Consider the following 107,890-nt stretch of genomic DNA (forward strand, 5'->3'; position numbering starts at 1 on the left):
TGATATATAGCTTTATCAGTTTGAATAAAAATAGAAACAAATTTCCTCTGGAATATTACGCCGTCAGTTCTGTTTTCGAACAACTTTTCACCAGTTACTGCGTCATCACCGTAGATCTCAAAAGTGAAATCTGTAACTCCGTCGTAGTCAGCGGGAAGCTTTATATAACAATACAACCTAATTTATGTTTAAAATGGACAGGCATGGTGTTGTAGAACTTTAAAACGTCTTAAATCAGGGTGGTCCAAACCTAGGCACATAGGCCACATGTGGCCCGCTGTTTCATTATCTGTGGCCCGCGTCGCGTTTGGAGAGTAATCAAAAATCGCATTTGGTGTTGTTTCGTCATAAAATTGACCAGAAAAACATTTCATATTTGCATGTTTTAGCCTGATAAATAACAAGTGTTTGAAGTGTTTGTTTTGTTGCACTGTTTACCTGGTCCTGGCACTTTTGTTGCCCGCGAGTAATGCAAAAATAAATTTGTGGCCCCGAAACGGACAAACTTGAACTACCCTGGCTTAAATAAATTCTTAAACGGCGGGCATAGTGCGGTAGTACTGCTAAACCGCTAAATATATCGACTCGAAATCGGTTATCGGTCTTATCGGTTCATGCATTCGATTTTTATCTTGTTATCATCTCAGATCGAGTTCCCGAATACAAATGTGTTTAAGCATCCCTACGAAGCATTGAGACACGAAAATAATTAATTTTAAATAAAGAAGTCGTTAAAAGATTCAGCTTACCGTTTCCATAACAATTCTTTCGATTGAACCTGAAAACACGACCATACAAATAATTTAGATGAGGGGAATTAGTGTTATGCATCAGTAATTGATTAGTCATAGTCAATTTTTTTTTCCATCCAGGAAAAAATAACAAACGAAATTGAAAATAAAATTCAAAATAAAATTTAACACACATTTTTACTGGGGAAGGGAAGCCGCGGGAACCAAAACTGGTTATCAAAGTGGCTGAGACTGGTTGAGTTTTCAGAACTCTGTTATCATTTTTGTGAGTGCGGCTTTGGCAGCTAAACCACAAAAAGCATCCACGCAAAGGTTATATGGGATGACCTTCTAACCCGCCATGTATTTATTATCCTACCCTGCCAGATACCTCGTAGGGTATTCCCCGGTTAACCAGGTAAACAAAGATGCTGATGCAATCGGATAATGCGGAGATTACTTTACACACAAATAGATACAAGTTTATTTCTGAATAATGTTATCCATATGGTCATTTTAGCCTTAACACTAATGCTGTTATGAATGACACGGAGAAACACTGTCAAGCATTCACAACACATGTATGTTAGTGCGCATAACTTGGAGCGTCTTGTTCGGAGCTATATGAAATAAAACATAATAAACATAACTCACCGTTATGGATGACCGTCATTCCTTCTACAAAATAATTTGCCGAACCCAAAAAAGCGGTCAATTGAACCGGTTTTTTTCTCTTGATTATCTCAACGTCGAAGGCAAATGGTGTCATTGGTCGAACATATTTAGGCAGGAATATGGAGTAGGTACTGAAGAAACGCAAATTGAATTGTTAAATTATAGTAGCATAGGAAAGGCTTACAGCTGGACCGGTTTTAGGCCTCTGCAACCTACGCGGTCGCAGCGGTCCCCACACTTTCATAAGTTCAGTTCTAGCGCTTGACAATTCTTGCTATTGCTTTAAGAATAAAAGTCGGCATTTCCTTGCAACAGTGTGGCTCTTGTAGTCTTAAATTCTATTTCGACGGGCCTTTTTTCGTTGACATTTTCATGACGTAATTTTTGGATGACGTAGTCAGCTGGGGGTTAGAAATGACATATGCGAAAATGGTGGGCCCCGCCACCTAGATATACTTGACGGCGTTTAGTGAACTAACTAGCTCCTTAAATTTTATTATCCGCCGTCGGGAGCGAATCAAAATTCTCATATGTCGGATGGAATCTATCGAAATGCCGATAACGACAATCTAGTGTTGTTGTGAGTAACCAGCCAATAGACAAGAGTGGGTAAGGTTTTTGGATCGGGGGCTATAAATTTTAACCACTTAGAGTAGACTGACAGGCCATGTAAGTGTGACGTAAAAAACTAAATTTTATAAACTATATTCACACTGTTACAGGAGCAAAAGTGGAAAACAATGAGCCTCGTATCAAAACTAAATTTAATTGCAATCTCAACAAATTCCTAGAGCTATATTTTAGCTAACACAGGATTTTGGTTGTGGCGGACCAGTTTGAAATATCCAGCCGGCCCGCGGGCCGTAGTTAGTTCCTGCCCATGTTAGATCCTGAGCATCGATAATTTAGTGAAGTGAAAAAGAAAAACTTACTTCTCTCCTACTGCCGCCTGTGTTGCAATCAACAGCAACGACAAGATTGACAGTAATTTCATCTTAGACTGTTTAATTCTGAAAAATAAATTAAAATCCGTTAGTAGATAGTAACATATATATTTTATTCGGATTCCGTGCAGAATATAATTATGATAGAATATGAACCACAATTCTGCCCGTCACACTGTATTGATTTACGCATCCATATTTAAACCACAGTACTACTATGAGATTCCCGAAACATTAAAATATCGAAAAACTTTAACCAAAAAAATGCGTGATAACTAATCCCATACCCGACATGGACGGGACAGGAGGCTGTGGTTTGCCATATAATTAAGCCGTCTAATCGGCTCTCCTCTCTCATGGGATAAATATGTAAAACCTATCCCATCCAAGTGGCGATTGGGATCATATAAACAAACTTATTCCTAGTCTTTTTGGGCCATTCAGTTACCCATCGCGACCAGTTATGTACATCATAAACTTATTACTTTTCGCCGCGGAAGGAAAGTCTGCGGTAAAGCCAAGGCACATGGAGAACCACGGCTTTTTGATCGTAGCTAGATTATTCTGTCTGTATTCTACTACGAATAGTTCCAAAATATAGCAAATCGAAGAGATCTGGGACTTCTTAATATGAATTATATAGCAGGACTCGTATGTTTTATTGCAAACACAATTATGTAATTCCCATTCCATAAAGCAGGTGTGTGCAACCTTTTTTACAAGAGGACCAGATACAATTGACTGGGTGAAACCGCAGGCCACAAATTTATTTAACATAGGCTTTCTAGTCGTCCTATTTTTTTGTTTGTTATCGATCTAATGCGCTGTTCGCTTCGCACAAGCTACCTGTTAGGACATTGTATTGTCATATGCGTAGATAATAACTCGGATTTAGGTATATATCATTAAAAATTGGCATCTCCCCGCGGGCGGCACAATTTTCCTTGTGGGCCGCATTTGGCCCGCAGGTTGCACATCCCCGCCGTAAAAAATAAAAAAGATTCTTACCTTACAAGTTGTGTAGTCTTTTTCATTACTCTTAAGATATCTAACTTCTAACTTACAAATCATGGATTTATATAACGCCGATCAACTCTGCCCTTGGGGCTAAAGTGGAAAAAGCTTCCACGCGATAATAATTTCGATATGTACGCAACAAATTAAAAAGCAAAAATAAAAATTTTGATTTAGTAATCTTGTATCATTTGCTATATGTCCATAGCTTTGCTCAGAGCGATGTTGGACTAAGGATTAAATATAAAACAATTTGATTTAATATGACATTTGTATTTCAATTAAATAGGAAAAGTCGATGGTAATTATTATATCGTAACAACCCATTTCCTAAATACTATTTTCAATTTTACGTATAATAATAACACACCAACCCAATGAAGTGCTAGATGTAAATTACAATCAATAATTATAAAATTGAATTTTCTAATAATAAATACAGATATTGTGATTACAGATTGAGCGTACTAAATTAACGTTCACGCTACAAATGGAAGCGGGCGCCGCAAAACATGTCACAATTCAAAAAGTCTTGCAGAACATGATTTCGAAAATAGGATGCCCCAACTTCTGACAAAAATATCTTCTTGAATCGCTTAGATCTGTGGTTTTCAAACGATGGGGCGTGGCCCACAGGGGGGCGTAGAAATTTTTTTTTTTTTTTTTGAGGGGACGTGAAGCTAATTAAAAATATTTGTTAGATTCGATCTTGCCCGCCTAAATTTGGATATTTACATTTCAAAACTTTTTATTTATTTCATTATTACGTTCTATTGACGTATTTTCAACGTGTTTAACTTTTCATGTTTTTTTTTTCAATGAAACATACTTTCTCCTTACTATCTATTATTTGTAGCTTATTGTTGACTGGTTATTTCTGACGTGAGACGCGGGACTTCACAAATTTTAAAAAGGAGGCGCGGCTTGAAAAGTTTGAGAACCACTGGCTTAGATTAATATGGCCTAGTTTGATCGATACATGAATATCTGTCACAACGGACTTGTGTGTTGTTTTCGCGGTGAAGGATCGTAGCGGGATCTAATATTATTCGTCTTTACTGGCGCGGGGTACAGTCAGATGAGATTACGAATAAAATGCGGATTGACTTGGAACGATATCCCACAAGTTAACTTTCAAAATGCTACGCAAGCTTGTACTTCTAGGCTAAGACACTGCTTTGAAGCACACGGATGACATTTTGAGAACCTATGAGTGTAATATAACATAGGCACCAAAAAAACTTTGAAAAAGGTTTTCCTTTGCAAAAATAAAAACCTGTTTGACCAAATTTCTTGTTTTCAACGACCACCCTGTATAATTGATAAAATTGGCATTCTTTTATTTTATTTATAATCCCCAACAGATACTCATACTGTATTTGTCAATATTTATCATATTTATATTTTTTTAATATTTAAATGTTCGAAAAAAAACAGGAAACACGTGATGAGTAAAATAAAAACAACTGTATTTGTTTTCACAATTCTTATAACTTCACAGTTTTTGGCCAATTTATAAATATTCCTATTTAGTCTAGATCAGGGGTCTCCAACACGCGGCCCGCATTTGCGAGCAGTTTTTTTCAACTATGAAAGTTAGCAAGTCAGCTCTCCGCACATGACTAACGGACGAGCATTTTCATTCTGTATTAAAACAAGCAAACCAACGCAAAATAAGGCCAAACATCGAGACAAATATCCAGCATAAGTAAATGAATATGTTTTATATCTTGTTTGGTGTAAGATTCAAGTGTAATTCCAACAAAGATATTCAGATTTATTTTAATATTATTTTTGTATCAACTTTGAGACCTCATACAAATAGGAAACAAAGCCATTGATAAATTTTTCTTGTAGTCATTGATCCTAAATGAATTTTGCAATCGCTGAAATTTAAATCTACAAATGATATTTTAGTCGTTGCATCATGGCCATTCTTGGTTATGTGCTTCCTCTCCACTAAAACTCCCGCTCTCTGGAAGTGTGTGTACCAATACGTAGTTAACTATTTTTGTTCGCCCACTTTACATCAAGTTGTGTAAAAAGACTGAAGCCTGCTATAGGCAGGGGGTATATTCACTTGGCTAACACAGACAGATCTCGAACTCGTAATAGAACTAAAACAAGGCCAATCCGAATAAAATTATGGCCTAAGCCTAACCTGGTACACACACTACAGGAGTACCCAAAAAGTTAATATCTAAAGAGTTCGCGCGTCCTCGCTTAGAGTAAATATAATTTTCTATATATAAATAAATAAAAATTAGTACATGTGTATTTTTGTCCGCGTTTACAGATTTCAAAATTTGTATCAAGATTGTAAATTGTAATGTATATGCTCGGTTCAAATATGGACCTAATATATATAAATCCCTGCGAACATAGTTGTAATTCATCAGTGATACTGTCACGAACTTTTCTTAAAAAAAACGCAAAAAATAAAAAAAATGATTTCAAAAAGTTACCTTTAAAATACAACTCCACCTCGAAAAAAAAATAATGGCAAAGCAAACTTGTTTTCAACAGTGTAACATCATTTTTCTGAATTATAGAGTCTTCGGAGAATGAATTTTCATGAAATGTTGTGCAGTGTGTAGAAATGACGTGGGCAAACTACGATCCGTGTGCCAAATCCTACGTGTTGATCTCATCTCTCTTACAGGGTGACCTAACAAAAACAGAACTTGGGCTATTTGAAACATATTCTGGAGAGAAAATAACTTTTGTACAAAGCGTCCTAGATTATCGTAACTTTCGGGTACAATCATACACAACCAGAAGTTTAATTTTATGTTTTAGGTCATATTATTTGCACGCTCGGAAACATGACATGAGATGTCGTTGTTTATGGCGGAGGAACCAGAATTCGAAGGTTTACTCTAAATTGATTGTCGGAGATAAAAATATGTTTACCAAACACTTTCATAACAAAGTACGAATTATTTGAAAACAAATTCTATTTGTCAAATAATGTTATACAAAACACGAAAACGTGCATTATATTCAAGTAAAATGACTCACTTAATACCGCAATACAATAACATATTATATTTACACTTAAACCCGCGATTTTAATATTATAACTATCGGTATAACTCATTGAGTGGGACGGTCACGAAAATTTGAGTCCGTGCCCTGTGCTGAAGATCAAATTGGACACCTTGTGGCGTTATAATACGACGCTTAGATTATATTCTGTTACGCCATAGAACAACCATGCCTGTCCGAAGTAGATATAGCGACGTAGGCCACAGAATTGCCTTAGGATACGTCAGTCTAGACTCGCATAAACTTCATTTTTATCTTCAATAGTCGGTAGTCAACTTTGATCCGTTCATCACCAGATTTTCCAATTTTGGCGACTTCGTTTTGTAAGTACGCTTCAAGGAAAAATATATGATGTGCGTGCACTTCCTAATTTCGCGGAAATTATGAATCGCTGAGTTTTTCAAAATAAAATCTTCTCGCTCTTAGAGAGAAGAGAATAGATTCTGGTTCTTTTTAAATAGATACTTGTCTGTAGTGAACGGCATTTAAACAAAATCAATTTGATATAAAGCTAGTATGTTTTTGGAAGTACGGCGAAACTATCACACATTCGTTGGAGTGGTAGCCATGGAGTTTCAACCTGAAATCTAAACTAATCTTATAATAGCAGAAAACATCAATTAGTGATTTTTTAAAATAAGCGCATTGCAAAATATGATTTTGTGTTGTAGGCATATTTAAAATAATTATCAATAAAATGTTATACAATTACCTTTTAAAATATTTCATACAAAACTTTTCAGGGATTTATTTTCGCTCCTGGATATAAAATAGCAATACGGACATAAACACATTCATGTAACCAGATAAATCACTTTTTCTCAGCAAAAGGATTCGTAAGAAACCGGAAATGGGTATTGCGTAACAATAACGGGCAACAATAATTGTCTATACTACTTTGATGACTATTTCACCAGACAAAGTAACATACATACATACAACGAGTGATGAGCTGGAAAAATCGTAACAACCGGAACGCACCTAATTCGCAAAATTGTAATATATTCACAACACGACGCGGACGTTTATAGAACTGCGAAGAAATTATATGAAATATGTTTGTGTAAAATTATAAGAGTAATCATAGCAATTCAATACAAATCTTATTATTAGAAAGGTATATAATGAATTTTCATGGGGTCAATGGTCGGGGAAACACCTTTTACACTTTACTAATTATTTGAGTGATGTGACGTAAAAAGACTTACGAATTATGATGTAACAAAACATAAATGAATAACTAAGTTAACCAGAGAGACTAGACTTTTTGTACAACAATTTTATTTCAACAACAGGAACGCAAATGCAGTAAAACGTCCAACAGCCGGAACGCCGTTCCGGTGCGTTCCGGCTACAGCTCACCACTGCATACAACACAAGATCAGCCTCTTTTTATTTACCTTGTCTTTCTCATCTCAAAACTGTTTCAGATAAAAAGGAGTAAAAATATGGACTGGTATACCATGAACGATAGCAGTAATTTCTCTCGATATTCACGGCTGTAATAAACCTAGTACGCCGAGCACACGATTACTTTGCGACGGTAAGCGCGAGCCGCCTAAATTGGTATCACAGACACGGTGATCGTATCGGGAACGAGCCACACCAGGTTCAGATATATGTACTACAGCAAGAGTAGCGAGAGTAGGGTTGCCAACCGTCCTTTATTACAAAGGACAATCCTTTATTTGAGATTTTTGTTTTTGTCCTTTTTAAGATGATAATTGTCCTTTATTTTTTTCACCGTCGTTTTGCCCGATAGTTATAGTACTGTGTTTAATATTGTTTCGTTCTTAAATCGCCTCCGTTTATGTATTTGCAAGTTTTTAAATTGCCAAAGAAATACCAATTTTATTAACAATTTCAAATATTCTACATTAATTTTCCGAAGATGGCAATAGTGGCAACACTCGAAGATTTGAGTGAACTCTAGTTCAATAACTGAAAATTCTACGTATAATTGGTCTCTAACATTTTAGATTATTTCTCAACTCTGCGATAACGTATTTGGAAAAAAGATTTGACTTTGATGAAAATTCAACATTTGGAAAATTATCTCTTTTGGATAATCTTTCTCTAAAATATCAGACACTTGTAAAAATTGTAGAACATTTGAAGCTAAAAGACAAACTCAATTTGAATATGTTTGACCTATTGGATGAAGTTGCACTCATTCAAATAAAATTTGGCACGATTCAAAGCACTAAACTGTTCACAGAATGCAGTTTGATTGCGTCAATGTTAAATAAACATTAAATGAAAAACACATAAAGATTTTTTGATATATTTTTTTAGCTTGTATATAGTTTGTATTTCATTGTTTTATATTGTTCATTCCTGCAAGTTACAAAATAAATGACGACGGTAATCGTTGTCCTCTATTGAGACTTTTCATAGTTGGCAACCCTAAGCGAGAGTGTCCGGGCGAGTATTAATTAAACAACCAGTACACACACTTTTGGAGCGCCATTTGAACTGTACAAAAGACAAAGTGTTGCGGGTAAAACTAGCAAAGAATTCTTCAAATATAGAACGAATAACGGAAACAATAGTTTTTTTTGCAAAGTGAGTCAAGAAAATAGTTATCCAAAACAGGCAGACGTAATAATAGAGAGGTTTTAAGAGGTTGGAAAATCAACTCGCGTTTATCTGGCATTTTGTTTCAAATATTGTTTTTTTCGCGCGAGCCCATTTTACGTGAAAAACATTACAAAGCACAGTTGCCAAGTGTGACTACCTTGACCTTGTGCAACCACTAACTGTTCTTTGCCGCAGCGTGCTCCGCACTCCACTCACTAATTTAGATGCGAGTTGTTAAATTTAACTATTATGAATTAAAACCATATAAGTCGGCGTGTTTATTCTGAACACACAAGCCTCGTCAAGTAAAGTTACTTTAAATAGGATTCGGTACTTTGATGGAGGCAGCGGAGGGTTCCGCAATTAAGGTACGGGTTCCTCTGCATCGAACTGATTAACAACAGATTGAAAATTTTGAAACGTCAAATCCCATCACTGAATTAAATTTAATAAAAAACTCAATTTAAGGCAAGTAGCTTCACCGCAACTTAGACCGAGCGCCGCGAAATTATTATTTTATTTAAATAGTGCTTACAACTGTCGTAGTTTTGTGAACGTTGGGTGTTCAAATGCATCTGCCTGCTATCAGGGCCAAAACAAAAGATATAATTCTGGAATTGTTAGCAAATTGATAAAATTTACGGTATATATTCAGTTCTTTGCACTGATTAAACAAAGATCTTGCGACGTCATAGCGGGGACAATATATAACAAATTGTTAGACGGTTTCGTTTTCCAAGTAAGTGTCTAGGATCTACGAAAAGATAGGTGAATTTCGCTTACTCCATGAAGTGTTAAGAAAAGCACTCTGATAGCATAGAAAGATGAAACATATACCGGTATATATATCAACGCATCATTGATGGTGAAAGACTACTCTTTCTACATCCGCTTTGGTTACCTAAATTTAAACTGCAATATGCAGAATAGGCGATAATTTTTCCAATATTTCATTCTTAATAATCAATTTATTGCACGGAACGTTAGCTGCAAATAATACGGTTTGAAAAATTATAAAAACAAATCTAAATGGTACCGAACTACATTAAATAGTATGAAATATGTAACCACATGAAACTTTTGTTCATAAGTTTTGGCATTGAATCATAAATTTCCTAAATATTTTTGCAAGGATCTTTTTAAATGTAGATTGTCAAGAATGGCACTATAGAGATGGGTATATTGTATATCACTTGTGAGAAATTAAGAATTAGACTTCATAATGATATTCTAATGTTTCGCCAAAGAATTGTGTCTATAATAAAAGAAGGGCGCTCCCGAAGTATGTGCACAAAAATGGCGCACAACCTGAAACCTAACCTGGTACACTTACTATGTTCAGGTTGTGCGCCATCTTGGTGCACATACTTCCATGGGTCTAAAAGAAGCGTGCTAAAGAAAAACAAAATGCGGCACCACATTTCTGAGACACGCACTGTGAGAAATACTTCACGAGAATTCGGGCACTTATAAAAAAAAAACTAGGAATTCGGGCTGAGCTAGAAAGGTATACTCAAGATTGATGGGAATCAAGTTTTGACAACATAAACTTTGACAATGGGCAAGTTTCATCGTTAGCTGAGAACTTTGTGGTAACAGAAAGAATATAGATTATGCTGAAAATTTTACCTTTAAGTCTACTATTAAAAGTCTCATACTGATGAAGTCGTTTTTTGAAATTTTAAGCCCCCTCTTAAAAGGCTCTCATATACCATCTGGTGGCAATATATGAGAATCGGTTAACTACTGCGTTAGCGTACACGAAAGTCGGAAATAATGAGAAAAAAATTCAGACATGTCATGATGAAGCTGGCTATGAGGAGGTATAGCATGATGATGGGTGTATATGCTGGAAAATATTAGAATACTGAATAATTGATAGCATATGGTGAATAAAAGTAGCAATACAAAATATATTAAGCACACGTTTTGAAAAATTTAAAACTTTAGATTCAAAATGATCAGATTTGATTCATTTTGTTTAAAATTTAATTATCGGCGGTTGAAATCTGGAAAAAATTTAGGGAGCTCCAGAAGTATGTGCACCAAGATGGCGCACATCCTGAACATAGTATGTGTACCAGGTTGTGCGCCATCTTGGTGCACATACTTCAAGAGCGCCAAATATAGTAAAAAATGTAAAATATTGAGTGGAATGTCCCTTAATCAAAATGATATACAGATTTTAGCCCAGACCCTTTGGGTTATGGGTGGCATAAGGCAGTTTGATTCTCACTCGCATTGGGATTTGTTTAAAAATAATAATATACGAATACATTTAGATTTATAGGACATTCAGGATAATTAGAATTAGATTGTACTGATGCCGCCAGGTTTGGTAGAAATCAAGAAGCGAAAAATTGTAAACCAGGAATTTAAATTGCATATCAAAATTTTCTTTTACATTCAAATTGCACTCTTCTATCTTAAACTGCTTTAAATCACAGACCATCTTTGCTAATCCACCCACGGACCCCAGACTCCTCCCCGGAGCGACGGATCACAATTGTCATCCGGAGGTGGCCAAAGTACTGGAACTGCAGTAGCGTTATATTCAGCTAGTCGCTCCAACATGCTGTCTACAATGTGAGGAAAATAGCTTGCCATATTCGATCTGAAAATTGGAAATATGTGTTATGTGGAATTCATACCTCATAGAACAACGGTTCCCAACAAATGACCCATGGCCCTCTCCAGGGGCCCACAATGCTACACGCAAAACTCATTCCACTTCACAAGAACCTGCTTAAATAGCAAGGTGTCGGCTGTTGATAGACAAATTTCCTGCCCAGAGTCGCCGATGTATGGCTTAGATCCCCACAGCGACCAATTATGTTGCAATTTTTATCTCTGTTACACACACGCTCGGAAGAAGCTTGCAGAACACAGTTTGAAAAACGCTGATATGGACTGTCAGATTTGATTTTAAACTTGCGGAGCCCCTGGACTTTACTGACAAAACCACAAATCAAAAGCACTGGCCATCAAACCACCTCAAATATACAAATATGTTACCTTTCTTCAGGGTCCGCCTCTATATCATACAACCTGACACTAGAATCATCTATAGTTGGGAACAAACCACACTCAGCCAAATTCTCCGAATCCATTTCGCAAGATAAATCTACTTCTTGAGTGAGATAGAGCTGAGGTGCAGGGTTCCACGTGTCATGACCTGGAAAATGAGGAGGATAATTTCATTTATATACACAAATAAAAACCTATTAAATCAATGTTTCTCAAACGATGAGGCGCACCACACACGTGGGGGTGTGAGCTAATTAAAAATAAAAACATTTGTTAGATTTGATCTTGCTCGCCTCATGTTGTATATTTACACAATTTATTTTGAATATTTATATTCCATCCCCGTATTTCCGAGGTGTTTTTTGAATAAAACATACTTTCGTCTTACTATCTGTTATCTTATTGTTAGCTAGTCGAGACTAAACAAATTTTATAAAGAAGGTGCGGCTTAAAAAATTTAAAAAACCACTATTTTAAATGATTAACTGCTTGAACGTTTTTTTTTTAAATAATTCAATGTTGAAACACAACTAGAGAAGTAATGACCTCTAAGTTGACCTCTGGGCGAAGTAGAGCCATTGTGAGCCAATAATATTCGATATTATTCTTCATCTAATTTTGTCATTTTAAAAGAGAAAAGTAGAATATTAAACGTACCTGGATCTCCAGTATGTAGTTTCCATTTCCCGATTCTCAATGCAGTGTGGCCTTTCACTGTGTCAATTCCATGTTTATTAGGAAACGGCTTCAGCTTTGGATTCAACCCGTAAGGTCTTTTAAACATTGGCTCTATATTGTGGAGAATTTCTGTTCTAAAAAATGCAAAATAATCGTGACACAAACGGAAATTACCCGAAGAAATGTAAACCAATGGAAAATATATCTTCGAAGCCTTCGAGCAGTCGTTCTCAAACATTTTATTACATTCCGATCGTCTAGCTCAGTGGTTCCCAAACTTTTTTGACCATCGCCCCCCTAAAGTAGTTTATGCAACTTCATCGCCCCCCTGCACTACAAAAAATTATAAAGTCAGAAACGAATATATTACAGACCAAATAAGAAGACAAATAATAGTTTATGGTGTTTTTTAATGAAATAGATGAGCTTGGTGTTCTTCAGCGAGTTATTTATTATATCTAAAATTACCCCGTTTACTGATGGAAAGGTGATTTCGTTGTTTTAATAGCAATAGTAGCACGGCTGAAAACCCCTTTTTCACCATATAATAGATCGAAAATGAAAGAATCCAGGGTTCTACCTCCTCAAAAACCGCCGTGTACTCTTGCCTTATAGCATTTCACTTCCTAAATTCACCCCATTTCACATTAAAATAATAAGAACAAAGTTAATTTTCCCAAACTTATATATAATAATGATTTTCGTACATCTCATTCATTCGTACAGCCTGATGACCTGCACCAAAATATTTCGGAAAAATTCATCCCTGATTCCTCATCCTATCACGGCCTCCAGTCCGATCACCATTCCATAATTAACCAGCCATTTGTTTTTTGATTCATTGACTCGGATGTGGAAGAAGCCGTGACTGACTATCGGCTACGGCCCAGGGGTCGGCAAATTTTATGTCGCTCGCAGGACAAAATTCAGGGTTGCTAGTCTTTTGCGGGTCGCATATATTTTTTGAAAGTTAAAAACGGAACAGCACGCAAAAACTGCGACAATTCGTGAACTCAACTCAGTCGTCTTATTAAAAAAATATTACAATGATATTTAATGTGACACTGTCTCGTTGCTGCATCACGCTGGATAGCTTTACGACGCCAAGATTGAAACATTTTCTAAATGGGCATCACCAAACCCACTTCTTTGCTTGTTCTTTGTAATGTTCATTTTCGAAAATAATGATTTGCACAAATATGTACTTCCAAACATCGAAGTGAATATTTTCGCATGATTTGTGAAATATTGATGAATATTTTCTCTCTAAGAAGATACATTCTTACAAAAATTAAGCAGTGATGAATCTCTCGATTAGAATATGAATTTTATTTTCTTATTGCTTCGCAATATATTCGAATATTTACTGCGCTATTGAACCCCTGCACTCAGCATCAACTTTTCTGCGTGTTTCCATTTGTCTAATTATAATTACATTGTAGGCTCGTTAAACGAGTGGCTGTTCACTAGATTGTTAGGATATAGTATAATTTAGTCTAAACGTGTCTCACGATAAATTCTGTTACGTAAAAAAATGTAATTTACTCCTCGAGCGTAGATTATAAATAAAAAATTTTCATCGTCAAAACCGCCGTTTGGATATTTCCCCGGGCATAGACTTCCTTGTTTACTTCGTGACATTGGCCAATCAGCAAGATGCAAAAAAAGGGAACAATGCCCCCTTTCGCATCCGCTCAGGCGCCCAGACACTCTCACTCAGACAGATTTTCAGGCGTGGTCGTGAACACTACCTCATTTTCGCATTTTTGAATTATATTCGTTAGTTTTTAGTTGTTTTTCGAAAATTTAAATATAAATCAAATAAGTCAATGATTACTTTGTCTTTCCATGAGTTTCAGTTTAAATACAGCAATCAAAAATTAGTGTAGAAATAGCTGTGATAGACTAGGCTAAAATTCTTTATCGGTACTTTTAAAAAACAGATTGTTGAATGGTGTGTATTAGAATGATAGTTTGAAACAAATACCCCATTTTAAAGGCAACAACTCGCGAAACCACTCTTAAAATAAGCCCCGAAACTTTTAAAATGGTAAAGTATGGGAAGAATTTTCCGCAGTCAAAGGTCGGGGAAAGGTCCATTCAGTGAATCGTCCAAGGCCAGATTATTTTACTCCGGCCGTATTTTGCCGACCACTGGGATACGCAAACTACCTTACCTTACTGCGAAGACGAGACCAGAAATCCATTCGCGTGGGAATATCGCCCACATGATTCAAGCCTGCCAATGCACACAGAGTACAGAATTAAGTGCGCCGAACATAAAACAGGTTTTGCGAAATCGCCCCCCTATCGCCCCCTTAGACTTTTTCGCCCCCCTCTGTTTCGTTTTCGCCCACTGGGGGGCGATATCGCCCACTTTGGGAATCACTGGTCTAGCTAGCTCACTGGTTCTCAACGAGTGAGCCATGGCCGGGGATGGCCCACTTCTGGGCCATAGAGATTTTTAAGTGGGACACAAGCCTATTAAAAATTACTATAGTTATTGAAAATTTTAGTTGCATTTGTGACATTGTGTCATCTCATTGTATTCGTTTATTGTAGTAGCAATGAATGATGATGCTGGTTTTCATTCTAATTATTGAGGTGAAAGTATTTATTTTGCAAAGAGAGTCTAGGAAAATTCGCCGCAGGAAATCTCGCCGTAGGGAATTTCACCACTTAGGAAAAATTGCACATAAAAAATCGACTCATTTAAAATAGCTTCGTTATTCAAAAGCATACCCTAATCCTATAAACCTGACTGTTTCAATTACAAATACTTGTTTTACAGCAAAACGATATTGCAATTTTTCCTATGAGGCAAAATTTCCTGCGTTGAGATTTCCTACGGGGAAATTTTTTGAACACAGTGGCATTTTATCTAAAAGAGAGCAACTAGAAAGATTCAGGTCAAAAATAGTATCTATTTACATCACAATGCTAGCATAATTAAGCACAGAAGAATTGTTAGATTTTTTGGCAGCCTAGGGTGGCATACATCAAGTAGTCGCTTGCCGGTTGTGACTTCCCCTGTTAAAAAGTCTGTCTGACATGGATTGGTAAACAGACAAGATATGACAAACCAGGGGGGTGGTTTTGGAGGCCGACCTCCCCCCCCCCTTTGTTAAGGAAAAAAAATAAAAGCATCTTTCTGTACAATACATAGCAATTTTTCGTGGTTTGAAAGGCTTTTTAGACCCTCATGACTTAAGAAAACACACGTTTTCCGACGTCCAGCCGAACCCGCTAGCTGTGTCGATCTAACTTGGCAAACAGAAATTTCAGAACTCCCCTATTTGAAAATTTCGGGGTACGTCTCTATGAAAAACAATCTTGAATTTCTTCCCATGACAAAATATAAAAACCCACTATATGGTTGCAGTTCAATCAACTCACCTTGGAGAAGAACTATCAGGATCCGCGATAGCGTTCCATACATTTACTCCATCTAGTGGTTTCGTACCATTTGTATTTCCACCAGCAATATTCAATAGAGTAGGAAACCAGTCTGATACATGAAATAGTCCTGCAAAAAAAATTAATACAAATTGGTCTTTTCTATGGCGTATTTCAATGCTTCACTCTGGTCTTGGAGAGGCTGGAGTTATTAGAAATACTTGAAAATACCAGATTGAAATAAATTAAAAACTAATTTTGCGGGAGCACACCATCCAAAATTGGCGCTTTCCCGCGGGCCACACATTTTTTTTGTGGGTGGAGTGCAGACAGAATCGTGAATCTAAGTCAATTGTAGAATTTTCTCAACTCCACAGCCCTAGTTATACGATAGGCTTACCTCTACTGACTCTACCAGGGTTTTGAACGCCATAGCCAGTCACAAATCCAACCCCCCGTATTCCACCTTCCCATAAAGATTCTTTTCTGCCACGTAGTGGCCAGTTATTGCCTCCATATAATGTTTGACCTCCATTATCTAAATAAATACAATGTTACGCACTCTGGCCTTTTTCCATGAAGAAAAGAATAAAATGAAAAACGTATAAATTGTTGCTTAAAACGCAAAACTAGATAATCTTCTATTTCGATAGATTTCCGAATTGTTTTTCAGAAAATGCATGAAGCTCCTTTCAATTTGACTCTAAAATGTCATGTTTCGGCCAAAGGTAAAAAAAAAATTTTTTCATGGCTCCTAAAGAACCTGCCTTGATTAAAAGGAAAATTATTCAGCACCTGTGATGAATACATCAGGGTCTCATCCAGTATTTCCATTTCGAGTCAAATCAAATTTATACCTTTTGCTCAGAGCAAAGACCTGCACACTCATTCAGAAATAAAGGAGACTGATCTTTGAGCAGAGTTACAGACCACCACCAAGTGCCAATATCTACTCTAAGCAAGCAAGATAACGCACACACTGAAACATGAAGAATATTGATCTATATTATGCGAAGTTACAAGAACCACTAAAGTGCCGAAGGATACTCAAACGATGTCACATACACTCACTCAGAAATTGATCTCTGAGCAGAGTTAGTGGCAAACACTAAAGTGCCAAAAACCTATTCTAAGCAAGGTCACACGCGACGCACTCATCCAGAAATAAAAAGATTGATCTCCGAGCGAAGTTATTGGCGGAAACTAAATTGCAGAGAGCCACTCAAACAAGGTCACGCACACTCACTCAGATATAAAGGAGATTGGTCTCTGAGCGAAGTTAGTGGCGAACACTAAGTCGCCGAGAGCTACTCAAACAATATCACATGCACTCACTCAGAAATAAAGGAAATCTATCTCCAAGCAAAGTTAGTGGCAAATACTAAAGCTACTCAAACAATGTCACGCACACTTACTCAGAAATAAAGTAGATTATTCTCTGAGCAAAGTTACAGCTGCCAAGACTATAAGACTCGCCAAGCCAACAATATTAATAATCACCTGTGCTGAATACAATCAATGTCTCATCCATCATTCCCATCTCTTGTAAAGTCTCTGCGACGAGGCCTACCATATCATCCATTACTGTGACCATTGCTGAGTAAACGCGTCTGTGAGGGTCTTGAATATGGGAATACAGTTTGATATAATCATCTGGGGCTTGCAATGGGAAATGAACTGATTGAAATGGTAGGTAGAGAAATAAAGGCTGAAAATAGAATGATAGTAAGGTTATGACTCATAGAATTTTTTTTTACCAGGAAAATTAGTACCCCTGAAGTATGTGTACCAGGTTAAGGTTAGGCCATAATTGTATTCAGATTTTCCTTATTTTAGTTCTATTAAGAGTTCGGGGACTGACTTGTGTTAGTCAAGTAAATACACCCCCTGCCCGTAGGTATCAGTCCCCTTACAGAACTTGATGTAAAATGGGCAAATATAAGTTACCTCCATATTGGTACACATACTTCTGGAGCGTCAGAGAATTTGCTTAAAGCTTTCCACATGCTCAAAAAGGACACACACAATTATTCAGAACAATAGATGACTGAGACTGAGCGAAGTTACAGCGAACATTGATCCATCTTGCGAAAATACTTTCAAAATGAAAAAGAAGTTTTGCAGTGACATTTCAGGGTGAATCGAGATGGAGAAAACCAATACTGGTTATAAAGCAACAAAATCATCAACATGAAATAGTAAAAAACCTGAATAAGATCATCTATATATGTATACTGCAGTACTGCACCACAATAACTCGAGTGTGTGCAACATTTAATACATGAGGGCCACTTTCAAATAACTGAGAGAAACCGCGGGCCACACGCCCGCACCCTTATTCAACATAGGCTTTCAGATAGTTGCAAGCACAAAAATCTTGTAATTGATCTTGTGACACGCATGTGATCAATATTGATCTAATGACACGTATTGTTTGCTTCACATAAGCTAGGGCATTGTAACGCCATAAAAAGGTGGACTCAGCCATAAGCTTTGCAACACAACAGGATTCGGATTAATCGCACGTACCAGATTAAGCTGAATTAAAAACTCGTTCTGCGGGCCACACACAAATAAAAATTAGCATTTCTCTTTGGGTCGCGCATTCGGACTGCGGGCTGCAGGTTGTACTCCCCTTCCCTCACAACCTTTCTTGTAAATGGCTCAGTCATTATAGTTAGTCATTCGCAATAAAAAAAGTCACTCATAGATTAAAAAAAAACCCTCTTTAGCCAATTGTTAAAAGACCTTGAGCACAAGTAACATTTTAAAGCACTTTTGTTTCCAAAATAAACTTTCCAATGAAAGACTTACCTGACTCTGGTTATGGTTTATAATGACCTCTCTTGCACGTTGACCATATAAAAACGTAGAGTAAGTTCCGTTAGCTGACCAGGCCGGTTTTTCATCGTCATGGAAATCAAAACCACAGTATTTTCCACTGTGTTTCCAACCATGGAAAAATCCACAAACTGTTTTCAGGTTGTAATCTTCATTACCACAGTAGTAACCTGTTAGAAGAAAAATTGGTGCTTCATAAGTGTGTGTACCAATATGAAAGTAACAAATTTTGTCCGCCTACCTTACATCAAGTTGTGTAAAGGGACTGGAACCTATGGACAGGGGGTATATTCATTTGTCTAGCACAGACAGTCCCCAAACTCATGATAGAACTAAAATAAGGAAAATCGGAATAAAAACCTTAACCTGGTACACACATTACGGGAGAGCCCGCAAATTATATTTAATAAATGTATTTTTCTATGTTTTTTTTACATGAAAGAATGGATCACTTAGAAAATTGACGGAAATTGTGCTATAACTTGCTGAGAAAAATATACCTTTCTTTTCATAAGGATTATTAATAAGGTCTTTCTCCCCATACAAGACCTGTATAAGAATCCATATCTATCAATGTGCAAGGAGCTACTTTTTCAAATTTCTTCGACCATTAATTTAACACAAATTTTCCAGATTTGGAGAATTGCACAACCACATGGGTTTTCCAACGAATGATTACTCAATGAAAGGTGTATACACACATTGACAGTGAAGTTAAAATAAGAATTGATTTGGGTAGCCCATATTTCAACTTCGAATTGTAAGAATATTCAATGAGCTGTAGGTTTCAATTCCCATCAAATTTCCCAGAACGAACAGCCCTTCCTTACCATAATGGCTATCAAATCCTCTATAAGTTGGTAAACATTCCTTTCTATAAAACCCAAGATGCCATTTGCCAACAATATGAGTTTTGTAGCCAACTTCTTTCAGTTTCTGGGGCAAAGTTACTTCATCTAATGGAAGACATAACTTCTGAGGTGCAAAGATTACACTATGCTGCAGACCAGTGTGGATCTAAGAGTAAAAATTCAATAGTAAAAACAAGTTAACTAACAGATTCGTTAGATAAGGAGTTTATAAATATGGTAGGATTTTTATATTTATCCAGAGGAGTAAAGGTCAATAATAAGGCTTAATAATCTTATTACATATCACAGCATCTAGTCCGATCACCAGTCCATGATGATTATGGAATTAGTTAGGTAGTCATTCGTTTTAGATGCATTGGCTTGATGGTGGAGGAAACCGTAAGTCCGTAACTGACCAGCGGTAAAAGTAAATGATGTCTGTGTACTGTATTATGGTTTTCATGTATAGTTACATTATTGCATGTACTATATATTGTCATATTAGAGCATAGTAATTTCAAACTTTAATTACATCATATTACAACATGATCATATTACAATGTAATTATTCTGTCCAGTTATGCCTCAGTGATTTCCAGGAGTGATAAATTCATATTTTATTAACTAACTTGGTATCTTCCAGTCATAAGTTGACTTCTACTCGGTGTGCAGACAGGTTGAACATAATAGTTTTCCAGCTTCACTCCAGAACTTGCCAGCTGAAAAATATTAAGAATTCCTCTACAGTTTTTTCAAATAAAAAAGACAGGATTTTAAGAATTAGGGACATTATAACGACCAGTTACGCTACAGCGATTCTTGCAGTCAAGAACAAAACTCATGAAAGTCAGTAGTCATCAACAAAACTTAAACAAATAAGAATCAGAAATGCCAATATTTACAATCTGCTAAGCAAAGAGCCAAAATTTAGCAATTCAAATCAGAAGATTGGAAGTAAAAAACAAGATAGAACTGTCTGACTGTAGAATATGGCCTATTTGCTTATTAGGATAGGATAGAATAGGATTTACATATTTATCCCGGGGGAGAGGAAAGCCGATAACACGGCTTATCCATATGGCGAACCACGGCCTCTCGTCCGGTTACCATTCCAAGTCGGGTATGGGATTAGTTTTACTGTATTGTTTGTTCTCGGAAGCATGGACTTGGTGGTGGAGGAAGCCGTAACCGACCAGCGGTTACGTGAACCACCCAACGACGGCGAGGAGTCCAGCAATCCTCTCGCACATAACCATCCCTGCATGGGATTCAAACCTGCGAACCCACGCAGAGTAATTAGAGGTGCGGTGGCGAGCGTATTCCTAACGCTTAGCCCGTTGAGCCCGTATTAGGGTTCAGGCTGAATTTGTGGTGCACAGTACATTTCCGAATTTAATTAGAATTATGTCATTACCACATTCTGACATTACAAGCACCATGCAACTTATTAAAAACAATAAACTAACCAAAATAACCAAATCATGAGTAAAATGATGAGATAAAGTGAAAGTATGGAATGAAATTCAAATTTCTAATGGCTGAATGAGCATCCTTTGTTTTGGCAACTCTGGCATTCAGACATTAGAAAAAACAAACAGAAAAGCAAAGTACAAGCCCATAATAGTAATAATAATAATAACTTTCAAATACAGAAATAACTTGTATGAACAATACAACAATGAATACACAGAAATGCAAACAGTAAACTCAACTGATGCATTTAGTCTAATGCTAAATTCCAGGACTATAATATACAGTACCGGTACCGGTACTCCAGATTATGTACAACTGTCTGACTGTAAATATGTTCTAATTAAAATATCGGTAGTCAACTTCACATGGTACAGGTACCGGTGGAATACCGGTACCGGTACCGTACCTACCTTGTCCAAATTCGGCGTAAAAATATCTGGGTTGTGATATCCGATATCATTAAATCCAAAGTCGTCCGCCATGATGTAGACAATGTTGGGTTGTTTTGTGGCGACGACCGACACCATCAAACCCACAATCAAGGTGTTAAATATAGCTAAACGCATATTTCTATACCTCCGCCTTTGAATGCCGCAAAACATCAGTAGGCTACATGAATGCAAAGCAAAACAACTCAGCCTGAAGCCCTCACTGTTTGGTGGTGAAAGGAGCAAGGTATTAATGTGTCCAATAATATATTCAATAATAAACGTAAAATGTCATTTTATACTTTGTATATTATACTTTATATTGTTTATTTAAATAAATGATCACGAATTTAATGATTTGTACTTAAAACTACTAAATTTATTCATTGTTCATTCGAATACAAGTTATCACACTCGTGTACTTTAATTAAGATAAGATTTACTTATATATATATATATATATATATGTAACCAGCGTTTACGTGAACCGACCAGCGTTTACGTGAACCACCCTACGGCGGCGTGGAGTCCAGTAATCCTCTCGCACATTACTATCCCCGCATTGGTTTCGAACCTGCGAACCCACGCAGAGTTTTCAGAAGTGCGGTGGCGAGCCTATTCCTAACGCTCAGCACGATGAGCCACACCGCCACATTTTGCTCAACATTCTGACACTGCCCTTTCGTGATGATTAACAAATCACATTTTGTAAGGCTAATTTACAGAAACACACAGTAGCCTATTAATTTATCCCAAGGAGAGGAGAGCAAATTTTACGGCTTAATCATATTGCGTATGATGGCATCTTGTCCGGTTACCAGTCGGTATTGTAATAGTTAGCCAGGTATTTGTTTCATACGATGACGGCGGATATCGTCGAAACCGACAAACAGTTACGCGAACCGTTATACGGCGATGGGGAGCAATCCTAATTATCCATCACAAGATTTAAACTAGCGAAGAGTACGCAGGGTAATCGAGGGTGCGATGGCAAGCTTATTCCTAACACTTAGAGCGATGCGACACTCGCCACGCTCTCCATAAAAGGATAAAATATAGTACTGATGTCTTGAATAGCATCGTGCTGATTAATTTGATTCATTATATCTGGAGATTGGAAAAGTTTGCTTATTCGAAAAATGGTATATATGTGTGATATATTGTCGTTGCGGAATATGGATATCAGGTTCCTTCCCACAGGGTGTGAAAATATCATGACAATACAATATTTTATACAATTTTAATTTGATCTTTCGTCTAGTAGAACATAGAAAACAAAATAAATAAAAAACACAGACAAGGGCGAAGAAAAGATCGGAAAAATGGGCAAAACGTAGGGAAAGGTTTATAGCGAACGCTGCAAGCGTTTGTGCGCATTTACCCACACTCACACAAGTGGAAAACACATCACGGCAATTATACTGAAAAAAAATTAATGAACAGCATGTACATAAACACGAGAAAGTAAAATTCACGAGCAAAGCTTACTTGTAGAATTGCAAATAAATTTAGATGAGCGAAAGTAGTGAAAAACAATTTGAAGTCATGTGACGGTGTCTGTGCCGAAATGCGAATCCCAATAATAGCATTTAAGTGATTAGCTTCTGTTTTAGTTGGTAAACAAACAAAGCGTAAACAAAACAAAAAGTAAACAACAAACTTAAAAACTCGATTCGGGCGTTGCTTTTTGTGGTTAGAATTTATATAGTTTTCACTCCAAAATTTGGGTATGGTTAGCGATGATTAATCAGCTTTGGTATTCCGCGACTTCCCTTCCCAAATAATTTCGTGTAATAAACTTTTCCCGTATTTGTAAACTGCCGTTTTTTTTAATTTTATTGACTTTAAAATATACAAATAAATATGACTAATTCCTTACTTTCTGTTTGCACCGATTTCGTACAAGAATGAAGTAATTTCTGATGTCTGAAGGTTGCGACATAAGTCGGCTGTTATCGGTCACGTTTACAAATATCAGCTGATTTATTTTGCAAACAAGCCCGAAAATAACATTTGCAGAAATTCGCCGTGTCTGTAGTCATAAAGCCTTTTTTATTAAAACTTTGCCGACGTACCAATTGTGGAATAACTGCTTCTCAGTCAACTTACTTGACATCAATAGGTTACGAAACGTAAATATATATAGTTCGCTACACTAACAAACACAACGTAGAAATTGCAATAAATCTCATCTAATTGATAGCGAATGATAAAATTAACTGCGACAAGTTGGAAATATACCGTTATGTCAAAGTAGCCGAATCAATCATTGCGATATATCCAACAGTATAAACTATCTGTTTCTTACGAATCCCTTTACGAATTTATCGAGCTACATGAATGTGTTTCATGTCCGTATTGCTATTTACTAATAAATAAATCACTGAAAAGTGCTGTATGGAACATTTTAAAAGTTTGTTGCATAATATTTATTTTAGGTGTGCCTACAACACGGCTTGCTATTTTGCAATGTGCCCAACTTTAAAAAATGATGAAATATGATGAAAAATTAGTCAAAGATTAATTACCGACTATACGTTTTGATTTAAATATTTATTTTGTGTTTATACTTGAAGCCCTATTAGAGAGTAGGCCCATCTATTTCAGCGTGTTTTTTCAATTACCGGTATATTTTATGTCACAAAGTAATATTGCCTACGCAGTACCGCAATGGTTGAGGTGAGTTCAATATTTTCCTTCGCTATGTAACATTATTTTGCAAAGGGACGCGAACTCGCCCAACAGCTTATGGGCATTTACAGCATCGTCAATTTGAAGTGCCGGTAACTTAATCTTCTTATTTATTTCCATAAAACAGTGAAAACGTTTGAAAAAACGTTTTGCGGCAATAAAGACGTGATATATTTACTCAAATTAAAAGCGATAGTAAAGACCTCATGATTTAAGTCAGTTATATAAATAAAAATTGAAGATGAAAATGAAGTTTATGCGAGTCTAGACTGACGTATCCTAAGGCTATTCTGCGGCCTACGTCGTTATATTTACTTCGAACAGGCATGGCTGTTCTATGGCGTAACAGAATATAATATAGGCGTATTATGACGCCACAAGGTATCAAATTTGATCTTCAATACAGGGCACGGACTGAAATTTTCGATTCGTGACCGTCCTACTCAATAAGTTATACCGGTAGTTATAATATTAAAAAACTGCGGTTTCAAATGTATAATTTGATATGTTATTGTATTGCTGTATTAAGTGACTCATTTTCCAGAATATAATGCATGTTTTCGTGCTTTGTATAATATTATTTGACAAATAAAATTTGTTTTCAAAAGATTCGTGCCTTGTTGTGAAAGTGTTTGGTAAAAATATTTTTATCTCCGACCATGAATTTAAAGTAAAACTTCAAATTCTGGTTCCTCCGCCATAAACAACGAAATCTCATGTCATATTTTCGAGCATTCAAATGAGATGACCTAAAACACCTGTTTAACAACTGAATTTCTGTTCGTGTATGATTGTACCCAAAAGTTTCAGTACTCTAAGACGCTTTGTACAGAAGTTATATTCTCTCTAGATTCGATACCATATATTGTTTTAGACTTCACAGATATATTAAATGAAGTAAAATACTTTTAAACAACTACCAATTAATTAAAAAACAACAAACTCGGTTGAGATTCATTGAGAACTGACTTCATAACGAAATTGAAATTGTAAATAGACTTAATGGACATCCTGTACATATAAATTCCCAATCTTGACACAAATTTTGAAATTTGTGAACCAGGCCAGGGATATTCCTGTAATATTTTTATTAATATGGAAAATGAAATTTGCTCAAAGCGAGGTCACGCGCACTCACTTAGAAGGAAAGGAGGTCTCGTAGCTATAAAATATAAAAACTACCGACTAATGACCAATCAGCGCTGTTAAATTCAAATTTATGGAGTTGACCTCATTTAATTAAAAGTGAGGTTAAAGCCCAATAAAACATTCTTATGCGTTCCTTTTTATGATAGGTACACGTTAGCATTTGTGCTTGTACTATTACCCTTGCCAAGCCTGATGGCTACCAGTACCAATGCCTTTGCGCTAGGGGATCCGTATGCGTATGGTGTAAGAATGCTGTAGCAGGAATAAAAATGACCATACTATGTCTGAGAAGGCACACCTACAGAAATACATTGGTGTGAGTGTGCACCAGGACTTTCGAATTGCATGTTAGGTTTATTGATAAAATTTTTATATATATGGCAGTTTTAAATAAAAGTTACCGAACCCCTAGTCGTGAGTCACGGGTCATCCTACAGTGTAGTGAGTGATATCCCTACACCCAATCCCTATGGGGGGCGAACCCCCTCCACCGTAAAATTTCACCACTCATGACATTTTTATAGGTTACAAATAGTTTTATCACCGATAGCAGAATATCTACCCTACCCCATTAATTTGAACCCCCCCCCCCCCCCCCCTCCCCGACACACACACACCCTTTAATTGATGAGCGGGGGACCACACTGTGCATATTCAATAAAGTATTTCATTAAAAAATTTCAGGCGTTAAAAATCCAAAATATAGGTTTTTTCAGTTTTTCGAATACTCCCATAATCACGGCTATTTGTACAGAATTTATTGAGGATTGAAATCTTCTTTCTTGCAGCGAATTTATTTTTAAAACTTCCCATTTACCACCGCAATCATAATTGCCCAATTTAAGGTCATTAGAGTTCATTTTAATATAAGATGCCGGTATTCGTGATAGTCAGCAGCTGATTTCTCAGTATTTCGCTGCAAAATCCAATCAATTATACCGGCTGATTCTGCAGTAATGGAAAATGACCAGCTGAAAATAAAATACCAAAACGTGACAGACCACATGGTTTCGAAATTTTTTACGGTGCAAATTGGCGATTGCTGCAATTGACCGTATCGCGGCTGCAGTATGTCTGCAATGAATGTCGCAATACTTAATTGCAGAGTTTAGCTTGGCGACATATAATTTCGATTTGAACTGGTAATGTGAAATTTGCTTCAAGCATTGCCGCAATCATCCTTACGTGGTTTCTTCTATAATGCACGAACGCCATTCAATTTTTTACACACGTTTCTCAAAGCAAGTTTCTGATCCCTAAACTAAAAGCAGACTGGCATTGGTAGAAAAAACACAAGCAACTATACTAACTTCGTAAGAACTGCAATTTGTGGATTATTCTTGACACGGAGATCTTAGTGAATATCGGTTCACACAAGACACAATGGTGATCTCTATTGAGAGAGATTGATCCACAAAACTTCCGTCGACATAGTCTGGGTATGAAGGCATCGGGATGGATTCCAGATGTGTCGTCCTGATCCGTGGAAATGAAAAAATTGACAATTTTATTTGAACCGTTAGGGAAATGGTCACATTCTGCTCGAGCAAGAACGAAACGAAACGCAATTGAATTATTTAATAAGTGAAACCGTAACCACTCCTCACGATTTGTATTGGTCTGCCTCTCTGTTTAGTCTGGGTATGAAGGCATCGAGATGAATTCCAGATGGGTCGTCCTGATCCGTGGAAATGAAAAAATTGACAATTTTATTTGAACCGTTAGGGAAATGGTCACATTCTGCTCGAGCAAGCACGAAATGCATTGATTAATTAAGAGGTTAAACCAAACAAAAAAAAAACAAGCACTACTCGAGAATTTCATCGTGCCTTTCTGTTAGTTTAAAGAATTTACTTTTGGAATACAAACGACTGGGCTCTGACGCACATAGGGGCCACGAAGCGGTTTTTAAGGGCGACGAGCCTTCAGTTATTCATCCGACTAATTCAATTTTAATTGAATTGACTGAAATTTGTTCAATTCGTATGCTGCGCTAATGATAAACTTGTTTTTTTATCCAAGAGTTGAGAAACTTTGGAGAAGAGTTATTGATCATGTCAGTTTAAGAAACATCGACTTATGCAAAATAATGCTTTAAGTATCGCCCAAAATATTTCCAATCAATCCAAAAAGTTGGTGAACTCCAACTTCACGCTTGTCACGTAGTCTGATTAATTTGATATTTCATGAAATCATTAGAAAGAATATTTCACCAGTCACATGGAGATGTCGCGCGATGAATTTTGTTTCAGTTCGTGACAAAAATCATCTGAGAACCAGAACCACCTAGAGTAAAAATTCGAACTCATCGGACCTGAATAAATTTCAGTGATAGCAAACATGATAGCCCTGTTTATAATGTTTTATACTTCGATTTCGAAACGATTTCTGTCTTTGACCAACCACGATAAGGCCTTACGCGAATCGCCAATTTCGCATGGATGTCACTCTATATCAAGAGTGGGCTATAGGTTTTTAAACCAGTGGCCAAAACGGGCCATGTAAGTGTGACGTAAAATTTACATTTTTTGAACAATATTTATAGTGTTACAAAAGCAAAAAGGGACATCAAAAACTTCACGTCAAAACTAAATTTAATCGCAATTTAAACCAATTCCTCGAGATATTTTTTTGCTTTTAGTTTGATTTGGCAGCATCAGGCGGGCCAGATTGATTTACCCAACGGGCTGAATTTGGCCCGCGGGCCGTGGTGTGCCCATGTCAGCCATATATGTTTTCTATATTTGGTAATAACGGGGATTACCGCCAAGGGTCAACCGACTTTATTTAACAAGTTTGTGAAATGATTTGCATCATATAGAATTTATAAAAGTGGCCATGACGCAACGACTGCAAATTCATTCGCAGGATCAAATGCAGCGATTGCAAAATATATTCAGGGTGAATTACTACAGTTGAATTTATCAACGGCTTTGTTTCCTATTTAAATGATTTTAACTGCATCTAGACTAAATGGGAAATAGTGACAAATGAGTAAGATCTGTTTCACGTTTTCTTATAAAGAATTCTGATATGAACATAAATGTTTTTACTTTAACCATAATCTTACGCTTTCTCCAATTAATCATTGCCATTTAAAAGTGATACTTAATTTTTAATTATTTTTTTTTCAAAATTTGAATACAAATTAATTAAAAACTAAATATAAATATGATAAATAATGACAAATACAATCGTGATATGAGTATATGTTGATGGTTCTAAAGGAAAAGGATGTCAGTCTTATCGATTATATATCGTACGTGTCTACGTGATATTCCAGAGCTGCACGGTTCAACGTTTTTTAGAATTTCTTAACTACCCTTTTACACCAACAAGATAGGGATAACTATACACTTACTCTAATTCGTTTTAACTTTAAAAAATATTGCATAGTATAACGATTTTCTTGTTAGGGTTTCAAGGTAAAAGGACAAATGTTGAAATGTAAAAAAAACGTTTATTACAAAATATGCAATATATGCTCTTTCATAAGGTATATAATCATAGTTTGAAGCATAGTTTCTCTTGACCTTTTTTTTTCATTTTCGCCCTTTCCATGTGAAACGCTCGATTGCAAAAAAGTGGCATCACGACTGATAATACAAAATAATATCAGCAATAACAGCCGCTGTATATTTAAAAAACAACTTTAAAGTTTAGCTGTGATAAACGTTGTCGTATAAAAAAATTATTATCATTGTACGTTTATTATGCTATATGAGTCAGTTGTATTCGTCAAAACGTTGAAAAAAATCTCCTTCAGTTTTACGGACAAACAAGTTTATGAATGAGTGGTTAAACACGAGATTTCGAAAAACACTCGAAATTTATTTACAAACTTCTTGAAGCTGAATAAAGACTTTACGATCGCTTTATTTTCCCTCTTGTTCAATGTTAAAAATGTCCAGCACTCATACTTGATTTCAACAGTTTATAATAAAGCAACTTTATATTAACAACGCAACGGGCATGAACATACAGGATATGAAACCATAGATTTCTTTATTACTTTCACAAAAAGGGAGTAATGATTTATTAAATTGTGTTTAACTCATAAAAATCTCTACATTTAAACTTCTGTTTGCGTATGATTGCGTTAATAGGTTTTAGTAATCTAGGACGATAAGTTCTCTCTAGAATGTGTCCCAAATATATGAGTCGCCATATTTGGGAAATCTTTGGGGCGTCTACATGTAATAAAGAGTATTAAGACAATAGATTTACGTGATATGTCGTATAGATTTTGTGTTGTATTCAATTTTTACTCTAATGTCCTTTATCTTAGACTCTGAAAACATGAACTAACTATACTTTGCTCAGAGACGCGGCTCCTTTTTTTTTGATCGAGTGTGCGTGAGCTTCTTTTAACAAATTCTTTAAAAAACTGTTGGGTTTCATTGCAGAAATATATTTGTGCTAGTTCGCAATAATCACATCAAGATTGCGAAATATCGCGGGATTTTTGTCGTGATCTGCTGAACGACGTTTAAATGAAACTTAATCATAAGGTGGGCGATAGATAACTCGGACTTGAAGAATTGAAGGTCAATAAATGTTAAATTCACCTATACATCTTATCACATAATACAACATCTTGTATTTTTGCAGCTACCCTGAAATTTGTTCTAGTCTCTATATCTGACATGGGCAAACTAGGGCCGACGGGCCAAATCCGGCCCGTTGAGTAATTCAGTCTGGCCTGCGTGAAGCCGCCACAACCAACCTAAATCCAAATTTTGATGTTTTAGCTGGAAATAGCTCATGAATTTGTTGAGATTGCAATTAAATTAGGTTTGGCACGAGGCCTATTGCTTTCCACTTTTGCTGTTGTAACACTGTAAATATTGTGCATAAAATGTAACTTTTTACGTCATACTTACATGGCCCGCCAGTCTAGATAGGCAAAATTTTTGGCCTCAGTTCTAAAAACCTTGCCCACATCAGGTCCACACCAGATGGATACTCACGTGAACAGCCAAATATCCCTCTGTAGTAGCGGCTAAATGACGATTCGGACCGTCCTAATTGTTTATAAGTTAGCCCAATAGTCTTTTACGGCGGAGGCGAAGCAAATAGCCACCATATGTGAGTCCTACTGTCTAGGGAGCAAACTACTTGGGAAGCTAATAATATGATAATTATGAACAAATATCTGCCTGTAGTACAAAACAGATGTCTAAATAATAGTCCAATAACCGTATAAATGTTACTAGGGACAATATATCCACCCCGTCTCATAAAAGTATATTAATCAGCCTCTAATAATATAGTCCGGTACGGAGGTGTATTCAAATAGCAATTGGGATCTCATATTTATCGCTAATTCAAAGCTGTATTGAAAAAGGTATCCTGGAGTGGTGTTCTACGTATTAGTTTTGCTACTTGAAATATTGGTAAATTAAAAACTCAAACAAGTAATTATAAAACATTACATTGCAATATCAGTTAATATGACACTTCTTTCTTACAGTATAAATGAAATTTACGCTAACGGAATACATGTATCGACCAAGCTTGGCCAGTGATATTAATATAAGCTTCGTAAAAACGTGAGATATTTTGACAAAAGTCAGTATATCTTATTTTCGAAATTATGTTCTGCACGACTTTTTGAATTGCGACATATTTTGCGGCATTCGCTTTCATTTGTAGCGTGAACGCTATTTATTACGCATAATCTGTGATCTTAATATCTGTTTTCTATCTTAGGAGATTCAATTTTATTATTGATTGTGAATTGCCTCTATAGCACGCCATTGGGTAGGTCTGTTATTATATACTTGAAATTAGAAATAAAAATCGTTTTTTAGAAATGGGTTCTCACAATATAATAATTAACCCATCGACTTTTTCTATTTAATTAGGATGCAAAGGTCTTTTACATTAAATTGTTTATTTCATTTCTATGCCCACATCGCTGTGAGAAAAGCTCTGGACAGATAACAAGTGATAGAAAGTTACTATATGAAATCTTTTTTTGTTGTTGCCTAATTTGTTGCGTGCATATCTAAATTAAATATTTCAAATCCAACGGTTTGCATTTTTTTCGTACGCAGAAACCGTACTCGCGATTGCGCTCTTTACCTCTCGTCGCGTCGAAGCCTTTTTTCCATCTCAGCCCCAAGGGCAGAGTCGATCGGCGTTATATAAATCCAAGATTCGTAAGCTAGATGTTAGTTCTCTTGCTGAAAAGTAAGAGAGTAAGAGGGAGACTACACAACTTGTAAGGTAAGAATCTTTTTTATTATTTACGCAACGGGAGTTCGTTTGCAATGAAACACACGATGGCCCTACTATAAAATTCAGATTGAAAAGTTTCAGATTTCATGATAGAATTTGATATATTTTGGAAATATTCGACAGATTCAGATTTTTATTTTCGTCGTGCATGAAATATTGTACAAACAAAATTGATCAAAATATATAACAAAACATCAATTAAAATATACTGGAATACAATATTTGCGCAATTGACGAGGAACCGCGAGAGACTAATAAAGTCATCGTGTCAGCGACACCGTAAAGCTGAACACCGTAAAGCTGAAAAAATGATGAAATTCTAAATTTAATAACTGAATTATGAATGTAAAATGGAGTTTTGACTTATATTTATTACTTTTTTTAAATCGCTCCTCGAGTGAAACAACTAAAAAAAATAAAACACCGACAGAATAATCAGAATAATCATAGGACCGAGGTTCTCCACGTGCTTAAGCTTTCAAACCAGCTTTCTTTCCCCGGCGAAAAGTTTTAAATCTATGGTAAATAAATATGATCGCGATTGGTAATGAATGGCCTAAACATGGACGATTATAGGGCTGCCATACCCATACAGAAGGTTAGCAATAGCGATGAATATATCGTCGCAATCGCTATTTGAATGACATTGTAGAGTCTTGTGTAGACGATTAGGAGACTTGGAATAAGTTTGTTTACATGATCGCCGCTTACATAGGATTTACATATTGATCCCGGGAGAAGAAAGCCGATAAGACGGCTTAATCATATGACGAACCACGGCCTCTCGCCAGGTTACCAGTTCATGTCGGGTACGCGATGAGTTAGTACGTTATTCGTTTTCGGAAGCATGGACTTGAACATCCTACTTTGTAAAGGGCTATCGGGCAGCCATATAGGCACCAAGTTAGGAATAGAGATGGAAATATTTTCCAAAATGTCATTTAAATTTCACCCTATGTAGAGAGCTATAAAGATAGGCAGTAGGTTTACTCTTATTATTGTCTTGGCGGTCGTAAATAGCGTAATTACAGTAATGGAAAGTACTAAAATGAAGACTCATTTGCGGCAGCCACTCAGCGGCAAATTAATTTTCGCGTGTCCAATGTAATGAGGCAATAAAACCTAAAGAGAGCAATTACCGACTCAAATGACACTTAGTAGTTAGCGACGACAACAAATAACACAGTACATAAACAAACAAGATGGCAGATAAAGTCAGAAAGGTTCAGACACGATCTGCCGAAAGCAAAAGTCTGGAATAAACAGATATTACCACACAAGCGCAGGCGAGGCCTCGTGTATATCTCGGAAATGGAAGGGGATCATCTCTGAACAAAGTTACGTATGCCGATCACTGAAATTACGAGAGGCACTAAAACTATATAGGGTGGCTAACACGGCGATCACCACGTCTCGAGTAGCCGGGCTCTATATCGAAAGGTCCACCCGGTGAAATTTAATTCTGAATTGAATTAGAAAGTTGTTGTTATCGTTCATTTAAAATCTTTCGAGATTAAACGAACGGTCTGATAATGTACGTCATCTATGACGTCATTTATTATATCACAACATGGTATTAGTAAGCTTGTCAGCAACCAATAAATGTTTGTACTAGTTGCAAGAATATCTTTTGTAAATAGCAACACAGCAAAGGGATTAATCTTTTCGTTCTATATACGTTTGAATATCGTAAAACCTCATCTAAGAGTAGATAGCAATTAAGATACCTAAAAAAATATTAAGAATAAATACAAACACTCGAATATAGGAAGAATATGTGACTATATACCAAATTTTACCAGGTTTTGAGTACTACGTCAACCATTTTCGGTTTAAATTTTTCGCTTTTTTCAAGTTGTTTAGAGAATCTCATAGTAGTACTAATGTGGTTCAAATATGGATGCCTAAATCAATGCAGCGTGACGGGCAGAATTGTGGCTCATATTCTATCATAATAATATTCTGCCCCAAATCTGAATAAAATATATCTGTTTCTGTCTACTAACTGATTTTAATTTGTTTTTCAGAAGTAAACAGTCTAAGATGAAATTACTGGCAACTTTGTCGTTGCTGTTGATTGCAACACAGGCGGCAGTAGGAGAGAAGTAAGTTTTTTTTTTCTACTCCACATTACTAAATTATCGATGTTCAAGGTTACGGGTCGGCAACCTTTAGTATTGAAAAAAGCCATTTGTCATCCTTTCCATAAACCGGTGCTGCAACATCTATTCTAATGTCAGTGGCTATTAAAACAGATTGTCGTAATCGACATCTCGACGAGTTCATCTGACTTCTGAAAATTTGATTTGCTTTCGACGACTGGAAATAAAATTTAGGCTACAAAATCCACAATTTTTTAAGGAAATGCCGACCTTTATACTATTATAAGTAACAGCAAAAATTGCCGAGCGTTGGAACTCGACGTATAGATGTGTGGGGACAACTGCGACAGCATAGGTCGCAGCGTCCCAAAGCAGGTCCAGTTGCAAGGCTTTTCTATGCTACTATAATTTAACAAATCCCGTTTTGTTTCCTCAGTACCTACTCCATTTTCCTGCCTAAATATGTTCGACCAATGACACCATTTGCTTTTGACGTTGAGATAATCAAGAGCGAAAATCCCGTACGAGTGACCGCTACTTTGGAATCTGATGATGGTAAATTCGATGCAAACCTGATAACGGTCATCAACAGCGGTGAGTGATGTTTATTATGCTTTATTTCATATAGCTCCGAACAAAGCAGCTCCAAGTTATGTATACCAACATACCTTTCGTGGAAGCGATGTTATGAATGACCTCAGTCTTTGACTCACAATAGAGACTTAAGTAATCTGAATGGAACGAATGAGACTCACCCTTTCAGCTAACCCAGGGGTTTTCAATCTTTTGGGGTTATTATGCCCGTGAAGAGGTTGACTATCATTTACGGAGCCCCACAGTAAATTTATACTCACAATGTTCCTGAGTAAATTAAAATTACTTTACTTAATGTCTCGAATGTATTTGCTGCTTGTCAAAATTTATTAATGACGTTAAGGCCAGTTTGAATATTTACAAAATTAGCCAAGTCAGTATTTTAATAAGCAAACTTATAGCTCGCTCAGCCCCTTGGTTTCTCGCGGAGTTCTGGGACTCCGTAAGAAGCACCTTGAGAACGTATGAACTGACTGACTTGTCTCTGTGATTGGACTCGATCACCCGTAATACTTATATAAACGCTGATTTGTGGAAGGCCAGCTAAAAGCACGCTATAGACAACAATATTTAAAAATAAACATATATCTATTTGTGTGTAAAGTAATCAATTACAGATGAATAACACTGAATTCACACATCTAAACTATTCGTATCGTTGTGTTTTCAGGTTCAAGCCAAAGAGTTGTCTTAGAACCGGTAAGCTGAATCTTTTAACGAACTCCTATTTTGATATTAATTATTTTTGTGTTTCAATGCTTCGTAGGGATCATTAAACACACATGTATTCGGGAACCTGATCTGAGATGAAAAAATTGAATTCACGAACCGAAAAGAAAAGCGTTGAAGTGATCAATTCTGAGTCGATATATCTAGCGGTTTCAGTTCACTACGAAACCATGCCCGCCCATCTTCAAATTTTCTTAAAGTCATTTTGTTATATTCAGATTCCCGCTGACTATGACGGACCTACAGATTTCCTTTTTTCGATTATCGGTGAAGACACAGTAACTGGTAAAACCTTGTTCCAAAACAAAACTAAGAAGAACGATATCAGCTTCCAGAAGAAATTTGTTTCTATTTTTATTCAAACTGATAAAGCTATTTATCAACCAGGACATACAAGTAAGCTTAACATTCATGCTGATTTTTTTATTATTTTCGCTCAAATTAAGAGTACAGGGTACATAGTATATGGTACATATTACTTATATCAAGGGGAAGAAGAAAATAGACCAGGGCTTGCTCATATGTCGAACTAATTATTACCTGTTGTTCTGCGGCTAAATAAATTATCGTAAACAACTCGCCAGTTAGTTTTTGCATTGACACGAATACAAGCCTTACGAGAACCACCGTTAAGAAGTCCAGTAATCGTCTCAAACATGAATATTCTCACTCGGATTCAAAATATAAATCTTTAACGTTAATTTTGTAATGCTTCAAAACACCGACCTATCTAGTTTGGTACACACTGCGTTCTGTCGATGAATTACGTTAAACAGGATTTTCAAACTTATTCTAAGGAGAGAAAAGTCAACAATTCGGCATAATACAATGGCTTACCATGTCCTCTCATCAGTTTACCAGTCCGTGCCGGATTGGGGAACAGTTGACCAGTTATTCGTTTCATATGCATGGACTTTTCCTATGATCTAGAATCTGACATGAACATACCATTCGGCCCGTTGCTTGATTCAATCTGGCCCGCCTGGTGCTGCCACGACCAAACTAAATTTTGATGTTTTAGTTTAAAAAATACCTCAAGGAATTTGTTGATATTGCGATCAAATTCAGTTTTGGCATGAGGTTTATTGTGTTCCACTTTTGCTTTTGTAACACTGTGAATAATGTTCATAAAATTTAATTTTTTACGTCACACTTACATGACCCGCCAGTCTAGGTGGGCAAAATGTTTGGCCCAGGGTCCAAAAACCATGTCTACTCTTGATCTAGTCTAGATTTTGACAGCTCTACACGGCAATATTCCTTCATCCATTTACGTATTTTTTGTCTAATATAGTCAAATTCCGTGGAGTCGTCACCACACCCGACCTCACTCCACTTATGAACGCCGACGGTACAACTCCGACTGTGACATACAAACTCGCCGATCCGATGAACAATGTTATTTTGATGGAAAGTGACGTCGCATTGAGTAACGGAGTTGCGGGTTCAGAGTTCAAACTGGGAAGATACGCAACACTTGGTGATTGGAGAATTACCTATAAAGTTTACGTGAGTTGATTTTACAATTGTACAGTGGTGTAGGGTACAGCTCACGGAATACTAACTATCTCACCAAGTCTGGTTCAAGACCACTGACTCGAAAGACTTAATTTTGTACTGTATGCATTAAAATACTATATAGGACGAATTCATTTACCCTTACTACTGCCACAAACCAAAGGCGTTTGGTTAACACGTCAGCAAATTGAAAACCATGGCGGATAAAATGATGCGACCACAAACCAAGACAAGTAGGCTGTAAAAGCAGGGCTGCCCCTGATGGTGACAAACTTTTGATGAGTTGTAACATTTTCCTTATGAATAGATCCAGTTTTGATGGATTTGGGGTTAGGTTTCAGGTTTAAGTAGATATAATTCCGCATGATAAACTAAAATCGGGCACACGACTTTGTTAATATACCGGCGCTACCGTCATAAAATAATGGGAAGAGACGGTGCGGTTCGTTCGTGGCAGGAGCCGCCATGAAGCGGTAAGAACTGCGCCTCGTAACTCTCGTCACGTAGTGGTCGTCTGTGACTTTGCTCAGAGATCAGCTTCATATATTTCTTAGAAAATGCTTTGGGCAAATCATCTTATAAAAAGACCAGTAGCATTTTAACAGTAAACACTTTATAAAAATCTCATATCTCAACTATGAATAAAACGGTATTTTTATCACAAGTAAAAGCTATAATATAGAAATCTTAGTTTGTATAATTCAGCGATTTTTTCTTCGCTTCTCATATGGTAAATTTAATCTTTTTAATCTCCAGTAATCTGTATTATCGATACCTTGTGGTTGTTTACCCATCACTTAGACGAGTCGTCTGATGTGTAAAATAAAAAAAAAACGCTGCCTTCGGGCGATTTGTCGTTAGATTCATCTCAGACAATGACAACGCAGAATTGCGGGCGATTGTTCGCAGTTATTCAGAAGAAAAAAAAGGAAAATTTTGTGGCCCGCAAACTTTTTCATTATCAACAACTCTAGCAATTTTAATACGTCTGTGGTCACCTAAAAGTGTTCCCGTGGCCCTGCAGTGGGCCATGGCCTATTGGTTGAGAACCAGTGAGCTAGACGGACTTGATTTGAGATTAAATAATTCAAAATTGTCATTGTCGCTGTATTCCAACCTTAAAACTCAAAACTGCGATTTTCCTGAAAATTCAAATAAATGTAATATCTAAGTAAAGTGACATAAGGTGGACTCTCGGCGGGAACTCAAAAAAAACTTGCCAATTGTCAACGTTACAACACGGCAAAAATTTTGATACCCCAGATTCAGAAACAAAGAAATTGACTTCAATGTAGGGAACAATGTCTAAATTTGCATTGCAAGATCAAAGTTGAGGCAAACACGTGATGTATGGATACTTCCGTAGTATGTGTACCAGGTTATGGTTAGGCCATAATTTTATTCCGACTATCCTTTTTTTAGTTTTATTTACGAATGCGGACACGCTCTGTGTTAGCCAAGTTAATATACCTCCTGCTCACAGATTTCAGTCTCTTTACACAACTTGATGTAAATTTGGTGAACAAAATTAGTTACCTCCATATTGGTACACTTACTTCTGGAGCGCCGGAGTATGTCATAATACGTTGATATTAAACTGAAAATTATTTATTCATCGCAATTTAATAAATGAAATCTTTTGAATATTTTCGTTAATTTAAATTTGTAAGATCACGAACTGAAACGGAGATATAAAATAAGTTGTTGTCTCCCAATTCTGAATAATAGCAATTTTTATTTCATTATCTGTTGTCTGTTTATATGTTCATGCGGCGTTTTGAAGTTTGTGCAAACCTCTAATAATAATTAAACGCTGGCGGCTAATATGCGGTAAATGAAGATTAAAACCTGTTGGTATAGAACTTGAATCTTGCGTCAAATGAGTACAATGATGGTTTATCGTGTTTACTTCGGAAAGGTTTTTCCAGGAATCGCAACATTGAATCGTTAATATTGTAATCTTAGTTTTGACTCGAGCGGTTTTTAAAACCCGTCTTGTCACTCAGGATTTCTGGCTTTAATTTGCGCCACTAAAAGTGATGGATATAATCACGTGATTTTATGGGACGAAAGTTTTCGTTAGAACATGTTTTAAATGAATGGGGTTCTGATTTTTGGGTTACACTGTATTTTGAATGCGATGACCAAAATGTTAAAATGTTATAGAATTTTGACAGCGACTATTTAAATTCGCCGGTAATTTGCGATGAACAAAATTCTAAAATGTTTTGAGTCTTCACAACAAATCGAGTAATCCATACATTTATAATTCGTTCTGTGTACAAGCGACGGTTTGCTCTGAAGCCAGGCTTCAGAGCTTCAGCTTATTCAGCGAACAATTTCTCAATATGCGCATCCACTCAAAAGCACTCGACGTATCCCTAAACCACTCAAGATGCCTATTTATCATTCTCAAAAGTTTAGTAAAATCACGACGTCCTTACAAATTTGCGTAAACACATCAAATCACGTTTTATAAGTCAAGAGGTATTTACGTCACATTGGTGACGTCATATGTATCACGAAAACTGTAGTTTATAACTCTAAGTGCCACGATTTATTCAATAGGCATTATATTTCTTAAAAAGGGTCCCGAAGAGAGATTTCGAAAACAAATATAATACGTGGCTTTACTCGCGCACTCGAAAGTACTTATGGTGCTCCAGAAGTATGCGCACCAAGATGTCGCACAACCTGAATCTTTACCAGTACACACATACTATGTTCAGGTTGTGCGCCATCTTGGCCATACATCTGGAGGTCCGTACCTATTCTACTCTAAGCGATTGTAGTTCAACGCAAAGTGGTGTCGTATATCATGCAATATGCTTCTTGAAAATATAATCGTGCTTTGAAATTCAAAAATAATTTTGCAATCGGAGTATAAGCCTGTTTTAATGTTAAACTATAAGCTCGGGAACGATATTTATTTACAACTAAATTTTAATAAGAACATATTTTCGTAATGCTTTTGAGAGTTTTGTTTTCGCAAAGCTAAAAATACTTGGCTGAATTTGAGACAAGAAGGGCCTCAAGCAATTCGGAAGATTTTAAATAAGAAATACTATAATATATTAGTGCTAACGCGATTTTCTTCTGACTGCCTCGTGATAAAGTTTTAAATCATGACCGGACAAGCAATTTGTAGAATTCTCTATGATATTAGCGCTTCCGTGAGTTTCTCCTGGCGCATTTTTAAGTTGTATGCAATGATTGGCGCTTAGCATGACGCCCCGACTGTATGAACAATAAGCTATTTGCTTTAACGGATATTACCGACTGAAATGATAAAAAGCTAGTTAACAATACAGGATAGCCAAGCACTCTCTTCATATTCGCTGGTCGTCTCAGCTAGTTATAACACTCGTCAACAATGACATTAGTGATGGAACAATGTCTCAAGTTTATTTTTCTGTGTTTTTTTCATGACGAAACAACACCAAATAGAACGCGGGCCACAGATAATGATGCTGCGGGACACATGTGCCCAACCTCACTAAAATTGACTATTTTATGTTCAGGCATATGAAGAGAGCATCACAGTATCAGTTGAAGAATACAAACTGCCAAAGTTCAAAGTTGAAATTAAAACTGATCAGAGTTTCTTGCACCCTGGGTCCATGAAACTTACCGGAGAGGTTGAAGCTTTGTAAGTAAAGTTCTTCAAAATTGAATTTAAATTACAGTTGATATGTCTCGTTTGAAGTCAATTTTAAATTTAAACATGACGCGACTCGAAAAATGCGACTCGAATTCGGCTATTATATGTACAGGGTTTCAAGTTATGGAATATATTGGTTTTAACAGGCAATCCTCGGATTCAAATTCGAAAGTCTACCATTTTGTGTATTTAAATATAATTAAATACATATCAGGCCACTACTATTAAGCTTTCTACACTTTAAATATCATTGTTTTGTCAAGACTTTTGATTTGTTTCATTCATCCTCATAATTTAATGCACACTTCCGGGATTCCAAGGGTGCACTGAGCTTCCACAAGCCTCTCGAATGTTTTATTGGGGTTCAACCAAAAACATTGAAAAACACTGCATTACAATGATGTAGTAGTACCTTGAATGACTGGTCGTCTCAGCTCAAGACAATTTTCGATTTAAAGATGATTCGTCTCTAGAAAGACGACTTGACCCAGGTTATGACATACATACGCGATGGTTGAATACTTGGGTGTCGATCGCTAAATTGGATTATTTAATTCGAAAATTCCTAAGTTATTCTGTACCAAACGTACCCATTTAAGCAAGCGTGTGCTATTTCACAGATTCACCTTTGGACAACCAGTGAAAGGAAGCGGCAGAATTGAATTCACAATTGATAGATGGGTACCACGCGGACAAAAACCCAACATGATTCTGGAGAAATTTGCGGTAAGAAACATTGAATTTTCTCGTGTGGATTTTTTTATTCTCTTTTTTAAAACCCAATCCATAACAATCAGATCAAATGACTATTCGGCATAATTGTTGAGAACTATCTTGCAATTGTTGTATGAATAAGACTTAAAGATAAAATTTGTCCAAGTCATCCCATTCTGATCAAACATTTTTGTGACGAAAACAGCATGACCTCAAGATGATGCTATAGATGGGGCAATTCATTTATTTTTTAAAATCAAAGAATTTCACCATATATTATTTTCAAGTAACAATATTCCTATTTCGCAGGATTTCGACGGAACAGCTTCATTCTCCGTCAATGCATCTGATATTGAAAAAATCTTGAAATGGAATCCCAAATATGGTTCGAGTCCGCTCAAAATAACCGCGTTCGTCAAGGACAAAAATACAGGAGACGAATTCAATGGTGAGTATATATTATTGACTGCATTTCCATGACCCTTGACTCCAGGAAAATATCTTCCTGTACTTTGCTATTACGAAGTTTCTGATGCATATTAATGAGTGTTTTCATGAGTTCGACCCAAACTAGTTACACTCTCATTACCAGCATTTTAATTTATAATAGTTAACCACTTGGCAAGTACTGGTATAATAAGCTTATGAGAAGACAAAAAGACCATTGAATTATTTGATCTGTACATAAATTTCAGAAACACAACTAAAAACTGACAAATAGCATAACAAAAGATTTTGTGTATGCATGTTTTCTCTAATCGCCTGTTGAGAATATTCAGTCAAAGCTTTTTATGTTTTTTAAGCTTTTTAAGTTTAAGCTCCAAAAAATTAGGAAGTCTTACTTTGGCTTCGGAGTGTTTGGAATGATGCCTTCGACCAATATCAACAGAAGCGCGCCAAACCCCGACTTTGCAGCCTTAAACGTTGGCCTATGCTAGGAGTGTGCGACGTTTATTGTTGGTGGGTCATGTAACCAACTTCAGACATCTATAGCTGGGCCACTCAAAAGAATGTAGCTATTGGTATGAATGCAAAACAACGAGCGATTTAATGCAGTGACAAGAGCAAAAAACATGTATTTCTACCCACTTGAGCGCTTTATTAAACATGAACAGTCTGATAAGGTAAATATGCTTGATGGGAAAAATTTGAGTGTTGAAAAGGGCACACTTAAGGGCTTGATGGGCCGAGATGTGAGCCGTGGGCCGTCTGTTGCACACCACTGGCCTATAGACTATTTCTTATGTGAAGCGTTGCTTTGGGTGAAGTAGAAAATGCTTGTAATTTATGTTACTATTATCATTAAACAGCTACAACGTCTGTTGACCTTCACAGTAAGCGAATGAAAGTTGAAGCGATTGCAAAACCTGAATTCATCAAAGCTGGACTTCCATACGTGGCATACGTGAGTTGTTTTTTATTTTCATTATCTTGGCAAAATCGCCGATAGCTGGGGGTTTCAACCTCATTCATCTTAAATTCTATCGATGCCTAAGGATATATATAGATAATAAGAATTGAGAAACCCTGATCTAGGGGTGTTCGCGTGGCGCTGACGTCAAACAAACGTAAAGATGAAGTCAAATAAACATCAAATCAGGAGCTTCAAGTCTTTTTTTCATTTTTAGTTAAAAGTATCAGAACAAGATGGAACTCTACTTTCTGAAGATGACAGAGAGAACCTGGATATGATTATTAATGTTGAATATACGTAAGTCAACTTAATTTGTGAGTACTCCTGTTGTGTGTGTACCAGGTTGGGGTTAGGGCATAATTTCATCCCAATTTTCCTTATTTTAGTTCTATTACAAATTCGGGGACTAGCCAAGTGACTTCCGTAGTATTTTTTGGACCTGAAATTATGGCCTAACCCTAACCTGGTACACATACTACGTTCCGGTGTCCGTCAACTAGGTTCACATACTTCGGAAGTACCAAAATACGGGTTCACTGACTACCGCAACGTTCCAAAAACGATGTGAGATAATCCACTCACTTCAAGTTAATATAAAAACAATATATACCAAACATGGCTCAATACGACCCGCTGGCCAAATCCGGCCCGCTAGGTATTCAATCTGGCCCGCCTGATGCTGCCACAACCAAACTGAAACCAACTTTTGAAGTTTTAGTTAAAAATAGCTAAAGGAATTTGTTGATATTGCGGTTAAATTAAGTTTAGCTACGAAGTTTACTGATTTCCACAGTTGTATTTGTAACACTGTAAACATTGTTCATATAATGCAACTCGTTACGTCATACTTACATGGCCCGCCAGTTTTGATGGGCAAAATTTTTGGCTCACATTCTAAGACCGTGCCCACTCCTGATATATACTCTAACATTCTTAATTCATGATCACAGTTATCGATGGAACTGGCGACCATTCGGAGGAAATTCAGATGGAAGACGAGAACCAAAAAAAATGTCGGTTCCCTTACAAGTAGGAAAGGACGGGATTGCTATGTTCAAGATCACAGCCGATGCGAGCGACTTCCAACGAGTAAACTTCCAGGTGGGTTTAAATTTATAAGTCTCCTCTAATTTGGCAACTCAAATACTTCTATTGGGCGTAGCATAACAATTTTTGTACATGTAAATCCTAACCCCCACCTGACTATTCCATCCAAAATGACGTCACTACGACGTCACAATCACGTCATAGAGAAGACCCACATGACAAGACTAGACTGAGTAATATCAGAAAGGAAAATGCTATTATATAGACTTTAACGCATATTTGCACCATCAAAGTCAGACGAATCGTTACAGAAAGATATTCGTGTTGTGTGCAGCAAGATCTTTGACTCACTTAGGATAGTTATATCCAATCTTGCTACAACACTCTTGCATTATATCCATACAGATCCACCGGCACAAAAGCATAAAAGAAGGATAAATAGAAAATGTCTCATAATAACCCAATCGATACAATTACATCGTTTTATTAATTTGCATATCTCGATTTGAAAAAAATATTTGATTTTATTCTGAGATCATCAGGTTATCAAAAATGCCCAGCCATACTTCCAACTATTTATTTCTGAGAGGCTATAAATGGTGTCATTTCTAGGACTGGGTGTTTTCGAATATGTGATGATTTCAGAATCGAATCGAATATTTTTTTCGACTCGAACACTTGTGAGATTTAAAATTGTATAAAATTTTCTTATTGTATTAGATCCTGCGGAAACATAAATTACTGAAAACATAGAATACATCACTCAGGCAGATTGCTGAGCGTTCACACACAATAAAAAAAAAACTTATTCATAAAAAATCACTACAGAAAAGAGTCATATATCAGAATTGCGTTGAAAAAATATGGCTTTAATAGAAAAAAATTTAGAAATTTACCTCGACCATTGGCGGAAAGAAAAATCAAGATGGTGGCGATTCGAAATTTTGCTCTGAACCAATTCGAATAATTTACTAATCGATTCGATTTGAATATTCGATTCTAAATGCCCAGTTCACACAACAAACTTTGCCTTCAGGTCAAAATCCTCTCTTACCCAAACAAAGACGAATACTGGACAAGTTGGGGAGCGGAACCGTTCAAATCGCCGTCAAATACATTCATCCAAGTTTCTACTGATGATACTACATTGACCGTAGGCGACAAAGCCAGCTTGACTATTTACACCACAGAAGAGGCGGACAGTTATAGATTTACGGTAAGAATAGTTTATAACTTAATTGCTCTAGAATTGAGTGTTTCTCAACGTTTTTTCTTTCTTTTACCGCTTTTGTTTTACAAAAATTATTTTGTTGCGTTCCCGTTATTTCACAACAATTTTTCGGTTTTATTTCAAGCCATGGGAACACTTGTATTTTGCGCATGTGAACATTTAAATGCTTACGTTTAATGATGAAACATTTATCTATTGTTATAACAGATCCTAGCCAGAGGAAAACTGCTCAAGCAAGAGCTTTACACTCCAGCAGAATACGTGAAAGAAACCGACAGTTTTAAATTCAGTTACATGTTTGACGTCACCAAAGATATGTCACCAAATGTTTACGTCATTGTATCATTCATTCGTTCCGACGGTGAAATTGTTGCTGACAGCGTGAAAATTACAGTCCAAGCTACTCTCGAAAACAAGGTAGGTATAGGCTAAAGTGGGATAGACTCGAGTTACTTTTTCTCTAGCTCTTTAGCGTTTTAGTGGTCGCCCGTAGTGAACTTGCTACGAGCGAATATACTCAAAAAAACTGTTCAAAAGAAATGACCTGACTCGAACTAAAATACCCACCAGAGAGACTCGATTTCAGCAAAAAAACTCTCGGCCCGACGTACAACTTGCGTTGCGTTACTAACAATTGAAAAGGTTTTTCTAAATTGTAAAAGAACATAAGGACAAGGTCCTACCTCAAAAAAATGAATTTAACCGTTAATTTTTATACGACGATTATACGCATTTCGTTCTGAAAAAGACTCTACACAGCCAACTTTACGTTTCGGCATTGCACACTCAATTTCTCACATGCAGATTTTGAGAATAGTGTCCCCGTTCTTCAAGACAGATGACCAAGCCAAGCACTGACAGTCTCAAAATACTAATATTTCTAATTTTTAATTCAGGTTACCATGACAACAAGTACTGCTAAAACCGACGCAGGGATGCCAGTTAGTATTACAGTTAACGCAGCAGCAGGATCTTTCGTAGGTCTGAGAGCAATTGATCAAAGTGTTTTACTGCTCAAATCTGGCAACGATATCACCAAAGACAAGGTAAGAAACTTTTATCTTCTACATGGGGGTGTTTCAGCACCTTGATAAGGTTCTGTACAAAAGAGAAGGAACCTAATAAGTGGTGGGATTCAAATTTTTTGTCAGCCGGTTCCTTCACAAAAGTTATATTTTTCAGCCGGTTCTGTTAAAAACAGAACATTGACAGTAACTAGTAATGCTAACCGGTTCGCTGATCTCATAAAAATCAGTGAGACCGTTTCATAGATCCGTTGCGAACTGACTGAATCCCATCACTGGACCTAATCCAGACCCAATGTAACCCCAGATCCACAAATATACAAACTTGTTCTATCTTTTTAGATTTTCCAAGACTTGGATAAATATGGAGCTTCAAGCGGTTCCATTGGCTGGGGCGGCGGATGGGGCAGATGGTGGTGGCCATACCCCATAGGAGGTGCTGATGTTAGTGAAGTATTTGATGTAAGTATCTCCCTACGACTAATCAATCATTTTTTATGTGGCGCTCATTTGGACCTCTCGCTCCGACCAAGGCCTGGGCAAAAACAGTCTTCCAATTCTCCATTTAAAACTACATTCGTATAATTAGAAATTTATGAAAAATGTTTTAGACATGAACCCACACAAAAGTAGGAGAACAGATATCAAAAAACACGTTCCGTCAGTAATAAAATTCCATGCGCTTAGAATATCAAAATTTGCGCGTTCATCTGTGTGGTATTCTCTTCCAGTTACGAAACTCAATTGAAACAAACAGATTTCTTAGTAATCTTCATTCTCTATTACTTAATCTTTGTAGTCATAGTCAAGTTTATTTTTTTCCAACCAGCAAAATAATAAATATTCTTCAGTTAAAATACTTGTGTTACCATTTACAATTGTCAACTTTTACGTAAAATATCACCACTTCATTTTTGTATAAGCTTTGTATAATGGTTTTGAGCCCTAAAAAAACAGTGCACTAAAATCAGTTTTCAAAGTTGCCAGAACCGTGTCCGACTCCATGGGAGTGCAGTGTCAGTATTGGTGTGAGACATTATTTTCATCTATCTAAATTGCTGTTTTCTTTTATTCCAGAACTCCGGAATCCTTGTTCTTACCGATGCTCTCGTCTATTCAAGCAAGCCGGACTGTGAGTTTGGTTTATTATTTTTTTGCCTTTGCAGTCAAATTCATTCGCCACAAATTACACTTTCGCGCCAAAACGGGTACACGAACTTCTAAATTCGGGCCTCGAAAAATTGTTTTTAAAGGGAAGAATTATTATATATTTGGTTTTATCGAAAAATTTCTTGACATAGAATTATTTGAAAATTTCAACTATTGTATGTAAAAGTTCCGCATTAGGGAATCGCCCTAGACATTCAAACACATGCGAAAATGTCTCTTTTTATTCAAAATTTCAATTTCCTAAAATCGAATTTGACTGCGAAGGCGGCTTCTTGCATCAAATAATAATATCAGTTAGTGTACTCCATAAGAGACTGGTACAAACGTGTTTGGAGTTATTTGTCTGATATTATAGTTTGGTGCAAAAAAAATGTGTTTATCCTTCGTCATGGCCCCTCACAATAGCGTGACTTGGCGGAGGATAATCTGTGCAATTTTAGCGAAGTTAGACGAGGTTAAGTCAAATGTTTCAGCTTTAGTTTAAGTGTTAGTGTTCTGTACTAATGTTTTGGAGTTTGAGATTGGTTAAATCTGTCTCCTATTTACGAGACATTGAAAAACGAACTAAATTTAACAATTCAACCCGACCCGACTATGGGGTAAAAGAATAGATTCCTGCATTAGTTTCAATCCGTAATAGCAAAATTTTGGCTGTAGAATCTATTTATAAGTTTCTGTCAGAAATTTCAATCTCATGTCTTGAAGTCTGGTTTAAAATTTGTAAATATAACAAATTTGAAGCTGCGAACCTATTACCAGTAAAGATCGCTAAATTTAGACTTCATAGCTCTGTATTTCCTTACCATCAGATCGAACTTATGCTCTTACAAGTATAGTCAGTTATTGAATGTACAGACTAGTTCAGATATGTTGGATAAAAGTGCTACCAGGAACTTAAATCACAAACTTTTAATGCAATGATACAAATGTAACCATTTTAGTTAGTATGTATAATCTGGTACGTTTACGTCATGATACTAACACTTATAACACACGATCAGATGATTTTGGTTGTCCGTTTTGTGGAGGCGGAATTGGATTCGGTGGCGGAGCAGGGGGAGGTAGACCAATCAGACTCATGTCTTTTTCTGCCAAACCTGCTCCCTTGAGACGCCAGATGGCGCAATCGTCTTCCGTGCCAAAAACGAGGAGCTACTTTCCAGAAAGTTGGATCTGGGCTAAAGAAGAGATAGGGTTAGGAAAAAATTACGGTTGGAATAACGAGAATGCAAAGAAGTTTATTAACCACAGAGTGTTTAATAAAGCATGGTTATTGAAAACTCGTCACGATAACGTCACAAATTTGTTACGTCATCAGATAACCGAATACCACAAATTAATTTCCATAACTAATAAGGTGTGAATCAAAAGTTCGACACATCAGCTTCTTTGAAGCATAATTGACGTCATAACCCTGGTGACGTCATACAAATATTTCACAGATTCTGGTAGCTTTTTTCGACCGTTTCGGCCTCTTGGAGCGAGAAATTTGGTAATGGCCATGCCGAGAGCCCTGATGGGGTTTGCGAAACCCGCGCCAATGGCACGGCAGTATTCGAAGGCAAAGAGTTCCGCGCCAAAGACCCGCAGTTATTTTCCTGAGTCCTGGATATGGGCAGATGAATATATAGGGTTAGAGACTGGTGTTTTAGATATTGGTCATTGGGAATGCAATTTTCGTGGTTTGAGGTGCTCTGAATCATGAAAACTAATGAAAATCATATTTGCATCTTGATAATTCGCACGTATTGGAAGTTGTTAGTTAAATTTTCAAAGCATTTCCAATTATTCAACACTATTTAATTTAAAATGAAGACCCTAGCAGAAATATACATATATAAAACCTGATAAATTAATTTCTGAAAAGGCTCAGAACCTTGCCTTAGAAAACTTATAAATATTATGTTATGGAATTCCGATTTTATCAGGGAATAGAGGGATACTTCGGAGAATTGCTGGTGAACCCATCGCGGAGGATAGAGGAGGTGCAAAAGCATGGGCCTTATTTTACACCAGAAAATTGAAAGCTGAAATTGCGGCGCAAAAACTCCGAAGTTATTTCCCAGAAACTTGGATATGGAGTCAGAGTTATATAGGGTTAGAAAGTCATATCTCAAATGCATTGCTTGAATTTTTAAACTAAAAATCTTAGGAGATGTTTGTGCCATAGCTTTGCTTGCTACATTGCAAAAATCTGGCCCATGCATGTCGCCACCGTCTTGTACATAAATATCCAAGTCTCGAAAGAATTACTCCAAAAATAAATCTACGATATACCGACAAAACTCTAATGTCATTATCGCCAAGCATCCAATCTTGACACTTTGAATTAATTAGTATGGTAAATGCAGATATGCAGAGTTTGCAAACAGCCCGATAACATTTAAAATTGAAAACACATAAATTCACCTAAACGAAAAATATCCGTACCGGCGAACGGAAACAGCCGCCCAATCTTAAACGTTGAGCTGGCTCGATATTTCGTAAGTTCTATACTTAGGTTTTTCTTTTACCTCTCAATGCATTCCATATATTTGAGTTAGTTTTGTTCGATGAACTAAGTGAAAAAAACTACAAAGATGTAAATTGTGAATCTCCCCTTCTCCAATCGGACGATATTTCTCATTTCGATGTTTCGATCCGTCAATCATCTCAAATCTCAAGAATGTTCACTCTTTGCACGAGGATAGCTCACCCTTTAATAATTAAATCACCGGCCATTTTGCCTTCAAAACATATTACTATCCGACCCCAAAGTCATGTTACAAGACTAATGATATTTGGATCGGCAGTGGAGAGTATATGTTATTCATTTTAGCGATTTGGCCAAAAGAAGAAACTATTTGTATAGAAATCGAAGGAGAAAAAGTGTGCCATACTTTTGCCTTACCACAACCCATAATGTTATCGGCATCAGCACCGGCAACAGCTGTACTGAGATCACCAGAAGGAACAAATAATGTCAAAGTCACAAGATTTTTTTTCCCTGAATCATGGATCTGGACGGATAGTATTTCAGGGTACGGGCTCTCAAAAGTTGCCTCCGCCTCTTCAAAAAGCGTTGAAATACCACGCTCTGTCCTGCTTTGTCGGATCATATATGTTTCACAACTATATGATAAAAATGTGGCATGAGTTATGTTGGAAGTTCGTCGTAAGTTTGACACAAACAACTGGTCGACTTGCCTCATACCTGTCTGATAACTGGACAAGGAAACATGCTTCTTCGTATATTTAAGTCGTCTTATCTGTTTTCCTCCATCCCCCAACTCACCCCCTGATAAATATACAGAATAATACTTTTGCAGACAAATGTTCACAACTCACTAAAATGAGAATCAGTACATTGTCGGCTGGCTCGTCGTTAAAATCATCGAATTGTTAGTTGCCAGAATAATCGCATTTTAAAGAAAAGCACCAATGCTGCTATTTTACACTTGGTTGATTTTCGATTTTGCGTAAACCACGCCTTATTCAATGAAGTATACTTGCAATTCGACTCACTGGTACTGGTAGACAAGACATCCGACCGAAAACGTCATCTTACATTTGTACTACATCTACCAGTTGGAACTATAGTCTACTCCATCTGATTCGATATTATTCTAACGATTGAAACAACCCAACAAAGAAGCGAATGGCGGTTAAGAATTGGGATGCGAGTATTCTGACCTGTCATGCGCCAGTGCTGATAATTCTTAGATGTATAATTTATTTCGAAAACTCCATGATGTAAACTAATTCAAATGCAGAATTCTGGAAAGCGAGAAAAACCTAGTTAAACGAGACTTAGGCCAGAAATAAACAAACAAAAACTCGCGAACGTCTTGATAGTTGAAAACTCCATAATGTAAACTAATTTAAATGGAGAATTCTGGAAAGCGAGAAAAACCTAGTTAAACGAGACTTAGGCCAGAAATAAACCACCAAAAAGCCGCGAACGTCTTGATAGTAGACGCCCAATATAGCAGTTATATTACATGCCTTCAATATGAAGTTAGATGACAGGTAGAGCAAATAGCTTTTGGAAACTTCATTACGGTATCGCTTCCGAACTCGAACTGTTTAGCTGCGACGCGACACTTGCGATACCCCATATCACTGTATAGTATTTGTTTTGAGGGGTTAGTGACACCTAGAGTTAGAATATACTATATATTCTTTATTCGAGAGACGACGCATGAGCGATAGCATTTCAGTTTACTGTATATGTTGACTTGCATCACTTCTCAAATAATCTTTACTTCAGTCATTCAACCGATATTTTCGTGTCGTCGTAAACGAGGACTCCTACGAAATAAGAGATGTGCTATGTTCGATCGAAAAGATATGCTTAGACCAGCAGCGCCAGGAATGGCTGCTAACTCCGGGCTGCGATTCAAGGGAGATTCGAAACAAACATCGAAAGCTAGAACGAATTTTCCCGAGTCCTGGATCTGGACGGATAGTACCTTAGGGTACGGTTTGAGCTAAAATAGATGAATGTTACACAAGCTGGTATTATAGGTGAACCCCGCATGTTTTCAAACTCATACTTCAATACCCAGCCATGGTATGTGTGATGAACTGGATAAGCTTTACGGTCTTTCCAAAAACATAACAGCTCTCTCTTTCCGGTCTGAAGCCTACATCGGAACATGGTGGGGAAATTCTCAAATCGTGTTTGCACGAGATTTTTTACAGAAACACTTCACGCACACACGACCAGGCACTGCATTCACTCCACACAGCAATTGATTTTTTTCAAATAAACAAATTGGTTACGTATTTGCTAGTTAGACGTTGAGTACACTTGCTACTCTCTGTTAAAGATTCTTTCCGTGTGCGTAAGAACTGCGAATATCTTGGTTTTGCAATGAAAGATTAGCATTGTTTCGCCGCTGCGTCTGAAACGCTGAGCTGGTACGCTATTTTGGTAATTTTCACTCTATTTTATTGTTTCAATCTTACATTATCTTCGAATTAGTTTTACCCAGCTAACTAAGTATAAAACGCTGAAGAATCTTTAACTTTGAGACGACAGCCTACTTTAATCGAATGATATTTCCAATTTTTCAAAAACTATCACTAGGGGGGGACACAGGGTGCCGCATGACTGAAGACGGATTTGAAGTCTGCGCAATGATGATGATGCGAGGTATACAGGATGAAACGTTTATCATGAACTCTCCCCCGAAAACAAGATCTTTTTTCCCTGAGACTTGGATTTGGACCGAAGATAAAATAGGGTTAGATCTAAATACTGCATGAAATGATTCATCATCTAACTATACTCGCCTACTTTACTTACTTGCTTGATTTAATCATTAACATTCTTCTTGTACTTTGTGACATATGCTTCAAACAACATAAACGTAAAAGTTATTTCGAGTAATCTAAAAAAAAACACAAAACATATCAACAACTCACACACATGGACGCTGCGACACTTGAGATATCATATTTCGACAAAGTATTTATTGTGACATCACGCATTGTTATGACGTCATGTTGTACTCCTCCACGAGAAAATTTAGATACGATAGTACAGGGTTAGGTTAGTAATATAGACATACCTGTACATTATTAGTAACATTCCGATCTTTTTTATCGCTCCAGAAGTGTGTGTACTAATATGGAGGTAACTAATTTTGTTCGCCTATTTTTTATCCATTTGTGTAAAGGGACTGAAACATATGATCTGAAACATACAAAGCAGTGGCCTCTTTTCAGAATTTTGTATGGCGTGAAGACATGAAATATAGTTATGGAAGTTATAGTAACAATATTTCCAAATTTTTGATTTTAAGTTTTTGATCCATGCCCGCGGTGCATGCGACCATTTTTTGGCGTTCAACGTATCGTTGGCGGTCCTGCTGATGGGAACATTCGTCACAGAGTCTCTTCAGGAATAACTCCTGCAAAAGCTACATCCACTAAAACGACGAGGAGTTATTTCCCAGAGTCGTGGATATGGGCGGATGAATATATCGGGTTAGAAACGCTTGCTTGTGGCTTCTATCGTGTGATAGAATCATCTTATGAACTTGCATGTGTATCTCTGCTTTGTCGTAAATGAATCATAAAATTTACTTTAAGTCTGATTTTGATTATTTTATATAATCTACTCTTTCTCAGCAAAATCACGATTGCAAATTTAAACTTTCAAGTCATAGTGATTTCGTAACAGAAATGACAAATTTGAAGAAAATTACTATGCACAATAAACATAAAATTTTCATAAAATCTGATTTCGATTATTCTACTCTTTCACAGCAAAATCGCGATTGCAAATTGAAATGTACATAATGTAATAAACAATAAACCGTAATAATCATTTCTCACATAAAATGGCGAATGCCAATAAAAAAACAAAACATCCTAAACCAGTTCTCAAACTTTCATTATCTGTGGACCCTTTTCAAAGACTCCCAACACCAGTGGTTGTTGCTTAGTTTGACAAACACCCAAATTATTTTTTGGGTTAGTTAGGTATAGGGGGCAACATTAACAGAAACTGGCCCCGGGCACCAGGAAAGTTTGACACGTCACTGTCCAACAATTGTATAGATCTGCTCTTATTAAATGCCAATTTTTGTTTTAATAAGTTTCTATTCGTTATTTTATGCACAGTTTTGCAGACAGCACTAGTTTTTGAAATGTATTGTTATTGTGTAAGGGTATCATCATATAGATCAGTGTCTCTCAGCATTTATCTCTTGTGTCCCATCTGTAGCGTTAAAAAACCATAAGCCGGTACATGCAATTGCTGAACAGGCAATTGCTGTTGCTATTTTCGATGCATTTTTTTTTCAAATACTACGCTGACATTGTTTCTTAAAGCAAAACGCTCTTAGGTTTCCATCAACGTAGTTTATACGGAATCATTTTTCATATATCTATATGTACGTAGTCAGTGTAGTCAGAGACCATACGTCATCTCATGGCACATCTTGTCCTGTTATGGTATATCATGTCACATTTTATTGTGACATCACGTTTTGGTATGACTTCATGTTGTACTTACTCACGAAGGGATTTAGGTACGCTATTGCAGGATTTGGTTAGTAATATAGGCATAAAAGTTTATTATTAGTAACCTTCAGATAAAAAAATTCGCAAAACAGTAGCTTTTTACAGAGCAGTAGCCGCTTTCACAGAATTTTGTTAGAAGTGAAGACAGGAGAAATGTCGTATAAGTAGTTTCGTAAGAATAATTTGAAATTTTGCTTCAAGTTTTTGATCGATGTCCGCAGTGTATTCGTGTAAGAATCTTTGGCGGTGCTGCTAATGGGAACATTCGTCACAGAGTCTCTTCAGGAATAGTTCCTGCAAAAGCTACATCCACTAAAACGACGAGGTGTTATTTCCCAGAGTCGTGGATTTGGGCGGATAAATATATCGGGTTAGAAACGCTTGCTTGTGGCTTCTATCGTGTGATAGAATCATCTTATGAACTTGCATGTGTATCTCGGCTTTGTCGCAAACGAATCATAAAATTACTTTAAGTCTGATTTTGATTATTTTATATAATCTACTCTTTCACCGCAAAATCAGGATTGCAAATTTAAACTTTCAAGTCATAGTGATTTCGTAACAAAAAAGACAAATTTGAAAAAAATCACCACGCACAATAAACAGGAAATTTTTATAAAGTATGTGTTCCATTATTCTGCTCTTTCACAGCAAAATCACGATTGCAAACTAAATGCATATAATATATTAAAACCTGAAACAGAAATAATCATTTTTCAGCGAAATATCGCAAATACCAACAAAAACAAAAGGGTACTCCTGAAGAAAGTATGCGCACCAAGATGTCGCGTAACCTGAAACTCAACCTGGTACACAACCCGAGTTCAGGTTGTGCGCCATCTTGGTGCGCATACCTCAGGAGGTCCAAAAGAAGACTTTCTAAATCTGTTTTCAAACTTTCCTGATTGGGGACCCCTTTTAAAGACTTTCAAACACTTGTATACATCTGCGCCAAGTTTCGTTTTGATAAGTTTCCATTCGTTATTTTATGCACAGTTTTGCAAAAATCTCTAGTTTTTGAAATGTATTGTTAATATGTAAAGCTATAAGTTTATAGTCATGTAAACCAATGGTTCTCAGTCTTTTAACTCTTGTGGCTCATCACTGTATAAAGAACCTTAGGCCGACACAATGCACGTTGAGGAACACCGCTGTAAACGGTGTGGCAGCCTTTAGATTGTCAGTATTTGTACGCGTATTTTCTCGGTTAGTTTTTTAGGTGGGAGGATCATTGATAGCAAGCCAGGGAAAGTTAGTTTTCAGTAAATCGTTCAAGAATAGTGTAAAATGGAGTTGGAAAAAACGTAAGAATTTATGTCTCACTACCAATGCCACAAAACGTTTTCTGTTTTTAGTCTTTGGATCTAGCCCTTGTTGCATGAGAAGACAATTTATGCGTCGGCGACCCGGTAATGCCCGTATTGTGGGTGGAAACGATATGAATAGAAACGCTCCTCCCGCCGCAAAAGTGGGGACTTCTACCAAAACAAGAAGTTTCTTTCCCGAATCGTGGATTTGAGCGAATGAATACATGGGGTTAGGATTCTCGATGGTTGTTAGTTGTCTGCTTCTGGCTTGTCTATGCTTGTACTATTACGACAAGCAGTAATGCTGCATGCGTTTTTTTTTCGAACAACTCAAGTTGTTTTCACATTGTAGAATATAAAATAAATACAAAAAAAACAGGAATAAAACATAATGAAACAATGTTAAATTCACTGTTATGTAAAACGTAATAAATAAGTCATAAGGTGACCCACGAAAAAATTGTTACCATGTCATTGCGGAACACATTATAGGGCAAGAGTGGAAAATTGCTTTTCTAAAGGGGCCACGCAAATATAATATACTTGGGAGGCTACTGGGAAGACGTTCAAAAATCGATATGAAGCTGTGAAGCTGTAAAAAACATTTTTTTTGCAAATAACTGGACTCGATAATAATCGCATGTCTGCTCATTTCACTGATGTAATACAATAGGTTTTAGTTAAAATTTATAGCCATAAAAACAGTAGTAGTAATTTAGTCGGGCACAAGAGGGCAGGATGAAACCCTTCGGTGGGCCGGATTTGGCCCGCGGGCCCCAATTTGACCATCCTTGTTTTAAAAAGAACATAACTTGTTTTTACATTTAACTATCTTCATTACGAGTCTTGTGTGCATAGAATAAACATACTGAGTTAATATATGATTCAATATATAGTCAATATGATGCCTAAGTTTAATATAAATCTTACCTAGAAAAAGCGCGAAGCGAACTGCGACTGCATGAGTTGAGGTGGCCTAAATGCCAGGCAGGTACCTTAGTTTTAGATCAAAATAGTAAACTTGCGTTAAGGAAGTACACATGCATAAAATTCAGACAGGAAAGAAATCACTATAGGGCGTAGAACGAGAATTGTATTAGTGAAATTTGTACTTTTTTGCAATGGGTTACTTATTATTTCAAAGTTCCAATGCATCCATGGATGCTTTTCCGCCTCGGAGGCCCTGGACCAGAATCGGCAATGGCGATGGCGGGACAGCCTGGTATGGCGGGACAGCCTGGTATGGCGGGACAGCCTGCGCCACCACCTTCCCAACCTGGACAACCTGGAGGGTCTCAGCCAACTAAAGCTCGGAGCTACTTCCCAGAATCTTGGATTTGGACAGAGGAGCTTGTGGGGTTAGGAATTATTTTAAACATAATTGTCTTGCAACCTGGCATGTTTTAAAAATCATCATTTTATTTTTGTTCTGTGATTAGCTAAAAGTTTTATAAAATGCCACGCCTACTTTTTGAAACGCTCAACTAACCAAATTATTGCCTAACGCATTACGCAATCGGTGCTGGTGACGTAATATTACTAAATAAATCAAAAAAGGAACATGTTGTTTTGAGTCCGATTCATCAGAGAAATCGTTCTTAAAATGTTGAATCTCTTCACCGCATGTATTACATTACTGAAGAACATTTATAATTGCGATATATAATATTTAGAAATACGTGATTTGGTGGAGACTAGAAACTTCGTTTTCGGGCCTTGTTTGAACACATTGCTTCTTTTCGAAAAATTTCATAACATTAATTAACAAACGAAGGATATATTTCACATTGTGTAACACATAGTAATCAGCGGAAAACCCCGTGCTTTAGGCACAATGTACAGACTTCTTATGATTGAACGTAGCGTTTCTTATTATTATATGCTCACGAATCTGATATCACAAAAATAGGAAATCTCTAATATGTGATGAGTCCATATATATGCCTCAAAGTAAAGAGGTAGTCTTGAGGATAGTCTTGAATACATTATAAAATATAATTGGTCCACTCAAACACAGCACATCCGGTCCATATTAACTTTAAACAGAATTTGCATGTTTTTTTTTCATTTGCGAGCAATCAAAAATCATACGTTAATAACTCATGCCGATTTCGTTTATTTTTTATTTTTTGCTCATGGGACAAAAATACTTGACACTATTAAAAATGATCAGAAACTTTATCTAAATTACACAAAAATTCGAATATCAGAATACAATAGAGATCATTTAGAAGGTAACAAACACGTCTTAAATTCGTCTTACCAAGTAAGGCGGCTTATTTACGGGCATCGGTAATATTTTGTGTTTGACGGTAAACTAATCAAATGATTGAATATTATATATGTAATCTTATACGCAGAGTATGGTATATGTTACAAAAACAAACTGAGTTAGTTTTGAGCAAATAGGAATCTGTAACGTAAATATCAAATAACCAGAAAAAAATCATCAAAATTAGCGTATAAATTAGTTACAAACAGTAATACAGACTGAGAGTCAGATGTAGAGTCTTTATATTGTTTATTTTGTTTCCTCGTTGTATAGGAATCGTTGTTTTGTAGTAACTAGTTTTTGTCTTTTTTTTATAATTTTGTTAGGTTGAGCCAAGTTAGTGAGTGATGAATAAAATTTCGCGCGCTCATATTGTTTACTCATGAATGAGTGTGTGTCAATTAGCTTGGGATAAATTCTGGTAGAGCAACCAAAGATTATTCTGTTATGCTCTTATATTCAGCTTTTTACAGTACGATACGGTAGTATCTATATTCGAAATGTAATCATAAAGATATTTACGTATTTATTTAATTAGATGCGAGCCGGTACGTTCAAAATATGTACAACCTTCGTAGTCGTGAGGCTTAAACTCAATACTCTATATCGCTATCTCGTGGTCAGAAAAATATCAGATTTTAAAATATTCTAATCTCTGACGACCTTTTCACATCTTTTCAAAGTTGGAGAATTCTATTATTACGACGGTCCAGTAGGATTGGCAGGTGTAAATTTCAGAGGGATGGCGGAGGTCGATTTTGAAATGCTTGCAGATTATTCGATGGACTTTGACATGGACGACGCTGATGGATTTGCAGGGAGTTCCCAGCAATTAGGCTCCAAAACAAGGAGTTATTTTCCAGAATCTTGGATTTGGACTGACAGTAAAACGGGGTTTGTGATCTGTGTTATTAATCAGCAAAATCGCCCGACATGCGAATGGGTGGTGTCATTGAAATAGAAATCACTGAATATTTTGGGATGTCAGAAACATGTTGTTCTATAATTTTAACATTTGGTTTGTTTATTTTGGCAAGTTGTAAATGAAGTATGCAAAAAATACTGGTAGATTCCTAAAAATGGGGTTGACTTGTTCTATTAATCTCCATACCGACATGCTGAGACCTCTGTACCACATAATAACACTCTTTTTTGACTAATTGGTGAATTAATTGATTGAAGATCACATCAAATCTTCAGTTATGATTAACCATTGAATTAACTGAAAAATTCGATACTAATTTACCTCAAATACCACTAAGGTTGTGAATCCCAAAACAAGAACACACATGTCGTGTAGGATTACATACGCATTCTGGCATTTGTATAGAATCATTTAACAGCAGAAAAGATCACAATGTTTCGAAAGTTGAATTTGAACTCCCGTATGCGCGATCTACTTGTCGGCGGTTTGTTTTTTGGGCGTTCTTGGAATTTCATGATAGTCAGCGAACTCGTTTCTAGACCCATGACCTACATTGATTTCTCGTTGTTAGCGAGTCCTACACAAAAGAGAACCTGTTACAAGATTTTTGAATCCCAGCACTGGTGGACTATTTGTTGATCGACAATTAGAATATATAACATAATTTCCTCATTTTGGTCTCTGACTTCATTTATTATGGTAATCTGATATATATCTGATATGGCCAAATCCTGCCAGTTCGGTAATTCAATCTGGCCCGCTCGATACTGCCGCAACCAAACTGAAAACAGATTTTGATATTTGAGCTAAAAATAGCTCAAGAATTTTATTGAGATTTCGATTAAATTTAGTTTTGTCACGAGGCTTATTGTTTTCCACTTTTCTTTTTGTAACGCTGTAACTATTTTTCATAAAATGTATCTTTTACATCACACTCACATGGCCCGCCAGTCTTGGTGGGCAAAATTTTTGGCCCTTGATCCAAAAACTTTGCCTACCCCTGCCTATATCCATGCTCATAGTATCATATCAACAGATTATCGATCAAGGCCAAACAATACGTCCCTTTGCACGTAAATTCAGAATTGGAACCTCGCGTTCGCCCTCCTTTTTGTACAGACTAGAGATAGAAAACAGCTGAAGGTTTAGCTTAGAGAAAGATCTAGTTCTGTCCAGAATTGCAAAAATTGTACAGGTTACCACAGCACCACAGCTTTATCTAAATTTGAAAAGGAAAAGTTTATTATCTTTACCAAACTAGAAAACACACTACACGCACACATACATATGTATACAAAGTTTTCAGTAAAAAACTGAGTAAGCAACGTTTCAGGGTTATCGTAGTCTGTTATCATAACGTCTGTTTCCGACATTGAATTAATAAATTTGCCCCCTTGCAAGGATAATTATTTATTATCATTTATCAATTTATTTGAAGACCCCTTTGGCGGATTGGAAGGAAACGGTTTTCACTTTTTCCCTTCGGTTCCCATGGCTCTTGCGAGGACGGAATCCAGAATCGTTGGATCCAATAAGCAGTCCGGAGCTTCAAAAACTCGAAGCTATTTTCCGGAGTCATGGATATGGACTGATGACCATACAGGGTTAGCTTGAAATTCGAAATACATTCTTCGCATGCAATGTGTGCTTTATATTATCGTGCATGTGCCGACTTATTTTGCACGATCCGCCTCAAAGGCCTATCGTGTCCACTAGCGCATACACCAATGCTCATCCTTTTTCTTAAATGTTGCTATGACTTACTTTGTATATCACAATTTGTAATTTGGCGTAGAATGTCGATATTATGACTTCACACTTTTGGTATGTGACGTCCCTCTTTGGTATTATGATATCACAGTTTTGTTTTATGATGTCACGTTTTGTGATATGACGTCACGCTTTGAGTGTTCTACTTTTTGTCAGAATGTAAAAGTTATCCCAATTATTTGCTCAATGCATTTATTCTATGATTTAGTATAATACAGTATAGGTTCAGTTATACTGGGGGAAATTATTTACCGTATATCATTACCGGTAATTATACAGGGTGTCTAAAAATTCGCCTGATTTTATAGTAATAACAATTGTAAGTTTAAATAAATTTTATTGTATGATAAAAGAGAATTACAAGCACAATAAGAACTATTAATAAAAACATCATTTGTGTCGTGCCGACACAAATGCTAATATATCCGAAATGTGCATTTTTGCTCTGAAACGTTCATATGGATGTAAAATAGAATAGTATTTGAATCGTGACGGACGGAGAGTCACAGCCGTGCATAAATTGTTTTGAAAATAGTTGTATTTTGGAAACTGAGAAAAAGAAAAGATATTTGATGTATGTTTACTTCAGTAGTCAGCACTGGGGGGGAATTAGTAATGCCCATCGTAATAGTCAGGCTTATGACTTTGATAATGTTTTATGCAGCTGGCATCTTTACAGATTAGTTACAGATTAGCTTGAAAACCAACAACTAAAATTACGATCTCGCTAAATCTTTCTTGTGTTTAATAATATTTCTCTCTAGGGGGCCATGGTCGACCAATGCCAATGATGATGGCTATGAACGCTGCGCCTATGCTTAGGTCGGCAGTGCCGGTAATGAAAGGAGCCTTTCGGCAATCGTCGACTAAAGTTCGAAAGTACTTTCCTGAAACATGGATATGGGCTGAAAAGAGTTTAGGGTTTGTTTGTAGAAAAAACATGAATAGACAAATGGTCTGGTCTGGTTTAGCACGATTTTGACCTTCACATCAAATAACAGCAACGACACTGTGCTTTTGCGTAATGGTCATGCTTCAATGAATTTTAATAATAGTTGTGTAACCTAAATATAATTCAGGTTGTGAGACAAGTTGCATTCTTTTGCATGAATAGAAAAGTTTGTATCTGGGCACAAAAACAGGCTGCAAGACCTTAAATGCAATTTTACTTTTAAATCTTTTCAGGGAGACATGGACCAATAATGTTTAAAACATTGGAGTTTGCACGAATGATGTTAGGAAGTTCCTTTACCAAATCTGCACAAAGTATTGTTAAAGTTCGGAAATATTTCCCAGAAACTTGGATCTGGACAAATGACACCATAGGGTTGGTTCGAGGGTGTAGTGTGATCATGAATCATGTAATACCATTATTATTAGGGGCGTCCACCACAGATATTTCAAGGGGGGAGGTGCAAATCTGCAAATGACTTACTTCTTTTGGGTTGGTCAGCTGGACGCCCATGGTTTGAACATCCTTAACCCAATAATCCTTATCATCCTAACTTGTCATGTTAGTGTAAATTTATCCCTGATTACATTGAATGGTTTGGAATGTAATAAACTCATGATGGGGTTGGACCAAAAAACACGAGGGCATGCATAACGATTTTGAGTTTCAAATAATCCTATTTGCCAGTTGGTTCCGTGCTCGAGAATGCAACTTGTCAATTATCTGGACAGTAGTTGAACTAGGTGATTGCAGTTAGCTATGTACTGTGTGCAGCTGTAGTTTTGTTTTGTAGTATCATTAGAGAAATCATATCATTTGAACTTTTCCATACTCAATAATTTCATCCTCATTCATTCATTTCTGTAGTTGTATGTTAACATGTCTGATTGTAGAGTTTGTCATTACTGTATTAACATAGAAAATGTGACTTTCATCTTTCCATGTTGAAAGAAATGTACTGAGTAGTTTTTCTTTGTTTGTGAAATGCTGCCTACAATTTCAAGTTATGGTTCGAAATTAGTACAGCAGAAAAGTGTTGACGAAAAGATGAAAAGGGTAAATTGTAGTCATGCAATTTTAGAAGGTTAATATGTGTGAGTGACTGTTTTTAAAATGTTTCTTTGAGGAGAAGACATATTGTAGACTTGGCTACTAAAATTGATGTTCTTGTTTTTATTGTAAAGTTAGTGTTATATCGATCAGTTATTAAGAACCTTACTGGTAGAAAAATTTGTATGAAACATTGCTATAATGGAGTTGAGTGTTCATGTTCTCCAAACTAAAGTGGATTTGGGCATAGCAAGTTGGGCATGTCTAGAGCATAGCTTAGCCGAAATTGAATCGCATTATTTACAGATGTACACACCATGTACAGCGAGTACAGGTGTTTAAAGTGAAGTGTTCTTTTTTTTAAAGTCAACTACTTCTGGCTTGAAGAAGACGCGCAACATGTAATGTTTGCCATGGCGACAGATGATGGAGCTCCAGTCAATAAAGTATTAGTAGATCAAGGCTCAGCGTCTACCCCTTCAGTAACAAGAAGTTTTTTTCCTGAATCTTGGATTTGGACAGATAGTCAGATAGGGTGGGAATATGTGTGAAGTGTGTTATACTTTTCAAAGTTTGTCTTGTGTGTTTTGACAGTCTTCCGAACCCCACGAGTCTTTGAGTCTTGTTTCATCATTTTTGTGATGTTACCTGGCAATTAGATATACCTCCAGTTTCCTAACCTACTGTCTACATGTCAAATCAGCAGCAGAAAAGGTCCTTCAAGTGATGTTTGCGGAATTTATAAACATTTATATAAACATCACTAATTCTAAATGTAGCTGTATAAACTATGTAATGCTCTCAAATATCCAGTTTGGTATAGCAACACTTACATCCATAGACATAGACTCACTAAATTCATTTTTACATTTCGTTTTAAAAAGCAATTCCATATACTTACATCTACATAAATATGATCTCAAACATTCTATTTGCTCAGGTATTTTCAGAGATTATCGCTTTCGTGTGTCACCAACTAAGGCTTAAAGTACTTGCAACCTTTTTTACAGCCATACATTCATAACAACCCTGTCTATAATATATACGCCTTAAACATTTTAAAGACAATTTTTTCTTACTAGTTAATTTAACTACTTAAATTAAATACTTGTGATCCTGCTAATAATAAAATAGCTCGGAAAAAGCTCACAATGCGATCCAAGTGTTATATTAACCTTACAGATACACAGATTTCACTGTTCAAGCAATAACCTTCGACTCTCATATTTCTCCTTCGTCATCCTTCTACTATGAAAAGCATTGGTTTAATAACGTTCGCCTAGCTTACACAATAAGTTGCGCTTACATGTTACTTACTGCAAATCTGCGCTAAATACTACAAATCTGCGCTAAATACTGCAAATCTGCGCTAAATACTGCAAATCTGCGCTAAATACTGCAAATCTGCGCTAAATATCGCTGCTTCAAGCTCGCATATATCTTCTTCTTCCTTGTAGCTAGGCTGTAAATGAACAAAACCCTCTATCTTTGTCAGAAAAACATCTATTACTCGTTACATTCATTCCACAATTCATTAATATTGCATGATGCATGTGTTTATACTTCTTCAATTTAACAATTAGCACTAGCATGGTTGAATTTAGTATGTCACGAACATAAATTGAATGAAACTTGGCATTGAATCTAATTTGAGTTGGCACCCAATTCTGCTTAATATGAAACAGTATATGCCTGAAATCATTGCTTCAACCAGCTAATGAGAAAAGTAATCTGCACCTGCTTTGGCCAGTATTGTTTTCGCTATAACCCTTTTCTTGGAAAAAGTTATAGACGCATGATTTTACCATTAGCTTACATTGTTACAATAGTGGATGCATGAAATTTTTAACATCACATATATTGTGTTTATTTAACTTGTTTGCATGTTTACTTGCTGTAGTGCAGTTTCTTGCATTTTTATTGTTAAGTGGCATTGTTGCAATTGGTATCTCGAAAATGAAAAAAAAAATCTAATACAAACAATACATACCAAAACTGTCTGGCAATGCTGTTTCCAATTCCAATAATTCCATTTGCAACATCTTGGTGATTGCATGGGCTTGCTTGCTGCATGTTAGAATAAAGTTAAGTCCAAAATGTATGATTGATTCATCCAAATTGATAAAAAAAAAATATAGAAATATTCGGTACTTTTTATTTGTTTAAATCTAATTTTATCATACATTTTGGATTGTATGTTGGTAGCTTAAAGCCTGTTTACACCCCATATTTTGATAAATTCAGTTTGTATAAAAGTAATCATAAATTTAACTGTTCAGCTTTTCCCATACCTAATCTGGCAGACCCTCAAATTATGATAATTTATTATTAAATTGTTTTATTGACTTCCACGCTTAAGATTAAATAGGAAATCTCACTTTTTTTTTATTCTATCCCATTGTTAACGTGATTTAATGATAGGAAATAAGAATGAATAAAAAAATTGGTATTATCCAATTTTTAATTAAAAAATCTACTCATGTTTGTTGGGCCTTGCTGGACTTATACTTATCCTAAATTATGATCTGAAACCAACATCGCAAATTGATGTGATGGATTTGTTTATGACTTTAAATTTATTGAAAATCATTTTGCAAAATACTTGGTGTAAACAGGATATAAATTCAAAACTTTGACACAATTTTTAACGTTGTTTTTCTCCAAATCCAGGGACGATGGTTCGACAACTTTTACCTACAACACTCCCGATACAATCACTACCTGGGAGCTCAGTAGTTTTGCTGTTTCTGACAAGAAAGGTCTTGGAGTCACTGATGAAACATCAAAGGTTGAATTTGTTAACTGACTCTATTTCTGGTTATGATTGTGTACCGAGTGCTATGAACATGTTTATCATTGTAAATTTCCCGCGTGCATTACCATGTTGGGGCTCTTATTATAATGAATGTACAAACCCTCTTCAACACAGGATGGTATGTTTTGAATAAACTGCATTTTACCTTTATTAAATTTTATATTACTGATAGTTTCACATATTACCAAACTATACCAGCAGTTCTCAACCTTTTTTCTGCACTTCCAATTTGGGTCTTCGTTTCCAACATATTACATCCTACAATAAAATTTAGCCGCTGATTGAACTTCTTTTTTTTGTCGAAATTCATTCAAAGTAATTTCATCCCCATTAGAGACCTCTCAATTACTCATCGGTTGGAAACAACTGCAATAGACTAACACATTGGAAGAAACCTTTGAATGTTTTCAAAACCTCAAATATTCGCATATGTGCAAAAAAGTACTACATTGGCAATCTCATTTTGTTACAGATTATTACTAAAAAATAAACATGATGAGATACTTCCTAAACGAGCTTCAAGCTCGTGATTATTGGGATGATAATATCATCAACTGAAATCTGACCATGAACTAGATTTTATTTAAATTACCCTTTATATCACAGATCACAGTCTTCCGCAACTTCTTCATTTCCCTGAATCTTCCTCCAACCATGATCAGAGGAGAAACACTGAATATGAAGACGACCCTCTTCAACTACTTTGATGATGAGCTGACAGTGAGTTTTCCGAGCTTATAAAATCGATTTTCATCAAAGTTAAGGATATACAAATTCATTGATTTGCCAACCAAAAACAAATAAATAAAAGTACACATACAATAAAAAAAAGAAAAATGTTTTTTAGTAAAGACCGGATGGAGCGATAGGACCATACGATCATGAGAGTCAGTCCCCTACATTATAGAGACAGCCTACAATAATAGCAGTATACAGCAACCTTGTTTAAAGTAAAAAATATATTACAGATATTTCGATAATTTTTATAAAATATTGAAATGGTTTATTAGATTATGTATTATATTGTGTCAGATTATGGCCTTGTATTATTGGGAGTTCAGTCCAAGCTATGCCTTATTTCTATATTAACTAATTTTTTTTATGTGGGTGACAGTCACCAAAATAGTATAAAAGAGTTGCTCACTCCCCAGTTTTTATAATTTTGTTGAATTGAATATGAATATTCCGGTTTTAACATTTTAAGCCCATTCAATAACTTACCTCTTTTATGTGAGTGCCAGTGACCAAAAGTTGCTGTTTTAGTAATTTTATTGAATTAAATTTCAGGTCACTTTGACTCTTAAAGAAAATGAATGGTATGACCTTGTTATCCCTGGGGATGACCCAATCGCTGCTGGACCAATCAGAACGGTGACAATCCCAAGCAAAGATTCAGTAACCGTTGTTTTCCCGATAACATTCAAAAAAGTTGGAACAGCAAGAATCTCAGTCTCAGCAACATCACCAAGAGCTGGAGATGCAGTAGAAAGAACTATGGTTGTCAAAGTAAGATGATTCAAAAAATCTTGATTATTCTAGAGTCTAGCTCATTGGTGGGCAGGGTTTTGGACCAGGGGCCATCTAGACTGGCGGGCCATGTTAGTGTGATGTAAAAGGTTACACTTTATGAAAAATAGTGTTACAAAATCAAAAGTGGAAACAATGGGCTTTGGGCCGAAACTAAATTCAATCGCAATCTAAACTAATTCATTAAGCTATTTTTTTTAGCTTAACATCAAAATTTGATTTTAATTTGGTTGTGGCAGCATCAGGCTGGCCAGATTGAACTACCCAACATGCCGGATTTGGCCCGCGGGCCGTAATGTCCCATGTCTGGACAAGCTTCACACCAACACAGATAGCTCAGAAACCTGGGGCTCCGGACTTGCATGTGGCTCTTTTTTCTCGGAGATCTAGATAGCTTTTTGGTTTGACTAGCAGAATGTTACAGAAATATATCTGTGCTATCTGTGCTAGTGTGCAGCAAGATTCTTCAAACTTGAATCGTTTACAACTGACATGGGCAAAATACGGCCCACAGGCCAAATCGGGCCCGTTGAGTAATTCAATCTGGCCCGCCTGATGCTGCCACAACCTATCTAAAACCAAATTTTGATGATTTAGTTAAAAAGAACTCAAAAAATTTGTTTAAATAAATTGAGATTAAATTCAGTTTGGACACGGGGCTTATTGTTTACCTCTTTTGCTTTTGTAACACTTTAAATATTGTTCGTGAAATGTAACTTTTACGTTAAATTTACATGGCCCACCAGTCTGAGTGGGCAAAATTCCAGTTCCCTGCTCTGAAAACCTTGTCCACCCCTGTTTTAGAATAATTATCTTCACTCTTACGCAGAACTCGTAGCCCCGACTTACAATTACATTCATCAGAGAAATTGCAATTTTAAGATTTGTGGTACATTCTCATGCCAACTCATTATTTATCAGTGCTATAGTGTATAGCCTTGCTTAGAGTAATCCTTCTCGAAATCTTTTATGAACTTTGAATTCTTATTTTTCTTAGCCTGAAGGAATTCAGAAGATTGAATCTCACAGTAGTATCATTGATAAAGAAACAGACGACGGTGTTCCTGAATCAGTGACTTTCAATGTCAACATTCCTGAAGATGCCGTGGAAGGGTCAGCTCGTGTTAAGTTCTCTGTCTCAGGTATGATGATGTTTTAATAATGGAACATTTGATTAGTGTTTTTGACAACTAATATATCGATAATCAGCACCCTTATCAGTGCCATAAGGTAGGAGTTCTCAAACTTTTGGTGTTATGGATGCGGTGAGGGGGTAGACTATTATTTACGGAGCTGCATGATAAATTTACAAAAATATAAATAATCTTTTGGAACTCATAGATAATGTCATATTTGAATTACCACCTTGTTGCCATATTTTGATGCTACCGTTGTCAAATTTTGTAAATGCTGTTGCTGCTTTGGACAGGTACAAAATCAACCAACTCAGTATTTTAATAAGTAAATGGATAGCTCGTAGAGCCCTGGGATTCTCTCATGGGGCTCTGTACGAAGCACTTTGAGAACCCATGCCATAAGGTTGTCAGAGCCCCCCCTTTCCAAGCTATACCTATTGCTACAGGCAAATTCTCAGGTTGAATCGAAATACCACGAAAATTTTTCTTTCTATTCCAGCTCTGAGCAGTTTATTCTCAAATTTTGTGCACCATCTCTCAGTTTACTATAATTTATTAAATTCGATTGACAAAAACAATAACAATGTTTCCAATTTCTTGTGCGATGAATAAAGTTCAAAGACAGTTTTTTATTTTCTTCAAAATATTATTGAGCAATTCATGTACTGTTCCCTGAAGTATAAAAATAATTCTTGCTCATTTTTGTCCAGGCAACATTCTTGGAAGCGCTCTCAGTAATCTCGGAAACTTGTTACAAATGCCGAGCGGATGTGGCGAACAAACTATGGTCGGCTTCGCACCTGATGTTTATATCAGTTTGTATCTGAAGAAAGTTGGTGAATTGGAAGGAAAAATCAAACAAAAATCAGAATCTCATATCAGAGAAGGATACACTAATGAATTGAGGTGATTTTATAGTTTGGTTTGCAGAGTTGATTATGTGCGAGAGGATTGGTGGACTCCTCTCCGCCGTACGGTGGTTCACGTGACCTCTGGTCGGCTACGGCTTCCTCCACCAACAGGTCCAATACATGATAGGAACTGATAACTGGACAAGAGACTGTGATTCGCCATATGATTAAACTGTCTTATTAACTTTAGTCTCCCCCTAGTAAATATCTTAATCACATCCTATCCTAAAATTCATGAAAAATAATTGAGAAAATATTGATAATATCGGCAATTCTACTGTATTTTGTGGAGTGAAATTTTCTCATTGAAATATGTTATTCTGTTACACAGATACCAACGAGATGACGGCTCATTTAGTGCATTTGGTTCAGAAGATCGTTCTGGCAGTACATGGTTGACCGCATTTGTTGCAAAATGTTTCATAGCGGCTAAAGAACTCAATAGTGACCTTATCGAAGAGTCAAAGGTCAACCGAGCCATCAACTTCATTCTCAAACAACAGAATAAAGACGGAACATTCAATGAACCAGGAAGAGTTATTCACAAGGATATGCAGGTTTGAGTAATTTTTTTTTTTGGGGGGGGAGGGGGATTTACTCGAAGCAAGACCACATGCACTTACTCAAATATCAGAGATATTGATCTCTGAGCGAAGTTACAGGCACCACTAAAATGCCAATTATGTCCGTTTGATCATTCTGTACTATTTGAAATTGATTTGTTCACAACATCGCTTCCAACAGCAACAACTATAAAACTAAGCCATTCACAGATAAACTTTGTGTCCAATAAGTATCTGCATCTTATTCATAGGCTGGCTATATAGTGCTCCAGGAGCGTGTGTACCAATATGAAAATATCTAATTTTGTTTGCCCACTTTACATCAAGTTGTGTAATGGGACAAAAGCCTATGGGCAAAAGATATATTCACTTGGCTAACACAGACAGTCCCCGAACTCGTAATAGTACTAAAATAGGGAAACTCCGAATAAAATTATTGCCTGACCCTAACCTGGTACATACACTATGGGAGTACCGGCTGAATATTCAATAAATATTAACAGGATGTAAGGCCAACTACTTCTATACCTGACATGGACTAGCAATAATACAAGTGTGGTTTGCCTTCTTGTCACATGGCTTTTGCGAGAAACTTTATATAAAAACAAATAAAAAACACACTGGTACAACTTTATTTCATTCCTTAGTTCTCAGTGTGTTTTTGCAACTTTTCAGTAATTACTTTAACTTAAACATGAATATGTTCATTCTAGGGTGGAGTGGACAGCAAAGAAACATTGTCCTCGTATATGCTGATTGCCTTGTCTGAAGGAAATTGGAAAAAGAATGAAGTAAGTACCAGTCAGGATTAAACTGGCTTCATTCATTGTTACTTATCGATGTTGATCGGTAAGTATGTTGATAGGTATTTGTTTGTATGTCTGTTTGTCTGTCTGTCTGTTAGATGCACGCGATATCTCACGAAAGTGAGATTGAATCTGCTGCAGATTTTGCATGTGCATTCATCATAGCTCGGATCAGAAGCCTATTGATTTTGGATAGATTATGTCGTATAATTATCGAGTTATTAATTAATTAGTGATGGGACACACAGTGTCACTATGAAGTAAGACCACTGTTTTGGGGGATCCCCTAACCTTCGAATGATAAGTCTTCGGTTTCCAACCAAATTCCAGTTTAAGTCTTTGATAGGTGAGTTTGCCCAGAGAAGAGGCAAGCATGCTCAGTCAGATATACTCAACTTTGGAGGTTACCAGCGATCAGTGTGTCATGAGCTATTGAAACTTCAAAGAGTAATTCTGGTGCATTGCACGCACACCAGTCATTGAAAATTTGGTAAAAAAAATCCTTCCCAAATCGTCCCAAACTTTTGTCAACTGAATTGCCGTAGGTGTTAACTCCATAGTTAACTAATTCATTAATAATGTGAATTCGTTCACAGTAAAGTGTGCCATAAAACTCGAACCATATGTCACATTTTTATTCACCACAACTATCTTGTTGCCTGTTCATCAGTGTAAACCGAGTTATGTTACGCTTCTATACAGGATGTGGAAGCTGCAATGAAGAAGACTCAAACTTATTTGGAATCCAGAATTGAATCAGTCCGAGATCTCTACACTCTGTCTATCATGGGATATGCCCTGTCTCTTGTTGAAAGCATTGAAGCTCCAAAGATATTGAACATCATTGACAGCATGTCAACTGTAAAAGGTAGTGCATTTTTTAATGTAATAAATTTACAGGATTTGATATTATGGTTCTCAAACTTTCTTGATACACGGCCATTCCTTCCACACTTATGGTCCTCTGTCATTTCATAAAATACTTAGTTTTGCTCTAAAGGCATTCCTATCAGTTATTTTATGTGTCGTGTTTATGGATGAAAACGATTAATTGAAAGCTGCAATCCAAGAATTGAACAAATCTGATACATTCAAAGTTGTTACAAAAATTTTATAACATTTGAGGTCCATTTCATTTTCCCATTTGTCAAAGCTTAGAATTTTCAGCTAATTCCTAAATTTCCCATAAATTCACACAGCCAACATGAAATTCTGGGAGAAAAAGACAACTGGAATGTCAAAATGTGAAGCAAGGAAAGAATATTGTCCAATGGATGATGATAAACCAAGCACAGCGTCTATTGAAACTACAGCGTACGTTCTGTTGACTTATGTGAAGATGGGACGAGAAGACATCATGCCTATTGTTAGATGGCTCGTTGAACAACGTGGTGCATTTGGAGGATACCATTCCACACAGGTATGTTTGAGTATAATTTGAGTAAGTATAATTTATTCGTTCTTTAATTCTGTTCTAGATATGTAAGATAGCACAAAATATTTGAACATGTGAATTTATGTAATACCAAATTATTGTGATTTCATATGCCGTAAAGTATTCATTTGGTCTACTTATCATCAGATGCCTTACAAAAGAAGTATGAATAAAACTCAAAGACAAAATTTTTGAAAGTTACCACATTGTTAATCTTATCCTCCTTCCTCTCCTCTGTAATAAATTCTCCTCTTTCACAGGATACTGTTATGGCAATCCAAGCTCTTTCAACAGTAGCCGGATTATTCTCTGAACGTACAATGAATCTCGATATCAAAGTAACTCACAGCGGAGATGAAAATTTCGAGGAAACTTTCCAACTCTCGGACAGCAATCAAATCGTATTGCAAATGGCTCAGGTAATTGTCTAGACAGATAGAAAGAGATTTTTTTTCGTCAACCAGAAAAACTGAACATTGCCACAGTGATAAAAATAAACAACAACATACCAGTTTCGAAAGTACTGGTATACACTTTTGTTTGAATAGAAGTTGAAATTTAACACAAATAACGACTCATCTATATTCTCAATTTCTTAGCTTCCTGCAGTATCAGGAGATGTTATAATTGAAGCCAGTGGACAAGGATTTGGTGACGTACAAGTCACTGTTTGGTATAACCTGCCTGTCGGTCCAAGAAGTGACGATCCGTTCATTGTAGAAGTCGATGTTAAAGAACAATACCAAGGAGAAATTGTCAACTTACAAGTTTGTTCCAGGTAGTGTGACCGTTTTTTTGCTATTTGAGAGTAATTCATGTGCTCCCGAAGTATTCGTACCAAGATGGCGCACAAATTGAACATAGTATGTGTACCAGGTTGGGGTTGTTCAGGTTGTGCGTAATCTTGGTACTAATACTTCCTGAGCGCCGTAATTCAAACCTAACCAGCGATAGAACTTAATTTTTGTTCTCACATCTGGAAAGAGTGAAGGTTAAAGATTTCAGGTTCCAACTACCTCACTGAGTGTAATAAATTGGGTAGGACATATTTCAAAGAGATACTGTAAAGATTCCTTGTATTACAAAAGCGTAGCTACTCGTTTTGAACATTGTTCAGAGCAAAAGGATAAAATCCACATAAGATCACCGACTTATTGATCTAGCGGCGTGTATCCTTCGCTCTGACTCAATAGCGACACCGCATGTCCCATCACTAATTAATCAATAACTCTCTGATTATACAACATAAATCATTCAAAATCAATAGTCCAAGATAATATGAATGCACATACAAAATTTGAAGCAGATTCAACCCCGCTTTCGTGAGATATCGCGTAACATACGAAAGTGTCTAACAGACAAATACCTATCAACATACTTACCGATCAAGATTGATAAGTAATGATAGTGCTGTTTGCAAGCACACATAAAATTTAAAAAATTCACATAACCCAATTAATTATTTCAGAATCAATGAAGATCGTACAGAAGTTGTCGAGGGCACTGGAATGTTTGTGATAACAGCAGCGCTACCTAGTGGATACACAATCGATGACAAAGAAGCAACGAGAGAAAATCGTCAATTGAAACTTGTTGAACTCGATGGAGATCAAATCACAGGATATTTTGATGAGGTACCTTTATTATTTTTGATGAGATCTATATTTTCACCCCAGTAAAAGCACCAAACAACAGGGTATAGAGCACGGGTGGGCACAGTATTTGAACCAAGGGCCAAAAATGTGGCCCACCTAGACTGGCGTGCCATGTAAATGTGACGTAAAAAGTTGAATTTAATGAAAAATATTTACAGTGTTACAAAAGTCAAAGTGAAAATCAATAACCTCGTGACAAATCCAAATTTAAATGCAAACTCAATAAATTCCTTGAGCTATTTCAGAGCTTAACATCCGAATTTGGTTTTAATTTCATTGTGACAGCACCAGGCGGGCCAGGTTGAATTACTCAACGGGCCGTAGTCAGCCCATGTCTAGTCTAAAAAAGTACGTTTAAAAATCTTAAGTGATTCAAGAGTCTTGCTGCACACTAACACAAATATATTTTTGTAACGTTTCGTCTGACCAAGGTCAGACTTCTTCAGGAATATTTTATTAAATGTACAGGCGTTCCCAGCCTTTTTTTCGATATACTAGTATTTTTTTATTAATGTTCCATAAATGTATTTTTTAATGCTAGTTAGGGATGAGATTCCAATATATATTTCATGGGAGATCAAATATGGGCGCTTCAAAAGTATGTGTACCAATATGGAGGTAACTAATTTTGTGTTGGCTAATTTACGTCAAGTTGTGTAAAGGAACTGAAATCTATGGTCAGGGGGTATATTCACTTGGCTAACCCCAAACTTGTAATAGAACTAAAATAAGGAAAATCGGAATAAAATTATGGCCTGGTACACACACTACACCTAACCTGGTACACATACTACGGGAGTACCAAAATATTATAGATGACTCAATCGAATGGCGAACCACGACCTCTCTTTAACTAGTTAAGCGTTTCGGATGCAGGAACTTGCTGGTTGAGAAAGCCTTATCTGACTAGCGGTTATATGAATCTCTACCTGAAGCTGAGTAGTCAAGTAATCCTCTTTAAGACAATCATCTCCCACAAATTTCAAACATGCAAACTCACACTGAGTACATTGTGGCGCATTGGCGACTGTGGTTTTAATGTCAAGCACAGGGTGGGTAAGGTTATTGGACAAAAATTTTGCCCACCTAAAATGGCGGGCCATGTAAGTGTGACTGACGAAGATACACTGTGGTTGATCCAACTAAGTTAGTTAAGATAGAGTTATGGTGACGTTAACAAAACCTTGTCGGCACTGAAGTGAAACTCGAGGCTGCGAAAGACCCCACATGACAAGCACACAAGCATCATCAGGTGGAACAGATTGAATCACTCACTGTGCCAGATTTGGCCTGTGGGCGGTAGTTTGCCCATGTTAGGTCTAGCACTTCACTGAACTAGCGTTGAGCCCTAATTAACGATTAAATCCATCTTATTCTCACAGCTCCCTAAAGGCCGAACCATCTGTATGTTATTAAAGCTTCGTCGTTATGCTGAGGTAACTGGAGTCAAACCACAACTAATAGAAGTCATGGATTATTATGAGCCAGGTTTGTATTTTGACCTTAAATCAATTAAAATCATAGGATTCACATATTTATCCCAGGGGAGCAATTCTCTTGCACATGATTATCCCTACAGGAACCGTATTTCTAACGCTTTCTTTTCCAAATTTTCCAATTGTCATTTTATTTTTATCGACTTTGTTTTTATTTACAGCTAAAAAAGCAACAGCTATGTACGCACCCCCAGAAGAAGAAGGTGGCAATGTCTGTGCAACGTGTGGAGAAAAATGTATTGGATGCCCACGTAAGTAGAAAGCTTTCTTATCAGTATTTTCACTCAGACCAAGTCTCTAATCAAGCAGACACTGAAGTACAAGGTGTTCATAAAGTCTTTTTTCAATTTCAATTCTGTTTTGAAGTCAGTTCTCAATATATCTTAATCAGGTTCGTTCTATTTAATTAAGTGTTTATTTGAGTTATTTTACTTTATTCAATACATCTGTAGTGAGAGACCAACAAATTATATATTGTAGTGACAAACTCCTTTGCAATTTGAAAAATTTCAAGACTTTATGACTTTTGCCCGTATAACAGCTGCCAAATTTTTCAAATGTACTTTCAGACTGGAATAGTATTTTTGAGTTTTTTATCGAGTCACCAGTTTAGGAAATGTGTCGTATTTATACCCTAAACAAGTTTAAAACCAAGCTGAGATTGAAGTATAATAAATTGCCAGTTTATACATTCTGCATAAACGAAGTGCATATTCAATAAGGTGAAAAAATAAACTACTGGTTACTGAAATCTTTCCCGGTGTGGCCCTAGTTTTATATTTCAAATATTTTTGTAGTTGCCACATTTTTATATTTTTATTTTCATTTTTAGCAAAATCTAAACCGAAGCCGATTGCTCGAGAATTTATCGGAAAATCATATTGTCGAAATATGAAATTCCCTTGTCCAGGTATGTGTGTTGTATGTTTTTGAATGTAGAAACCTTAAGCTTTGCTTCTGGATAACTAACTTACATCCGCGATTCACTTACCAAGTATCTGGCACGAATACTTTGTTAACTATTTCGATAACCCCGTAGTCTTTCAATTTTTATGTGATCGAAATAGCGTTTTTGATATTGCGCAAACTGGCCTTCCCCATACTATTGTCGTGCAAGCCAACATTGCCAGAAATAACCATGACAACCTCAAGTCCTTGACTAATAAGTATGAGATAGGATTTACATATTTTCCTTTGGGGAGACGATAGCCGATAAGGCGATTTAATCATGGCTGCCAGTCCATGCATGGACTTAATGGTGGAGAAAGACATAACCGACCAGCATTTACCTGAACCACCCAACAGCCATTTGTAGTTCGGAAATCCTCTTGCGTATAAAAAACCTGCATTGGATTCGAATTTTTTAACCCACACAAGATAATCAGATGTGCAATGGAGAATGTTTTGGTAACGATTAGTACCATGCGCTGCACCGCCAAGTCTTTATTTTGGTGACTGTTCTATCTTGACAGCTTCCCCATTGATTGGAGTTTTCAATCTCATAATGAGTGCCATTGCATAGACTTCAATATCATTATTTTTGCCAAAGTAGAGGTACGTTAATAAGGCAATAAACCGCAATCTCTCGTCTTGTTATTCCAGATATATGAATATGGATGAGTGGGAGAAAGCTGTAACCACCTGCTCTATTGAGAAATCCTCCACTAGTCTCTTTTAGCTTTGATACAAGGTTTAATAAAAAATGATGTAAACCTCGAAAAATATTTTATTTACAGATTTCATTGATGGTCTCTACTATGACACCGGTTCCCATATCTACAAAATGATGATGAAATATCCCAACGATTCAAAATGTGCTGCACCAAATGATGCCGAAAACTCACAAAAATATATGGGTCTTCCAGGTAAGTTTGTTTGCCATTTTTACCTGTCTTATCGTATAGAATTATGGTGGTGAAGTACGCTTATAAATATCAATGGTCGCAAGACTTAAAATGGAGGAAGGAATTTCCAAGAAGCTGATAAGACGCATATAGCAAACCTCAGCCTCTTGTTTTGTTCCAGTCCATGCGAAACTGGTTACCCTAGTTATTTGTTTCATATGCATGGATTTGATGGTGGAGGAAGCCGTAACCAAGCGTTTTTGTAAACCAGCCTATGGCTGAGTCTAGCACTCCTCTCGCACATAATTATCCACACAAGATTTGAACTTTTGTGGTACCCACGCAGAGTAATCAGAGGTGCGGTGACGAGCATATTCCTAGCGCTCAGTACGGTGTGCCACACCACCAACCTTGGGTTACTTTTTTGATCTGTGGGGTCCAGTAGCAATGGATTTCTTCAATTCAATACTCGTTTATCGAGAGCTTTCATTGAATTCTCCACTCTCCTTCGTTCTGGAAAAGTTATGTTGGTTAAACTTGTTAGCTGTTTTGTATAAGGTATCCCAAACTGCTAACAAGCGATAAATTGTTATTTACAATATGAAGTCGTCTTATCTGTTTTCCTCTTCTGAAATTCTATTCATCAAACCAAATCTTTTTCAGGAACTCTTTTCAATGGAGTCAACCAGTACATTGAATGTGGAAAGACAGACTATTTTGAAAAAATGCTTTCTGGCAGCGAAGGATTTACTATTTCAATCTTAGTTTATCCAACTGAGCTCAACAAGCCAAAATTTTATGTTGTATACTCATTTGCAGGACGAAAAGGAACGAAGCCAACTGTTATATTTGCAAAACGACCAAGGTAATTCATATTCTACTGCTATATCTCTTGATTTCATAGAATTTGGGTTTTGTATTTGGTTTAGACCGGGACTGTGCAACATTTTTTGTCATTGGGCCATTCAAGAAACTTCAGACATCTAGCTGGCCCACACAAAAATTTTAGCGGGAAAAGCAAGGCCTTACAGTAATAAATACCGGGCAAAACGGTAGGAGCAAGATTTTACGCAGTAACAAGAACAAAAAACATTATATATTTTCATTCATGTGAACGGCTATTCAAACATAAACTGTCGGATTACAATTTTATACTTGATGGGAAAATATCTTAGTGTTGACAAGGGACTGAAGACTTGACAGGGCAGGTTGAAGCCTACGGACCGCTTCTTGCACACCCCTGGTTGGGACCGACTCCCTTTGTCTTACTAAGCTTTAGAAAGCAGTGTTTAGGAGACTCAAGTCACTGATACAACTTGAGTTGAACTCATTCGTTGAAGATTCGAAGTGATTTTATTGAGATGACTTGGATCATTATCGACTAACAGCCAGTGAGACGTAACTCAGTCATTAGCTCAACTTCGGACATGACTCGAGGCACGGATGACCTATAACCTCGCAAATAGGGGTCTAGACACATTTAATCACCATATCTAAGAATAAGAAGTTTATTTTGACTCCATAATCAGCATAAAAGACGATAAAATACATGATGGAAACAAAATTAATAAAACTGATTTCAGAATCGGGAAAGCAAACAAAACTCTAAGTAAGGTTTAAAACATACAGATTTTAGATTAAAAAATGTTGTCAAAAGTGATATGTGTTCGCTCACCCAACACACTCGCGATTGCACTACAACACAGCACCGGTAGCCTCCTTCATAAAAGTAAATGATTATCAGTGCTATGTTGAGAATATAAGTGCATTATCTGAATTACTCCCTTATCTAATCTTTATCTTGTTTTATCTTTTCAGAGTTGATCAATATTGGCTCAAGATAAGACTTAATGGATATGAGTACATGGTCCGATCCATCTATACTTACGATATCCGACTAAACGAATGGACTTTGATAACGGCAAGATTGAATGGAGAAAAAAGTGCCGATTTGTTTATCAATGGAATCAAGATGGGAAAGAGCACTAGGAAGTAAGTAGTTGATAAGCGATTAGGAAGTTTGACAAAAAATTTAGGAGACGATTCCAAAAACTTTGTCTAACTGTTAGCGTATCACAAAATGCTTCGCATAAAGTGAGGCTGTAGTTTGCCATATAATTATTAAGCAGTCTCATTATTGAGTTTGCGTCCCTTTTTTCTGAATTTACCCAATTTCACACTAGAGTCAAAAATTGTGCAAAATTTTACAAACATGAAATTTAGTAATTTTCTACAAATTAATTCATGTATATCAATAGTTTGTGGAAAATAATATTATCCTCATGTATAAATAGCAAATCCAAAGTTTTATTTTTAATTTCTTCTATCTGACGCTAAAATAGGATTTACATATTTAACCCGATGTTGGGTACGCTGATAAGACGACTTAATCATGTGGCGAACCACGGTCTGTTACCAGTCTGTGCAGGGTTAGTTAACCAGTTATTTAATTCAGATGCACCTAAATATTGAATCAAATTAGTATTGCATTAGCAAATAATAAGCAAATAATACATAAGCATTGACAATGTATTTTTTAAACCAACTCATTGATTCAACCTTTTGATATCCCCAAAAATAGTTCTTGAACCTCTGGTTAAGTAACTCAGATTTATATAGCCTCATCATAAGTGTCAATTGTTTTCTTATCACAGTGAGCGAACTAACCAACCGATGATATCTGATATCACACTCAAGATAGGAAGATCTCACATTGGAGGAGGGAGAAATAGAGGTTCGATTTATTTTTTTGTGGGCGTGATGGCCCGGCGTTTAAAGTCGTTCCTGTTCTTCTTGTTTACTTAAATTGGGGCTCCCGAAGTATGCGAACCAAGATGGCGGACATCGGAATGTAATATGTCTACTAGGTTAGGGTTAGGCCATGATTTTAGGTATAAATACTACGGGAGGCTCTTGGCTAGTCTTCGAACTGATAATAGGACTAAAATAAGGAAAATTGGAAAAAAATTATCGCCTAACCCTAGCCTGTTACCCATGTTACGTTCTGATGTCCGCCATCTTGGTTCGCATACTTCAGGAGCACCCTTAAATTTTTCAAACTCATTGAATATACTATGCAATTTAATAGAGTCCTGCTGCATACTAACACAAGTTTATTTCTGTAACGTTTTGTCCGATTAAAATCAGACTTCCTCAGACAAGCAGTTTACAGAAAGGACTAGAGAAGAGCAATCTGGCGGTTTGAATACGGCGATAAATAAATTTGTTTGAAATTAAATTCTAACATTAATTGCGACCAAACAGTGAATGAACGTCAGACGAAACATTACAGAAATACATTTGTATTAGTATGCAGCAGGACTTTTGAATTGCATAGTATGGGATTTTTATTCCTGCTACAGCATCCTTGTAATATATGCATACAGATTCACCAGCGCAAAGGCATTGAGGAAGGATTGGGAGTTAGTCTCGCATAAGCCCTACTGATAGTTACATTGAATATACATCGATTTCTAAATGTTCTTTGTTAAACATGACAAAATTTAGAATTTTAGACAAAAAAAAACTTAATATAATTAAATGATGAGGAATAATTTAAAAACCATTTAAAATGGAAATTAAACAGTTTACTTTTCCATTACAGGTAACTGGAAGGGACTTGTTTCATCTTTGGACATGTGGTCCAAACCTTTGACTGACGAGCAGATAATGGAGCTCTACAATTATTATGACCCAGTTATGTCCTCATCGAACCCCATGCTCAGAAAATCCCGTGTCCATCATGTGGTACCTATGTCGATCCGGCACTGTTTTACAAGATCATATGGAGCATCTGATTTAAAGAGTAGAAGTGGTCAACTCCGTACTAGCTGTGATGAGCCAAACGGAGAGAAAAATATGGGCCCTCCAGTGGATCTTGGAGGAATCGAGATTCTGGCACCACCTCCTGTTATTGTAGACGCCCCTATGCCAGGACCTGAGATTATGGCTGCTCAACCGGTTGATCAACCTCAACCTCCTGGAGTGATGATGCCATAAATAAGCTAATCTGATAACCAAAAATAAAATAATGACGATTTGGACATTGCAGTACATTTTATTCTGAATTTTCAACACACAAAAAATAAAAATCTGATAACTCAGCAGATAATAGACAACCTTATTAAAACACTTTGAACCGATTAAAATTTTACGAATTGATATATTTCTTAAATCAAGAAAGATTTTGATTCATAAATTTTAAGTAAGTTTCAACCGACATTTTCTATATTATGTAGTATCAATGATTATATAGATTTTTAGTGAGAGTTGTACTAAAAAAATACTATTGAAATTATTTCACAAAATTTTAAAAATTTCTAAGAGATAAATCTGAATAAATTGAAGTTTCGTGAGATTTTAGTTTTATTAGATTTTAGATCAATAAAATATAGTTATCGCATGATTTCATAAAAAGCTTTCATCATGTATTATAACATACTGATTAAATAAAAATGCAGAACATAATTTACGACTATTGTTTGGAAGTCAGTTTCAGATATTCATTGTTAAGTTATTTCTTCAGACAGTAAAAATACCATGCAAAATTGAGAGTAATAAAAACTGAACACACAATTTTACTGGGTTCGGGAGGGAATCAAAGTAGATTTTGATATGTCATCATAATTTAAAAGGTAGATAGAAAGATAATTTATTTCAAACTCCGCAATCGTACAACACACAAGACCAAATAAGCAGGACGAAAATTCGGAAAAGTTACCAAAACTAATTTCATTTTGACTCGCTCATCAGCATTAAAGACGATAAAATATTTAATAGTTAACAAAAAGATTCTTATGCAGAGTTTAAAGCGTATAGAAGTAAAAGGTGTTGTCAAAAGGGTACTCCCGTAGTATGTGTACCAGATTGGGGTTAGGTCATAATTGTATTCTGATTTTCCTTGTTTTAGTTTTGTTACGAGTTCGGGGACTGTCTGTGTTAGCCAAATGAATATACCCCCTTCTCATGGGCTTCCGTCCCTTTACACAACTTAATGTAAAGTAGACGAACAAAGTTAGTTACCTCCATATCGGTGCACACACTTCTGGCTGGAGCGCCAAATATAACTGAGAAACACGATGAGATACTGTCTAACCAGGCTTTCAGCTTGTAAGCATAGTGATAATACATGAATATAAATGCAAACATGCTGGCATAATCTCAAACCGGGCTTAAAGCTTGAAAGCATTGTGATAATGAGTCAATATATAGGAGTGAAAACAGGATGATAAACTTTCGGGTCTCAAGCTTGTGTGATGTATGGTAGATGTTCATGGATTTCGATTCGGCCTTTAAGTTATTATTATTTCTTTGTGGTCCTCGTATTGTGCTGAGTGCAATACTGCTTGAAGTTAGAATAAGATGTCATATTTATTCTATTATAATATAGCGTACCACATAGCCTCTCGTCCGTTTACCAGTCCATGTTGGGTATGGGATTAGTTAGGCAGTTATTTGTCACAAATGCATAGACTCAGTGGGGGAGAAAAGCGTAACTGGCCAGCAGCTACCAGTATCTGTTCCCACTGAAGGTGTTGAAAATCTCACAGAAAAGGCGATTCTTTTCGCGCAGGCCTATTTTCTGAATGTTCCTCCCATCTTGTTGCGCTAGAAAGTTTTGAAGATGTAGCATTCTCTGACGTCCTGCAATAAATATGAATAATATTGTTACAATCTGATCTGTTATTATAGATGTATGGGTTTATTTGTCAGGCCTGTGGGGTTGGAGTTTGACATGTTCTCAATGAAGTCAGAAATTGCACTTTTAATGTTGATAATCCAATTCAAAACAAAATGTTCAACAGAACAATCGATGGCGCTCCCGTAGTATGTGTACCCAGATGACGCACAACCTGATAACCCTAACCTGGTACACATACTATGCTCAGGTTGTGCGTCATCTTGGTACATATCCTACGGGAGCACCCAATCGATTTCTGACTTGCATCAAAGCTTGATTCAAAATTTTGGAAGTTCGGATCTGGAGTAGGGAACGAATATTTGATCATGGTGAAGTCGGGAGCCATTTTTAACCCAAAGTCGATTGTGAACTCACTTCGACTCCATAGCACTAGAACAGGGGTCGGCAACCTTTTGTCGGTCACGGGCCAAAATTAAAGGTTGCAAGACATTGACGGGCCGCACATATTTCTAGAAAGTTGAAAACCGAACGGATGATACTTTTTATAATAAAATGAAGCAGTGATACATCTCTCGAATAGAATATAGATTTATTTCCTCATTCGAACCATTTGCGTTTAGAATCAACTTTCCTGCGTTTTCGTACCATTTGTCTAATTATAATTAAATTATTTGCTCAATAAACGAGTAACTGTGAATTTTGTACTTGTTAGATTATAATATAATCTAGTCTGCACTTATCTTACAATAAATTTTGTTATGTATAGAATATAATCGTCAAACCCCCCGTTTTGTTACTATAATTCAGTGAGACGTCGCGGGCCGGATTATAGTACTCCGCGGGCCGGATCCGGTCCGCGGGCCGTAGGTTGCCGACCACTGCACTAGATAAATATAATATTAGGGACAGGCAAGTATTATTGTTGGTCTAAGGCACATTAAAGCAAGAAGCGGCTCTCATTGATATTACTAACAAAAACACGAGGAAACAATCAGCGAGAAATATCTGACGATTGTTGTCAACTATGTTTCGTAATCACCTTGAGCGTAACCAAGCGTGAAAACCATAATACCAACAAAACACATTATTCGTGATGATTCGTGATGAACACATGATCAAGGGTGCCGATGCCCTGGCGTTTCGTCCTTTTGAATAAACTTTTTGTAAGATGTTCGCAAACGAACCCGTGACTACAGCTGGAATTCAAATGGAATGGAATAACTGAAAAGGTGGGAATCATTATTTATTTTTGAATGTACCGTTATATTTGTCTTGGTTGTCAATTCCGCTATTTTTGCGTCATACTGCCTTACTGGCGTATGTGATGATTTTTACTTAACATCCTAATGGTCGGCAAAAAAAGAAACAAAAATATTATTGGGGGCGGGAATGGGCCAGGTAAGGGTCAAGTAGCCATTGTTGGGTAGACAGATAGAGGTTCCTAAACCCGTGTCGCGATGCAAGTCGACCGCAAACATCAGAGTCTGAAGCGGAAACACTAACCTAGGTCCCACTGATGGTGAGTTAAGAACGAGTCATTTTATTTCAATTTATAGGGTATTTATTTCAATACGGTATTACAGCAATTTAGGGCTACTGCGTGGTTCAGCGACATGTGCTTTAGCAGTTCAAGACTGCGATGTAGTTACATGATCAAGAAAATATCAAAATTGAAATAAAAATTAGTAATGGCCCTATTACTCGCCTCGATACTTAAGACTGAAAAAATGCGGTCACGAGGGTATTGAAAAAATAATCTGCGAAAAAATAACTTAATTGCTTATATAGTTTCCAAGTGTAGTCACATTTGGCAACTGTAATTCGTCATTTGTTTACCAGGAAATGCACTCGAGCATGGAAGCGACAAGCAAAACTAAACGCCAGATAAGGAGAGTTGGCACCGGCTATTCCAACCCTTTTGAATGAAGTTTCTGTGGGCAGATCAGAAAGAAGATTGGGGATACATCTGTAAGTCAAAATCAAAAAGCATAAATAGCTGCGGGATAGGTAGGGACCATCGGTTTATTTTTTTTTAACATTACCATACTTATATGTTTATATTTGTTGCTAATTATACTAAAATGACAGGATTTTCGCTTCGGGAGAGGAAAATGAATTAGACGGCTGAATCGCGCGACGAAACAAGCATCGCTTATAAACATGTATTTGTTTCATATGGACTTATTTTATTCGACCTTGGCTTATTGGATACGTTTAGTGGACATATCGATCGTTTTAATATTTTGTTGTTGTTCTTGTTAATTTTCGTCTTCATCATTTTAAAATCGCTTTTCTCTTCGAATACTGGACCAATTGCTTTGAAAGTTTCAGTGGTTAAAGATTGATTTTTTTTGCCAGAAGGCTATTACTTTTATTTATTCCTAAATTTTCTATGAATCTAATGAGATCTAATATTTCATCCAGAATTGCACTGTATTTCTTTTTAATTATGGGACCACGGTTTTTAATCCGTCAAGCGTGACGGTTGACTGCGAAAATTGTTGCGACTGTAAAATCGGAGGTTTTTTGAGTGTACGGTATCGGTAACGTCAAAGGTAAGGACTGCTTCGCTCTGGTCCACGTGTCCATATATTTGAGCGCTGCTCTCTTGTGTTATAACTAGGGCTGGGCATTTCGAATCGAATTGTAAATTATTCGAATCGGTTAAGAGCAAATTTTCGAATCGCCGCCATCTTGTTTTACTCTTTCCGCCAATGGTCGAAGTAAATTTCTCAATTTTTTTTTATTGAAGCCATATTTTTTCAACACAATTCTGACATATGACTCTTTTCTGTATTGAGGTATTGATGAAAACGTGTTTTTTTATTGTCAGTGATGTATTCTATGTTTTCAGTAATCTATGTGTCTGGAGGACTTAAAATAATAAGGAAGTTACATACAATTTCATACCTTCCAAGTATTCGAGATTCGATTCGATTCGGAAAAATTATTCGGTTCGATTCTGAAATCATCAGGTATTCGAAAATGCCCAGCCCTAGTTATAACCAAGTGCCCAAGCAGACCTCGCTGGTGTTGAAAAGCTGAGTTGTATCTTTCTTATTTACCTTAGCGTTTTATTTTTTATTTATACGAGATTGGCGCATTGGCAAGATAACTTCTCAATTATATTATAAAGCAATACTTGAGCTCTCCATAAAGTGATATTGGTATCCAAACCAGTTGACTAATTGTAATGAACACGGTATCTTACGGTATCGGTAAACTTACCCCCATAAATACAGTATTTCTCTCGTAATTCTCGTAATTCTTCTATCCAAAGACCGGTCAAATCACGAAGTTGATATGATTACATTTTTCACAATTTCTACACAATTTCTCCGCCCTGTCAGCTGTAGCTTTTATTTTAAATATATCCCTTTCCGTAATCCAGTATTCTTCATACTTTATATCTCCATTTGATAAAGGATATGATTTATCCTGAGGCAGCGGAGAATGAGGTGGTACAATCATATAATGAGCTTGGTTATACTCCGGTAGCCGTTCGCCGACAAGACGGCTGACCTCGTTGTGCTAACCACCGCAACACTTTGATTATTTTTTTCCAAGTATGTTGTTAGTGAATTATTCACGATGAGTGTAAGGACGTCGACGTCTTTGGTAATCTCCAGTTTGATATTTTGTTTAAAATTTTCATTGTTTTTGTATTTCTTATTTAACTTATAAACTGTTGAAAAGGAAAAGTTAATGATTAAGTCACTGGACAAACATAGGTATTGAACATAACGATAGATAGCACATTTATGTTGTTTGAAAAAATATAAATAATATCGCTGATTTATGGACAAATTGCATATTAGCACATATGCAAGGTGTTTGTAATAATACTATAAGCCAGAAGTGGGCAAGGTTTTTGGGCCAGGGGCCAAAATTTGGGCCCACCTAGATTGGCGGCCCATGTAAGTTGGAGTAACGTAAAAAGTTAGTTTATTAACAATATTTACAGTGTTGCAAAATCAAAAGTGGAGAACAATGAGCCTCTGCCAAAACTGAATTTAATCGCAATCTCAACAAATTCCTTATTTAATTAAAACATCAAAATTTGATTTGAGTTTGGATGCGACAGCATCAAGTGGGACCACCTTAACATGAGGAATATGTAAGTGTGACGTAAAAAAATAAATTTTATGAACAATATTTACAGTGCTACAAAAGCAAAGTGGAAAACAATAACCCTCGTGCCAAAACTAAATCAATCGCAATCTCAAAAATTTCTTGAGTTATTTTTTGGGCCAAAATTTGTTTTTAGTTGGTTGTGGCAGCATCAGGTGGGATCTGGCCCGCGGCCGCAGTTTGCCCTTATCAGGCTTAATTATAGTGCTTAAATATAGTAGTATATACTTCTGACACAACATATAGATGGGGTGGCTTACTGGTTAAACCATTAGGATTAACTGTATTTTGGTATCGCAGTTGAAAAATCTCCGTTACAAATCACATGTCTGTCACCTCATCCATGGAGAGTGATTTTCCTACACCCACATATGGGGGTGAACACCCTTTCCAAACTTTTGAATACCCGCCTTCTCTCCCTACATTTAAAATGTGATACCATACTTCTGTTCCTAACTTAAATTGATTGTATTTGAATATCCAGAAATTGGATCAGTGGATATAAATCAGTTAAATACATAACATATTTCTATAACTTACAAATAATTTTATCCCTAATTGCAGAGTATCTACCTCCCTCTAAATTTAGAAACACACCCTCTAAAATGAAAAGCTGTGGAGCATACTAACCCGAGGTGAAATAAACTGGGTAAGCAGTTCAAACCGGATAGATTGCGGTCCCTCCAAACTAACACGTCGCCTTACCTAGAAGTTGTTGCTTAACAGAGTTGTGTTCAGAGTCGGAAGTATATAAAAACACTGTGTTCCATATTTCGGTATGATACCAAGTTTAGGAATATAGGTCTAATCTTGTATTTAAGAGACTATTAGACGTACTACTATATATTTATGCCTGAAGAAGGCAGGCAATGGCCAAACGAAATTCCACAATAAAATTTACCATTATTTTGAAAAGGGAATTTTGTTAAATGATATGTGTATAATAAGAGTATCACATTTAAATTCTGCAAAAATAAAAATCTGTTTTTAATTTATTTTGCCGCAAAATGTTCAAGCAAATGCCTCAAATTTAATAATAAGGAACTACCGTTGTAAGTTAACTCCGTTGAATTTAAGTCACGAGATAGCTGGCTTCGCGTTGTACCCGGGGACTCCCCTTGAACCGACTCAACGTCACTCACGGATGACCAATCAAATGCTAGTTTAGTTGGCTGACGTTTTTCCCATCGAGTTTTCCGAATAGTTGTGTTGACGCTTTCTAAAGCAGGGTTGAGCAACCTACTTTACAGGAGGGCCAGATACAAGTAACTGGCTGAAGCCGCGTGCCGCGTCTTTGTTTAGGATAGCTTTTCTGGTAGTTGCAGGGGAGTTGAAACGCATAAATTTCTGAGAAAAACTGACATTCAAAGTTATTGTCACAACGAATTCAGTGACCAATCAAGCACTGGTCTGGACTCTAGAGTATCTTCGATACTACATGCTAACAACGGCGAGTGATTGCATAGAGAACCTTCTTCAGGGTGAAACCAGGAATACCGGAGGTAAAAAGGAAAAATAATCGTATTTTCAACTGTTTGTAACGTGGTACATGTCAAGAGGTGTGATGGGCATTTTCGGATACCTGATCATTTCAGAATCAAATCCAATTTTTTTTTTCGAATTGAATCTTGAATGCTTGGGAGATATGTAATTGTATTTGCTTTTTATTCATTGTAATGCAGTGATTTTTAACCGGGTTTTTTTAGCACTCGTGGCTCCCTGTTTAACATTTTAGTTGCATTTATATTGTTATTGGTAGCTTTCGATTCCTATTGGGTTCAAACAACCCATGCTCAACAAAGTGAAAACACGCTGTAAAATACCCTTAAATATGGAAGAACGGAAGGTTTTTTTGTAAAATTGAAATCAGTTTTGCACATAGCATTGTGCCCTCTTCAACTGCTCTGTGCCTCTTTAGGGGGGCTATGGGCCCCCGGTCGAAACCCCTGCCGTAATTGACATTTTCAACACATGAATCACTAAATACAACACTCAGTCAGTTAGCTGAGCGCGCACCCACAATAAGAAACACCTTCCATCAATAACTCACTAGGTAGAAAAGAGTCATATGTCAGAATTGCATTTTAAAAATATAGCTTCAATAAAAAAAATTTTGTCTGACTTGATGGAAATAATTTACTATTGGATTCAAATGTTCGATCCGAAATGGCCAGCCCTTGACACAACTGTTTTTTAGGTTTGATATAAACCGTGGATTTTAGAAAACCGAGAAAACTATAGTTTCCAGATTTTGATTTAATTAGAATTTTATGAGAACTAGAGGGTATCAAAGATAAAATAATAAAGAATAGCAAGTCTATATGTTGCGCAACATCTTTAAGCTCTCATTGATTTTAATGTATTGTAGTTAAACTACTTGTTGTGATTTTCTATGGGTCAGTGGTATTAGAAATATGGAACTTTCCTGTTATTATCCCTCAAATAATTTTGTGATAAATATTTTTTGTGATGATAATTTATTACAACTGTGGGGCAAAAACAATATATGGATCGATGAATTCACTTTGTGATTTTAAAACAGTTCATCCTTACAATTTAATCGTTTTTAAATTGTATTGAGACTTCATAGACATCCTATATATTTGCGCTTGAAACCACTCAAAAAGTACATCTTAACTAGGCAGTTGTTTAAAGGGCCTAAAACAGGGGCGGTAGGCAAGTTTCTTGGACCAGGGGCCAGAAAATTTGCCCACTAAGACTGGCGGGCCATGTAAGTGTGACGTAAAAAGTTCCATTTTATCAACAGTGTCACAAAGGCGAAAGTGGAAAACAGTAAGCCTTGCAATAAATTTAATCGCAGTCTAAACAGATTCCTTGAGCTATTTTTTTCAACTAAAACATCAAAATTTAGTTTTAGTTAGGTTGTGGCAAGATGAGGCAGGCCAAATTGAGTTACCTAACGGGCCGGATTCGGACCTGCGGGCCGTAGTTTGACCATATCAGGCTTAAAACCTTGTTTCGAGCAAACTGTTAGGCGAAGCTTGGATATACCGTAATATACTAATAATACTCTTTAATTGGTCAGACTAGAGCTTCGATGTCGGAGGTTAATAATTTCTAGTGCAAAATTATTCTCAACAGCCAACCCAAGGAGACCAATACCAGGGTTTTAGAGTCTTATTTGAAACAGACTAATAAATGAAAAATAAACCAATATCAGTTTGATTGCTCTTGTCGTTTTTCTTTAGAAACAATGAAAAAATGAGGCAAAAAAGTTAGTTATTCTGGTCAATACTAGTCTTCTAAATTTATTGTATTTAAAATGTTTTTACAAAAGTCAGTATAGGTTGGGATAAACGATACTAGCAGAACTACCACGGATATAAAGTAGTTTTTCTCTCCCGAAACAAGAAAATTCTTTTGTAAGGAGAAATTGGTTGTTGAAAAAAGGATCGGATGTTGGATGAAAATATACTGATAGTTTTCAAAAGATAAAAGATCTAAATTGGCAATGTTGAAAATTTCCGGTTCTTCCGAAATTGATGTATCCTTGTATCAGTGGTTGGCCTAGCTCAGTGGTTCCCAACCAGGGTGTCGCGGCACATTAGTGTGCCGCAAAAAGATTTTGGTGTGCCGCAAAGAGATTTCATTTTTTAATTCATTTCAAGTGAATCCAATTTACAATCCCTTGAATTCCACAAGAATTACCCCACGGCTCTTGCTAACAAACAGAAAAGACAAATTTGAGGAGTCGTATTTCAGGTATTTGGGTATTGTTTTAATTCTAAGTTTTGCATAATACACGCCAACTCGGTTTCGCGAAATTGAAAATGTCAACCAAGGTAACAACTTATTGTGCGAAATTTCCCCCAAATTTGACCAGGGAATTATTATTTGACTAGTAGAATTGCCATTATTGCCGATTTATTGAATTAATATTCAAACTCAAAATAACATTCAAGATTCACGCAATGACTTTGCAGGGTTTTTATTCACCATTTGATACGAAAATAAAACAGACACAATATGAAAGTAAAATCATATGAACTTCAACTATCGTCTTTATAAATATCCGCATTCCGACGTCAGAAATGATAATATTGTTAGCCCAAAATTAGGACAGTTAATTTACAATCGATGAGAAGAAAGATCAAAACCGGCGTAAAATATAAAAATCAGAATAAAATCTCGAATTCATTCTTTAATAGCCGTCTTTAACATATGTCGCCCATATGAACGCATAGTTCTCCCAGGAATATAAAACCAAATGTTGCGTAAGAATTAGTCCTTAGTCCTTAGTAAAAAAAAGAGAGGACGGGCGGAAATAGCTTACCAGCATTAGAATGCTTAGCATGTATGTGCATTAGAAATATTCGACAATTCGTTAAAAATATTCGAATTATTCGATCCGATAACATATTCTATTTTGTCCATTGTTGCGATCTGTAATCCTGTCAGTAATCAGGCGAAACGCGTGGTAGCACAAACACTGATGCGATGAAACTTAATAAAACCTTCATTACATTTAGTAAATTGCACTGCTTCACGTAAGCGTGGTGGAATTGACGATTATTTCATATCTCGAACACAGAAACGGTTATTTTTCGGATAGCTTATGCGGTCTGAAAAGTCGAATAAGCGTTTCGACATAGAAAATGCTACGATCTTTGCAATCAAATTATGCTCGGGCCTTGCACGAAATTCATAACGTGAAAAGATTCGTTCATCGGTAAAAATTGTTTATAACAACTTTAAAAACCTATTTAGTATCTTTAGCGATAATAATTAATTGTTGTAATGAAATACGGTTTGTTTCATTTCTTCCGCTAGTGCCGAAAATTACACCGTTGAATGATTTTGGCAATGGGAGAATTATTAAATTGTAACAAAATGAATTAAGTTGTGCAAAAGTGAGAATACCTGTGATAATAATAGGGCTACACCCAGGGGAAGGGCGAGAAAAATCAAAGCGTATTCGAGTCACTTATTACCAGTGTGGCCGCGCAACTTTTACAATAATGTGAGGTGCTCCAAAAGTGGGCCTCGTGTACATTATTGTAAGAAAACCGTTATCATATCGGTAACTATTAACCATCCTTTTTAAATACAGTATATGTTCTATTAACAAGAATATAATTTCCCTTATCTGATCTTCTATGTTTGTTATTATTATTTTATATTGCTAAATGGAATCAAGAGTAGGAAATGTTCCTGTTTTGTGACAGGTGTGCCACGAATATTTAAATAGCTCAATAGTGTGCCGCGACATGAAAAAGGCTGAGAACCACTGGGCCCTAGCTAAACAGACCAGTTAAACTAGGTTTGGAGTTTTATATATAGACAACCGGTTTATGGCTCGTGCCCCACTTACGGAGGTTTTAGGCACTCGCGTACCCGTGCTGTCATTACAGTATTATTTATATCGGTATTTTTATGGGTAGATTCCGAATTCCATCAGGGTCAAACGAATCCTCCTTAACAAATTAAAATTTCTCTGTGAAATAACCACATCAAGCAATGAAACTGAAAAGAACGGACAGTTTAAAAGATCGAATGTAAATGGAAAGGGGTCCCCATGAAGGACCACGACCCCCGGTTGGGACCCTCTGATCTAGAAAGTGCATTGCCCAACCCGGGCTCGTTATTTCACTCAGTGGTAAACAAATTCTACGCTCCTTGTGTGAATAGAGGGCTGGTGATTTTACTGCGCAATCTGGTTTGCCAGACTCATTGCTGTCGTAGGGTAGTTCAATTACCTGCTGGTCGGTTTTGCTTCCTCCGTCACTAAGTAAGTCTATGCGTCTGAAACGAATTACTTATTAACTGTTCTCATGCCAAATATGGTAACCGAACGAGTGCCCGTTGTTCGCCATGTGATGGATATGACGCAATATAATAAACTGTCATTTGCTTTCCGTAATATTTTGATCAATTTGTTTGTGTTGGACTTCGAAGTTACTTCTTTTAAAGGCATTGTTTTACTAAACTGAAGTGAAATTATGGTGAGAAACGTAAATTATTCCACTAAATCAGGGGTGGGCACGGGATGGATCAGAGACAAAAATTTTGCCCATCTAGACTTGCGGGCCATGTAAGTATGACGTAAAGAGTTACATTTTAAAAACAACATTTACAGTGAACGGGACTTTAAGGAAACCCTGTATATATATATATTGTATACCATTCAAGCAAAGCTGTCGTGGGACCGTCCAGACGGCGACGTTAATAAAGGGTTTCGAAAGACTAGTCACGCGTACAGTGGAGACGTTAACCGGGCGTTGTCTAGGTAAAGGTTATTTGCAGGCCACAGACAGCTATTGAATGCAGAAGTATTCGAGCTGGGTCTACGAGAGGATGGTTCAGTGTGTTCGTAACAGGGTTTAGTTCCGCATTAGGCGCTTTGCTAAGACTGACTAGGCAGTCGTATGGGCTTTTTCTCCGTTAGTTATACAATACCTCGAGTTACTACCTTTATGGTATGTAGATTGCCCCGAATATTCAAGCTTCAGCGTCTTCGACCTCGATCAAGCAATCGATCTGTGTTTACGAAAGATAGCTCGCTGAGTTCGTGAAGTCCGAAATATTTTGTTGATGCGCATTAGGTGCTTTGGTACGACCGAATAAGCAATGGTGCAGGCTTTCTCACCTTTTTGAATAGTAGATTTATAACTTTTCCATGATTTGTTACAATTAAGGTACGAGGTTAAAGTTGCTTCGAATACAATCAGATGAAATTGCTAGCTAAGTTGTTGCGTAAAATGAGAGCATTGTCAAGCAATTTTTGAATTAAATTTCATAGTTACATTACACATTGCTACAATCTAATGTTATGTTTGCGAGCCAACGGTGCGTGGCTAGTTAATAAAAAAAATGTAAAAACGATTTCTGCAATTGACTAATTGATCCACTTCTTTAAACAAACTAATGTACGAACGGATTGCTTAGCTAAGGTTGAGTAGGTAGCCGTATGTGGTTGCTCTCCGTTTGAATATTTTCATTCATTTTCTTTGTTGTTTAAATTTGTTTCTATTGAGGCACGAGGTTGAAGTTGCGTGTGTTGCTCAGTGAGCACGTGTCGATCGTTTGAAGATAAAGATAACATTCAGTTGCCAGAATCGTTAGTAGGCGGCTATAGGTGAAGAGTGCTTTGAATGAGTTCAGATGAGGCCGGACAAAACCCTTAGTTAGCAGAACAAGAGAGCTGTGCTCAAATATATGGACACGTTAACCAGAGCGAAGCAGTATTTACCTTTGACGGCGTCACGGCGGCTTTGACCGGTACCCACAAAAAATTCCGAGTTTCGCGTAGAAAATAATTTACAGAATCAAACCGGACAGCCAGTGTTCCCATGGATAAAATAATACAGCGAAATTTTAGACGAAATATTAGATTTCATGCGAAATTTAGGAATAAATAAAAGCAATAGCCTTCTGGCAAAAAAATCAATCTTTACTCACTGAAAATTTCAAAGCAATTGGTCCCGTAGTCGAAGAGAAAAGCGATTTTTTTAAATAAAATGATGGAGACAAATAATAATAACAATAACAACAAAATTTTGAAACGATCGTTATGTCCACTACGTGTCCAATATATGAGCTGGGGGTCGGGTGAATATTTCAAAATATATTCGGAAAATAGAATTTGGTAAAGTAAAATTGAACTGATTGTGACATATTTTGACCGGTATTTTAAATATTGATTAGTTTTTCACATTGATGTAATTAGTTTTAAATAGTCGAATGGGGAAGTTGCTTCGGCATAATAATCATTTTCATCTGCTTACTATACTCTTCGACTAAGGATATTTGAAACTTCGACTCCTAATCCAGACCCTTAGAACTCTGAATAGCGCTTACTCTTGTGAAAATATGCCAAAATCCGACTGCGACTTTGGGCGTTGGTCAATATCGAGAAATCAAAATAAAATTCGACATTTGAAAGTTACCCGCGAGATGTCGCGCGAGTTTCATAGCGCTTGCCCTGCATAGTTTCGCATTTGCCGCCATTTTGTACCACGAAGAATAATATTATCTGATCGGCTGGGGCAAAAAACTCCACATATTCATTTTAATTCAATTTTAAACGTGGAAGTTTTTTGCCCCACCTTGTATAATTGTAAGTTATCGTTACTTCTCAGCGTTACTTCTTCAGGCAGAAAAATTTATTCTAATTTTACTGAATGACCCCCCTCCCCCACAAAAGAACACCGGTCATAATATATTCTAGAGCAGTGGTCACCAAAGTGTGGGTCGCGACCCCAAGTTGGGTCGCCTCGAATATTTCGGGGGTCGTCGAGTGTCCGGCGTTGTATTATTGTTATATTTTTCATTATTCTATTGCGTGCATTCTACACTGAGCTGACTAGCACTACATAGAAAGTTTGGGTATTCTGAATTACAGTGATATCTTTTATAATAAGGCTATTGTTTGACGGCAATAATTAAATTGTAACATGAAATCTAAAGCGTGTGATAGAGTTTTTGGGAATGAGATTTTACTGTGATTAGTTTTTAGTGGTTTGAAATATTTTTTTTCTTCGCCATACCTAGGCGTCACAAGCTTATCATACGTCATAATTTTTGAAATGGGGTCGCGTCTTAAAAAGTTTGACGACCACTGTTCTAGAATAATATTAAATAAACTTTTGTGCTAATTTCATGAATTACTGGAACTTTATACATAAACAGAAGTATAAATGATAAGTGGACACACTTCATTTACGTAAAAGTAATTGAAAAATTTATTAAATATTCTGTGCTGTTTTCAGTTTAACTCTTTTCTAATATTACACAGTGACCCCCTCCCAATTAAAGACCCCAGTCATTGCATATTCTATAGAATTTTTGCAAAGCGTCCTGGATTACTGGGTGCTCCCGAAGTCCGCCATCTTGGTTCACATACTCCGGGAGTACCATTACTGAAACTTTCGGCTACAATCATACACGTTAGTTTAAACGTATAACTGTTAAAATACATTTTTATAGAAGTAATAAAAATATTTGTGGGTTTTGATTATTTTGGTGCCCTGTATTCAGTGAGCCAATAATTAGTTCTATTGCGTTATCATTCAATTGTTAGTACAGAAAAATAATCGTTTCAATATAACTTGTTTGACCAGGCGTCCCAACCATTTGTTATTGAAATTGCTCATTTCGTCAGTCTGTTTTGGAATACTTTTATTTCCCGCTCACTATGCATAAAAACTACTTTATTTGTTCAATCTTTAATGGATTCCTAGCTAGTGTATACGCAAGTCAAACTCCATTTTTTACAGTTTTGGTAGTTATAGTGTGTGCATAAATAAGTTTATAGTAACCCGGTTGAGAAACGTGATCTGACCTTTGTGTTCTGGTGTATACTGACACAAAGAAAATGAGGTGTTGTCATATCATATTGCTCATGTGCAACTCGAATCATTTACCCTAGTCGAAAAGTACTGATAATATCCCCAAAGTTTGTCAAAGTGGAATTGGTATAAAATGGATACGCAGATTGCACAATGCCCATTTAGTTGGAACTTCCTCGGCTATTGTTATACTATACACTTCTCTGTTTAGAAAGTCTAGTTGCTCTATGAAACGATAAGCTTATATTGTTAGTAAGAAAATGATGGCTTTTCGTTAGTCTTGTATTCAGTGAAATTTAAGTCAGTTTAAATGAAAACAAGTTTTATGTAATTGTTAACTTTACAATACTACATAAATTTTTCAAAAAGTTCAAATTTTGTCTGGAATTTGGCGAATTTTGTATCAATGCTTTTTCAGGCTTAATTTTTCAAATAAAATTGTCATACTTCTACTCACATAGCTTATTTTAATAACTGACTAACCAATCATAGACTGATGTCCATGGCTTGCTTTTCTCTCCTCTAACATACAGGATTCTTTGCCCCAAATTTTTTTTAATAGAAATAAATGAGCGAGCATCTGGCGCCCCTGATGCTGCCACGACCGAACCAAAACCAAATTTTGATATGTTAGCTAAAAAATAGCTCAAGGGATTTGTTGAGATTGCAATTAAATTTAGTTTTGGCACGTTGCGTATTGTTTTTCACTTTTGCTTTTGTAACACTGTAAATATTGTTTATAAAATGCAAGTTTTTACGCCACACTAACATTGCCCACCAGTCTAGGTAGGCAACATTTTGGGCTCCAGGTCGCAAAAACTTGCCCACCCCTGTGTGAACCGCAAGACTCAAACCAATTGTATATTGCAGGCCTACATCTACCCGTATACACACCAACGTTCATTATTTTAGTTTAGAATGAGTTTTCTTAACTCATTTCCGTCCTCCCACTATGACGTTACGTGGAAGACAAGTGGAAAATTGTTTGAAATAACATAATTTGATAAATATAACATTTTCATTCGCAAATGCTTTGTTAAAGGTTTTGAAACCAAAATCTGTAACATCAACAACAAATTTTACTTTCTCATAATAACCAGGAAAATCCTCGAAAACTTAAAAAGCTCAACGTTTCTTAAAATATTTAACGTCATAATCCACTTTAACTTCTTCAACAGCGGTTCGCAACCGGAGGCCCATGCCCCCCAGTTAGTCTACAGAGCAAATGGAGGAGTACCCCACAATCAGTTATGCGCCCAGCAATATGTCCCCATCCAACTGCTCTGTTATCCCCTTAGAGCAGGGGTCCCAAACTCGCGCCCCGCGGGCCAATTGCGGCCCGCGGGATGATAGTTTGTGGCCCCCGCCCCTTGTATTGAAGTTTAATGTTAGTGCGGCCCGCAAGTCACTTAGCTCAGTTAGCATGATTAATGCTTTAATATAACAGCGTTTCCCAAACTGTGTTCCGCGGAACACTATTGTTCCGCGAGCATCTCCCTAGTGTTGCGTGGGAAAGGAATCGAAAATACATCTAAATTTGTCGCCGTGGCGATCTGAGAATCATGAAGTTGTTGCCCAACTGACCGTTTAAAATCGCGTCACTGTCGGCCTAAAGTGGACTAACTAAGTTAGAGTAGTGGCATTTTCGTTAACCGTCGGTTTAGCTTTTTGACTGTTAATTTCATATCAAATTTACAGTATACTTCTTTTGGTTTTGTTAGAGACAAACAAGTTGCCTAAGTCCAAAGAATAAAGACAAAAGGTCAACCGTTCTCCTTCCATCCCTACCTGGTTTTACTTTGAAACGCTGAAAGTTTGTCGCGCATTTGCAACTCGCCACGGCGAAACTATTGGGAACCGCTACATTGCACCGTTTTTCTTTATCAATTTAACCCTTTCATTTTTTGGTGTTCCGCGAGGAGATATAAAAAGTGTAAGTGTTCCGTGGCCGAAAAAAGGAAACTCTCACGTAGGGCAAAACAAAATATTTTATCGTCTATCCCCTGAAAGGAATATGCGGCATATACATGTAGGCAGTGGCGTATCTAGGGTGTGGCAGGCATGGCTCATGCCATGGGCGCCGTTTGGATCGGGGCGTAAAAAGGGCGAAAAGTTAAGATCGTAAAAATTTTTCAATAATATAATTTCAAATTGGAAATAATTTAAACTCGTATTTCAATTTCAACAACAGTCCTGACAAATTTCCATTAAACGATCGAGGGGCGCATTTTTTAATTTTGCCATGGGCGCCATTCTACGTAGATACGCCACTGCATGTAGGCCTGATATTCGATCGCGGGACCTCCTGAAATAATTTGAAAACAGTGTTCCATGATTTTTGACGTCACAATCACTAACGCTTAGATTTAAATTGATACATTGTAACCATGTTTCCCATGTGGCGAAACATCACTGTCCATTGGCTAAATGCTTGATTGAAACATCAGCGCAACAGTTATTACAAGATGGAATTTCATAATTTCGCACATCCCTAAACGTGTCGTTGGAAGTGAAGTTTCAGTAAACAGAAAGATTGGTGATGAGCACAGACACATTTCAAAAAACTGGAAAATGCAATATTTCTTTGGTTGAGCATAGGAGCATCCCGACGTGTTTTATATGCACAGTTAAAGTTGCAGTGCACAAGGAATACAATTTAAACGAGTTGCTATGCTTTTATTGTCGAAAACCTGATGCGGCCCGGACTCATCCAGACTCTGCCCTAGCGGCCCCCAAGTAAATTGAGTTTGAGACCCCTGCCTTAGAAAATGAGATAATCATATCTATAACGCATATGATGTTCACCAATGTTCGCCATTTCAGATCGGAATGGGTTTTCTCAACTTTGTTATTTCTGTCATTTCCCTAATGAGTGTCAATGTATTGGGAGTAGAAAATTGTGTAATAAGGCACATACACTCGATAAATCTAACCTTTTGCAACTGTTGTGTTAAAGATGTAAATTTTAAATATTTCGTCAAACACTAACCCGTTCCATACCTCCTATAATCATTGCCAATATCTTATTTAGGGTTTTCATTATAACCAAGACGAACAATTTTTTTCGTGTTTGGGATAGAATTTTGCTTCGAAATTTGCGATTCAAGGCTTCGGAAAGGGGTTGGAAGTAGACATTTCATGATAAAACGTGACGCATCAATGTAAAATTGACATCATGTTACAAAAAGTCTTAAGATTTACTTAAATTAATAGGGAGGCGACGCCAAATTTGTAACCAATCAGCGCGCCCACTGTCTGCGCTCGCTCATGTAATGAATACAAACAATTTTTTTTTGCTCAAAAATGAATTTTCTGAATCAAATGACCAGCCATAATTTCTATTTACTAACTTACTTGAAATTATTTTGTTTCGTTTGTTCTCCGGGATTCTTCGCAAGATGGTAGACAATATAATCCAATCAAAATCAGAATGTAATCCGTCCTCAGCCCTTTTCATTTTAGAATCATCTCTAGAAACTGCGATATTATCAATGCAAGAGTGCGAGCATAATTTCTGTTTACAGTTTCAACAATCTAAGTTACGTTATAGTTTGCATTAAATCATAATCTGTTAAACAATATATATAACGTTAAGACATGTTGAATAAACAAACTATTTTATACTCATTAGGTCTAACTAAATTATTTGTATTAATAACTCAGCTTTCTCAGCTATAAATATATAGCCATTACATGCACGTCCGTGGTTTCGGCAATTGGCATGTTTCCATTTGAATTGTGCCTTTGAGCTGTCAGGGGACGGGTAGGAGTAGCAATCAGGAGTAGGAATTGCAGGGAGTCAGAGCTTAACGTTTTTTGTAATCTTGACTCCACTGCTCTGGAGGTAGACAGGGTCTTGTCAAACTTTTCTGCTGCCGGGCGAATTTCTGATAAAGATGCCCCTTAAACCTAACTTCAAAAATATTTTTGGGGTTAACAAATTATATAGGCTATGTTGTTATACATGGGAATGGATAAATAATTTCGTTAAATGTTTTAATACTATATTTGGTTTAGACCCTCACAAATATATTGAACGAAGTAGAAATACTTAAACAATTACTGATTAAAAAACAACAAACATATATTGAGAACTAACTGTAAATTAAAATTGTAAAATGACGTTATGGACAGCGTTCTCACAGCCTAACTATGGTTATGTCCCTGATACCTATGCAAGTCCCCACACTTCTTACAATTTCCTAGCTACATAATTAACACATATTTTTGGTTTATTTCAAACTAACTGTCATGTCTTACTTTAAATGTAGAAAAAACGCAGGCAAATGTAGCAAATATTGTTTATATAATTGATGATTTTTTGGTTATTAAGTTTGTCCGAAAAAGCGCCCATCCAGTTAATTTAAATAAATATTTCTTTTGTCGTTTGTGGGTGTTCCAGGTCGTTGCAGCTGCTTTGGAGACGTGTCAGAGCCTATTTTGGGGGAGTGTCAGCGTCCCAATAGCCCAACTCGACGGGAACAATCACGGATGAATAAGCAACCGATCGCTATCAGACGGGGGTCGTTGTTAATTTCGTACAAATCAAAATACCTGATAGACGTGAAAAATATAAATGATTTATTCAGAAGTCATTGAAAATACGAATGCAAAGCATAGACATAGATATGTTAGACAGAAGGTACAAATGTGGAGCAGGTAGCTTTGCGATTTATTTATTTGATTAGATTTAGTCATATTTTAAATTTTCCGGTGTTGGAATTTTGAATTGATAGTGCTGGCTATAATTTTAGATTTGAAAATCAACATTCAAAATGGAAAGTGTTGCTCGAGTTTATTGTATATTCAAAGTTTCTGATCCACTTGCGCTGAGACCATTTTCAGTGCGCTCACAAACTCAAATTGCCTTCACTCAGAAGTAATAAGCATAGTTCAATAGACTTTACAATCAATCGCCTAAACTAAAAAAAGTTTCAATTTCGATAATCAGGAAACGGCTCATAAGTTTTGGATCATCGACCACCACGGCGGTGGAATTTGAACAGAGTAACAATGCGTTGAAGTAATGCTACTGTAAAAGTGCAAACATTCTTATATTGCTAAGAAATGATGTATGTATATTTATATTAATAGCTTATTATTGTTTCCTTGGAATACGACGAAACAATAATCAGCTATTAATATCAGGAAACAATAATCAGCTATTAATTATTATAAACATATATACATATATTGGTACCTAATGAACGACTGCAAAGTACATATACGATAATACCCAATATACAGTGTGTCCATAAAGTAGCTTTACGATTTCAATTTTGTTATGAAGTCAGTTCTCAATATAGCCTGACCAGCTTTTTTTTCATCAGTAATTGTTTGGTATTTTGACTTCATTTAATACATGTGTGAAGGCCAAAACAATACATGGTATCGATAAATTTGCAATTTTGAGACCCTATTTATTCCTGGAACAACCAGATCAGCCATGCCTGCTCAGCCAATAAAAAGTTTTTTTTTTTTGCACAAAACCCCATAATTGCCTAATGTAGGAAATCAGACAGGTAATCAGAAATTGCTAACAGTGTTTTGTGCCAGAGACCGTAGCCCACTAGGTACTGCATTGTCAGAAATATAATCATCAGAGCATTCCAGTCATTCGCAAAGCCAGCAAATTTCAATTGGAACTTTGAAAGAAGCGCTCTGTAACACATGATAAAAACTGTTATCAAATTTGATTTGTCCACGGCAGAAATGTTTAGAAATAATTACTTATTGTAATTAATTCAATTGTATAATTATTTATTTGTAAATATTGTATAATATGTTGGTATAGGATTTTTAATTCGAATTGATCAATGGCATAAAGGACCACTGAAGTTTTAGGCGCCATACAACATATAACAACAACAACGAGCAGTCAATCTCGAAGGGGAAAACTGGAAAGGTTGAAACCACGCGACAAGGAAAATACCAGTCAGAATGTTTATTTAAATTAATGTTCATCTTTCACTCCGCGTTGGGATTAATTTGTCTTAATATTAAAACCTTCACGGGACCCTTAAAACTATTTCCCTTGCATCTTTTGTGAGGGTTCGTGGATAAGATCCGAGTTTCAGGATCCCATGCCTAAATCGACAAAAGCACTCACATGGTACTGTATAATTCTGTCCGTGTAGGCCAATATTCTTTCGAGTAAAAGCCTTAAGTGACGAATGACTAAACGAGCGCCTACGCTTTGTCGAGGCCACGAACGCGTGATGTCAATCTACTTTACATAGTTGATCGGATAAGTTTACTTGCTTAAATACTTCCAACCTTTCTCCTATCAGTAATCAGTTGTTTATTTTATCACCACATCGAAAATACACTTTTTACATACGAGATCAGGAAAAAAGATGAAAAGTTGCATTCCGCGGTGAAAGGAGTCGCGATAAACCAGAAGTGGTTATCGAGCAGCGACACCCGTCTAGCATTAAATTATACAAAAGTAAAGTAAAAATGAAAAAATCATTGAATTATGATAAGAGTAAAAATACTAACACAAATAGCATATGAATATATTTGCGAGACCGGATAACTCCGGTATCACTAGAAGAAAACGACTCCGAGCGCCAACATGCAGATAACCATGGCAACTGCAGGACGGATAATTCAAATAGCTAATAAAGACATTGGATGCCGTTGGATAGTTGTGACTGAATGAAAGTAATTGTACTGAGAAATGGCTCTTGAATGCTTGAATGCTCCTACTTCGTGGCGTGAGAGAACACATAAAGGAATCGTTGCGATTACCTTTGCATTTAGTCGGTTACTAACATTGTACCAAACAGCAGTGCGCAGAATTTCCCTAGAGTTGCTTCCTAGAATTCAAGGCCATAGCCAATAATTTTAAAATAATAATAAGGGGGAGTTGAAATGTATGTTTGCCAAATTTCGATTCAATAAAGGTTGTTAAATTTTTGGTTTTATAATTTTTTTATCTGCCTGTAAATTTTGGAAAATGTACAAGTGTAAATAAGTAGTATTGCATGAGTACTTGTAGACTAGAATGAGTAGTAATATAATAGTAGTAATAGTAATAAACTCTTTCTGCAGTATAATTGGTATAATTTAAAATCCTCGGTGGTGACGATCAAGTAAGTCGGATCTTCTGATGGCTTGAAGGGTAGCTATTGTATTTAAAATATATAAATACGGATTTCAATAAACAACGACCGAATCAATTTCTAAAAGGCTACTTACTGCACTGTGTATTATTGAGCACATTTTTATCATTGTTAAAGCTTTGGAAAATATAGACTGGTTTAAGCAGAGTAAGAGGAGTAGTTCTTCATAAACATTTTCTGCGTTGTGTTGTAATGCTTATTTCAAAGGTGATGGATGATCTGAAATCCTTACTGGTAGCGAACTAGGGCTTTCAGTGTTATATATATCGTGAAATGTGAGGAGTAACAAAATTGTAAACTAAAAGTATACATATATATGCAAGTTACTTCTTTTAATAAGTAAGAGTTACTAAATTGTATTTAGACTATATAAATACGGATGTCCATGAACAAAATCATTATAAATTTTTTTTATTTTAAGATGTTTTTTGATGTTAATCAGTTTTATCTATATTAAACTAAACGACTACAATACTACGATTATACTTCATAAAAGGTAAAAAGCAGATGTGGTACAGAAATATCGACTAAAACCACACAAAACAAGCAGCCATTTTGATTTATCTCTGAATTGTGAAATTCGACGGATGTAGGGTCACATTTTCAAAATGACAATTTGACAACGTTACCTAGCCAATGCTTTAGGGCTCAACCCCAAGTCCCAGACTGGTAATTCCCCGGGTACTAAGAGGAGACTTAAATGTAGTCGGTAAACGCGCGTAAACGATCAGCCGTCTAGGAACATTCGCAGCGTTAGCATTGCGCAGAATTTTGTCCAAAGAAATTGCTAGCATGCCTTTGTGAGAATTTTTTTTAATCATCGTTTAGGATTTTTAAAATGTAGACTAATGCAAGCCGCAGTTTAGAAAAATTTATTGCTCTCCATTTTTGTAACTCATATATAACAATTCTTACGTGTTAGCCAAAAAGATTAGAGTCACGAATGCATTTATGAAGTTGCAATAAATCTGGGGGTGGGATAACTGAAAACGGTCAGAATTATTAACTTTGTAGGAGAATTGAAAGCGATCTTGTCCCAGGTTAAGTGTGATACAAATGTACATGAAATAATATTAATTTTAAGAAACTTTCTGTCTTAGAAAATGAAAAGTGTATTGAACTAGAATATTGAACTATAATATATTAGGGAATCAACAACACAGTTCAATTTCCGTTCAAATTTCAGAAGATAATGTGCAAAAGACTTTTAAATATACCATTAAAGTACGTAAACGTTATTCTTAAACAGTAATTTGAATAATATTAAAAATAAAGGTAAAGGAAATTACTACAAGAAATATACTATATTATATCACATATGTAAAGCAGACAGGGCGTCGCTTAAATATCGACTTTGTCCGAACAAGGCAGCCCTATTGGTTTCTCTCAAAGCCTTGAAATTCGAGGAATCGGGGTCCATAATAGAATCATGTCTGGCTATGTTACATAACAGTCTGGGGGCCCCAAGTGAACGTCGTATGTTTCAGCACCGCGCAGAATTAAAGTGAGCAAAGGTACCAGCATGTCTTTTATATGAGCTATTTTACTTACTCACAGTTAAGATTTAAAAGAGCTACTGGATTGTAGGCCTATATTTTCGAGTTTTTTTTGTAAATGTCAATGATTTAGAAAATATAGACTGGTGTAAGTAGTAGTACATGAGTAGTTATAGTAGTAAGTCTTCAATATGGTAAACGGCCAAGCCTAATTCAGGTGATAGCCTGAATCCCCTTTTGATAGCGACAGAGTGAAATTGGACTTTTATTGGGATGACGGGAAACTAGTTTATATTCACGATGAAAAAATACCGAATACAGGTGATGAGATATCGCTTAATTAGAGAGTTGTTTTTAATAATATTGAACCAGACGTGTCGAGGATAAATATATTCACCAGGGCATATTGAAATTTTTCTTATTAGAAAATCAAAACGCCGACTAATTACGTCGTTTTGCTAACCAGTTGGGCTTTATTTACATTTGATATGAATATGCCTGATGGGAATCATGCGCTAATAAACGGGACAACTGCAACACTACCATTACACTTTCTATTTTAAATAAAGGTGTCACGTAAATCAAGTCACATTAAATGTTTTCAGCAATGGATGTAGGCCCGCGTTAGGACAATCTTTGACTTTGGCGAAAATGTAATTGCAATAGATAAAGATTTGGCGCAGGCAAGCTTCTTTTAATAGACTGTCAGGGACGCTTAGCAAACCAATTTTCTTTTCATCTCTTAATTTTATTTTGGGGTCTGCATTTACGATTCCAGACAAATCATAATTTTGGATCTGCGATGAATTCGTTTAAAAATATGTCCCGTACCCGTTTGTGGCGATGTCGTCAAAGTAAAATAAGAAAATCCGCTAGATGGCACGATAGAGACGTTTCAATACTACTATAAAGAGTGGAGTATTTTCCGCCATTTTGTTCCGCGTTTGCGTCTACGTTAGGTAAAATGCTGCATCTTGAGGCCTTGTGGTAATTTGTAACGGCTAAACCACGCGAATTCACGCAAATCAAATATAGAATTCGAGTTTCCTTAACCTGTGGTTACCAACCGAGGTTCCGCGGCGCCTCAGGGTTCCACAACAGTCCAGGAGTTCCACAAGTTTCAAACCTGGAGTATATCCAGGGGTGGGTTAGGATGTTGGGTCAAAAATTTTGACCTCTTGGGCTAGCGGGACATGTAAGTATGGCGTAAAAGTTACATCTTGAGAGCGATATTTACAGTGTTACAAAAGCAAAAGTGGGAAACAATATGCCTTGTGCTAGAATTAAATTTAATCGCAATCTCAACAAATACGTTGAGCTATTTTCTAGCTAAAACATCAAAATTTGGTTTTAGTTTGATTAAATGTTGCCCAGTTGACATGCATTTTTCCAAGTTTGACACAAAATTTAATGTTAATTCATTGCTCAATCGTCATTCTGCAATTGAACCCCCTATCGCCAAAAAACTCAATCAGATCTCGCACGGCAATTTTTTTTTCAACAAGCAATTAATCACATTCACTTATGGCTCCTAAAGAGCAAAAATAATTGCGATATTGTGTCAAAAAAGCTGTTGAACAAAGAACACATATTACACCACACTGTAAAAGTGTTGATTACCAATGGTTAATCGTGTTGCGCAATCTGTGACGTCAGTCTCGTTTCTTTTTAGCCACACCTCGTATATTGATAAAACATGATCAGATATCTTTTTGATTATCCACTAATATTAAACAAAAAACATTTCAATGATACTTTTGCTTTACTCGCATTAGGTCTGCTTTATATATATTTATAGTTTATAACACAATTCATACAATAAGGGCTAATTAAACTATTGAACAAGGGTTACTCGGACGTCTGGAATGTTTCATTAGAATCCTGATCGACCAAAAAGATTAAATTAAAACTACTGTCCCTGATATCGTATTCTGCTTGTTATCGCCATAAATTTATTCGATTCTTTTTATCTACCTGTTCGAGGCGGCAGACTCGGGCTTATAAAAAAGGCATTTTTATGTTACACAGTGTAGACCAGTGGTTTTCAATATATCACGATCCGTGGCCTCGACGAGTGCTGCTTTTCAGTATTATTTTACTTTTCATTAGTTCCATCCGCTATTTTATCCCTCATGTTTGATAATATAAATCAACGAACGAATGCATGGTAATAATGAGTTAAACCACGCAATTGCTTTACTTTTAAATGACAAAACTGATTTTACAAAACAAATATCAAACCTTTTTTTCTTTGACTGGTTTGCTAGAAATTATTTGTTCCGAGTGTAGAAAAATGTCATCCTAGGGTGACAAGAAGGTAGCGATATATTCCCTTTAGTATCAAATAGTAATCCTTATTGTGAGCTTTTTAGATGATATCCAATTTCAGCCATTCAGTACATTCAGTGATTTTCCACGAGCCAGTCAATAATGAATTCCTAAATACTTTTTATTCCAGTTACAAGGCTGTTAATATGACTGTTTCATGCTACATTCCTATCTAGTGTAAGCAAACAGCGACTACGCTAATAAATCTGAGCTGAATAATAGAAAAGAATAAAAATCGTTTTATGCTGAATACTAAATTAACGTATCGTACTATTAACTGATTAAAAATGTGGTGCCTGCATTCCAAATTTATTTTGTGGTGATACCTATTTTCTTCCCTTGAATCAGCCTAATTCTGAAGTGCTATTTTTGGTACTCCCGAACTATGTGAACCAAGATGGAGGACGCCGGAACGTAGTATGTGTACAAGGTTAGGCCATAATTTTATTCCAATTTTTCCGTATTTTAGTTCTATTACGGGTTCGGGGACTAGCCAAGTGACTCCCGTAGTATTTGTACCTGAAATTATGGCTTAACCCTAACCTGATACACATACTACGTTCCGGTGACCGCTATCTTGGTTTACATACTTCGGGAGAAACCTCTTTTGAACATTAATAACTATACACATGTTGTAAATTACACATGTTGTATATCAGATTTCAAAATGAGTAAGGTATTTTATTATCCAACACGATACCCCTTTGTTGCAAACCATACCAAATGTCGATTCTGTAAGCATGACTCAACACATTCAAACCCAGAAACAAATACGTTGATGCTTATTTTCAATAAAATAAGCATCAGCATTATGACCTTATTTTCATTAAAACCATCTCCCGATTCAGCATAAAAATTATTGCATTAAATGCAAGTAATAGGCTTTTTAACAATGCCGTACTTTAGCCTATCCCGGAGTCTATTTAAAACTTTTAAGGGATGTTAATTGGTTATCGAAACTAAACAAAACCTTCTTACGAGAAAAAATGATATCATAGTTATCCGATTTAAAATAAATTTTAGAAATATATCTGAGTGGTGTCAAATAAACCCCAAATGTATGAAAACTTGTTCTTTACAACCATGCTTGATGAATTTGTCAGAAAGTAAAATGTTTATGAGCGTCTAGTTCAAGTTATATAGTTACATCGCTGTTAACGCATTGCTGATTGACCATTAATAAACAAAAGTTAAGCAAGTTGACGGATAGCCGGGGAAATCAAATATGCGGTCAATTAAAGTTTTACCGGTACTCCTGAAGTACGCGCACCAAGATGTCGCATAACCTGAACCCTAACCTGGTACACAACCTGAGTTCAGGTTGTGCGCCATTTTGGTGCGCATACTTCAGGAGGTTCGTTTTACCTTCGTTGCCTGGCACAAACTCTGGCACTCTCGTAGTATGTG

The 107,890-nt window shown here is 36.4% G+C and overlaps 2 protein-coding genes and 2 long non-coding RNA genes across 12 annotated transcripts; 2 read left to right on the top strand and 2 right to left on the bottom strand.

The window, feature by feature from the left end:
* Positions 1 to 9,929: 9,929 nt before the first annotated feature.
* Positions 9,930 to 21,876, bottom strand: LOC120334405 (arylsulfatase B-like). The gene is made up of 10 exons (XM_039401920.2): positions 21,669 to 21,876; positions 20,415 to 20,504; positions 19,765 to 19,951; positions 18,908 to 19,104; positions 17,594 to 17,801; positions 16,494 to 16,631; positions 16,094 to 16,223; positions 12,677 to 12,831; positions 12,008 to 12,167; positions 9,930 to 11,606 (listed from the first exon to the last, which is right to left on the bottom strand). Exons 1-10 carry the CDS (start codon positions 21,858 to 21,860, stop codon positions 11,450 to 11,452), a joined length of 1,614 nt encoding a protein of 537 aa, XP_039257854.2. The 5' UTR covers positions 21,861 to 21,876; the 3' UTR covers positions 9,930 to 11,449.
* Positions 21,877 to 31,683: 9,807 nt separating this feature from the next.
* On the top strand, positions 31,684 to 80,565 carry LOC120334398 (CD109 antigen-like). 9 transcript variants are annotated; one of them, XM_078109341.1, is made up of 38 exons: positions 31,684 to 31,757; positions 33,797 to 33,874; positions 34,308 to 34,465; positions 35,136 to 35,164; positions 35,413 to 35,590; positions 36,489 to 36,703; positions 40,234 to 40,361; positions 40,994 to 41,099; positions 41,397 to 41,535; positions 42,398 to 42,492; positions 42,716 to 42,798; positions 43,452 to 43,602; positions 44,585 to 44,764; positions 44,987 to 45,196; positions 45,676 to 45,825; positions 46,147 to 46,266; positions 46,882 to 46,936; positions 47,976 to 48,168; positions 64,935 to 65,052; positions 65,686 to 65,799; positions 66,367 to 66,585; positions 67,604 to 67,748; positions 68,453 to 68,648; positions 68,985 to 69,210; positions 69,930 to 70,007; positions 70,725 to 70,890; positions 71,222 to 71,442; positions 71,718 to 71,876; positions 72,057 to 72,235; positions 72,926 to 73,091; positions 74,495 to 74,600; positions 74,770 to 74,859; positions 75,441 to 75,518; positions 76,345 to 76,473; positions 77,116 to 77,317; positions 78,271 to 78,444; positions 79,107 to 79,186; positions 80,057 to 80,565. In XM_078109341.1, the coding sequence occupies exons 2-38, from the start codon at positions 33,813 to 33,815 to the stop codon at positions 80,449 to 80,451; spliced, it is 5,493 nt and encodes a 1,830-aa protein (XP_077965467.1). In that variant the 5' UTR covers positions 31,684 to 31,757; positions 33,797 to 33,812; the 3' UTR covers positions 80,452 to 80,565. The 9 variants fall into 9 exon arrangements, with proteins under 9 accessions (XP_077965467.1, XP_077965468.1, XP_077965465.1 ...); XM_078109342.1 differs by lacking the exon at positions 47,976 to 48,168 and adding an exon at positions 48,417 to 48,606; XM_078109339.1 differs by lacking the exon at positions 47,976 to 48,168 and adding an exon at positions 51,224 to 51,431.
* Positions 80,566 to 81,158: 593 nt separating this feature from the next.
* Positions 81,159 to 99,088, bottom strand: LOC144411759 (uncharacterized). The gene is made up of 3 exons (XR_013468865.1): positions 98,887 to 99,088; positions 85,322 to 85,778; positions 81,159 to 82,095 (listed from the first exon to the last, which is right to left on the bottom strand). It is a non-coding gene; the product is annotated as an uncharacterized LOC144411759 (long non-coding RNA).
* On the top strand, positions 83,128 to 84,241 carry LOC144411913 (uncharacterized). Its single transcript, XR_013469017.1, has 3 exons — positions 83,128 to 83,322; positions 83,933 to 84,061; positions 84,182 to 84,241. It is a non-coding gene; the product is annotated as an uncharacterized LOC144411913 (long non-coding RNA).
* Positions 99,089 to 107,890: the final 8,802 nt, after the last annotated feature.

Source organism: Styela clava, chromosome 15 (genome assembly GCF_964204865.1).
Source record: "Styela clava chromosome 15, kaStyClav1.hap1.2, whole genome shotgun sequence".
NCBI classification, from domain to species: Eukaryota; Metazoa; Chordata; class Ascidiacea; order Stolidobranchia; family Styelidae; genus Styela; species Styela clava.

Excerpts from the sequence above, each read along its gene's own strand:
- LOC120334405 (XM_039401920.2), bottom strand. The coding sequence starts at position 21,860 with ATGTTTTGCGGCATTCAAAGGCGGAGGTATAGAAATATGCGTTTAGCT. Across the intron at positions 19,105-19,764 it reads AGGATTTGATAGCCATTATG|GTTACTACTGTGGTAATGAA; the intron begins GTAAGGAAGGGC and ends TTCTTCTAACAG. Across the intron at positions 12,168-12,676 it reads ACTACATACTGGAGATCCAG|GTCATGACACGTGGAACCCT; the intron begins GTACGTTTAATA and ends CTCATTTTCCAG.
- LOC120334398 (XM_078109337.1), top strand. The coding sequence starts at position 33,813 with ATGAAATTACTGGCAACTTTGTCGTTGCTGTTGATTGCAACACAGGCG. Across the intron at positions 56,654-64,934 it reads TGGACAGAGGAGCTTGTGGG|GGACGATGGTTCGACAACTT; the intron begins GTTAGGAATTAT and ends CTCCAAATCCAG. Across the intron at positions 78,445-79,106 it reads ATGGGAAAGAGCACTAGGAA|TGAGCGAACTAACCAACCGA; the intron begins GTAAGTAGTTGA and ends TTCTTATCACAG.